Raw genomic sequence first — 144,179 nt, forward strand, 5'->3', positions numbered from 1 at the left:
TTTTTAAACAATCAAGAAATAATCATTGATGGTTATACAAGACAATAAGCTTGGCTAAGTAATTATAGGAGAGGCTGGGAGGGATCTGAACCTGCAACAGATTTATACTGCTATTGCTCAAAACAGAAATAGCTTCCAAGTGTAAGGCTAAAGAGTCATGCAAATCCCACACCCGCATGCCAGCATGCTAGAAAAGATCTTTGTCTCCTGTTGATTGACCATATCATCTCATCTGCAATCCCACATTCTGGAAAGAATACGTCCAGTTAACCAGAAGCAGCCTATTACATGTTGGCGTTAGAAGATAACACAAAATACAAGCGTGCATCCACCAGTAGCAAAAATCAGCAGCAGCAACACTCCAAAAGAAACACCAATTTTATTTTCCACTAGACAACCCATGACTTGTTGACTCATCATTCCAGAGATATTTTCTTACCTAAACAGAAAAACAGAATGATCAAGAGAGGACAAAAAAGAAATGGAAGGAAGAGCGAATTCTGACTTCCTGTTGGCATCCCCATTGGGCTTCCTTGTGGCAGGGAGCATCAGAAATCTCTTTTCCCTTCCCTTCCCTTTCCAGCAGAGAGATAAATGGCTGAAGTTTGTTAGGAGAAGAAGCAAGGGAGTGCAAGACTGTTTGGGGAACTGTCATGGAACATGGAAAATGACAGTCACATGACCACAGCAGACCATGGTGGCATGGTGGCATGGCAGCACTGAAGCAGCCACAACTTTGTCAACTTTCAATCCCATGGGAGTCATATGAGTCCCAGATTTTGGATGGTTTCTGTTAAGTTAACATATTTGCGGTTTGCAACATTTCGCCCAATTAAAAGGTTGCAATCACACTAGAGTTTTAGTAGTATACAGATAAGCAAATGTAGTGCCCTGCAGAATAAACCACACATCTCTACAAAGCTTCTACAAGGATTTACTGACAATCTCTTTGTGCCCTTTTCGATTTCCCCTAACCTTCCATTTTTGCCTATTAAGATCATGTATGCCCACGGGAAGGGATTTATAATAAGTATTAAAGACATTTTTTTTAATCCTCCAGAAAACCTATCAAATTGGTATATGGAAGTGGCTGGTTACGCACAGTATCTTTTCAAATATAATTCTAATGTATGTAAAATGTATACATTCTCTCTCTCTCTGTCTCTTTCTCTCTCTCTCTCTCTCTCTCTCTCTCTGTGTGTGTGTGTGTGTGTGTGTGTGTGTGAGAGAGAGAGAGAGAGAGAGAGAGAGAGAGAGAGAGAGAGAATTTTAAATGTAAAAAATGGCTCAGAGATTTGAATATTTGAAACTATCCCTTTTTCCCTAACCATTTTACATCTGAAGTTTATTTCAGATGATTTTCTTAGGAACTTTTTTTGTTAAAAACTGAGAATGAAAAAGCTCGGGGTTTTTGGCATTAACCACAAAGAATTTTTTATTCCCTCTGCACACAAACATGACAAGTGGGAGAGAAACAGTGCCAGAGAACTGGTTACTGTGACCTAGTGAGTTTTCCCTCTTCAGTCTCCAATTCTACGTCTAACATTTTCAGCTGCTTACCCTTCTAAATCTTACTTCTCCTCTCAGATTCTTTCTTCTTCTCAGTGCTTGGATTTAAAAAAAAAGCATTGTTGAAACCAGGCACAGATTGGCAGGTGGCAAAAGTGCGAAGATTAAACAATCTTCTGGAAGTCTGTTCCTATTTTTTTTTTTTTTACAAAAAATAAATAAATTCTTTTCATCAGCCAGACCTTCCAAACAGATTCTAGAGAGTGTAAAGGCTTATTTAATACTATTTTTAAATCTCATTTTCTGCGGTAGGTAATAAAAGTTCACATTTGCCAGTAAGAAAAACCAGGACTTGTGCTTTGTGATTTTTCTAAGCGTGCAAGGTCTTTTTACTTTTGCATGTTATTTCATTATGCCAATCCTCCTTGCTTCTATTAGCACATTTGGCATTGTTCCTTCACTAGGGAGCAAAGGAGCAAGATAAAAACCCTTTAACAAACTCCTAGTACTAAATCATACCTATCAAGAATTATGGGGAAAACATTCCCCCTTTTTACAAGATAACCTAGCGCTGTCTTTATCTCTGAGTAGCAGGATTCTCAAAAGTATTTTAGCAGTTTGTTCACACCGCTATGGCTCAGCTTACATCAGCATTTTTAATATATAAATTCCTTCTTTCATACAGGTTTATTTCTCTGCTGGTGTAAGGGGGGAAAAAACCCCTAATTTTGGATTAAATCTCTGGGCAAAGATGGATGTAATTCCTGATCTTATTTTGTTCCCTGGCACTTATCTATGAAAAAGCAAATTGAACTAATGATAGCTAAACAAAATGAACATCCATCCTTCCTTCCTTCCTTCCTATATAACAGGGTTCAAGCCATTGCAGTGGAAAAGAATATTGCAGAACTAACCTTTACGGGGAATATGATAAATGCATTCTGTAATGGAAAATTTACACTGTGGGGAAGAAGAACAATTTGTATTACTGAATTCATATACTATGCTGAGCTGTGGCTGCTGAACAAGCCACAGTGACTGGAATCAAGCACTACACCAAGCCAAAGATGGATAACTTATGTTTTGTAAAGTAAATGTGGAATCCCAGAATCAATTTATGATCCACCTGATCACCTGCTGAGCCTTCAGTACATAAAGCTCTTTTTTAAAAAAAATAATTAAGGAGCAAAATCATTACCATATAAGCATTTTACAGTGTAACACTTTGCTTTCTTCAAATCAGTTTATTCTGGGGAAGGGAGGTATTATTGGCAAAACGGTTGCCTAAACCAAGGCTTAACATATTTATTTCATCTCTTAAAGTCCTCCAAAAATAAGAGTTCAAACATTTTGGGCCCATTCTATTAGTTGCATCCTTGAGATGTCCAAATGCAGCTGTGGTCATTAATCATGTTTTACAAAGCATAATGGCCGGATTGCCACAACTTTAAACAAACTTAAAAGTAACAATCAACCTATAAACAGTAGTTGGATGCTGCCCTACCAGCAGGAAGGTTTGCTGAATGTAGAGGTAGACTTTGCATTAAGTTTATGTCCTGTTGCTATCAACAGGGGAACATACTTCACAGAACTGTGCAGCACTTTAGAATCAAAAGCAAAAAGGTGTGTCAGAGTGCATGTAGGTGCACAGGTAGCACCTGTTGGCAACTCCTTAAACAAAACATGGCTTTTCCCAGGATTATGCTGCAGCCCCATTATCCTGAGAAAAGGTGTGCCTGCTTTCAGGCGTTGCCAACAGGTGCTACCTTCATGCCTGCGCATGCTCTAGAGAAGTGTTTCTCAACCTTGGCAACTTTAAGATGGGTGGACTTCAACTGGCTTGGGGAATTCATGATCAGTGAGGAAGTCTGAGAGTTAAAGTCCACATATTTTAGTTGCCAAGTTTGAGAAATATTGAACTAGACCAAGGAACAGAAACGTCTAATCCCAAAGGTTTGCGACTGTTTCATTGACTTTTTGAATTATTGTGGAGGCCAACAATTGGGAGCTAATTGAACTGACTAAAATCTTCAAAATAAAGGAGGTCCTTTTGCATAAAAGGTCTCTAGTTATAGGTAGTCCTCAACTGATGACCACAATTGAGCCCCAAATGTCTATTGTTAAGTGAGACATTTGTTTAATGAGTTTTGCCCCATTTTACAGTTTGCCACAGTTTTTAAGTGAATCACTGCAGTTGATAAGTTAGTAACCTGGTTGTTAAATGAAACTGACACCCCCCCCCCCCATTGATTTTGCTTGTCAGAAGGTTACAAATGGTTGCAACATGACTCTGGGACTCTGCAATGGTCATAAGTATGAACCAACTGCCAATCATATGAATTTTGATCATGTGATTATAGGAATGCTACAAAGGTAACTGTGAAAAATGGTCCTAAGCCATTTTTTTCAGTGCCATTGTAACTTTGAACAGTCACTAAATGAACTATTGTAAGTCAAGGACTACTTACTCTATAATTATTGTCTAGTGAATTGTATTATCTTGTCAACTGAACCTTTCCGAGAAAAGCTCACATCTTCAGATCTTGTTCCACCTACCTTATCACCACAAATCCCTGTTGTTGTAACCTAACATAGTTCCTACAGCAAACACTATGGCTGAGCATACTTGAATGTTTCTGAAATACTTTCCATACATTTCTATATTTTTAAGTAAAAGGCTCAAGGTTTTGTGAACATTGGATTATATTACCCACATTTTACAGGAAGAAGCCACAATAATGCATCTATTCTTTCTTTATCTACGGACAATTTGTTCATCTTGCGGCATGCAAACACATCTGGGAAAAATGTCTGCTCTATAAAAGAATATTGAATGCATTGATGTTAAGCACCATCCAGATTTTCGAAAGCAGATGCTGAGATTGTTGTTTTGAATGAACAGGTAATGGGGGAATCAGAACTGAACACCTGGGATCCCATCAAACATGGAAGCAATGATCGAAGCAGAGATCATATACGTTCAAATGCAGTCGACAAAGTCCCAGATTTTTTTCAAGTCTTTTGCAATAATATACCTGAGAAATAGTTATATAACCCCGGAAAGAAAGGAAAATTATACAAAACGAGATATGAATGGCTCAAAAACAACCCCTACAAGAAGGAAACAGGGAAACATTGGCCAGGATAGATTCAAGAAGTATAAAATACTGTAGAGAAAAAAGACATTTTTAGGACTAGAAGGAAGAGAACACAACCAAGCCTACAAGATAATATGGAGGAACTGTGTCAAGTCTACAGTCTAAAATTCAGAATGGGGTGAAGCTTGAGAGATATACTAAAAGAGCACCAAGAATTATGTGGCTCAGTTTGAAATCTTTTTTAAAAAGCCAAACAATATAGGAACCATTGGAAAAAGAAAATAGGGAAACAGTAACAAATGAATATGATGCAACTTCTTAACTCTTATGTTGTATTTATCTTCACTCTAAAGTAAAATGAAACCCAAGTGGGCACTGTTTTGTCTCAGGGGAAATGAGGAAACTGAAATTTATGATGGAAAAGGATAATTTGTGCAAGCTGACTTCATTTCTTCAAAAGTCATCTAACAATTGTTGTACCAAAATTACAGTAATGTGGGCAGACTTTATCTCACCTTGGATGATGCTATGAAGATGCTGTTAGCCACTACTGCAAAATTAACCAGGACAGAGTAAAAGAACACTGATAATTTAAATGAATTCAAGAGTCCAGGGATAGATGGAGTATATTTGAAGATTCTGAAGAAACCAATGGAAGTGATCTCAGAATCACTCTCAGTAACCTTTGAGAACTCCTTGAAGGCTGGAGTTTCGAAATGTGGAAGGAGAACCAGGAAAATAACAGACCTTAACATCTATACTGGCCAAGACCTTCCAACACATTGTCAAGCAGCATGTTGTGAGCATTTAGGTAGGTGTGCTACAAGAGGAGTCAATATGATTTTATCACAAGGGGTCACGCGAGATTACCCTGGCTACTGAGTTCTGTATCTGGATAAAAGATAGGAGAGTAGTCTTCAAATATCAAATAATATGAGGGCCCAGATTGTTGAAGGCATATTGCTGACTCTTTAAACTGCTTAGAGAGGGCTGTAAAGCACTGTGAAGCAGTATATAAGTCTAAGTGCTATTGCTATCTGAAGGGCTGTAGCAAAAGAGAGAGGGGGGGAGGGAGGGGGGAGGGAGGGAGAGAGAAAGAAAGAAAGAAAGAAAGAAAGAAAGAAAGAAAGAAAGAAAGAAAGAAAGAAAGAAAGAAAGAAAGAAAGAAAAAAAGAAAGAAAGAAAGAAAGAAAGAAAGAAAGAAAGAAAGAAAGAAAGAAAGAAAGAAAGAAAGAAAGAAAGAAAGAAAGAAAAGGGTCAGTATCCCAGTGGGATGGAATTACAAGGAAGGAAGTTCAAGCTAGCTAGTTCAAGCCAACTTCCAATGGGACAAACAGCCACAAAAAAATGGTGAGTTCTTTTTTACCAGTCAAAAAGAGACTGGACACCATCAACAGAGATAGTCTGGTCTTGTAGGTCTTGAGGAGCAGGGGAGTTGCATTAGATTACCTTTAAAGTCACTTCTAACTATGACTCTATGATTAAAAAGAGCTCTGATGGCGCAGTGGTTAGAATGCAGTATTGCAGGTTAACTCTACCTACAGTCTGGAGTTCAAACCTGATCGGTTGACTCATCCTTCCATCCTTCCGAGATAAGTAAAATGAAGATTTTGAGGGCAATATACTGACATTGTAAACCACCCAGAGAATACTGTAAAGCACTATGGGGCAGTATATAAGTCTTGGTGCTATTGCTATTAACTAACATTTCTAACTTGCAAATTATCTTTGCTGCTAATGACAACAATACACTGCTTTATATATTGTCTTTTCTTTAAATGCCTTATTCTTTCATTCTGAAAACCTCTTTGGCTCCATCCAACCACTTCCTTGGTCTTCCTTCTCCTCTCAAACAGATTACTCTTATTTTCATAGTTTTGGTTTAGAATTTAATTTATTTTTCTTTCTGACTAAACTAATAATGGCTACAAATCATTTGGGTTCTCAGCTAACAGCCACTGCATCATTTGCATACAAAAATACCTGTCTCTTCAAGTTTCCAACCAACATATCTCTATTGTATCTCTACTCTCACCCATAAACATTCCTCATACATTTATCTGTAAATATATGAAGCAACCCTCCCTTTGTTACTCCTTACTCAATGTTGAACCATTAGTTATTCTTACTCCTTGCTCAATGGTGAACCATTATAATTATTCTCATGCTTTACTTCCATCATGTACAGATTGTATCACATTTAGCAAGCAACCTTCAGTTCCATACACAAGCTCCATACTCCTGCATTGGACTCAATACAGAATCCATTAGAAGTGGGTGACTAATAAATTGCAATAAATAAATAAAAATGTAAACCATTCCACAAACCGGACTTATTTGCTTTGCCGTGTGCTTTTTCTAAATGTACAAATGTAAACAAATTTTATTTCCTACATTCAGACATTTCTAAATAACCTACTGAGGAAAACGAAGAGCTGTATTAACAGAGGGATAGAATCAAGATCATGTGAAGTGTTAATATCATTTTATAATGCCTTGGTAAGGCCAAACTTTGAATACTGCATCCAGTTTTGGTTGCCACGATATAAAAAAGATGTTGAGACTCTAGAAAAAGTGCAGAGAAGAGCAACAAAGATGATTAGGGGACTGGAGGCTAAAACATATAAAGAACGGTTGCAGGAACTGGGTATGACTAGTCTAGTGAAAAGAAGGACTAGGTGAGACATGATTGCAGTGTTCCAATATCTAAGAGGCTGCCACAAAGAATAGGGGGTCAATCTATTCTCCAAAGCACAAGAAGAGAAAAACAATGGATGGAAACTAATCAAGGAGAGAAACAAGCTAGAATTAAGGAGAATTTCCTAACAGTTAAAACAATTAATCAGTGGGACAACTTGCCTCCAGAAATTGCAAATGCTCCAACGCTGGAAGTTTTTAAGAAGAGATTGCACAACCATTTGTCTGAAAGGGTTTCCTGCCTAAGCAGGGGGTTGGACTAGAAAACCTCCAGGGCTCCTTCCCACTCTGTTATTCTGATCTACATATGCCCAGCACAGCAGAGAGGCCTACTGTATTTCCCAAATGTTCACTGTCACCTCTGCTACTTTTTCCCTCAGAATTCTGACAAATACTTTCTCAGACACATTTAACAAATTAATCCCCCTCTGGGTTCGACAGTCATTCTTTCTATCTTTCTCTCTGAAGAGGAGAACAATAACAGCAGGCACAGATGCAGCAACCATTCATATTATTAACCAAGCTTAGTATGTTGCACAAATCTGACAGGTGTTTTTTTTTTACCTTACCCATGTTTTGTAAACCTAAATATTCAAGATTGTAAAACAGTGGGATTCAATATCCTTCATATAAGCCTTTCTTAGGCACATACATCTATACACGCACACACACATACACACACACACACACACACACACACACACACACACACACACACACACACACAAATTTTCTTCTTGGCAGGCATCCCAGCGAATGTCCTAACAGAAACTTTGAACAGTGACAACTGGCTATGAATTATAAACCCAGCAGTCTCCATTTGGAGAGAGTTGAGTCATTTTTCCATTTCATTTTCCACAACTCTTGCCAGAGGGGTAAAACCAAAATTCACTGTAAGAAGCTTATTGGATTGGACATTCATTGTGTGCATGGATGTCCTGTCCAATATTTTACAATGTCTTGGATGCAGATTTCAGAAAGTTATTCGGGTAACTGGTTTTCAGTGCCCATCCACCTTCAGAAGTATGGTGGCTGCAAGGCTGCAGACATGCTTTGCATGCAGATGTCCCGAGGCTCCGTAATACACTTAAAATTCATAGTTAACTGGCAGAGCTAAGGCAAGACTACATAAATTGATTGAATAAATAAATAAACAAGCTGATCCTGGCAGGCCACAGACTAATGAAAGAGACTAAACAGTCTAGTTGTTTGACTCTGTATCAGCCAGGTTACATGTATATTCCTCAGTCTCCTTCCCTGATGACCTACATTCTTAAATGCAGGAATGGACTAATAAAAGGAGAGAATTCTGCTGAATGGAATAAATAAACAGAAAAGCAACCTTGACATCCCCTTGACATGCCATATGGCAGGGGTGTCAAATTCAAGGCCTGTGGGCTGTATCCGGCCCACACGGTGCTTAGATCTGGCCCACGAGGCTGCTCTGGGAACAGTGAAGGACCTGCCCACGGTGCCTCTGCCAGTGAAAATGGAGCTCGGGAGGGCCGCATGTGGCCCTCCCAAGCTCCATTTTTGCTGGCAGAGGGTTGCAGGAGGCCATCTCAGCTGAAAATGGAGCAAGAGCCACATGTTTTTCTTTTCCCCTTTATTCTCCCCTCCTCTCCCTCACCCCATTTTCCCCATTACTTTCATTTTCACTTGTATTTTATATTTTGATAAGTTTAATAAAAATTATATTTAAAACAATGTTTGATATCACAGCTAATGCTTGATTGCTGGGTCCAGAACAGTGCTTTTAATCTCACTCTAGTCTCTGTGCACATACCTTTCCAGTGTGAATTATAAATAATTATGTTTTCCAGTATGATTATATACACAAGATTTGAATTATAAATAATTATGCAATAAGGGAAACATTAATTACTACAACTGCATTAGTATTTAATAAAGACAGGAAACTAAGGATCAATGTTCAAAACACAGCTATGATCAAAGTCTGTTTTCAAGTCTTAAGGCTATTGAAAAATGCTAAGGCTGTAGGGCAGCCTAAGGTGTGGTTTGGATTTCTTTAGCAGTATATCACTGATTTGGAAGACAATATTCACTATTCATATAACACTAAGTCTTTGGTTTGGCTTTGGCTTAGCATATAAGTAGTCCTTGATTTACAACAATTCATTTAGTGCCTGATTAAAGTTACAACAGCACTGAAAAGGGGACTTATGACCATTTTTCACCCTTACGACTGTTGCAGCCTCCCCATGGTCACATGATCAAAATTCATGGGATGAATGGGATGCTTAGCAACTGGTTCATATTTATGACGGTTGTAGTGTACCGGGATCATGGGATCCCATTTTGTAACCTTCTGACCAGCAAAAGAATATGACAAATAAACAAAAAGAAATTTTAAATAGGATAATGGACATTCAGATAACAAAGTCAAGTACTTGGGGATTACGATTTTGGCGAAATGTGTTTGAGGACAATTATACCCCATTAATTAAACAAATAGTGGGGATAATTTAAGACTTTCCCTTATGGAAAGAAGAGCATCCATAAATATGAATATACTACCAAAATTATTGTTTCTTTTCCAAAATGTTCCTATAAAATTGGGGGGGAATTTTTTTTTGATCAATTAGACAAATTAGTATCGCAATTCATATGGCAAAAGAAAAAGCCCAGAATCAAGCTAAAATTCTTGCAAGATGCCACAGAAAGGGGAGGATTTGGCCTACCTCACTGGGAATTGTATTATAGAGCAACAATTCTAATTTGGGTTAAAGACTGGATAAATGTTAAGAATAAAAGGATGTTAACACTAGAAGGATACAACTGTGTTACTATCTTAACAACTTCAGTGATACACCTAACAACTGTGGCAAGAAATGTCGTAAAATGGGGCAAAACTCACTTAACAACTCTCACTTAACAAAAGATATTTGGGGCTTAATTGTGGTCGTAGGTTGAGGACTCCCTGTAACATGTAAAACTATGATACAAGCAGTCTTCTACTTACAACTATTTATTTAGTTCAATATTACAACAGCACTGGAAAAAGGAACTTATGACTGTTTTTCACATTTACGACTATGATCAAAATTTGGATACTTGGCAACTGGCATGGATTTATGACAGTTGCACTGTCCCTAGGTCATGGGATCACCATTTTTAATCTTCCCAAAGTCATTGGAGGAACCCGGATTTGCTTAACGACCATGTTACTAACTTAACAAATGCAACATTTCGCTTAACAACTCTGGCAAGAAAAGTCATAAAATGGGGCAAACTCACTTTACCAATGTTACACATCAACTTTGGGCTCAATTGTGGTCGTAACTCAAGGACCACCTGTAATGGGATCTAAGCAAGCTCTGCTAATCTAGTTGTAATGAGTATGATCACAAAACTAGCTATATTGTTGAATAGAAATCATAGATCTGCTTAAGAGTGATTTGTGAACCCAAGCATTAAAAGGTGGTCCAGCTTTTATTATGATAATAAGAGAGGGAAGGATGTTTCTGTTGCCAATTGTCCTTTTAAAGAATAAGTCTTTTAGAAGAACCAAATCAGAACTTGGTAAGCCTCCAAATTATAGATTTCCACACCATGGGAAAGGATCGCTGGGTCGTTGCTGGGCCAACACAAATCAGATTCACTCTTTCAAGTAATCCCGTTGTAAGTTTTGTATGGAGATAGGGAGGGATCAGTATCAGTAAAAATCAGGATAAGTAAAAATAATTCACTCTTTTTCAGCACATAGTTTAAATAGGGAAGGTGCTACCATTATAGAAATCAAAGAATAACAGTGTTGGAAGGGACCTTGGAGGTCTTCTAGTCCAACCCCATTTGAGCAGGAGTCTCTATAGTATACCATTTCCCAGACAAATGGCTGTCCGGTCTCTTCTTGAAAGCCTCCAGCGAAAGAGCACCCACAACTTCTGAAGGCAAGCTGTTCCACTGATTGATTGTTCTCAATGTTAGGAAAATTCTCCTTAGCTCTAGGTTGCTTCTTTCCTCTAATGATTTCCATCCATTGGTTCTTGTCTTGCCTTCTGGTGCTTTGGAAAATAGGTTCCCTCCCCTTCTTTATAGCAGCCCCTTAGACCTTGGAACACTGCTATCACGTAACCCCTAGTCCTTCTTTTCACTAGACTAGACATAGCCAATTCCTGCAACTGTTCTTCGTGTATTTTAGCCCCCCAACACACTTAATCATCTCTGTTGATCTTCTCTGCATTCCCCAGAGTCTCAACATCTTTTTTTTATATTGTGGTGATCAAAACTGGATGCAGTATTCCAAATGTGGCCATACTAAGGCTTTGTAATGTCCTAGGCTGAATTAATAGAGGGATAGAATCAAGTTCACTTCACATGATCCTGATTCTATCCCTCTAATAATAATAATACTTTATTTGCGGTCACAGACCAAAACACATCCTAGGATCGCATTGGCTTTTTGGGCTGCTTCCCCACACTGTTGGCTCATATTTAAGCGGTTGTCCAAATCTGGGGATGGCCATGAGTTTAGAATAGATGGCTTAAGACTGGATTAGACAAATGCATGGTCACATTAATTCTGAAATCAAAGGGAGCAATATAAGCAATATAAGCAATATAAGCTGATGAGGAACACCTATAGAAAAGAAACATAACCTTTCTGTCCATGTTGAATTCCTGAATGCAAGTGGCTGACCATTCTGGGACACAGAAAACTAAGCCAGATTGGCTCTCAGCCTTACCCAACAAGATTCTTCTTATATGCTGAGGTTCTTAATCAACCAAGGAACAATTGAAGCATGGATAACAGCTCAGTCATTCTCAAGGCCAGCAAACAGGATATCCATGGGAAAAGCCTTGGTGACACAGTGGTTAGAGTGCAGTACTGCAAACTACTTCTGCTGACAGCCAGCTGCCTGCAATTTGGCAGATCAAATCCCACCAGGGGGACTCAGCCTTCCATCCTTCTGAGGTAGGTAAAAATGAGGACCCAGATTGTTGGGGGTAATAGGCTGACTCTGTAAACCACTTAGAGAGGACTGTAAAGCACTATAAAGCAGCATATAAGTCTAAGTGCTATTGCTATTGCTAATACTGTTGTCTAATAAGCAACCATACTGATGGCACTTCCCATTTGATTTTCAGATCAATTTAAAATATATACAGTTTACATATTATATTGGTGTATTGGAGCCAGGTAAATTTTACATTAAGTCCTCGAGTTATTATGTAATAAAGCCAACCCATCATGGTCATAAAATTGTAAATTTTATTACCTTTTTGTGGCACTTGTTAAGCCAACAGCATGCTCATTAAGTGAACCAATGGTTCGCTATGCGTCAGTTTTGCCGGAAACCAAAAGTAAACGCCAGTTTTCAACAAAACTGTTATAAAACATGACCATGCAAAGTTGCAAATAACTGTACATGGCAGTCTGGTGGCAGAACACTTGAATTGTGGTCGTGTCACTGGGGATTGGGGAGGAAGCTCCTGTTGGAATTTTGAATTTGGGTCATAAGTAGCCCCAGGGAAGTCTGTCCTAACTTAGAATGAGGACTCTCTCTGTCTACCTAGTTAAGACTCGGTATGAAAATACTTCAGATTATGCCACTCTCTTTTCATATGCAATTCTATGCATAACTGTTCAGAAGTAAATATCCCTGAGTTCAGCAGAGTGAGCATAGCATTGCAACCTTCAAAAGAAAAGAAGAGCCTTCCTTTCTCTTTGATGCACCAATATGTTAAATGTGTAGGTGTGTAGCTTTGAAAGTACGACTACCTCCGGCCTTCATAAATGATTACAATCCAGAATTCTAACACTATAGCTCTGTCTCCTTTTTAAGAACCTAAAAACTTTGATGGATCCTTCCAAACGTCCATTTTCTTCAGCAGTGTCTGTCCAGGTGAGTCAAGGAAGGAAAGTTTATAAATGGGAGAAAAGGATAAGAATTTCCTTCCACTATTATACTTAAGCACCTACTACTAAGGGCAAACAGTCTTTGGTTTTGGAATTAATTTATGGCTACTGAGCCTAGCAGCCATGGGTAGTTAAATTCTCTATGAATTTTTTTAAAACCATATAAATTAGCAACCATAGGCACATCTGAAAGCAGAAAATTGTAACTCAGGGTTGAAATGAGAGGTCCCTGGTGCTCTTTGAACTTGGTTTCACCACCCAACTAGGTAGCACCATCAGTGTGATGACATCACTGGCAATGCTACCTAGTTGGATAATGAAACATCTGCAAGAAAACAATCAAGCTCAGGGACCACCAAGGACCCTTAAAAATGTTATGTGTCATGTAAAGATATACTTCCTTTTTAAAGTCCTTTTGTTCACTCTCAAATTATAGTTTTCAAAGTCCAATCTGACAGCCTGCTGCTACGAAGGTAGACTAAGTTTGCACATCACACTAAACCAAACCATGATTTACTTAGACACATTTTTGTTGAATTAACCACAATTGGCTGGATTTCCAAAGCATCCTGAGTCAAAATCAGACAAACCTCATGTAAGTTTAATGCACTACAAACAATATATCTTCAAAATTGTAAGCTGCCCAGAGTTATTGATAGAGGTGGATGGCTATAGAAATTAGGCAGGTAGACAGACAGGTAGATCCCGTGTTTCTCACAAAATAAGGCCAGGCCTTATTTTTTTTTGACCCTGAAAAAACAGCTAGGCCATCTTTTCGGGGGTGACTTAATTTCCTCCCCTACCTAGAGTGGCCCATATGCATGTACCTCGCCACGAGGCCGCTTCTATCGGCCGACGAAAGCTCCCTGAAGGCAGAGTGCCCAGCCGCTTCCGGGCGAGGCATGGCTGCCCATGTCCCCTTGCCATTAGGCAGTCTCTTTCGGGCGATGGAATCTCCCCAAGTGCAGTCACCAGCCACTTCGATCGGCCGGTAGAAGCGGTCTTGGGGCGAGCACACAAACACACTCCGCTCGCCATGAGGCCACTTCTATTGGCTGACGAAAGCTCCTTTGAACACAGAGTCCCCAGCCACTTCAGGGCATGGCAAGGCTGCCCATGTCCCCTCAACCTTTAGGCAGTCTCTTTCGGGCGATGGAAGCTCCCCAAGTGCAGTCACCAGCCACTTCGATCGGCCGGTAGAAGCGGTCTGGGGGCGAGCGCACACACACACTCCCCTCACTGCAAGGCCGTTTCTACCAGCCGATCAAAGTGACTGTTGACTGCACTTGGGGAGCTTCCATCGCCCAAAAGAGACTGCCTAAAGGGGAGGGGACACGGGCAGCCATGCCATGCCCTGAAGCGGCTGGGGACTCTGCCTTTGGGGAGCTTCTATCAGCTATCAGGGTATTCTAGCCCAGCTACCTGCAGGGCACAAGCAGGTTTGCCGCCTGTGACCGTGGGAGTGTGTGAAATGGCAGGCCATGAGGCAAATTGGCAGGCTTTCTCACTGGCCGAAGTGACTGTTGACTGCGATAGATAGATAGATAGATAGATAGATAGATAGATAGATAGATAGATAGATAGATAGATAGATAGATAGATAGATAGATAGATAGGCAGGCAGACAGGCAGGCAGGCAGGCAGGCAGGCAGGCAGGCAGGCAGGCAGGCAGGCAGGCAGGCAGGCAGGCAGGCAGACCACTAAATGACAACGGATTGTTTATGTGTCATGTAAAGATATCCTTTCTTTTTTAAGTTCTGAATTTTTTCAGTTTTAGTGGATGCTTTTATGTTCTACTACATAGGAGGAAAATAAATCGTCATTTTTTTACTGATCATTTGTTCTGTTCATGCTTTTATACACCTCAGCTATATTAACTGTCTTTGATCCAAATTTAAAAAGTCACTCTAGTCTTTCTTTGTAAATGAGTTGCTTTATTCCTCCACCACCACCACCCCTTCAATAATTAGGGTTGTACTTGGGCTTCTGCAATATACTGTACTTTTTCCAGTATATTGACTAGGACTCCAGAATGGATGTGCCTAAGGTAGAATCTGGAGGTGCAAAAATCCACATGATATGATGCAGCAAATGTTAGGGATCACTCTATTTTTCCTGACTCCTAGAATTCATTTTCCAACACAGTTCTAGTAGCTATACACAAAGGAGACAAAATACTTGGCCAGTTTTATTTTCACTTCCTTGAAAGATAATTCATTTGCCTTAATGCCATAGAACTAATTTGGCCTTCTTCCTTAGAAAATGATTCAATTAAAAAAAAATCCAAAATAACCGTATTGCCATATAATATTGTTTTCATCAAGAAAGAGCTTCACAAATTTATTAGCCTTTTTACTTAGAAGCAGCTTTTGGAATGTTAAAAATCATATGAGCTGATGTTATTAATATTAATTGATAACACCAATTCATGAAACTATTAATAGTTTAATAGCTTCAGCTAGCTCTAGTTCTACCTGTACAGTTGGCACATGATTGGCTAAACTGTATTTGCATTTTGGCAATAAGACACTGCAATAAAATAAGTACAGGCTTACAACATCCTAATGCACGATGTGATCCAAAGTATAAATAAATGTTTACATGAATACTTTTTGAATTAAACATTTTATGAGACGATAGGGCATTTCACGAAGTATCTGTTTTATATATTTGGCTAGCATTCAGTAACCATGGTGTAACTCTTGCAGGCAATAATTGTGTTAAATGTCACAGCACAAAAATATTGTCATGTAGCACCTGGAAACTGGGTATATTTTTGCCTAATTATTTCAACCTTTTGTTCACTCTCAAATTATAGTTTTTAAAGTCCAGTTTGACAGCCTGCTGCTATGAAGGTGGACTAAGTTTAAACCAAACCATGATTTACTTAGACACATTTTTGTTGAATTAACCACAATTGGCTGGATTTTCAAAGCTCCCTGTATCAAAATAAGACAAATCTCATGTAAGTTTAATACACTACAACCAATATATCTTCAAAATTGTAAGGTGCCCAGAGTCATTGATAGAGGTGGGTGGCTATAGTAATTAGACAGATAGACAGATAGACAGACAGACTGACTGACTGACTTCTAAATGACAGCAAAGAATTATTCATTTCTCTATCCCTTTGCTGCTATCTATCGGATGCCTGAATGGTTGGAGCTGAGATCTGGCAAAGCAAAGTGTGGAATCTTCATCAGATATCCTTCCCCAAATCCTAGATTATGATGAAACTTAATCTTAGATTAGGATGAATTCTTCACCTTCTAACTGGGCAGTCCATAGGAGTTGAGTGGCCAACAAATTCAAATAAACAAAAATTAATAGGATGGAACAGCAGGGTTCTCTTTGCAAATCTGGAGGGGTGGGTGTAAAGACTTCTCATTAGGTTAAAAGACCCCCTTTCATGGGGGGTGGGGTAAACGAGGCTTTAGTAATGAGAAGGATCGGGATAGTAATAAAATCTCCCCAATCTAATAATGGCTTCTAGGTGATTGGGGCTTCAGTTCTCATAATCTCCCCAGTCAAGATTTTAATCTTTTAACCGATGCCCTCCTGATTTGGTTACAGGGGAGTAACGGAGGCTGCTTCTCTTTCCTTCTCTCCCTCCTTTTCTAACAACACCCTTTCACTTACCAAGTTCGGTCCTGACGAAAGCCGGTTGGACCTCACTTATTCTTCGTAACTCGAGGACCTGGGCGATTTAGGCACATTTTATTGACCGAAGGGAGGGAGAAAGAGAGAAAGAGAGGGGGGGGGTTCCTTTGCTTTCATACATAAAGAAAAGCAGATTGATGCCCATCACCTCCCACCAAGACATCTCCTTCTCTCGGTCCTTCGGGAGCCTCGCAGGGTCTTCCTCTCCCTCCATTCCCCCGCTCCCCACCTCTCGCAAGGATGCTTCTCTCCCCCACCCCCTTCCCTCCGGGTGGTGGGTTGTGTGTGTGGGTTGTTATTTTTTTTTGCCAGACTCCGAGCACCTTTGTCTTTAAGAGGCAGATCCGACAACCCGAGCGGTGGGAGGGGCCAACAGGCTCTTCCCGCCTGCGATTGGGCAGCGGGGCCCGGTCCTTCCCGAGCCTTCTCCCCCCCCCCCCACTCCGCCTCCCCGTCTACCGCGCCTTCCCCAATAGATTCCTTCCCTCCCCCCTCCCTCTCGAAAGGGCAGTTCCAGTCTAGCGTTGACGTCACCCCGTCTGTCTGCTTCAGTCTCCTCTTTCTCGCTCTCTCTCTCTCTCTCTCTCTCTGCCATCTGAAACTGAATCTCCTTGGACTTGAATGAGGAGCAGAGGACGGAGAGGGGGGGGGGCGGGGGCGGAGGAGGAGGGAGGGAGGGAGGAACTCACATCTTGCCTGGGTAAGGCGAGAGTGCTAGAGAGGGGAGAAGGAGAGAGAGAAAGAAAGAGAGAGAGAGAGAGAGAGAGAGAGAGAAACAAAGTCGCAAGTCTGGTCCGCTCCGTGCGCGAACTTCTCGGTCTGGAGGGGGAAATGGGGGCCGAGCCGCACCTCGCAGAGCTCCAGCCGTCTCTGACCAGATTCTGATCCGAAGCTAGAGACCCACACATCTCTCCTTGTCCCCCCTCACCCGCCCCCGCCCCGGGAAACTGAGGAGGGTGCTCTTTTTTTTTTTAATGTTGAGGGTTTTTTCCCCCCTCCCTCCTTCCTCCGCAAAGGTTTCTCTCTCTCTCTCTCTCTACTCACTTACTCACTCACTCTCTTTTAAAGTCAGTTATATTTGCCTCGGCTTCCTCAGCCGTCTCTCAGCCGTTCTCCCCCCCCCTCCTCCTCCTCCTGCCAGCGCTCCCGTCTTTATGTCGGGCTTCCCGGAGACCTTTTGAGGTCTCGCCGCTCCTTTTGTTTCTCCGGCTGATTTTTTTAAATGTATAACTTGATGGGTCTCAACAATACCGGCGGACCTAACCAGCCTAATGTCTCCTGTACTTGTAACTGCAAACGGTCTTTGTTTCAGAGTATGGAGATCAGTAAGTACTTTTTTTCGATTTATTTTTATTACCCTTGTGGTTCTTTCCGTTCTCTCTCTCTCTCTCTCTCCCCCTCTCTCTCTCTCTATTTTGGGGAGGGGGAGGAATTTGGATCTAGACAGTGACCTGCCCGATCGCCTTGCGTGGTTCCGTCCGGGGAAATGCGATCCAGACTTTCCCCGCCGTCCCTCCTCTGCAGCTTCGTCCGGGGGGAGGGGGGGGCGCGGGGGAACGTTTCCGACCCTGCGGCTTTTAACCCGCAAGGAAACCTTCCGGCCGAACAGTTTTGTCCTTCTATCAAAGAGTCTGAGACTTGGGTGGTTTGGTTCCATTGCGTTCCCCCTCTTTTACAACCTTCAGCCTTTTTTTTCCCCTTTTGCAACCCACTCCTCTTTTCTCCTACCTTCCCCGCTCTTCCCCTTCCCTCCATTTCCTCCCCTGCAAAAGTTGCGTTTCTTGCAATCCGGGGCGCTTGATTCTCTCCCTCTCTCCCCTCTCTCTCCCTCTCCCTCTCTCTCTCCCTCCCTCTCTTTCTCTTTCTCTTTCTGCCTCTCTCTCTCTCTCTCTCGATAGCGTCTTCCCCGGCAGATAGTTGCGTACCGTATCTGCAGTGGGGTAGCGCTCGTCGCTTGCAAGCAAAAGCAGGAAAACCGAGGTGGTTTGGAGCGCGCGGGAAGAGGGGGAATTTCAGCTCGAATCAAATCATCCCCGCTTGGTTGTGTCTGTGTCTGTGTGTGTTGCCCTTCAGCTTCGCCGGCGGGGTTGCGGGATACGGAAGGCGGAGGGGGGGGCTGGGGTGGAGGGAGAGAGAGGGGGGGGGAGAGAGAGGCGAGCGGAGTCGTTCCATGGATCGGCGCGTTCCGTTCGCGCTCCGGAGACCCAAAGGACCGTGGGAACGCGCCGGGAAAGGCTCTCCCGGGCTGGCTGGCTGGGCTGAGCGGCTGGGCTCTCCCCTTTAGGAGAGGGAAAGGAGCCGAAGACGGGGGGGGGAGGGGGGCGACGGGACGCGATCCTCCCCGGGGAGTTTTGATCGCCCCGGGAACTTTGTTCCCAAGCCAGACGGTAAAGCAGCCTGTTCGGGCTATTTAAAGCATACGCTGGATTGGAGGTTCCAACCGGCGAGGTCTTTTCTCCCAGGACGAGACGCCGTCTTTGGGGTTTTATTGTCGCTGCCTCTGGGTTGGTTCCACCTCCACCACCCCCACCCCCACCCCCCAAATTGCCTTCCTGCAAACCTGCTGCCCTTCCTGAACTTTGCAGACCGGAGTTCCCTTCCCCTCCACACCCTTCCTTTCCAGCTGTCCTAAACCGTTTTGTATTAATAACTCGTTCAACCTTCCCAGATATTTATATAGACCTCCCGCTCTTCCTTTACAATTCTTCCATGCTTTGCTTTATCGAAAGAGAAGCCCTTGATTATTATTTTTTTTGTTCCTGAAGTTTTAGATTGATAGGTGACAATTCTATGGAGGCGAACGCTGAAGCCTCCAAAGGCAGTATATCTTTAGGCACCGAGGGTAGAATAGGGCTTGTGAGTTTGTAGGTGAGCAGTGTTGGGAACAGAGGACTAAGCTGGCTGGTGGTGAGTTTTGGTCTGATCCAACAGGACTTTTGAAGCTTTGCTGGGCTCTGTCACAGTTCTGGCTCCAGAGTTGTGGAGACGGATACTTACAGCCAGCCCATCATGACATGACAGAATAATTGTTTAGCCATTAAGGCAGCTCACCAAGGAGTCTGGCGTATGTGTTGAGAATGCAAACTGTTATGTCCGGCAAACCAGAATTTGTGACTATAAATAGTAATCACTCTGTCTGAGAAGTAGATTACAGCTCTGTCTAGCCTGTGGAAAGACTAAGTCAGACAAGTTAGTCCCCCGCCGGTGTGTCTGTGCCTGTAAAGATAGCTAAGCAAATATATTGTCACAGAGTTCCTGATATTTAAAGGAATAGCATCAATTCTCTTTCCTGCCCTCATTTGCATTTTATTCTGTTCTGCGGTCATAATAGATTTTTGCTACTGTTCAAAAACAAGAAAGAAAGAAAGAAAAGGGGGAGTGCAGGGGGAATTGGATCAGAGAAGGGCTTTTTAAACATTTGCTGTTCTGGTGATGGAGAAACTGTTTCAATTTTTAAGATTTTCCCTCCTATCCATAACTTAGACCTGAGCTCTGTTGATTACAGTGAGACTTCCTATTTAGTTGGCATGTCTGACTTTGCTTGGTAAGCAGAAAACTGCTCTCTGATTCTTCCTTTCTAACCTGTAATATTATGGACAAAAATTGCCATTCCCTGCCATTTTTAAAATTATCCAACACATGAAGGCATTGGGGGAAATGCCCTGAACTGGAATATTTAAAATACTGCATCGTTGTGATGAATTTGGCTGATTGCTTCTTCTTCTCCTTTTTTTTTCTGTTAGAAGATCTGCTGTTTAAACTCAATCAATGCAAAAAATACATGCAGTACATGGCCGTACCCACCTTATTTATGAGCCTGCCAGTGCCCTTGATGTATCTACTACATCACAGATTCCCAGACACAGCAGGCTCATAGTTATTGTGGAACAGTGTCATCTTCTCCCCTCTGTCAGAGATGTTAGCGTACCATTATTTCTTCTTTAAAATCAGCTAATTAAAAATCAATGTCCATGGAAAATGTGATTCTTCTAAATGTTGCAGCAATTAAAATGGATGTTTCTCCCCTTTGCTGCTACTCGACAAAGTGTCCCTTTTTTTGGCTGCAGGTCTTGACTGTTTACCTACCCAAATATTCCCAACACACGACAATATTTTCTTTGCTAATAAAAATACGTATGGAGCTTCTGTCTGCTATGTATTATATCACCAAATGTTTGCTTCCCTTTTTTTTTCCAGGGCTTGTCTATATATTTTTCTTTTCCTTTCAAATTCATCACCTTTATTTTCAGTTCTTTCCTCTCAGCTAATCAGCTGTAATGATGTTTTGGCTGACACAAGGCAGTCTCGTTAATTTAGTTGTCTGCTCTTCCAAATAGACTTCATTTCTCACTCCTGATGAAGTGATACTCAGGGGATTTCGACCTGCAAGGTTAGCATTAAGACGAACAACATTCAATATGTAATATACATATAAAATGCATGCGTTCTTTAGCTGTCAAGACGGAGCAGGAGTGAAGTGGGAGAGGGATTCATTTTTACAAGCTGCTTTTGACATAGTCTTCTTTTAAAAATGCTTTTGAACAAATACATTTGCCTGAATCTGTGGCAACTTCTAGATCTATTAATTAGAGGTGAGGAATATGTGCACTTGTGCTTATGTGCGTTTATGTGCATTATATTTGAGGTCATAGCAAAATCTACTCCACATGTTGTTGGTTTTTCTTTTTTTCTTTTGAGAGCAAACCCCATTTCAAATGTCTGGAATTTATTTTCCAAAATTTCCCATCAAAATGAAAAAATTCCCTGAAACAATTACCCATAGTGCCATTCAAATATGTTGAACTATAACGCTTATTGTAACGTCCCATCTAGGAAGGTTGATGTGAATTGTGTACTCCAAGACATAAGATAGGAATCAGATTTAGAAAGCCTGCAGGAAAATATTTTTCACTGCCCAGGCTACAATAAAAGTCACTGTGGAACTACTCCATTTTAAATAGGTTCTAATCTAAGGAATATCACTGGAGTGCTTCACTCTCTGTAAGTAGATTAATACCCAAATATCAATTTTAGAAATAATATGCAATTAGAATGTACATGACTGTCATCATAATGTTGCACCATAGATATCAAAGCTGAATACAAGTGGCCGTATCTTATGGCGTTCTTCTCCCTCTGTAGCTGAGAAATGAACTTAGTTTTTAATTGATAGGCACTGCAAGGTGGGGATAAGCATATCGCAAAATATTAGCCTGCCTTCAACCTTCCATTGAAGGTCAAAACCTTCTAATGACAGACAGCAGGAGTTTCCTATTGGAAACCTTTTGTCCTTTGTCCAAATTTTTGCTTGAAACTTGAATTAGGTTTACAGGATCCTCTTTTAATGTTGGCAACTAATATGGAAAACTGTTGGCAGTTCATTTAAGATTGACTTTGGGCAAGAACACAATACAGTAGTACATGTATTAAGTATAATGAAAAGCTTTGGATTTTACATGTTTATTCTCAGTAGTATTGGCTGCAACTCAAAAGAAATTTAACCGGAAGTCCGATTTACCAGATATGCCTATGCTTGCTTTGAGTCCCAGAGTGATGACCCAGAGTGTACCACAAATATAACAAAAACCAAAATATAAGGTCCTTTAATGCCTTCAACTTGGTTTCACTGTTCAATTGTTCACAGTTGGAGATTAAACAAATTTTCAAAATAACATTCCAAATGAAAGAAATACAGTTCAAAATCAAAGAGCAGATAACGAAGCAAACCAAAAACAAACCGCACTGAAGAAAGTTCCATGACAGACCAGGATAATTAATTACAAACTTCAAGAAGATAACCAGGTACAGTCTGTTGGAAGACCGCCAACCAAGATAAATCTCATCCAGGAAAAACCACTCTTTGTCTTCAGCATTTGCTAGCACGCTGGTCCAAACTCTTATGCAGATCTCACACCTGCAACCCATGGAGAGGATCATAGCCCTCTCCTCCTGAGTAGACCATGTTTTTTCCCTGATCCTCTCCTCCCTGCGTGCCCTAGGATGGATAGGGGATGGGCTTGGGTCCTCCTCTGACTGCTCAGCCGGCCTCTGCCCTTCCCCAGCCTCCTCCACAACCTCTGGAGCCACACTTCCACTCCCTCTTGGCTGTTCCTCCTCTCCCTCAGAGTCAGTCTCCACCAGGGGCATGACACCCGGCACTAAATCACTGCCTTGTAATTTAAGATGACCCCTATTTGAAATGTTAAGCATTATTTGAAATAACCCCCCCCTTAAAATGTTGACCTTGGTGTGTCAGCCTTTATGGCTGAAATAGTAAGCAGATATGGCACTTTTTAAAATATGCAATTGAGCTTTAAGTCTTGTCGTCATTCTGTTTGATGTTTGGATTTATTTTTTTATACTGATTTTTCTCCTGGCTTAATTAATTTAGAAGTACTTCCACAATAATTCTATCAATAATTGCGAAGGTTATTAAAATAACTGTTCTACCTTTAACAGTGACAGAAAGATCGCTTTAAAGCCACTTATGATTTGTTCAATAATATGATCTAATGGCTTCAGCAGGTGTCAGGATTGGCTGACCTTATCTGAGCTATGAAGCTAAGCAGAGTTAGACCTGGCTATTCATTGGATGGGATACTGCCAGACAGTTCCATCCTGGAAGAAGACAATGGCCATGTTCTTCCATACAGTCCCCATATTTTGGCCAAGGAAAATGGATGGACATATTGAGGCAGTCAAGCTCTGTTGAAAGGAGACTTTACAATCTAATAACTGCATTCACAGAATACACTAAACCCAAATGAGCAAAACACAGTTGCTGTGTTCAGATAAATACAGTCCCTGAATTATGGTGCAAGGTGACAAATCTGATTCACACAATATTCTATGATAATGGCAAGGCTCTCATAGCATGTTGTTGCATGAACTATGCAATCCTTTTCACCACCTGATCTGTTGTATGAACTCAATATATGTTAAGGGATCGTTGAGCCATATCAGCATCAACATACATACATACAGACATACATACATTGAGAGAGAGGGAGAGGTGTGGGAAGAGAGAGAGAGTGACAGGTAGGGGGCACAAATATAGACATGGGCACATACAGAAAGAAATAGAAATCTATTTCAGATTTTCTGAAAACCTGACTTTAAACCTGGAAGCCAGAGGGAAAAAGAGGATTCCACAAAACTCTAATAAATATCTCCTTTTTCAGGGGTTAACCTTCCTGTGTGTGCTTGAATCCACATGTGGGTTAATTGCAAAGAGTGGGGTTCAGAGCAGCTTTCATTTCATTTTGGCACCTGCAGACAGGAATTAGCCAGCTTCCCTCTTGCCTTCTTGAATGAGTCTTAAACAGAGTCTCTTTTCCACCCCCTCTTCCCTTTCCCAAATTCAAAGTCTTGACTACTGTACAGACCGGCAAGTACTCTGACCCAGTGTAACAACTGTTCATTGTGTGACGCTTTCCTAGGCAGCCAGACATCTCTGATGTGGTCCTAATCAGTCAGACAAAGTGAAATGAGGTCAAGAGAGTGCATGCTATTGGCAGTGTCTGGAAATAACAAATAGTTCACAATGGTAGATTAAGGCCACGTCTTTCTTCCATCCGCCAGGCTTCTGATGGTTCCTAGGAATAATTAATTCTATGTACTGACTCCATTCCTTTTCTCTAGGGATTTATTTGTGCAAGCTTTCTTTAAACGGGAGTTTTTTTTCCCCCAGTTAAATCAAGTTATATTTCAGCAGAGGTACGTGTGCCTGAAAAATAGCTCTTAGATTCTCTTCGTATAAAAATCTAATTCATTAACTACTTTGCTTTCCTGAATATTTCCTTTATGGTCTGTTCAGTTCATTTTGATGGGTTTGAAGGTATCAGCCAAATAATTAAGATTCTGTTAATGAAAGATTCTGCTTTTAGAAGATTCATAACATAGAAGTTAGATGCATGTGTTGCATTAAATTATAATTCCTTTAACCGTGGATGGATGAAGAAACTGTAGTAGCTGGTTAATTAGTTGTATGGAAGCAATTACTAGATTTTCATCTGCTCTGCTTAAAAGTCTTATGCAGAAACAGTTCATTTTACTACTTATTGCTGCCGAAGGTTGCCAAGCAATGGATCCAAATAATATGAGAAGCCACAACTGCCCCAGATCATGGCTACAAGGATTATGGATACAGATAGCTTTCTGCTATTTTTATCTCACAATCCTAAACTTCCCAGATTTTATTTGCTCTTCCATTGGTCAGCGAACCACAGTCCCAATCTCAATTTGTTTTGATTTTCATGTTGACACGATTCAAAGCATTATTCCCACACTATACTAATCTGTAATATGATTTGTTTTTTTTTTAATTTAAACTGATATGTAAAAGGGACCAAAGGTTGTAAACAAAGGATGCATTTTGAATTGCATAAATGAGGACATCACCTTGTTACCTTGGTATTGCCCTGTCGTGATTATACCACAGCTTTATCTGCTTCTTCAAATGTTTATCTTTAGCATGCAATTGTTCTTTCTCTTAGTCACATATCCTGCCTTCCCGATGCTCTCCTCAATCATCCATGAGATTCTCCCAATCTAAATTATAATATCTCTTCACAGATATTAAAGCCCTCTTCTGCCCAGCTCTTTTGTCGAAATGACTCCTTCTGGTTTTTCTTTCATATTTTTGGGCTGGTTCTTTGTAACTCAGTTTTCAACTTCATCCCAGCATTTGAAAAGCTGCACCACATGTAGGTCCATTCTATGAGCAATTAAATATTCCTCTAAGGCCATGAAGCCAATCTATGCTGAAGACATAACTGAATGCAAGTTGGCCTTCTTTACTATAGGAGAAGGAACTGCCTATTCATCTACCAAGAATTTAAAGCAAAGGCCAAACCCCAAAGAACACGTGTCTAAGTGCAATGTGTCGATGAATTCTCTATAAAGGATAGTTCAGACTGATTCCTTTTTAAAGCTTAGATGGAAGATTCCGATACTCTAGGGGAGAAATTGGAATGAAAGCTTCCTAACCTTTCCACAGGGCGGAAAGAAAGCAGACACCAACCCTGTTTGTTTTTGTACCATGTTGAGTTTGTTTCAAGACATGTCTTCACAATCCAATGACTTCTTATTATAACTGCAGTAATCTACATAGAATCATGTTTATATTCCTCTAGGGAACTTATTTAATCATCAGGTATCTGTCTGGAACAACTCAAGCTTCCAAATGGGCAGCATTTCTATATTAACCTGTTAATTTCTTCCTCAAAACTTCAAGCAGGGCTTTGTACATTGCTACTCTCTGCCTCATGTTGATTAGCAGAAAATAGCCAGTTAGGAGGTTATGAATCTGAGTGATCTGTCTAGATCCATGATGGCGAACTTATGGCATGCGTGCTGGAAGTGGCATGCAGAGCCACTTCTGCCAGCAAGTGAGAGGTCACCTGGAAGAGCCCCACTGCACATGCATGCATGCTGCATGCCCAACAGCTGATTGTCAGGTATCTGGCACGCATGCATGGGGGGGGGAGTGTGCAGGAGATGCACATGCATGCACAGAGACATGCGTCATGTGGGGGTCTCACACATGCATGCGTAGGGGGCGTGTGCATTGCCTTCTGGGTGCTGGCATGCAAGCGTGCATGCAATTTTTGGCACAGGAGCCCAAAAAGTTTAGCCACCACTGCTCTAGATAAACAGATCCTGAGTGCTTTTTAGAAAGAACATGTACATTAAAAATCCCTTTGTTGATATGCATAAGATTAGAAATATTCCCTGAGTGGGATACTCCCTGAATGGGCTTCTAAATATACATGAAGTCAAGATATTGAGTTGCCAGCAATTTAGACTTTCCTGAAATCTACGGGGAATTGCTGAAGATAACAGTTGGGTCAATGCTGAATCCCGTTAGAGACACTTACAGTGTGGAAGTCAAAAGATAACTTAGTGTTACTGAAAATAGCTGTGTTTAGGAATTGAAGGAATTCCAACCTGTGCCACAAATTTGCATACAAATATAGATCCTTAATGGGCTCAACTTGTGATGTGGATTGATTCTGATATTTATCACTTTATATTTTATACCTGTTTGACTCTTTCAATGCGAAAATTAGCCACTAGTCTTGGACTAAGTCTTCATTTGGGAGGGACTGACTTCATGCTGTGTTTGAAAGCCAGCTCAAAATAAGCAGGGTTGAATCCAGGGGTGGGATTCTACCAGTTCGCACCTATTCACTAGAACAGGTTGTTAACATTCTAAGCAGTTCAGAGAATCAGTTGTTAGAAGAAATTACTGGCCTAATCCTGTAAGGAAGGCAGGAAGGAAACATTCTAGTGTTGCTTACAGAAACTGCCTCTCCATTAACCCTTATTACATTCTTGGCAGGACTAGACTTCCTATCTCAGGAACTTCTCTGGAGTTTTTTTCCCCTCCTTTGCTGGTACTTTGCTTGTGTGGAGGGACCATTCAAAGTTACAATGGCACTGAAAAAAGTGATTTATGAACATTTTTCACATTTACAACTGTTGCAGCATCCCCACAGTCATGAGAGGCCAGGTGGGGAGATGCGTGACTCGATGTGAGTGATATTGAGTTGGCCACACCCAGCCAATAAAATGACCACCAAGCCATGCCCACCACCTAAGCCATGCCCACAGAACCGGTTGTTAAAATTTTTGAATCCCACCCCTGGTTGAATCGCTATTGTTAATTGATCTCCAGAACTGATCATGAAGCCAAGCACAAGAGCAACTGAAAAAGTATTGCAATACCCCCACCCCCCAAAAAAGTGGTTTCCTTTAGGATTTTAGAAATGGTAGGAACAAGGTCTGCTAATCTTCACTGCCCTGGAAAATCAGCTGCTTGCAGTATTGTAAGCATAGCTAATTACCCATTGCTCAGTAAATGGTTGTTTGTATTCTCAACCAAGATGGCATTTTTGATAGGATTATCTCAGAAGGTTAACCCAACAAGGCAGCATTTGTCTTCCTGAATCCTTCACAAATCCACTCAGGAAATGAAGTGCATTGACTCTAAAACCCACAACTTAGTAACCCATTACTGAGGCTCTCTTTGTTCTCTGTTCATTGTTCATGTTGGGTTTTCCTTTCCAAAAATCATGATCACACTTTTATGCCCTCAGTTTTCAGCATGGAATATAGGAAGCTGACTTACATAAGGTCAGATAATAGGCATAGATTGTCTGGTATCTTTCCATCAGACATAGCGAACAACAATTACACAAAAGATGCCCATCCAATAAATCAGAAGAGAAGACTTAAGGTCACAACACCAAGGAAATGTCATTACAGTGATCCTGCAATCAAGCCTTCTTTGTGATGGCTTTCTGCCCTTGGAAAAGCCTATCCCTCAAAACATTTAAATCATCACCTCATTAAGGTTTGAAATAGACATTATGCAGACTAAGGAATCTTCTGAATTGTAAGAATCCTTGAGCAGAGCAGAGCTGATCCTTTTTTCTGAAGATGTTAAGAATTGATCATTGGACCATTGGGTAGAAGCTTTGAGTCAAGAGCCTTGAATGGGCCTTTTCAGCTCTGATTTTATTCACTTCTTACTTTCACCTTCTAAACCAGGGTTGTCAAACTCAAGGCCCGGGGGGCTGGATCTGACCCATGGGGTGCTTAGCTATGGCCCGTGGGGTGCCCTGAAAACAGCAAAGGACTGGCCCACGATGCCTCTGCCAGTGAAAATGGAGCTCACAGGGGCATCCCTCCAAGCTCCATCTTCACTGGCAGAGGGTCGCAGGAGGCCGTCACAGTCAAAAATGGAGCTCGGGAGCCCGTTTTCATTGGCAGAGCACTTGGGCCACCACAGGCATCCCCTGACATGAATTATATCATGCTGGCCACGCCCAGTCTGGCCACACCATGCCCCCCCCTCCCGAAGTCAAATGCAACCCTTATATGGCCCTCAATGAAATCAAGTTTGACATCCCTGTTCTAAACTCTACTGGGATATTTTCATTGCCAAACTTTAAAAGAGTATTAAAGCAATATCCAGGGTTCCTTTTTTCTTTACATCAAAAGCATAAATTTATCTTGAACCTCTGAAATGAGGTTCCTATGTTCATTTATGCTTTTTTTTTTCTAGAGAAAGCAAAAATGGCTCCTATATTTATGTAAATCAGATATAATTACTTAAAGTGCTAAAGCTGTATGAGTGTGCTTGAAATTTCTAGCATGCTTCACAAAGAATATTTTTATGTTTTAGAAATATTGAAACACCTGCTTTGAGGATCCTAAGCATTGAGGTTGATGATAAGGATGATTACGGAGGATGATTAAGAGCCTGTGGTGTCACAGTGGTTAGAATGCAGCATTGCAGGCTCATTCCACATTCCTACTGCCAGGAGTTCCTGACCGGCTCAAGGTTGACTCTGCCTTCCATCCTTCCGAGGTTGGTTTAAATGAGGATCCAGATTGTTGAGGGCAATATGCTGACTTAGGGCTGTAAAGCACTGTGAAGTGGTATATAAGTCTAAATGCTGTTGCTATTACATGCCATCAAGTCATTGTTGACTCTTTAGTAGCAATAGCATTTAGACTTATATACCACTTTACAGAGCCCTATCTAAGAGGTTTACAGAGTCAGCATATTTCCCCCAACATTTTGGATCCTCATTTGACCCACCTTGGAAGGATGGAAGGCTGAGTCAACCTTGAGCCTGGTGAGATTTGAACTGCCAAATTGCAGTCAGCTGGCAGTCAGCAGAAGTTGCTTGCAGTACTGCACTCTAACCACTGCGCCACCATGGCTCAGGTAACTACATAGTGGTAGTGGTAGTGACCACATACAGTAGGTGGTTTTTCTCCATGATGACCTGCCACTATCTGATCCTTCAGCTCTTCTAAGAGTGCACTCATCACTACTGCTGGGGACTGTATAAAACTTTGACTTCTATTGTCTGTGCTGATTAACAATTGCCAATACAGGTAGCTCTCGACTTACAACAGTTCATTTAGTGACTGTTCGAAGTCATAACAGCACTGAAAAAAGTGACGTGACCATTTTTCACACTTATGACTGGTGAATCATCTCTGTTGTTGCATAATCTAAAGTCAGGTGCTTGGTAAATAACTCATATTTATGACAGTTGCAGTGTTCCTGGCAATCACCCTTTATAGGACCTTCTGATAGGCAAAGTCGATGGGGAATCCAGATTCACTTAATAACTGTAGCAATTCATTTAACAACTATGACAAGAAAAGTGGGACAAAGCTAAACTTAACAAATGTTTCACTTAGTGTTCTGACCCACGTCCTTTTCCAACAAATCAAACACAATCCAACAGGAACAGAAACCTTGTAATGCTTTTACAAAATAATTAGCTGTGATAAGCACAAGCCTTGCCAAACTGTGTGAGACTTGCCAAAAGATAACAGACAAGAAATAATTTGCAATACAAGAATCTTCAAATACAAACTCAGGATACTGGAATGTCCACGATGCTGGAGTTTCAAAACAACTTTGCCTTCTGCAAAGTACATTTGTTTCACAGCTGGCTTTTATCTTCTTGAAGGAGGGGCCATTACCTTGCAGCCTTACTCCCGAGTCGCCCATGCTGCTGCAGCTGTTCTTTCCTAAGAGCAGCCCTGTGCGCATGCACCCTTGGCCCAGGCTCCTCGGGAACCTCCCCATCGCTGCTGCCAGCCCCCACAATCTGAAGGCAGCAGTCCACTCCCTAATGGTCCTGGCCCCTCATCTGAGTCCTCGCTCTCCTCAGCCATCTGCACTGGCTGCCGGCTAACCACAACACTTAGCTGCATAAATTTTTGGCTCATTTGCGGTCATAAGACAAGGACTACTTCTATTTCCAGACGTTAAATTATGACGATACAAGTTTTATAAGTTAGCTCTTCAAGAAAACAGATCTTCTAGGTCCAGATACTGTTAACATTTAAATGTAAACAAGTTTACCTGGTTTCCCGCACCCCCCCCCTTTTTGAAAGAGTGTTTCAGTTTCTCATAAATTGCACTGATCAGTGAAAGCAAAAGCAGACTGTCCAGCGAAGGTTATATTATTAATTTGCTTTGTGTGACAAATTGCCTTAGGTCATACTGTGGCGTTGCATACAGGATCTTTCCTTATTGGATAACGAATCATTGACTTAGCATGCACTTAGAATGGATTGACTCTGCATTTTCTTTTAAGCATCGTCATTATTAAACTTGGTTACTTACATGACATGATTTCTCCACGATGACTGCAGCTATGGGGCCTGAGAAAATAAGTCTATGACAAAGGATTTGGTGACGGTTAACATCCAGAAATTTCTTTTGTTTAATTTCAGGTTGCAGTAGCCCAAGAACTCTATGAAATGGATACTTTAGTGGGCAGTATTTGTAAGAAAGGTGACACATCCCTACTGCATTGAACTAATTTATTAAGGGTTCTATCTGTTACACTGAATCTGAAGGCCAATTAATATATACTGGTTGGTATTTTAAGCTGTAGTCAGCAAGTGTGGTGCGAACTGACAATATTCTTACAATGAAAGAGGAGTCGAAGTCCTGCTTAAGCATCTTATTCCTCAGAGCAGCCACCTAAACGTGACCCTAAATCTTCCCCACTACCCTCTTTTTTTTTTGTTTTTGCTGTTGCTCAAAAACCTGTGAAGTTTATACAGCCATTATAACCGATAACCATTGGTAGTTCTCTCCTCCATTAATCTGTTTTTCCCCATCCACCATATCCTATCACAATGGATTTTGTAATGCAAAGGTTAATTCTGTTTTTTTTTTTTTACTTTACCTTCAGTCAACCAGATCAATTTCATGACTCGCTCTGTGTCCCTTTTCTAGTTCCTGTACCCTATGCAAGATTTATAAAACTCTAGCCAAATCTTAGTTGCTCTTCATCCTTTAAGTTTTGTTTAGTTTTTGTTTTGGTTTACTCCAATTTTTAATTCAGCTTTTTTAATCATTTTAGTTACTTGCCCCTGGGTGATTTCTTTATTTTTTTTTCTTTTCCTTCAAAAGAAGATGACTAAAATGCTGTACTGTACCCCTCAGCTGCTTATATCTTCCAAATTTCAGGTTTTGCTCTACTGCTTCCTGACCCAACATACAAAGGATTTCTAGTAATAAATTTGCAGCTCATGAATCAACTTTACTTAGCGTTATGCAAAGGGCATGAGTAATTTCTTCGTTCTCTTCATTTCCCCCTCCCCTGTCAGCTTTGCAATTGGTATCTATAGAAGGCCAAAGGTATAGCTTTATGGAAAGCACGAGTCATCCACTGGTCTGTTTGTCAACTAGTTATCTTTCAGTCATTCTGCAGAGCTACTACTAGCCAAGAATGAATCATAAATGGATAAGTGCACAAACAGACAGGGTCAGGCTCATCTGCAGAAACTTTTCAAATCTATTTTTGGTGATGGGAAGAGGTGGGTGTATGAAGGGTGATGGAACTGTTGCCATTTATCATGGTGAATAAACCAGTTGGGTAATGCTCACCGTTATACAAACACAGCTTTCTGGGCGTTGCTTAATGCTTTTCTGTCCATTAATCTTTAATCTGTCTTAAAGTAGTCTAACTCTCTTTGATGTAAGGTAGCTGAACCTTTTAATTTTGGCATGCTCATGGTGATGTTGACTGATTGAAAAAGAGTTTTCTGTTCCAATTCGGAAATACTTGTTGGCTGTTAGGAGTCATTTGTGTGTAAAGATCTGTCGTTTTCCAAGCAGTAATGTGCATATCTATGTTGGAACCCAAAGACTGATGCAGCCCATCATACATCTCACCCAAACATCCTGAACATGCTGTGTCCATAGCCACCATAAACTGTAGGCATGAGAAGAGACTTAGCTGTGAGGATCTGTGCATAGATTAGCCTTCTCCTTGCACTCTGAATGTGGCTATTTATTTCCTCTTATTAAACAACAGAGACTTGAACTGGGTGAAATGAAACTGATTTAAAATAAAGCACTTCCTCTGTTGAAGAATGTCTAGAAATAGATTTCTGGCACTTCTATAAGGCTGCAAATTTATACTGAAAGTGATGGAGGGTTGTGCTGAAAAAAAAAATGGGGAAGTAGGTTTTTTTCTTGCCACCATCTTAGTTCCCGATTGCTGTCTAAAGCCAATGACTGGAGAAGTGGTTGTTTTGGGTTGGAGAGCTCCCTTGGAATTTGCAAAAGCATGACATGAATGCTACCACAGCATGGCTTGCTCTAGTAGTTGTGGCGAGTCAAACAATTTAGCAGAAAGAAACCTGATGGATTTGTTCCCCACAATTTCTTTGTGATGCTATGTATTTCTCCAACTTATTTTTTTTTCTTCTCCTTTCTTTTTCTGAACAGTTCAGTACATTTCTAAAACAGAAGAACTGGGCTGCAGTTGTAGATCACTTTCGTTTTCGGAGATTGTCTTGGAAATGTACATGGGCTCAGAAGCAATCTTGTAGAAAAAGATACTAGAAGCTGATGCCTAATTATTATAAATAATTATATCTGACAAGAGAGAGACAGAGACAGAGACAGAGGTGGTATTCAGAAGGTTCTGACCAGTTCTGGAGAACCAGTATTGTAAATTTTGAGTAGTTCAGAGAACCGGCAAATACCACCTCTGACTAGAGATTTTACAGTATCCTTCCCGTGCCACACCCATCAAGCCATGCCTACAGAACTGGTAGTAAAAAAATTTGAATCCCACCACTGGACAGAGAGCAGATAGATTAGATATATTAGATAGATAGATAGATAGATAGAGAGAGAGATAGAGAGAGAGAGAGAGAGAGAGAGAGAGCCATTTTGAATTAGAAGACTCTTTTAAATAGCTAAGTGAATCCCAGATTAAGTGTCGAGGGACTTTGTCACTCACAGACATTATGTTGCCAATTTCTACAGTGGAAGCATAGAAATCAAAATGTATAGTCATTATGATAGCCATAGCATTATATACTTCCCCCTAGTGCTTTGCAGCACTCTCTGGGCAATTTATAATGTAGAAGCATTAGTTCCATAATGTCCCCAACATCTTGGTCTTCAAAAGGCATGACCATAACACTTCCTTTCTGTTCACCTCATGGAGATCGTCTCTTTCAAATGTGTGCATACATTTTGTAACAATGCTAAAAATGCAGGCTGGTCCCTTGCATTAAAAGACAGACTATTATGAAAACCCTATTTATGATAAAAAGGACAGAAGGATGCAGGAAGGCAGTAGAGGAGGTTGCTCTGCTTTGCAAAGCATATTTGCTTTGTTTGTGTCATTATTGCTTTAGGCAGGTCAGGATGTCTACATTTTTCCTGACTATCTGTCTAGGAATTTTTACTGAAGTCTCCTACAAAATGCATAGTCTATAAACAAAATTCATATTTGAATATTTCTGAAAGAGAGCGCGCGAGAGATAATTTTGTTCTTTTGATTAAATTATTGCCATTATTGTTCACTTAGGACTGAAAAGAAAGGCTTTTGGGGGGGAAGGAGTGAAAATTGATCTCTTTGAGGTGTGTGTGTGTGTGTGTGTGTGTGTGTGTGTATTTGAGTTTCACTGAAATATGCTTCAAACATATTTTTCTATATTGGGTTTTAAGATGGTTGCTTAACTTCAAAAAAAGTGAAGAGGAAGTCTGCAAACTATTGCATCTTTGAAAAGCACCTTTGGGATAAACCATGACCTGGATGACTGAGCATCTCCATAGACATATTGCATCTCTGAAAAATCCATATGAAACTTAAGATTAGGTTAAAATACACCATAAAATACTAAATTTTAATTTCACTCTCATTTATGTCCCAGTAATCAATATTTGGTGCTGAAATTTAATTTCTTCACAACAAAAGGTTTCTGTGAAGAAATAACAGAATAATAACTTCTTCCATTTTTTGTTGAGACTTTCGTGGCTGTACAGGTAGTCCTTGACTTACAACTGCTTAAGTGACTGTTCAAAGTCACGATGGCACTGAAAAAAGTGATTTATGATCATTTTTCTCACTTACGAAGGTTGTCATAATGAGTTTCTTTAATATGCTGTGCCTTATTTTGACCCAGGCACGTTACTCAACAAAATACAAGTAGTCCTTGACTCATTTAATGACTATTCAAAATTACAACAGCATGAAAAAAATGACTTATGCCCATTTTTCACACTTATGACCATTGCAGATCCCTATGGTCACACAATCAAATTTTGGATACATGGCAGCTGATATGTATTTATGATACTTGCAGTGTCTCGGGTCATGTAATCTCCTTTTGCAACCTTCAGACAAACAAAGGCAATGAGGAAGTCAGACCATGTTATTCACTTAATAACTGCAGTGATTTACTTAACAAATGTGGCAAGGAAAATCGTAAAATGTGGCAAAACTCCCTTAACAAATTTCTCACTTAAGAACATGAATTTTGGGCTCAATTGTGGTCATAAGTTGAGGACTACCTGTATTAGTATATTTCACTTGGGCAGCCAGATACTTTTTCTTAGTTTTCCGTTAAAATATCATCTGAAGAACATCGATGTCCAGCGAAAATGCCATATTATTTTATCAAGATTTAGGGCTTTTTACAGCTTAGAGATCAGGATACCTTATAGTGTTTATAATGAAACACTTTCTGATCCAGTTTGCAACAGTTATGGGAAAATAAGTCTTCCTGTTTTAGAATAAATAAAATGGTAAATCATTTGAGTCAAGTGAACGCCCCAACTTCTAATATTCCCCAAAAAACTTGCACCTTCCTGGTTTTATTGGTCTGGCCCTCCAGAACAGCTCCAGTTTCTCATATGATCCCTTGGGAAAATGAATTGCCCATCCCTATCCCAGAACTGGTTCTGAGTTTCTCATTCTGCTTCATCTGTCTGGGCATTATGAAAACTCACTCCTGGTTAATATTCCCTTTTTAAAAAATTGCAAACCCTCTCAGTGGCTCACAAGCCCAAAGAGGATCATGGCTCATAATTTCTTGCCTTGTAGGGTTGTCTGGAGAAAAAAGTGTTGCTTGAGAGAGTGCAGTCTGATTTCCACTTATAATATTCCAGTGAAGAGAGACAGGAGGATACGTGCATACAAAAATAAATCAAGCATTGCAATTAAGTAGACTATAAGTGTAAAATTAAAGGGATTTTTTTCCTCTCTCCAAAGCAATTTCCATGGAATCCTTAGGCAGTCTGCCATGCAGCTGTGTTAACAAGGCCACATCTGCTTAACTTTTTAGTTAACACATGGATACTCCGTGCCACCAGATTTGTTTTTTAACCAAATAAAGAAGTAATCTAACCTGAGGTAAACAATTAGATCTTGGATATCTCGGGCTGCTGCAGATTCTGTAGAAGTCAACTTCGTAGTAAAACCCATTGGGATATGCTTTCAACAAAACATGTGGAAAGCAAGGGTTACTCAATTACCAATCAGCAAAACACAGTAAAAATAGCTGGAAATTAATTAAGTGGCTGTTTAATTATTCAAACTTAAAAATGTCTGCAGCCACCATTTAGGAGTTACTACAGGCATACAGTCCATACAAATGTTCCCCCTCCCCCAAATGGAGATATACTTTTGACATTAACTTTAAACCAGCTTTAGTCTTTTAATTTGGACAGATCTATTAGTTTATATCAGTAATTCAGTTGTGGCTTCAGTTTTTGTACCTATAATCCTGTATATTCTTTCTTCATTTCCTAGGTTTGGTCTAATACAAACATTTTTGCACTTTTTTCTAATTAGTCATTCTTCTCCCAAAGAGACACTACTGTTTGGTTAGGAAAGGAGCATGTTTATTTTCTTAATTTCCTTTAATTATTTTCCAAACCTGTTTCAAGGCCAGTGAAGTATCCCACTACAAAAATGTTACATATTTTTCATTTTGTATTATTTTTTTTGATAACAATCTAAATCTGTTTTAAATAAAATACTGATATCACATCTAACCTCTTTTGTGTTCTGGTGGTTTTTCATGACTTGAGTTTCACCTACTTTGTCTCATGGGGGTTTATACTGTATTTGGGCCTCCCCTGAAGCTGTCCTAGATCTCTGTGGAGTGGGGTGATTGAGTTTTGAATTCTTTCTTGACTTGTTCAAAAGGCTTCACATTTTAAAACAGGCTTTTAATTGTTGCTTTCATCTGTAAACCTCATAGTCAAAAAGTTTAACAAATGGGCAGTGTTTAGACTTTTTTCCTTACTCCCCACCAAGTTCCATCACAATTGTCTCATTTTCATTTCCTAAGAGTTCAGCAGCAGATTGACCATCATACAGATATTTCAAAGTTCATGTTGTATTTCTATTAATGTACTTACAGATCAGTGTTTTTCAGCTTTAGCAATTGTAAGATAGTTGGAGGCTGGTGGATTCTGGGAATTGTAGTCTACTCATCTTAAAATTGCCAAGGTTGAGAAACACAAATAACATAATTATCTTCCACCATGAACCTGTGCTCTTAACACACATAGAATTAGGATAAAGAGATGGTGAGGTACCCATCTTTGTCCTTAATTCAGTTTGCAACTGAATCTGTGTGAGTAACTGTTGCCATTGCAAAGTTTAAACAAATTGTTTCTCCTTTGAGGAACAGGTTACCAAGGGCAAGGAATGGTAATACACTTGTTGGCATTGATCTCAGCGATCTGTTTTTCAATTTTCTTTCCTTGCCTGTGATAAATGGTCTGAGATGTTGAATTTAAATAAAGGTTTATCAGATGAGTGCAGGCTAATGTTAACATGGTGACTAGTGGAAAGTTCAGGTGCTGTGACCTCCAAGAGAGCTCTGTATGCTGAAATCTTATTTAAACTTTGTCCTCAAATTGTTGATGCAAACTAGGCTGACTTGAAGATGGCAATTTTTCCAAGAGAGGAAATTAAAAAAAAATCAACATTTCTGGAGGCCAGGGTTGTCATTCACTGAACACCCATGCACCATTTGTCCAAGAAACAAAGCGGTTGTATTTTTATATTGTATTGTTCAAAGTGGTCCATTTCTGGAGGCTTTCTCTCTGATGCAGTTTGTTTCTACAAGTTGCATATTTTGTATCATGGGGTGGGCAAATCTTGCTTTATCCAGAATAGTGTTTTTCTGCTTTTTTCTTCAACCTTTTTCTCTCAGGACTCTGTCCTCCTTTTAAAACTTATGGAGAACCTCAACAGGGCTTTTGTTTATGTGGCTTATATTTATTTATATTTCCTACATTAAAAATGGAGGGTCGGGGAGGGCAAAAAAGGCTCTAGAAGGCCGGAAATGGGCCCATTTCTGGCCTCCAGAGAATCTCTGGAGCCCAGGGAGGGCAAAACAGGCCCCCTGGAAGTTCCAGGAGGCCGGAAATGGGCCCAGTTCCAGCCTCCAGAGGGCCTCTGGAGCCTGGGAAGCCCCCTGTGGCCCATTTTCATTCCCACAGTCATGCTGAGAGGCCTACTAGGTGGGAAATGGGTCATGGGATGGCTCAGCTAAGACACCCCCCACCCCCTGCAGCCTGTTTTCGCTTCCAGGGTGGTGCAGGAGATTGACTAGGTCACACCCACCATGGCCACGCCCACCCAGCCAACCGGGCAGGGAACCCTTTGCTAAAAATTTTGAAGCCCACCCCTGATTATTAACCCAATACTTTGTGGCTCTGTCTGTACCCAGCACCTATCATTTGGGAGAGAACCTACCTCTTAGTTTATTTGATACTTAATTCTGGGATTTATCTTTTTTTATGTGAAGAGAAAGAATTTTCCCTTGACTAATTCCAAAGATAGTCCTAAGATAGTGAAAAACAAATCAGTGGTGTCTCACAAGACAGAAAGTACAATTCGCATGTCAGAAGGCAAAAACGCTTGTCAAAACAGCACTGCTCAATAGTGTGGGAGACCTTAATACCAACTTATAGCAAGGACATTTCTTAGGTGATATACTGCTAATATTTGCAGACACATGCTGAGGTTTATGAACATTTGGATATTTATAACCCTGCCAGGAGATGCAATTTTCAATTTTGGATTTTATGATGAAAGATTATATATATTGATGGACTCAGTTCTTTTAAACTGCTTGGAAAGGTACTGGATGTCTAGAATAGAATAGAATAGAATAGAATAGAATAGAATAGAATAGAATAGAATAGAATAGAATAGAATAGAATTCTTTATTGGCCAAGTGTGATTGGACACACAAGGAATTTGTCTTGGTGCAAATACTCTCAGTATACATAGTGTGAACTTCTTTGTTTATTAACAAATGGGACTTTTTCCTCCTAGGATCAACACCCCCACCATTCTAGCATGGTTTATAATACAGGTAGTCCTCGACTTACAACAGTTCATTTAGTGACTGTTCAAAATTACAGTGGCACTGAAAAAAAGGGACTTATGACCTTTTTTCACAGTGAAGATCCCCCTTATCAAAATTCAGATGCTTGACAACTGGTTCATATTTTATTATCGCCTGTTGCTGTGTCCCAGGGTTATGTGATTGCCTTTTGCAACTTAATTAGGTTACTACCAACTGCAGTGATTCACCTAACAACTGAGGCAAAAGGGTCACAGAATGAGGCAAAGCTCACTTAACAAATGTCTCGCTTAACCATAGAAATTTTGGGCTCAATTGTAGCCGTAGGTCGAGGACTACCTGTAAATTTTTGTCACTCACCTGCCATGCTGGGATTACTGCTTGCAAAATTTGTAGCTAGATTGACTGAAGGGGTTCATAATCTTCGTGCCTCTGGAGGGTGCCAGATTGGAAAAGCAATTTACCGTGAGAGACACTTTGTGATGACCCAGGGTGGGATACAAAAACAACACAGGCACAAAAACAGGTGAAGTCCCTTTAATATCTTCAACTTGGCTTCAAAGGTCCAAATATCATTGACTGGAGACAAAAAACTCCCCCACAAACAGTTGCTAAAAGGAAGAAATGCCTAGTTCAAACTAAAAATACCTATAAATTATAAATAGAAAAAACAACACAAACCACACTGAAGCAATTAAGGAAACCAGGCAAGATAAGGGTTTGAAGACGTCCACAGATATCGGAATACACACTGGGAAGGACGCCAAACTCAGATAAGCACACAGACTAGAGATATTTTCACGCTTTGTTTCCAGCACTGGCCCATGCGCAGTGTGTCCTTTTAAATAGTCCTCACAGCTAGATGGGCCTTGGTCTTCCTCTGACTGCCCAGCTGGCCTGTGCCCTTCCCCAGCCTCCTCCACAACCTCCGGAGCCACACTTCTACTCCCTGTCGGCTGTTCCTCCTCTCCCTCAGAGTCAGTCTCCAACAGGGGCATGACACACATATGTGGGGCTATGGATCTATTTTTTGCAGCTCCTGAAGCCCTGCTAATTTGCATTCCAAAGCATAAGTGGCTTCTGGCAGTTCTTCAGAGTTGCCACATGTGAAGTTTCTGAGACAGAAAGAATGGGTATGCTGACAGACAAGTTTGTCTGTGGTGGTTTGTTTTCATTCAGATGTCTTCAGGTGTTGCATATCTCTCCGCCTTTTCTCAGGTAAAGTAACTCAGCTGAGAATTTCAGAAATGTCTAGGCTCTGACGCGGTTTCCTGCAGAGGGCTATGCTGCTATTATGAAAAGCCTCATAAAAGGGTTGAAATTCTTTTTCATGTTTTTCATACCATGAGCTGTTCTACTTTTTAGAAGAGCTTGAAACCTATCATAGATGATAAGTGTTCTTCATGTTTATACAGAGGGTTTCAAGTATTCAAAGTCTTGGATTTAGTGGATATTGCACACACATACTTGAAATTTGGAATTTTCTTTCATAAGTAGTTGAGGCTCAAGATGCTGCCTTGTTTGACTTGTCAAGAAAAGAGTGGCTCCTTTAATGAACAATAGAAGGATCCAAAGCCTACAGGCTGAATCATTTCCAGAGTCTACGTGGCCCTCTTATTGCATGGACCTGGACTTGCTTGTCCTCCATTTTATGAGGTGCTAATCATTTTATAGCAGGAAGCATCTTCCAAAGAGCTCCACCTCCAATGAGAGACTTGGTTACTTCATTATTGGATTGTTGCCATGTGTTGAACTTGGAACTACCCTTGAACCCACCCAGAAGCTGCAATTGGTCCAGACTCTGGCAGCATGTGCAGCTCTGGGTGCTCCTCAAAAGCTATGCCATGTTCCTTGAGCTGCACCGTTTTTCACTTTCTTTCCAAGTGCAATTCAAGATGTTGGCTATAATCTTTAAAGCCCTACATGGCATAGGACCAGGTTATTTCTGGGACTACCTCTCTTCAAGGGTATTTGCTTGTCCTACTAGATAGTGTGTGTGCTCTAGGTCTTCTTCCTTAAATATTGCCATCTGATGGGACTTTGGAGGTGGGGCTTCTCTGTAGCTATCCCAGTCCTTTGAAATAAGCTTTGTTTCTACCACCACCTGTTTAGGAAGATCCCAAAACCTGGGAACTCCTCCAAATATTGGGCTAGGAATAGATGGGATGAGTCAAGGGGTTGACATATAAGTGGGAAGATATGATGAATTTTACAGTGTTTTTTTACTGGTTGTTTTGAGCAGCCTGGGATCACTGTGTGAGATAGGTGGCCATATCAGTTCTTTTAAATAACTACTTCTGGACAGAGTTACTGCATTACTGCAAATAATTGCTCCTTTATTCTCTGCTTGCTTATAGTGTCCAGGGTAGACAATAGGAAAGATACACTTTTATTTTAGATGAAATGGTAAAGAAAAAGAAAGGTTATTCAGCATAATAAAACAAGGACAAACTTCTGAGAATATTAACAAGTTGGATTAAGACAGATCTTTTCTCCCTGTTATTCATAAACCCTTTGTGGAACTTGGCAGTTCCAGGTTACTTCTGTAGTTGGTTGAAGAGTAGCAAGAGATACTTTCAGATGTAGCTCTACTTTCAATACATCTGAAAAATGTAAACAGCTGGTTGAGGAGAAGGTTGATCTAACTTCATAAATTTGCAGATTAGCAATTTTACTTTAATTTGCCTTAATTCCAATCCTTACAGAAGGCTGGAGCAGCATTTATTATTGTGTGGTTGTTGTTGCTTTCTAAAAACCACTATAATACCATTGGGGAAATGAAGCTGTGATAAAGTTACTTATCCAACTTCTAGCCAAACTCAAGCCTGCTTAAATGAGACAAAACCAACCAGATGCAAACTTGGTCAAAATCTGTGCTGGTACAGTACTGAATAATCCTGAGATGAGACCCACCTCTTACCCTCCTATAGGAAATATAATCTAAAGGATCTCGAATGCTTTGGCCTTCTTTTTTCTCATAGTTTGTTCCTGCTGCTCATTCAATATAGCACATTTGCTGCCTTAAGATGGACCCTCGTGAAGGGAGTCCATAATATGTGAACCAGAAAACCTCCACTCTCATCTGATCAGTAGCACCTCCTTCTCTGGGCAACAGGTGAAAATTATGTCTTGGCATTCATCCAAATTATGTCTGGAAATCAGCACTGTAACTAGGTCTCCGTTGGCTCATGGTCTGCTCCTTCTCAGTGATTACAGCCCTAGGAATTCCAGAGCAGGTGGCTGGATGGTAAACTGAAAATATCCTGGAGGAAAGTGACAAACCCCTCCAGACCTTACCCCCCCCCCCAAAAAAAAAACCCAACCAACTAGAGGGATGTGTAGTTGAGAAATCAAGCTTAACCCCAAGAAGCTGATGACTTGCTCTGTGGAATGCTAGCTTGCTGGTTTTTTTGTTTTATTTTATTTATTTATTCTTTTATATTTATTTTTATTTGTCAATTGCTTACAAGATAATAGGTGTAAGTAAAAACATAGTTATGAATATATGGATACATATAAGAAAAATCAAAAAAATATAAAAGAAACAATAGGACAGGGACGGTAGGCACAATTGGAATGCTTATGCACGCCCCCTACAGACCTCTTAGGAAAGGGGTGAGGTCAATAGTAGACAGTCTAAGGTTAAAGTTTTGGGGGTTTGGGGAAGAAACCACAGAGTCAGGTAGAGTATTCCAGACATTGACCACTCTGTTGCTGAAGTCGTATTTTCTGAAATCAAGTTTGGTGCAGTTAACCTTGAGTTTGTATCTATTGTGTGCTCTTGTGTTGTTATGGTTGAAGCTGAAGTATTCATTGACAGGTAAGTCATTGCAATGTATGATTTTATATACCATACCTAGATCGGACTGAAGGCGGTGTAGTTCTAGGTTTTCTAGGTCTAGAATTTCGAGTCTGGTGGCATAAGTTATTCTGCAACGAGTAGAGGAGTGGAGAACTCTTCTTGTGAAATATTTCTGGATTTTCTCAACTGTGTTACTATCAGATACGTAATGTGGGTTCCAGACTGATGAGCTGTATTCGATCATTGGTCTAGCAAATGTTTTGTATACTCTGGTTATTAGTGTAATATTACCAGAGAAAAAGCTATGTAAGATTAGGTTAACAACTCTTAACGCCTTTTTGGCTATGTAGTTACAGTGGGCTCTAGCACTTAGGTCATTTGAGATGAGTACTCCAAAATCCTTGACAGAGTTTGGATCATCAACAAAGTCTTGACTATTCAGCCTGTATTTTATTTTCTGATTTTTTTTGCCAATATGTAGGACAGAGCATTTATTTGTTGAGATTTGAAGTTGCCATTTGTTTGACCATTCTGATACATAGTCAAGGTCTTTTTGAAGGATAGTAGTATTGTCTGTGGTGTTGAATAGCTTTACATCATCAGCAAAGAGAACGCAGTTGCTTTTGATATAATCACAGAGGTCATTTATGTAGAATATGAAGAGTTGGTCCTAGAACATTGCCTTGGGGGACACCACTGTTGACAGGTACAGAATTTGATAGGACGCTCCCAATTTTGACCATTTGTTGTCTGTATTTTTTTTGTATATTTAAAAAAAGTGAAAAATAAATTAAAATCATATGGTGCTGAGAATGTAGCTTTTGATGTCTGCAGGGTACTGCATTTCTTAATCTGCCATTAGAATAACATCAGGATAGCTGTCTCCAAGAATCTAAAGGACTAGGATGAAAAAGACAGCACAAAATTGTTCAGAAATAGTTCCAGAAGTCAACACAGAACTAATGGGTTTAAAGAAGCAGATTTTAGTTGGACTTCAGGGAAAGAAAATGTAATAAACAGAGCTGTTCAATGGTAGAACAGAGAGACTGGGGAGATGGTAGAATTTCCTTTAATGGAGGTCTTTATGCAGAGGTTAGAGGGCCATTGCAAGAGATCTTGTACCGTAGATACCTGAACTGGCAGGGTGTTGAACTAGATGACCTCAAGGTCCCTGTCAGTCCTTTCATTCTATTATGCTAGATCTCATACTTGAAAGACTCAGCTGTGGCTTAAAAAGCACAGTCCATTCTTAATTATAAAGTTCCTGCTGAGAATGGACAAATTGTAAGCTAATTTTACAGTTATCAATCAACGTATTTCCACAAGAAGCCATTTCTTTTCCTGGTTTGCATTGTAGAAACTGTCGCCATCGCCGTTCCTCCTAATATTTATTATGTCGCAGAGAAAGTGATTTGATTTCTAAGGATTTGGGCAGCTTGATTTAATTCTTAGCAATTTTTCCCCCCACTAATGCGATGGGAACTAAATTGGAGCCCCAATTATGAAAGGAAAAATTAGTTCATGCAGGATCAACACATACAGATACATAGATACACTCCCTGTAGAGGGAGAAGCAAATGTTTTAGGTAGGGGGTTACATGACACCTAGTATGTATATTTTACCCCCTTTCTTCCCCCTCAAAGCATTCCAAAAATATAAAATATTATAGCAAAATACAAAGCAATACCTGTTCTCTTTTACTCATGATGGAGTGGGGCACCTCTTAAAAGGAAGTGCATGTTCTCTCAATGATTAGTAGAGAAGCCATTCTGAGAAATATATAGGAAACCGTGAAGTAACTAGTTCCATGTTATAAGTTAGGAGATTTTTTTCATCATAGACATTTTCTGCATGAGCTGCTGCCAGTTTTTCACCTGGAACTAGACATAGCAGTACATGTATTGCTGGAAACAGCAGCTGTCCCTTCCTTGTCCAAGACATGCTGTGGGGGTGATAGAGATAATACTTAATTGCAGAATAGTCCCATTTCAGTCCCAGGTATCTTCAAGTGGGCTGGGAAATCCCTGCCTGAAATTCAGCGCCAGTAATACAAAGCGATCAGGATTAATAGTCCATCTCCAAAGTCTGCCACGGTGTGCTGCTCCAATTCTTTTTCCTTGTACCATTTCGCCTACAATATGTGTAAGCTGACATCACGGTGTTAGATGGCCTGTCCTTTCTGCATTTCATTGGGTTGTCATTTCTACAAGAAGTGATGGAAAAAACACATTGCATGGTGTCACTGAAAGATATATTTTTCAGCCTTAGGTATCAATCAGAGGCTGAAGAGAAAGCAGGAACCATGGGACTGTTGCTTCCAGAGAGGGATCTCGCAAAGTTTTAACAGGCTCTGCCAAAGTCCCAAAGTCTCAGGAACTTGAGGATTATGCCAAAAGGTTAGAAACAGGTGAAGATTCCAAACAATCAGGAAGTAAAGTCCAGCAGCAAACAAAGAGCAATAGGCAATATCTGATCCAACATGCAAATTAGTATGATAGGATATTCAGGTTATTTGATTGGCTGAGGGCCCTCATGATCAAACCCATGGTCATGATCATGAGGCTATGAAATATGAGATTGGGCCGCTCCAGTGTTTCTCAACCTCAGCAATGTTCAAAATGTGTGGACTTTTAACTCCCAGAATTCCCCAGCTAGCAGAAACACTGGATTACTGTTGTCCCTTGGTCAGCCTCACCAAATTCATACTGAAATTAAACTGGAGGAAAGAGGAGTTGGTATGCTACCTGAGGCATCTGGGAGGAAATATATCAAATATAGGATATAAATCAAAGAAATAAAGTGAGCAGGAGCCAGGCAAAGCCTAAGAGAAACAAATTACCTCAGACCAAAGAACTAGATTCGAGGCTTGGATTTATAGAGCTACAGATCCTGGGATTGACCTTTGAAGTCAGCTGATATTGCAGCATAGACTGGTTGCACAGTTGGTGTGGTGAACCATGGACCTTTTATAACTTGTGGACTTCAACTCCCAGAATGGCTGAGAAGCATGACTGGTTCAGGAATTCTGGGAGTTGAAGTCCACAAGTTATAAAAGGTCCATGGTTCACTATCCCTGCCCTAAACTCTGCCTCCTGGGCATGGCTTGGAGAGTTTGAGGTTCCATCATCCTTTGCTGCCCTGGCTCTGATTTCCAGCTTTGTAAGGACAGAAAGCTTCAGCTTTTGTCATATGCACTTTGACAAAAACGAAAATCCATTTGCCGGAATAAGAATTTAGAGGTGACTGACTTCGGTGATCTGTGTACATTTAGCCATCTTGAATGCAATAGAATACCAGAATTAATATTTTTTCATATCAGATCCAGGGGGAACACAAGTTAATTAGTGGCTGTGCGGCCTTTTGTAGTGTCGCGCTGCAGATTTATCAAGTGAGTTTGCTTATTTCACTTCTTTAAAGTCCTGTTCTTACACAGGTGTGCTCAGGATTCATGAAGAGCATGTAAAATGGATGCCCTGTAACAACCTGCTTTGAAAGAAACCCAAGCTGTTCATTAGAAAACTTCCCAAAGGTGTTAACAATTCAGCGTGCAAAAGGCAGGGATTGGGGGGGTTCCATCAGATTTCTTTCATTTGGCTGAGGTAGAGAGCGGGCTGAAACTCACCCTGTGTGGACCTAATACAACCTCTTGTGTGCTTAGAAATAGATTCCATTGAACTCAATGGGACTTACATCTCTCAAGAAGCATATACATGATTTCCACTTTCCTTTGATCAACTTGAAGGATAAAATATAAAGCCGGGGGAGGGGGGGGGAGAGTCCAAACATTACACTACTGGAGTGCAAGGAGGGAGATCCAAATAAGCCAAAATTAGAAATGGTTCTTGAAGGTGTTTTGTGTGCCATAGTGCTTCCTCCATTGTAAAGACAGTTATTGTGTCTATGTGCAAGATTTCAGCATGGATCTAAGTAGTAAAATTGGCCTATTGTTTGGTTTTCTTTTGCTATTGTGTGTTAAATTGGTTTCCCTCCCCCCTCCCCCTCTCCCCAGAAAAGATATGTACTCTACCTTTTATTCCTATTTCTGCACCAGATTACTTACAAATTTTTTTCTCTACCCTGTCTCCCTAAAACTGGTTCTCTGGAGCAAGCCATGTAGCTCAAGGATACAATACTTGCCTCCTCTTGCATTCAAACCGAAGGTCTAGACATTTTCATTCTCTTTGTTAGCAGAGGTCACAAGGTTATGGTAATGTTGCCAACCAATTTTCTCTCTCCTGATCAGTGGGTAGTTTCCCATAAGAAGTTAGGAAATAAAATGAAGAATCATCCACAGACAGCAAATCTCACTTCTTAAACAGGGTGGGTTTTCTTTTTCCCGTCTTTACCATGGCTTTTCCCAAAGAGAAACATACTTTTGAAATGTAGTCAAAATTACTCCCACTCTAGTTTTTATATGTAACTGATTCTCAGTTGACGCTGCCTAAACAGAAACCTTTTAGCCTATGCCAATACATCTGAAGCAAGCTGCCAAATTGTTGTGAGGACCAAGATGAAATATTAATTATGACAATAATAATGTTAATTTTAAAAATGGACACTTTTAAAATTGCTGAATTCAGATTAGAACAGTGTAAAACTAATGGAAACAGAAGAATGAATGTTCCTCTGTCTATTTTTGTGTTCCACACACAAGATGTTCAATCTTTTAGAAAGGGGGTGTTGTTAAAACATATTAACAGAACTTTAAATGCAAAGAATCTCAGCAAATATACTCCCATGGCAACACAGCTGAGCCAATATTGTTGCATGCGTAGATTCTGTCCTTTTATTATTATTATTTTTAAATAGTGAGGCATTTATCTTATTTTTACAAATTTCAAACTTTATTTGGAACTCTTCCAGCTTTGCAGACGTGTTGTTGGGATGGGTTGTGGAGGGAGACATGGAATCTGGTACTCCTGATGTGGATTTTGCCATGAAAATTAAAGTTGCTTTTTAAAGTAATTCCCATAAAATCAATAGAGTTAACAATCTACCGTCTGGCCCTCTAAATAAATATTTAGGTTTAAAGTTGTGGCTACTCAAAGTGCTTGGCAATTCCTCAGCAACAAATCTTTGATTACTAGGTACTAGAAGCAAACAGCATAAGTTACTATTGGGTTCCTTCTTATGAGCTTTTTTATGTAAGTGGGTGAACTCTGTCGTTGACTGATTGGTGAATTAAACACTTTTGAACTCATTCAGAATATTCTTAACTGTGTTCCAAAACAGCCTTCTATTTTAAGGAAGTTGCAAATGATATAGGAACAATATTAAAGGAAATTCTACAATCTACATAATTAGGTTGTAGGTTTTGCTACTTAAAAACAAATGCAGGTTTTGGAAGAATATAATTTATTGATCCTTGAAAGGGGAGAGAGAAATAATCCAGGTGTATTTTCCACTAGTTCTTTAAGCAATTTCTTTCAGACAGCTTAATGCATCTTTGTCAGTTCAAGGAAAATAGAAATTCAGTCTAAATAACAGTTGTAGCCCTTGGGCTATTGTGGGTTGAGCACAAAGTCTTATTAAAATAATAATTAAGAAACAAGCAAGTAGGGAGGGAAAGGGACTTGAAGTAGGAGTATGGGTGAAATTATTGATGTTGATAGTACAATAAATGGTAATAAAGAGAAGCAAATGTAGCTTAGGATTTCCATGACAGACTGTCTAGTTTCCTTCTATCATTCATACCAGTGCTTGCATCACAAATTCTAGAGATTTTTGTTTCATTGTTTTTGTGTGGGGAAGAAGAAGGTGTATATATCCTTATTCATTTAGCTCCCATTCAGTGTAATTAGATTTGCTTCCAAATAAGTAATTAAAGGACTTGCTTTGGAGATAAGCTGCATTGAGATTTGAGCACCCATGCATAGGATTGTACCACATACAACATGATCCAACTTGTACGGTTGGATGCCAGCTTGTGTGATTAAACATAATACAATGAAAGTTCAACAGCATATCAAGTCCAGCATTCATATCTCACAATACCAACCAGATGCATTCAGGCAACTCACAAGCATGGACAGGAGAGAATCCATATTTCCTTAACTGTAAACTTTTTTGAGTTGTTATGTTTGAGGTGTTCTCTATTAGCCAAAGGATCTTTACTTTTTTTTTTTTTTGCATATTCAAAAAATGTGCTGGTTTAATATTTAGCCATAGCAATAGGTGGCTGGTTTGCTTCCCTCCCTCCATTAGATTCTAGGACTTCCCAACAGATGATAGTCCATAGATGGAGCTCTTGTAGAGCTTGATAAAATCTAATGTCAGCTGATGCTGGTTTGCAGAAACGGGGGTTGCTGATGTGAGTTGAGGAAGCACTTTCAAAATCTGACTGGAGATCATGTTGAAGTTGTTGCCCAACAAATCTGGAGGCTATACAACAGTTGGAGAGATTGGCAATCTTTTTATGGCACTGATGGTGTTAGGACAGATGGTGAGCTGCAAGCTATCTGTTAGGTATTATATCTTTCACATGCTAACCTTTCTTCCTTGAAAGGAGGATCTCAATTCTAGAATTTGCTTCTAACATTAACACTAACATGTTGTCCTACCAACCTTATTCAGGCTACAAAAATCTGCACATCCACTAGATGGCAGCATGGAGTTAGATCCCCACCCCCACCCCCAATCTCTCTGCTGCAATCAACTGATTATGTACATTTTGGAAGCCCAGGAAGTATAGTCTTAATATTGCTTATCTCAGATGCATTCAGGCAAAGTCACAAGAATGGACAGGAGAGTGAGATGCAGTGGTGGGATTCAAATTTTTTTACTACCAGTTCTGTGGGCGTGGCTTGGTGGGCGTGGCAGGGGAAGGATACTGTAAAATCTCCAGTCAGAAGTGGGATTTGCCCGTTCTCCGAACTGCTCAAAATTTCCTCTTCCGGTTCTCCAGAACTGGTCAGAACCTGCTGAATGCCACCTATGGGCAGTGACCAGAATTTTCCATATTTGGAAAGAAAAGAGATAATAGCTTAGTAGTAACTTATGCATGGACTTAAGAATACTTTACCTTTTAGTTGCTCAGCAATGGAGAGGTGCAAAAACATTTAAGAAGTGCATTCACTAAGAAACAGATCAATCTTCCAAGATGCCTGCTTAGAAAGTAGCTAGCTATTTAAACCCATAAGCAGGACTTCAATATAAATATACTGATTTATGTACAAAAAGAAAAGTCCCAAAGGTGAAAGGGAAGCCTGTGGAAAAGAAGACAGTACTTACCATATGCATCTCATCATCATCATCATCATCATGTTTATGAACTGTTGGAAAATTTTGAACAAGACACAGAATCTGGCTTGATCAGAATTCGGTTTAACATCTTTACAAGAATCTTAATGATGGAATCAGGCATGTGGAAGGCTAATTATTGGAAACTGGGTTTTGGTCTAAAGTTATCAGCTGTATCAAAATGGTCTGATAATATGGAAGCCAGACCTATGTGGTATGTATGAGATATTTATTGATACTCTCAGAGACGAATACATGCAAAGGCACACTGCTGTGATGACACAGCTGTCAGTTGTAACATTAACAACACAGAGCATCAGCCCTGAAGGAGCTGGTAATTCATTGCCAGTAGGCCCTTATGCACCCAGGGACAACACCTCTGAGCATCTGCTAGACTCGGTGCCGTAATTTTGCTCATTTATTTATTGAACTCTTCATTAGAAAAATGGAAACTCTATGGTTTCCATGCACAAACCTCCAGCCTCAGCTTGACTGCCTCCTGGTCTGACGAGCATTGTCAGAAAATAAACCCATTGCTGTCTTTGTAAATGCTCCTCCTTTCCCAGAAGAATTTGGAAGCTAATCAGCATCAGGACATCAGGAAAACCCAAAGCCTCAGGCTAGTCTGAAAAATAAACAACAAAAACACACTAAGAAGATGGAATTGGCAAATCACTTATTTTTGTCAAGATAACTACAGGGAACTCCTTATTGGGAGTTAACCTTGAAGTAGGCTTCCTGTTATTATTCCTGTTACAAGTTTAGAAAACATGAAAAACAGTGTTTTCAAAAACACTGCATGTTCTTCATGGCTAATATTTTCAACACAGGAGTCCACAGTTTATGGGAGGGAGATAATTATATCTGAACTGGAGTATCACAAAAATTCACCCTTGTGGAGGGACATATTTTTGTGATGTACTGTCACATTGGCTCCAATGCCCCAATGCGTGATTTATTTTTGTCAAAACCTCTGTAAAATTACTGATTTTTGGTACAATGGTTATTTTATGGCATGTATATAAACACAAAAGTATAAATGGCATGTATATAAACATAAGAGTTAGAGTAGGGCAGATACTTTAATTAGCATACTACAAGCTCAGGCAAATTCTAAATCCAAATCATGTGCCATTAAAAATACACATTTCTATTTTTTACAATAAACATTTACACATGCCACATTTACAATAAACTTACAGAATGAATTTTAGGAAGGAGAAGAAAAAAGCAGTTATTTTAGTGGAGCAATAATGAATGATTCATAGAAAATACAGGATTTTCAGGATATGATAAAAAAAATCATTTAAGATATCAGCATCTTGCTGGCTAGGGAATTCTGGAAGTCAAAGTGCATATCTCTTAATTTTGTCAAGGTCAAGAAATATGGTATAGATAACTCTAAGCAAATGTAAATGTGTTCTGTAAAGACTGCTTGCTCTACAGCTATCAACAGTTAATGCTAATATGATCCACTTGCTAATTTCTGCACATTGAACTTGCAATAAATAAACAGTATTTCTTGATCTGTTGGCAGTCTTGTTGATAGCAGGTGACAAAGGACAGAAAAGAAAAAAAGAAATGTGTTTGTAAGGCAGAGTGAAAAGGCCATGAAGAGCTGTAAATGAATTGTTGCTAGAAGTAATATAATAAAATTATGCAATTATAGACTGCAAGAGCAATGTATTATTTTTGTTTTAAATTACAGCTTTCTAAATTGCAAACTATCTTGGATCCATTAAAAAGAAATAGAGCAGAATCTATACAAATCTCTCCCTTGTTTAAATTAAATTTTAGTGTCTGTTCATGTGTTTTAAATAAAGTCTAGCAAATGTGGCTCTTTCAGGCAACAGTTTGGTTCTTGAAGTTTTACATGGAAGGGATGAAGAAGAAACAAATATGACTTTGAACAACAAACTGCTGATATCCTCTCAAATCAGACAAATGGTGCGCAACTGAGAAACACTGTGCTGTCCCTTTAAATGGCCACTGTGCATCTTGTGGGGGGTTAATGCCCATTGTTATGACCGTCTAGACAGGATGCAGGGAGAATATCTGAAACAGTGTAAGGTAGAGGAGGGGAACGGTTAGATGAATTTTACTGCCTTAAATTGGTGCATTTTTTTATTCTCCTACCCCTTTATCTCCTCCCCCTTTGCTTTTTTTTTAAAGGGATTGGGGGAAGGAAAACCTAATACTGTATTTTTTTTTTAAAAAAAATGCTCCATTTCTCAGAAGGAGACATTAGCCTACTCCAGTTAGCTTCATTTTAATTGCCCTTTTTATGACTGTCTAGACATCATTCAGTTACGTGTTTGCAATGAGACATTTCCCCCTCTGGTTATATGAGAGTCCGAGTGTTTTCATGCTTTCTGTTTGAAATCGTCACCTGGGTTTTTTTTTTTACAAGAACATTTTTAGCTTCAATGCTGTCCTGTTTTTTATTTTATCTTACTATAACTTTCCATCTTCCTCCCCCCACAACACACACACACAATTCTTTGTGTTTTCCTTCATGGGATTCCCCCCCCATCTCCCACCTCTTCCTTCTGAAAGGGAGAGTCAGGGGAAAACTCTCACTTAAAGTTACTTAAGCAGATCACATTTCTAAGCCTACATTTCTAATCTGATATATAGCCACTTCTTTGAAATCTTTCCCCCTTCTCCAGTGTGTTTGCATTTTGAGTTGCTGGCAAGATGAATGTAGATTCCCTCCGCCAGATTTTAAGAATGGAGACAAGGCGCTCTGAATGGGCTTGGAAAGGTTTTAGTTATGCAAATGAGATGCATTAATTAACCCTGTTGCCATAGCTTCTTTATTGTTAAGAGAGAGAAAAAAAGGGGGGGGGAGAACTCAGGCTTTGCACAGGCTTGTATCCCCTCTGTTCTTCTTCTCCTCCCTTCCCCACCTCCTTCAAGCATGTCTCCTCCTTATTTCCACCTTTCATCACAATAAAGTCACCCAGTCTAAGCATGTTGTGATTTTTCTCCTCCCCTGCCTTGAAATAAGGGTAAAAGAAGAGGCAGAAACTTTTTTTTGTTTCATTCATATGCAGTCATTAGGAGGAGAAGGAGAGTAACAGGGAGGAAAAGAGAAGGGGGAGAAGCATTAGCAACTCTGGAAAGCTAAAATTACATCTGTGAAGGCTGATAGGGATTGGGAGAGATGGAAGATGAGCCAGGCTTTCCTCTGTAATAAAAGAAAGGAAGAAAGAAAGTTCATCTGCTTTGTTTCCTTTCACTCCTTGTGGCCAAGAGAGGGGGAGAGCCATTGTTGGTGTTGACCTTGCTAAAAGAGCCATAAATATTTGCCTCTACACAACAACCTCCCTCCCAATACTTACTCTTTAGTTCTTGTGCAGATTGAGATCTCAAGTAGTTGGGGATTAAGTCAAGCAATCAAAAAAACACAGTGATTAAACATTGTTTAACAAGCACAGATTGTAAGCAGGTTTCCTAATACCTAACTGAGCCAAAAGTTGGTAATAGAATATTAATATCAGTCCTGCATCGGATATATCTGATGGGTGATTGCTCTTAATGCATTTTTTTAAAATAACCTTTAATCAGCACCTTTCTGCTTCAACCAAGTAGCTTAATTGCCACAGAAGCTCCTGTCAAATGGAAGCTCCCTGCATATAAACAAAGAATAAACCCCATACTCACTAGCCCTGATATTACCTAGCTAGGTAATGAAACATCTGCAAGCAAACAGCCAAGCTCAGAGAGGACTCCATTCTACAGTATGCTTTTTATTGTCTTATATTTATTGCAGAATATTTTATGCAGATTGTTGGCATAGATTGTTTTGCTGTTCTTATGCATGAGACTCAATTCTCTTGGAAGAAATAACCCAGCTTAAGAATTGAGCCACTTATTTATTTGTAGAAATAAATAATAAGAAACAGTGCAACATGCAATGGGTTTGTAGTTTGTATTGCAGTTTGCCTCTTATCTCTTCTTACTATCAAGATAACATCTAAGCATTTTATTCTCATGGGTGTTCCTTAAGTCTTTTAAGCCCTTTAGGATTCTTCTAAATCTCACTGAGTTTCCATGAGATTCATTGCTTCTAGATTTAAGTCCACACAGCAAGGAGAAGAGGTTCAGTCTGATTTTTAGGATAGGCCTTTAACTTTTGCTGGAGAATTACAAGGAATGGGGAAAGACAAAGCTAATAAGTGTATCCCACCCTCCTGGTCCATCTAAAACAGATTCAAAGAGTATCTATCTTGTGCCACTCTGAGTTGCAAAGGAGACTCGACCTTGTAGCCAAATAATTCACCACATAGTTGACATGGACTCCAGTAGTTTGGTAATCACCTATTTTACAATCCAAGAAAGAAGGAGAATCAAGAGATGCATGAGCTTATGCTATGCTACCATAGATTCTGAGGCAGCGATGACAGGAGATTACACAATCTGCAAGATAAGACTAAAACTCCGAAGTATAAAGGGTTTGTATCCTAGCAACAAGGCAGAAAAGGCAAATTATCCAACATAACTTGGTTAACTCCAACATAACTTAGCTCATTAATTCCAGAGGTTTTTCCTGCTAGTAAAGTAGTCAACAATGTTATAGGTATGCCTGCTATTAGACTTTTTAGGAAATTAAGAGACCTGTTTGCTCAATCTTTATTATTTGGTTTTAGGAAGTTGTTTTGTATTGTTGAACTATACCTCCCAGCAGCCCCAGGTAGCACCGCCAATGTTAAGGAATCGTGTAAGTTGTATTATAATAAAATCTACAGGTCTACCTATCTCCTAGTCCTGTTATAAATAGTTGAAATGGTTCACATCTTTTTTCCTGCCTTTAAAATCTTGTTACTTTCAATTGTATTTGATTGTATTCCATGATATTTAAAAATATTCCCTTTTATTATAAATGGCATGAAGGATTGAGAGTAACTATCAGTTACACATGGCTAATTGTTTTCTCCACTTCCCAGTTCTGATTTTGCAGAGAAAGCATTTAGAAGGCTGAATGTGCAGTTTGCGACCTCTTGACATAATAAAAATTCTTTCAGTTATAGAGAGTTCAGACTTGTGTGTATATAAAAATATTAGGTTAAAGCTGAAAATTGTCAGCTACAAAATTGATAGTTTATATCAACATTTCACTCAAAAAGGAGGTATGAACTATTTGCAAATTAGTTTTATTCAAATAAACAGGAAAATTAAAAGGTCTATTTGACTTTCAGGTCATGCCAATTTAAAAATATCCATCTGATTAAATTATCCTTAAAAAAGCAAATATTTATGCTTTGTAAAATTAATATATTTCTGTAACGTAGACCTTATGATTAAGAAACAAACATGATGTGTGCCATGGGATGTTCATCACTCCTTACAAACACCTGAATTGTATAATTGAGTATATTTCATATACTATAAATGGCAGTGCAGATACATGGATCAAATAAACAAAATATAAAGTAATTCTCTTGATGGCAGCATAAATGTTCTGTGCACTTCTTTCCTTTGGAAAGAAAAATCCACAATTAGATCATCTTGGATGCTTCAAAGTCAATACTACAAAGACTTGCAAACTCCCTTTGAGGTTCAAGTATGGAAGTAGGCAATGTTGGTAATACCATGTTTTAGCAGTGGGACAGCACACAGAGGAAGCATCTTTTTCTACCTGCTTTCTATTAGCTTCCTTTTTATAAGGAAGATTCAGAAAGCCTGGCTGATAGCCTGTCTTGGTGTTTGCTAGAGTAATTAGATGTTCTGTTAACCTTAATAGCTGAGGCATAAAAATAATCAAGTTGGATTGAGTTAGATATAAATTCATGTGCCTTCTGAGGTTTTTAAACAGTGATAAATTGGCATGGATTATGGAGCATTATTTTTCCATAAGGTTTGATTCAAACCTCTGAGCTCCAATTACAAGATAGGAGATTTCAAATAAAGTTGTTAGGATGTTATTCTTATTGATTTGTGATGTCCAGTGGAACAGCAAAGTGCCTTGGAAAGTGACAAATTCTCTCATTAAAGATATTTAAGCAGAGTTCACCTGGTTGCCTTTCAGCTGTGTTTCAATCTTGCATTTCACTAGGTTGGACTAGGTGATTTTCAAAGAAGTTTTGGGTGTAGTAGTTGCTTGGTAATGGGATTGTGTGTAACAGCATTGTTACAGAAGGTCTGAGAAGTAATTTAGTTGTGGTTCTTAAAATTAAAGATTTGGTGTCTCTAGAAAGGAACTGACACTGGTCAGAAGTGATGGAATGTTTTGCATAATGGACTGCTACCAGTCTCAACTTAACCAGGATGGAGCTTTGGAAGACCTGATGCACAAGATAGTAATTAATAGGTCTTGCAAATCCTATGAGAGCTTGGAATCATTCCAATGACTTATGTATTTGCTACAGAGATAAGATCCAAATAAGTTTTTCTGTCTTTGCCTTCCCAAAGGAAATGGTTCCTCTAGTTCCTTTAAATTCTGTTATTTTAGATCAGAAGAACTACTGGTAGAAAGAAAAAAAAATTGGCAAACTGGACAGTTTTATAAGAATGGAAGATGTATAAGAATGAGAGTTCCTGAGATATATGCAGTATAGTAGTTCTGAAGTCATTCTTATGTGTCTGCTTGTACAAGGAGCTTTACAAGTTGTGCTAAATTTTGCACCAGTAGAAAAGCATCTTTGGATCTAATTATATCTTACACTGTAGTCTTGTAGAGCAATCACTTAAAAGTTATATTAACTCCTGATCCAATCTGCTTAGGAGCAATTCTGCCTTTTCACTTTGATTTATTGGGGCTAGGATTTTTGAATGATCCACAAATAGGATATTGGATCTACTTATAAGTAAGTCCTACAGAAATATAGGTAGACTTATAATTCCTCTGATAGGCTTCTCATGTGGATTATACTTACATTAGGAACTGGTTGGTATACGTGATAGGATAAAGTCAAGATTGATGTGCATTTTTAAAGTCATTGTTACGTTGAGAATATGGACTAGATACATTCTCAGGTTGTGCCCAAAAGCATCTTTGTGGATCTCCACACAAGAAGCATTTTATAAATAAAAAATAATATGCAAACCAAATGGCTAACTTATTGCAAGATACTGGAATGTTGTCAAGGGGAATGTAAAAATAAAATCAAGAGAAGAATTTGTAGCAGAGGGATATAGCTCTCAATGGTCCTCTTATTTACCATTATTATAAAGGTTTAAAGTAGACAAAAGAATTTATAGTTTTGAATATTTTAAGACTCACTTGAAACAGAAGGCCTGCAGGGACTCGGTGAGGAGGAAAAACAGACCCAAGGCCAGCAGGGACCTAGTGGGGCAAGATGGAGGGGGAGATAGGCGGGGGGCACTGTAGCATCCCTGCAGTTGATTATAAGGGTGCTACAGTGGCCATAACTTCAAAACCAGGTTGTAAAAGTAGCTCTTGGGGGTTCCTCATAACTTTGAATGGTTGTAAGTCAAGGACTATCTATAAAGGCATTCTAAATTTACGATGAAGAAGGAACATTTTATCATGTTTGGTGGACATGTCAAAAATTAGAAAATTCTGGATTGTGATATGCACATTGATTGGGAGGATTTTAAAAATAATATACAATTGAGACCAGAGGTTTTTCTTTTGGAATTTATGGACAAACAATTGGAAAAAAGTTGTGGAACTTTGTTGTTGTACATGATAATATGGACAAAAATAGAAAGATCTGACATTATCCCCAGCGGAGGAATGGTTGGTGAAGATGATGGAACTTGCTGAGAAGGCTAAATTGACTTTTTTAATCAGAGAAAAGACAATATGTATGTGTACTGCCAACTGGAAACCCCTTATAAACTTTTTGTGAGAAAAAGAAAAAAAAATGAATTTACGGCTTACAGTAAGTAAGTATAATCTATCCCAAACAGAAGAGAGTTATGTTCTAACCATGGAGTAAGAGATATATTTATAATTGTACGTATAACTGCTGTAAAGATTGGAGCTAGTTTGCATCTTCTTTTTTTCCTATTTTTCTTTTATTTTTTTCTTTGCACTTTTAGCTTTCTTTCTTTTTTGTTTGTTTTTCTTTCTCTTTGTTACTTTATATTAGTTTGTATTAACAGAATAATTCTATCTTCCTTTTTTAAAAGCAATATTTAATTTTAAAAAATTATACACAGTATATGTAAAGGAATTGGCTCTGATAGACCTCATTGCAAATAATCTTTCTATACCCTGAAGGTCCATAGAAAAGTTAACTGAGGTGTATAATTCCCATTGCTATTTAACATTTTGGAAGCCAGAGAAGCTTGTGATCATTGTAATCCTCAAAGCATCCAATGCTTTGAAGTAGTCCTATTGATGTAGAGATGCTCCTGTTAAATAAGGACTTCAAGCATTATAACCTGAAGGACTTGACCTTGAGTCAACTTTAGGGTAGGTAAGGACAACAAAGCAGGGATTCTCAGAAAAGGAAACAGAAGAAAGTATTTCTGGACTTACAGCTCTTTTTTCCCCTTCTTCTGTGGCTTTTCTTATCACTTAGCATATAGAAATGATAGATTTTCTGGCATAAGAAAAGGCTAGAGGGCAAGTTCAACAGCTGTTTTATTGTCTACACTCTGTCTGTTTTAGGAACAAAATTAGTAAATGGGAAACCAGAATATTAAGGGGCATAAATAATGTGGAACAAAAAGTGGTTGGACTCAACACTCAGTTGCAAATCCCTTTGTGTTTCACTATCCATGCTGGTGAGAACTGGTAATTTTGCCAGTTTTATTTCTTCTCTTCACATTTTGTCAGAGGGTGCTTTCTTTACTTTTTAAAATCCTGGTCTTAGTCGCTTTCAACCAACAGATGTGCTAGGGTTCAGTGACAAACATTGCAAACGGCTCATCTGGGAGTTTGTTTCATGTGAAGGAGGGTGGGGAACAACATTGCAAAATGTAGATTAAAATGTGGATTTGAGAATCTGGGACACTTCTCAGTAGTGTTTATTTTCCCTTCCTGGATTACTCTGGGAGTATATCTCTAAGGATAATGGAGTCATTAATTTCGGTGGCAGGGTGATAGTAAGCAATTTCTAGAAAAACCAGTTGTAGCTTCCAACTATAGATGTTTGTTATGGATTTCTGAACTTTGTGCTATCAATTCCAAGACCTGCAAAAATCACACAGCAGGTGGGATGTATCACAAAGAATCTCTTGAATTTTAAAGTAGTCTTACTGCAAAGTAGCCTAGAATACTCTTGTTTAGCCTTATGCCACCTTTGATAATTTTCAAATTGCATTTTTTTTCCAGGAACATCCTTTAGGTTCATGTTTTCAATTTTATCACCTCATAATGGTGTTATGGTGTTTTACTGTATTATTATGGTTTTTTTTGCTCATAAAGGTCTACCCAAGTTATCTCTAAGCTTGAGACTAGGTATTTAAAATAAGACCAAATAAATCCTAATTCAGAGTTCCAAGTTTATGCAAAATATGAACTACAATTGTACCAGCTGCCTTGGAAGGTAACTTTTATTCAGAATTCTTACAACATAAAATAAAATTCTTCAATAATGGTGTTTTTCATGTATGCTTAGCGAGTCTTATAATTTCTAGTCATCATAGCCAAAGATATTCATATACAATGATAGTGATGGTGGTGTAGTACTAGACATAGAGAAGTTTTCTGATAGAAAATGTGTAGACCCATAGATATAATTCCAATCCTACCTTTAAGGTAAAGATTCCCCTCGCACATACGTGCTAGTTGCTTCCGGCTCTAGGGGGTGGTGCTCATCTCTGTTACAAAGCCGAAGAGCCAGCACTGTCCAAAGACGTCTCCATGGTCATGTGGTGGCATGACTAAATGCCAAAGGTGCACATAATGTTGTTACCTTCCCACCAAAGTGGTCCCTATTTTTCTACTTGCATTTTTACATGCTTTCGAACTGTCAGAAGCTGGGACAAGTAACAGGAGCTCACTCCATTACGTGGTGCTAGGGATTCGAACCACCGAACTTTCTGATCGACAAGCTCAGCATCTTAGCCACTGAGCCACCGTGTTCCTAAGCAGAAAATCTACTGCTTTAGCATCCTTACCATCCAGCTTTTATTTAAACATCTCCAAGGGTCCAGCACTTTTTGATGCGGTTTGTTCTGCTATTAAACAGTTTCCATTACCAGGAGCATCTTAATACTAAGTTTAACACTGCTGCCTTTTGTACCTCTTTGTTTGCTTCTCCTGTTAGGGAAGAAATTGTTACATCACCTGTATCAGAAACTCTGAACATCAGAGATGATGGTGAACCACAGTTTCCTGTAGCACTAACATAGTAATGTTGAACAATGTTCAATGCCATAGATTAATAATTTCTAGACAACTACACACTGTCCAGCTGCAAAGTAAGACAGTGTGAGTCAAAAAATTCTGTTAAAGCCAAAGGATTTGGAAACCATTGTCTTGGGTATTTTGGAATTTCTTTTTTGCAGACTTATACTGAGCTATACATTACTTTGAACCCACAACCATGTGTGTATAAATGTGGCAGGCATTAGTAGATTGGTAGAACCTTGACAGATGTCCCTGGGTCTTCTTTTCATTATTTTATATGTATCTCAAAATTTACATATATAGATACAGATATAGATATGCTGCCCTGGAGAATATTGGCACAGAGTTTTGCTCATCTCCCCCATTCTCCTGAAGGATGTATTCACCAGGGCAGCGTTTCTCAACTTTAACAACTTTAAGATGTATGGACTTCAATTCCCAGATTCCAGCTGGGGAATTCTGGAAGTTCAAGTCCATGCAAGTTAAAGCTGCTATGGTTAAGAAACACCGCTTTAGGGAACTTCAGCTAGGTTATCTGTTCCTCCTCTCCCTCAACCATAGGAAGCTCCCATTTGTCTTCCAATTCTACAATTCATGTAGATTTTGTGAATCCTTTGTAATCCTCTTATCCCTCTGCTTTTCTTTCCTAGCCTATCTAGTATAATCTCTGGAATTCCACAAAGGGGTTGGTGCTTAACCCAAGTGTTGTACTACTCAAGCAACAAGCCACTAGTGTTAGAGTGTACTGGAATAATCAACGCTGGTACTGATTTAGAATTACATTCTATGCATGCCTACCCATCTACTGTATTTATTTAGCTGGGTTCTTTCAAGGCCTTTTGTAGGATGTCAGGCAAAATTGTGCAAAACCCAGTTTGCATTGGGATGGCCAGATAAATGATTTCCCCCTCATTTGTTCTTAATTTTCCTCCCACCAAAATCTTTTAACTAATGTGCATACAGCAGGCACATAATTTCACACACTACCTCAAATGTTGTTGGTTAAAGGAACTCTTTTTATATGGACAGAGGACTGGTAGTTTTTGTAGGGAAATGTTAGCATACAGCTCAACCCTCTGTCCATTTTAAAGCAGTGTTCCCTGGTCCTTCTGGTCCTTGCTATTTCCATCCTTTTTACTTATTGGCATCTTTCCTCCTGTACTTTCTTTGACCAATTGTTCTGGTTTTTTGGTTATATAATAATGGAACTTCTGCAATGCAGTTTCCATTCCACGTGCCCAGTTGCTGAGCTACGTCCATCCAAATACAGGGAATTACTACAAATTTCCAAGATTTAACAGGCAAACACATTCCTTGTTCTAGTGACTCATTTCCTGATTTTTAGGAATGTTTTGCCAGATTGAAATTGGACTTGTTGTACATTAGAGGGGAAAAGGGGAGAATCCACTATGAAGAAGCACAACACTTCAGCAAAGTGGGGATATTTTTGGGGCTGCATCAGGGGAAGGGAGGACTAGGCATATCCACCAGATGCCACCAGATGGTTAATTAACTGAGTCAAGGAAACCCCAAAAGTAAGGCAAGTCTTACACAGATGTGAGGAATTCATAGCCAGATATGTAAAAATAAGCAATGGATTTATTTCCCCCATTGTTTGGGGGGGGGACGACACAGATTACTGGATCTTTCTGAGGTGAAACTTATAAATCAGTCAGTGAAACAAACAGCTAAGTGTGAAAAGATTTGTGAAGAGGACAGAGAATTTACAGAAAATTGGAATGATTTTCCTGTATTCTCGCTGTGGACAATAGGAACAGATCTTAATTGTAAACAGTTTCTTCAGGGTGGAGGGAAATCATCCAAAGAGCAGCAAGAGATTAAATTTCTCAGGTAACTGATAAATTAAAGATGAACAAATTTCTGAGTCAGGCTGTATTCTGTGGTTTGGGGAAACTTGCTACCAAATTCTGCCTTGGTCTTCAACTACATCAGGGGTGTCAAACTCACATTGTCATGGCGGCATCACGTGATGTATCGGGACTTTTTTCCCCTTCGCTAAACCAGGCGTGGGCATGGCTAGCGTGTGACGCATCTGGCCTGCGGACCAGAAGTTTGACAGCCCTGAACTACATGTATCACACAGCTTCATTCTTTTAGTGTGAGCACCTGAACTGGGAGAATGTTGCTCTTAATTTGGGTGTAGATATTCTCTGGTTCAGTTCTTCCATTGAAGAACTATGAAACTCCCATCTGACCTGGAAAAGGTCTGACAAATGTTTTGCTTGAATTTGGTCCAGTTTAGTAACAAGCAAGAGCTTCATGGAAGCCAACTTTCTGCTCTGAAGACTATCTAGATGTGTTGATCTGAAATTCCCAACAGCCCCCACTGGGTGGGGATGCTGAGAGTCACAGCCCAACATTAGGGTGCCAAGTTGGGGAAAGTTCATTCTGTCTATGGATTATAAAATTAACTGCAGAAATGGTGAAGCTGACAAGTCTGGTCAGAGAAAAACAACAACAAAGTTGGATTTTCTCCTGAAAGGCTGGAAACCTTATATAGACCATTTTGTTATAAGAAGAAAAAATTGAATTGATGATCTGGGGAACTGGGGATTAAACCCGGACAAAGAGGATGCAAAAAAGATGATAATTGCTCAATAGAAAGAGTGGCAGAAGACATAATTGTATTTTTTTAATTTTCTTTTTGTTAGTTTCTTTTTTCTTTTCTATACTTTGTGTGTTCATTCTGTGAACCTAGGTTAGCTACTAACTTGATTCTCACATCACACAAAACTTCAATATGGATATGTGGATTCAGCCATTATGGTTATTAAACAATGGCACAGTTTGGTATCAGTGCCTGCTTGCAGATCACATTAATGCAAAACTAACATAAGAAGGCTTAGTTCAGTATTCACTGTTTCATGTGATGTATGAATCCAGCAGCCTTATCAACTCTTGGGGTGTCTGCAATGTGAGTATATTTCCACATTATTCAGAACTTTTTAAATGGAAAGGTAAAAAATATGTCGATCTAGGTTCTAGTTACATTGCATATGGCATGAAAATTGCACGTAAAACTTTGTATTAGGGACTTACAATGAACGACTCTTACTTTGAAACTTTTTATAATATTTTTTTAGATTTTGTTAACCCCCATTTTTATAAATATTTATAGAGCTCTAACTTTATAAATAAATATTTATAAATATACCTATTATTCCTCCCTCCTCTTATTTTCAATAACAACCACCCTGGGAGATGGGTTGGGCTGAGAGAGAGTGACTGGCCAAAAGTCACCCAGCCAGCTTTCAGGCCTTAGGTGGGACTAGAACTCACAGCTCATCATCCTAAATCAAATTGACACTCTTTTGCTCTTACAAGGAACATGTTTTCATCTGAATAGTAAGAATGGTATTCTTTGACCATTGGAGAAGCAGCAACTGAGATTAGTCTTCACTATGAAAATGAATAGATATTTTGGAGGGGGGAAAAAACAAATTTTGTCTGTTTTTCTTTCAGCTGCAAATGGTCACAGCTAAGCTACTTGAAGGAATCGGTGTCCCATTTCAAAGTGGTTCCTTTCTGGTTCAGCCTTTCTGGCCTACATTTATAAAGCAGCAAGTCTTCATTCCAATTAGGAAGGAACCTTGCCTGGCTGGTGCTTGGAACTGAGATAAATGAAATTGTATGCCCATTGCAAGTCAGTCACATGGGACCTGATGGTGGGAATGACAATGAATCACTCCCGGCTTATCACCCAAATTGCTTTGGGTAACAAGATTAGATTTTCATAAATTGAAACTCCCCCGCCCTCATGCCTTCGTGGGCAGCCAGGAGTCCAGACATGACTGGATCTTGCACATACTTGGTTGTTAGCCAGCAAATATATATGTCTGGGTGAGGAGGAGGAGGAGGAGGAGGAATGATTTAGTTGACCAGCTTTGTACTGATGTAGGAAATAGATTTTGCTCTTCTTATTTAGCAATACACAGTTGCAGCATCAAAGAATACACAGGTTTGTAACCAAAGCTGGGTTTGTAATGGTTTCTAGTATTGGCTGGATTTATTTTTCAAAAATGTAATAGAAACACTGACACAAAACAGAGATGTTGGATTGGGAACTGAAAATAGAAACATGGCAAAGATTTCCAATTCAACTAGCATCCTGTAGTTTGTTTTAGTTATCCAGAGGACCAGGAAATAAACAGCATGGTTCAGTTTAAAGCAAAAGTGATTAATAAGAGATCTTGTGATATGTCAGTTGTTCTGAGTCACATGCAGTGAATTGATAAGAATTCTGATTGCAAAGTTTTAACTGTAATAAGAGCATATTAGGTCATTCCCATCTGAATTAGCTGCCAAAATGAAGACATTTGGGAAAGAATTTGAAGCTAAGGTTATATATCACTTTAAATTATAATACCCAATTTTGACTTCAAAGTCCAGCCAATTGTAATTTATTTAATAAACCATGGTTAGGTAAAACTTGGTTCAGCAGTATGGATGAATGCAGCTTTTCCATGAAAGGATGGTGAAAATGAAATCCAGGGCTCAGGGTGTACGCAGAAATATATCCCTACTAATATTGTAAGTGCATGATTTATTGAAACCAGGAAGGCGGTGAAATTAGTCTAGTCATCCAACCCAGCCATTACTACCTGCATTTTGCAATTGTGCAACTGAAATTTGACATCAAGAGGCTAAAATTCTATGATATAATTTATGTGCATTTCATTATACTAAAATATCCCCAGCATCTCTTACTTCTGTTCCCAATCTTGAAACCCACTCCCCAGCTGGTGGGGAGCTGGTGGGTCTCTACTGTTTACTTATTTTTTGTGCCCTTCAGTTATTCTTGACTCCAACGACTGCCTGGTCAAGTCCCTGCAGTTTTTTCAACAAAATCTGCTGCAACCTTTTTCTTTTCCTCTGGATAGACTCCTGAAATCATGAATTAACTGATTAGTTTGTGGGTTTTATTATTCTGGGAAGTCATCAGCATAAGCCAGTATTTCTCAACCTTTGCAACTTTAAGATGCATGGACTTCAGCTCTCAGTCTGCACATTTTAAAAGTTGCCAACGTTGTAAAATCATTGACATAGGTCCTGGGCTTTAATTTAGCATGATATGTGAATCTAGCTATTTGTGGCTTGATGAATGAACCATAGTTACAGAAACCATGACTTGGGATTGTACCCAGCTCTTGGGGGAGGGAATTAATATCATAGCATAAAATCATTTATTTTTTAATACATTCTTAATACTCCCTGGGCTTTCAAAATATTCTATTATTCTAGAATGGTAAGATTCTAAAATTTCACAAAATGGTAAAAAAAACCATCTTATTCTAATGGGCTTTTATCATGGACAATGGACTTAGGTTGCATCTGTAAAGTTATTGCATACTGTATGGTGTTTTATTTTTATTGTGTAAACTGCCTGCGTTGTGAGCAATAAGGTAGAACAGAGTGTATTGCATTTTGGATACATACCACCTTTTTGTTTCCATTTTGGAAACCAATATTTTAGGCTCAGTTAGCCTCCATAACTCCTTCTTTAATATGTTCAACCCACCCACTTGGCTATCATTGCCTTAATTTAAAACAGTTCTGGAGTGTGAACCTCAGACACATGTTTGTTTTCTGTGTTTTCATAGAATCACAGAACTGTAGAGTTACAAAGGAATAAGACTCATTCAATCTTCTGCAAGATCAGTTAACTAAGTAATAGCTATCCAGCCACTTCTTTAAAACCTCCAGAGATATAGAACCTACAACCTTCTTCATATATCTGAGAACATCTGCAATGTCTTCCCTCAGTCTTCTTTTCTTCAGACTAAACACCCAAAGTTCCCTCAGCCTATTTTCACCAGGAGTGTCAAACTGGAGGCCCACAGGCTGGATGCGTCACACACAGGCCATGCCCACCCCAGTGCCGCGAAGGGGAAAAACGTTGCAATACATCACATGACAGCAACGTGATGGCACAAGTTTGACACCCGTGTCATGGACAATCTTAAGATTCATCCCAAATACAATTACTTTCTTCCATATTGTAATATGTACCACATCATTGTACAGTCACACCCAGCACATAGCTAAGATATCATAAGTGAGGATTGCTTTCAGGTGACCAGGCATGAAAACATCCATAACAGAGGTTCCTTTTTTTCATCCTTAGACATGTATTTTTATGTCATTTTTCTCCACTTGACTAAACTATGATCGGTGCTCATTTACCATGCAGTGAAGATACCAATACTAGTAAAGTTTGACATTTTAAAACAAGCCATTAACACTTTTATCCAAACACATTCCAAAGTTTAAATAGGTTTTGCTAGCTGTGCAAATATTTATGACTCCATTTCAACATTTTACATTGAATCACCATTTGAAGTCAAAAGCAGGAAGTTATCATCAGCTGTTTTCATTTCAGCACTTTGTACTTTTCTCCCTCTTCAAGGGATGCTTCCTGATTAATAAAATCGTGTAAAAATGAAAAGTGTTCAGTGCTCCTATAAATCTGCTGGAAGACAAAGAGAAGCTGATTGAAACATGTCAGACACTGTGACATGCCAGTTACTGCAATTGGCTGTTACTGCAACTCTGCTGATAAGTAGTGTCAAATACTGATTGTTAACCTGTCAGACTCTGTCAAATGTTGACTACATCTTTGAAACCATCAAATGCTGAGTACTGTTAAACCATCTTCGGACTTTGGGATATTGATTGATAATAATGTTGGACGAGAAGCTTCAAATGCCAAAAAACCCCACGATATTCAGATATTATTTGCCTTCAGACAATCCATAAGAATATTATATAGGGTAGGGTAGAGTAGGGTAGGGTAGAGTAGAATAGAATAGAATAGAATAGAATAGAATAGAATAGAATAGAATAGAATAGAATAGAATAGAATAGAATAGAATAGAATAACAGAGTTGGAAGGAACCTTGGAAGGCTTCTAGTCCAACCCCCTGCCCAGGCAGGAAACCCTAAACCACTTCAGACAAATGGTTATCCAATCTCTTCTTTAAAACTTCCAATGTTGGAGCATTCTCAATTTCTGGAGGCAAGTTGTTCCATTGATTATTGTTCTGTCAGGAAATATCTCCTTTGTTCTAGGTTGTTTCTCTCCTTCTCATCTTTTGCTTCTTGTCCTGGCTTTGGAGAATAGCTTGACTCCCTCTTCTTTGTGGCAGCCCCAGAGATATTAGAACAGTGCTATCATGTCCCCCTTGGTCCTTCTTTTCACTAGACTAGTGAGAAGTTTCATTCCTTTTAATGTTGTTCATTCCTAGCAGACTAGGAGAAGTTTCATTCCTTTTAAAGCATGGGTGACATCACAACATGCATAGAAAGGGAGCTGAGCTTGCAGCGTGCTGGTGATTTCAGGATGATTAGGGGACTGGAGACTAAAGCATATGAAGAATGGTTACAGAAACCGCGCACAGCTAGTCTAGTAAAGAGAAGGACCAGGGGAGACATGATAGCGGTCTTCCAATATTTGAGGAGCTGACACAGGGAGGAAGGGGTCAAGCTATTTTCTAAAGCACCTGTAGGCCAGGCAAGGAACAATGGATGGAAACTGAACAAGGAGATATTTAACCTGGAAATAAGGAGAAACTTTCTGGCAGTGAGAACAATCAAGCAATGGAACAGCTTGCCCTTGGAAGTTGTGGGAACACCATCAGTTGAGACTTTCAAGAAGACTTCTATTTGTCAGAAATGGTGTGGGTCTCCTGCTTGGTCAGGGGGTTGGACTAGACGACCTACAAGTCCCTTCCAACTCTGATTATCTGTTATCTGTTATTATTTGCCTCCCCTGCAAACATCTCTGAAACTATGATGACCATTTTGAAAAGCAAATTCATTCCAGCAGAAATTAGTGAAGAAACTTGAAAACAGATAAATAGTTTTTGAGGATCTGAGTGTTTATACTGCTTGTCCAGAGGGTGATGACCCCTTGTTGCAACATACAGCTCGTCTTTTTCAGGCTGTCGGTTGCAGCAGTAAAGAGTTGCAATCAGTGCAGTGTTAGGCAGTAAAGAACCACAATTTCTGTGAAAGCCTCATTATGTCTCACTGGAGCAAAGTGGTTTGAGGTTTACAGCCATAATTGAAGAAAACTGGCTGTTGCACAAACTCCTGAGACAATTATATCAGTGCTGGCAGCCCCTTAGTGATAGATGAGTGTTTTCATTTGGTTCTTGAAACTGATAATGCTTATAGGAATGTGTGAAAAAAAAATATTTATTTACCAAAGCAAATCTCTGCATTGCTCCCTTTTCCCGCTGTCTAGATTCCCAGCGCGTCTGTGTTTGTCTAGACAGAAAATACAAAGAAGCAGGCTGTGTCACTTCCACGCAGTATCTGAACCTGGGCCTGCAATATATTCAGGAGTAAAAATTATGCTAAATTAAATTAGTGTGACCTTACTTTGCATTTTGAAGCCACATTTGCCTGTCTCATAAAGCTTGTTTCATCCATCATCTTTCCCTGGGGAAAATTGCAGGGGAAAATGGAATGAGGTCTTCTCTAATTGAAAAGTGGCAATGATTAGGAACCCAAATACATAATGTGTCTTTTTACAAAAAGGTGTGTGGGTGGTGGGTGTGCATTTGTGCCTATATCTCTCATACATTCATGTGTGCATGCACGGACACACACGCACATGCACACACACACACACACACGCACACACACGCACACACACACACAAAATATGAATGAACTGAATGATAATTTCATGCAATTATTTTCATTTCTCACAAATTTGCTTTCTTACACAATAAATGTTGCAAAATGCTATTGGGTTGATTTTGGAGGGAAGGCATTATTCTGCCCATTTGTATTTAACTAGTGGTCCACATTAACCACAGACCAGGTGGATTTGGCCCTTGGCGTACCACAAACCTTGTGAAAATATAATTAATGAAAATGAGATGGAACAGTCAAAAAATCAGTTCTATCTTTTCCGTGCTTGTAAATTATAACCTGAAGGGGTCTTTGTATATGTGTGTTGGGGGGGTGGTATTATCTTTCTGGTTCTGAGTTCTTTGCTTTTGAAAAAGATTCACCCATCAGTGTAAGATAGAAGATACACTAAGTTGTTGAATATTTTAAATAGAGAGTGAAGCTACCACCATTGTGTAACATGAGACCAATTCATCATGGAAGAAAACAGTGAAGAGAGGATTGAAGCTAAATAATGACAGGGAGAGTCTGTGGATATAGTCCCTCAGCAGTTATCCAGGCATTTGTCATGAAAGAGCAACAAATTATTAGTTATTATATTATTATTGTATTTACTTACAGGGACAGGATTTTGCAAGATTTTTCTTCCTCAGCTGTCAAAACAAGTTAGCCAGGCTTGAATATGATGCACTTTCCTTCAGGGAAACATTCACTACCCTGCTAAATCTACCTAACTTGGCAAGTAGCCACCAAACATGACCCTGTGGGATGATTGACATTGTTTGCAATCCATATCAATCCTCTTCTTCTCCCAAAGAAGTAAAATTTACAGTAGTGGTCTTGGGGCTTAAGACATTTTCCATGGGCAGCTGAAGGCTATTCATTTGTTCACCAGCCCTATGGAACATTCTTCTCCTGGAAATTCAACAGGTCCCAATTGTCTTACCCTTCTGGAAAACACATAAGATCTGGGTTTTCCCCCAGGTGCTAAGATAGGATGAGGTCAGAATGAGATGAGAATGTTCTACATTGCATTAGTGTGACACATCATCAAGTGTGGCGGTTGTGTCACTTTTTCTCTTTTTGCTTTTATTGTCCTTTTGTTTTACAAATATTTAAAATAAAATACAAAATATTCTAGTAAAAGCTTAAAAGACTTAAGCTGTCATGAATCACAGGTCTGGAATCATTGATTTGGTTTGATTTTAGCAGATTGTTTATATTTCAAAACTAAACTTGGAGTTTGTAATTTCTAGGGTTTTCTTTTTTAATGTTGATCTCTTGTGCCTCGCCTTTTATTCTAAATGGGTGTGTATTTAGAAACACAGTCATGTATAGAAATATATTAAGACCAGAAACTAATCAGCAATGTTTACTAAAACAAAATTTTGAAAGAGGTTTCATCTAAGGACGCTTGTTTATACTCTTAACTCATCACTCTTTTTGTAAATAATGAATTCAGACAAACACATTTGGATGGTGTCTGAATAGGGAAGTCACAAAAAGGCTTGTTCAGCATTATGTGTCAGATTACAGTATGGAACAGTATTATTGATCTGATGATAATTTAGTTCTAGAACTGCTAGAATTGTTAAAGCAAAATATCAGTTATTTTTTAATCAAGTAGTCAGTTGGTTATTGGCTTTTCGTATCTTTATTCTGGAATCCAGTAACATTTATATCACATTCGGAGTGTAAAATTACAGAACTTATTTGAAAGTGTAGTTTTTCATCAATTTATTCCTTCCTTCACTGCTTTTCAACCTTTTTGGCATTTTGAGTGTAGGATAGTTATTAAAATCAACAATTTGAAAGCAGCATCTCTTTAAAACGATCAGATTACATAACTTCATGTAAGCGGCACTATTAAATCACTTTTACAAAACATACCAGTGAGCTTAAGTAGTGACAGAATAATTAATATGCTTGGGTTAATACAGTTTTTAGTTAGAATTCAAACATTTCATTCAGCCTAATGTGCAGAACAGCACAGTCAATACATGAAAAATCAGTGCAGTGTTTCTCAACTTTGGCAGTTTGAAGATGTGTAGATGTCAGTTCCCAGAATTCCCCAGCCAGCAAAGCTGGCTGGGGAATTCTAGGAACTGACACCCACACATCTTCAAACTGCCAAAGTTGAGAAATACTGCTCTAGTGGGAGTGAAAAGAAGGATGTCATACCATGCGTGTTTCCTTAAATGCTCTTTCCACCCCTCACAAAAGGTTGCTTCACATCTGTGATCCTGTGATATCTCTTTTTAGCACATGAGCCAACCTATTTCCACTTCAACTCCTGTGATTCCAAAAACATTGCAAATTGTTCTTAATTTTAAATCCCCGAGGCCCGTTAAACTTCGGGATAGAGATACTTAAAAGGTCTTAAGCTACCGCAGAAGAGGTCGATCTAAGGCGCAGTCCTATCAGGATGTGATCATTTCACTCTGGTCTTTAATTGTGAGCAGAGGGGTATAAACACGGCAATATTTTTTACAGATCCCAAACCACAGGTGTTGTGGTGTAGAAGATCACAGTATTGAAGGAAAAACAGCACGCCTTTTTATGCATAGTTAGCCAATGTCTCCTTTGGGATTTTTTAGACTTTTAAGAATGGCTGCCATGGACATCTGTCTGGAAGTGAAGGGATCTAATATAGGAAATAGATAATATAAATAATTTTAAAAATCAAACAAGGAAAATGATCGTTTATTATGCATGAAATAGCAGCATATATATATTCTGCTGTCTTTGCATAAGGCTTGAGGGACTCTGCAATATAAAATGGATAAAATCTGCAAATTCACTGCATAACATGGTTTCCAAATAAGCAGATTTCCCCATTACTTTACATAATTTTATCCTCTGCAGAAAAATCCTCAGTTTTGACCGCCCTCTTATCACTTCAGAGGTGAGCAATGGGGCTAGGTTTCCTAATTCTGCCTCCTGATTTCATATACCCATTTGAAACAAACAAACTGGACAGGTTGGTTCTGCCTAGAGGAAGTGATCTTGCAGATTCCTGAGCACCCAGCCTTATAAACAGATCTTTGCATTGTCCCCAAAGACTATGGGAAGCCAATGCAAAATTGATGTCTTTAAAACTTGTACACTTCAACTCTCAGAATTCCTCAGGCAACAGGGCTGGCTGAAGAATTCTGAGAGTTGAAGTCCACAGGTCTTAAAAGTTGCCAAGGTTGGACATCCAGGCTGTACAGTATCTGCAAAACCAGTGTCATACATTACTGCCAGTTCTCAACCATGCATGAACAGGCCATTGCATTTTTGCAGTCTTTAAACAGAGCCCCATATAGAGTGTACTGCAATGGCAGAGGTGTACATTTGGAATTTAATTTGTGAGACTTGCCGGCTGTTGATTTTAATGGAAGCTATTTACTTCTGCTACTTATTCTGTATATCATTTACTTAATGTAAACCATCCGTGTTTGTTTTCCTTGCAACACGGTGCCGTTCCTTCTGCTAATGCTGACAAATGTTTGGAGGGTACATAATCTAAGTTGTCTAAGAATACCCAGTGGAAATTACGGGTCGTTGGTGTCTTTTTCTTTCCTTTCACTTTTGCATAATGAAAAAAGATGTGATCACAATATTAATCAGGCAACTCTAGACATGCTTTATATGTGTGTGTGTGTGTGTGTGTATGTGCGCGCGCTCAAGCATATATGTGTGTGTGTGTGTGTGTATGTGTATATATGTGTGAGCAGAGTATGTGACTGATGTATATTCACTCAAGGAGGGAGATACACAAATATACACACATACACAAATGGATGTGATTCTCCAAACATGCTTCACTCTTTTCCATATTAACATATCTTCTGCATATAAGCAATACCCTGAAATACCCAAAGGGCTGGATTTGCACATCAAGCTAAGCCACTCTTCCGTTAACCAAGATTAACATAACTATGCTTAGTATGTAGGGCAAAGCGGCTGCTTTAGGACTCCTGGTTTAAATGGGTCGGGTTAAATGGATCTCAGCCTTTGGGTTGTAAAATGGATGAGTTGAAGAGAAGGCACAAAGAACCCATTCCATGGACTACTCAGAGAATTTATCCTGCCCACCACGCCACCACCCTGTCTTAGGCACCAGGCAGAGGATCCCTAGTCCTCTGCAGCATTGGCTGTGTAGTGTTGCTCTGAAAAGCTGCGGCTGCTAGAAGATGTGCTGTCTATCTGCTACAGTGCCCAAACCTGTCTAGCACTTAGCCAGCTGGGAAGGGGTGAAAACAGCTAACACAAGGAGATTGTCATTTTCTCCCCCTCCCTTGTTGGGTTCCTGTGACCTTTGACCTCCTCCTGGCTGCCCTGAAACAAAAGGCCCAAAGACATCAACCTGGGGTCTTTTGGCAAGGCAGTGGCTGCTACTAGGCTGCTTACAAAAGGAGCCATTGAGCCCCATCCCCACCCACCCCCAGTCCCTCCTCAAGGGGATAAATATTTGAATGGAACAACAGCCCTGTGTGTGTGACCTGGCTTTGTTGTCACTCAGCCTAGTTGTGCTGCTCAATCCTGGACACCAAACGCAACCACCCTTTTTGGACATATATCTCATTGCAGGACAAAAAGAGAGGCCAACCCTCCTTCCCCCATTCTGCCACACCCCATTTTTGGAGTGGCTCTGTTTATATACAAGCCTTTCAGACAGTCCGCAGTGAGAGTTTGTGTTTGTGGATGGAGAGGGTGGGGAACAATGAGCGCACAGCATGATCCTCAGCTGAAGTGGAGAGGGGGCTAATACCCTCATTTAAAATTTGGGGAACGTCACCGAATGGCAAATTGTTTTATACTGCTGCTGGGTAGATTTGCCTCATTCCTTGGACTGCGGCAAATTAGACTTCCTTCGTGGGCAGCTCTCCCGCTACACCCCCCGAAGCACATGGGGGAAGAGAAAGTTTAACTTTCCCCAATCCACGATACGTCTGCTGCAATATGCCACCTGGGTAGGCTTGTGGTTTTTTTCCATAGGTGGTGATATGAAGGAAAGCAGTGGAATATCTAAGAATTAACAGATTATGTGAATGAGTTGATCCGAGCTATAGGAAGCATCTGTCTGAAATTTTTTTAAAAAATAGAGATGGGAACTAAAGCACAGGATAATTTGTAGGAGCAAGGTTTAACACCCCATTTCAGAAAGTGTAGCTTGCCTTTCTTCTTTTGGGTACGATATGGAGATGGTTTTCAGTGTCATTTGTTTGGCTTGCAATTTTTTTAAAACAGATTTGCATAACTAGATAGTTTAATCCCATGGATTTACATTTATCTGCAATGTGTGTCATACATGTGTGTGTTTGTGTGTGTGTGTGTGTGTGTGTGTGTGTGTGTGTGGCCATAGGAGATGTTTTATTGTACAAATAGCTTATGGGAGGTGATGATTTTTGCATGATGGTCATTTTATAGTTTTCATCCTGGACTGCTTTGAGACATATCTCATGATCACAAAAAAAGAGAGCAGACGACTTGCTTGCAATAAATTGAAACACAGACAAAGATCCCTTTTCAGGTTCTGTTTTCAGCTAGTTTGCCAGGAGAGAATCAGTGACGTTTGAATGCCAATTAATTAATGTAGTGCTAAATAAATGTTTTTAGAGAGCTAAGAAGGGGTGTCAAAAAAGTCAAGATGGCTGCAACAAGGACGTGATTGATGCCTCACTTTTTTTCCACATGTATCATGCACATCATGCAATTTTTTTTTAAAAAGGACAGAGCTTAAATTGCACAGCTTGCCACCTTGATCTTTTTGAATCCTAATTCCATAACTGCTGAACATACAATTCCCAATTATTTGGGATGCTTGCCGTAGATCTGTAGGTGCTTTAAACTGGCAGGACTGGCTGCTCCACCGTTACAAGCAGGTGTAGACTTATTTGCCCAGACTCTGTTTTGCTTTCATTGGCCCTGAACCTCTAGGATGTTAGAAGCAATTTTCAACATTATTTGTTCTTGTAGATAAACTAGGCTGGAAACTAGGGTGGCTGAAAGCAGTTTGTCCACAGACCAACCCAGTAAACTCCAATGCAAGTTCTGTGCCATTTCCAGGACAGAGGAATAATTTTGCCCTCCCAGGCCTTGAGGGAAGGCAGTGATGTCACAACATGTTCACAGGCCTTCTAAATGCAGGGGGAGTGAAATGTCAGTTGCTCAACCTTGCTAATTGTGGCAGTTGTTCTGAGGAATGCAGCAGCCAGGGGAAACCCTGCACTCAGCCAGGTGATAGGAGGAGAAGCAGCCTGCTGTTTTGTTGCTGTGGGGAGAGACCCCGGAAAAGGGAGGCCAGCAGGGCTGAAGTCTATGTCCAGTCTTAAAATAGCCAGCCTGCTGATCACGGGGGAGGTCCAGGGATATAGGGCTGGAACAGAACCGGTAGGGATCAAATTTTAAAGGCACTCGTGGCAGGCACTCACTATCATATGCCAAGTCTGGCTCACACAGTGCATATGGCAGCATTTATTTAAGACAGAGCTATTCTGTGCCCTGTGTACAGTATGAACTCTCTCACTAGCTGTATGTAACACGCAGAGGTGGTATTCAGCAGGTTCTAAACAGTTCTGGAGAACCGGTAGTGGAAATTTTGAGTAGTTCAGGGAACCGGCAAATACCACTTCTGATTAGTCTCGCCCCCATCTATTCTCTGCCTCCTGTGTCCCAGCTGATCGGTTGGGTCTTCTTTTGTTGCCCTGTACAGGAGAACGGAGCTGGAAAGCAGGTTAGTGGGGTGGGGAGGGAATAGGATTTTGCAGTAACCCTTCCCTCAGGAGTGGGGAGGGAGTGGGGATTTTACAGTATCTTTCCCCTGCCACAGCCATCAAGCCATGCCCACCAAGCCACGTCACACCCACCCAGCATGCCCACAGAACTGGTAGTAATTTTTTTTGAATTTGGTAATTTTTTGCATTTGGTAACATGTATGGACCTGCCTCCATCGATCTCCAGTACAGACTACGAAGCCACACGTTGCTCATCGGATAACAACTCTTAAAATGTAATTACTGTTTTAAAGAAGCAAGTAATCAAAATATGTACAGCTTTCCTATTACACTTCATCTACACCAGTGCTTCTCAAATTTGGCAACTTAAGACGTGTGCAGTTGAAGAAATTCCACAGCCAGCTGTTGGAAGAATGATCCTTCTGGGTTCAGTTCCAAGTGGGGAAAAAGACACTGGAAACACGGAGGCTGTTTGGAAAGATGGTTTAATGGGGGACAGGACCACGTGGCTTGGAGCTCCAAAGTGAAAAGGATGATCACATGCTTCGAGATGAAGGAAAAGAGAGAAGGAGGAGGAGGACTGAAAGTGTCTGGTTTTATACCCTCTGTTGAGATTTGAATTTGAGCTTGTATTGAGCTTGTATTCTGATTGGTTGTCAGGCTTCCATGGGGCCATGCAGGGGCAACGCTGTAGGCTGTCCTGAGTTCCAAGCTTGGTTGAGCCTTGCTGGATGATGAAGTAATGAAAAGGGCTATGGGCAATTGCTATAGCTTTACCTGGAGATCTTTGTTATGTAAAATATTCTGGCCCAGGCCTTAATGGCCTTCCCATTAACAAAGGTGGGGGTGAGCTTCTACTTCTGAAGTGAGTTCCTGCTTCTGGGTTTCTACTCTTTTTAGAGGAAATATTCTGCCTTTTTAATATTTCCTAGGATATTTCAATTTTCTAGGATAGGGGTGGGTGCTAACTTCCTACCCAGCCAGCTGGCCTTGTTGTCAATTTTGAGAAATATTGATCTGCACCAAACACGAGGCCAATTAAGATATGGACCTTTATTAGCTCCCTTGAACCTGCCATCTACAAGGGAAAGAGCAATTGCTCCATTCCACCTAGAGAACCATAAAACATTCATTGGGCTTCACACAGTCTTGGTCAGGGGTGGGATTCAAATTTTTTAACAACCGGTTCTGTAGGTGTGGCTTAGTTGGTGGGCATGGTTTTGGTCATGTTATTGGCTGGGCGTGGCCAACTCAATATCACTCACATCAAGGCACGCATCTGCTCGCCTGGCCTCTCATGACTGTGGGGATGCTGCATGAGCCATAAGTGTGAAAAATGGTCATAAGTCACTTTTTTCAGTGCCACTGTAACTTTGAATGGTCACTCCACATAAGCAAAGGACCAGCAAAGGAGGGGGGAAAAACTCCAGAGAAGTTCCAGAGACAGGAAGTCCTGCCAAGAATGTAATAAGGGTTAACAGAGAGGCAGTTTCTGTAAGCAACACCAGAATGTTTCCTTCCTGCCTTCCTTACAGGATTAGGCCAGTAATTTCTTCTAACAACCGGTTCTCCGAACTGCTTAGAATGTTAACAACCAGTTCTAGCAAATAGGTGCGAACTGGTAGAATCCCACCCCTGGTCTTGGTCCTTAGACAGGACAGAGTTTGATTGGGGCTGCATCTGTTTCCTCCGTGGACTAAACTGGAACCAGATATATCCATATCTGGCATCCGCGTCTGCCCTTCTGCATTTGTAATGGAAAACTTAGGGACTTATTTCTGCATAAGGGTTGTGTGTCTTCTCTCTCAGACCCTCCGAGTAGCCTGTTGTTGATTGCTCTTGTTTCCTTGACAGCTTTGTACATCTTCCTGTCCTCCTGCCTCCCTTTGCGAGGCACTTGTGTGCTAGTTCAGGTCATTCAAGCTGCCTATGCCAGCTGGCTGAACTGAGGCTTGAATTAAATTACGTCTGGAAGTCTGGCATGCAGAGACCCCTGGGGATCAGCTTGGAAGCCGCGGCTGCAGTTTCAGTGGTGGGCAAATGCCCGCGGGGGGGCGCTCTGGCTTTCCATTGGCCAGGCTGTTGTCACTCTGTGGATTGGTGCCATGTGAATGCTGCAGTTGACTATCTGGAAGGGATTTCTTGAAGCATAGAGAAAAGAAGGTGGGTGCAACGGACAGTTGGCCACAGTTGGGTTAAAAAAAAAAAGTCAAATGCCGCTGCATTTTTAAGGCTCTCTAAGTGAGGTGATAATGCTGTATTTATCCCAAAGGAAGAATGTCAGAATTAAAACAATCTCCTCCCCTGAATCTTAGACAATCCTTTAATAAATTTGAGATGAGGGGGAGGGGGATTAGCCTACCTTTCACTTTCAGATTAAACTGTGGACTTCCCTTTTAGTAATAGATGACACCTTTTGTTTGGTAAATTCAAAAATTCTCACACTTCCAACTTTTACCTTACTCATTTCCACTAGGTTGCCTTGATTTATTCACTGCAAAAGTAACTGTGATATTTGGGGGTGGGTGGGTGGGGCGGGGGAAGGGGAGGTAATTTTTTTTGAATTGCCAATTTGAAGTCGACATTCCAGGTAGTACTTTTTAACACTGTACGTTTAGTGTTACATGTTAGATGGCTTTGTTTTCTGGTTGAGAATCAGCGATCGGAAATTGCGGTGATGATTTTCGGCATATAGGTTGTTGTTGTTATGGTTGGTCACACAGGCAGCTAGAGGTTTAGACTGGATTTGGTATTTTTGTCATGGATTGCAGGGGTGTCAAACAAATGGCCCATGGGCCGGATGTGTCATGTTCAGGCCACACCCACCCCAGCTCCGCAAAGGGAAAAATGTCACGATATGTCATGTGATGGCAACATGATGCAGCGAGTTTGACACCCATGATGTATCGAGTCCTTCCCAAAGAGAAATAGGCAGATGTTGCTGTTTAAGAATATGAAAGGTTTTTAATCACAGGATATAAGCTCTTCCAAATAAAGGGAGCTTTTGCAGTGACTGATGGTGTATTTTGTATTACCAGTAGTCCTCAACTTATGATAGGTTATTTAATGAGCATTGAGAGTTGCGATGGACTAAAAAAATGTTATTTATGACTCATTCCTAAGTGATGACTGCCACATCAAGTCAGTGATCCCATGATGAAGATCTGGCAACTAGCTCCCACTTAGGACTGGTTACAACATCTACAATCATGTGACCATACTTTGCAATGTTTTTTGCCATTTTCTAGCAAAAAACCGGCAAAAATGTTCATTGGATAAAATGGGTTCACATTTACAACCATATGGTTCACTTAACAACCATGTGATTTGCTTAATGATCACTATAAAAATAGTGGGGGTCATGTGGTGCCTCTACTTAGGACTACAATAACTTATGAAATTTGTTCCCAGCTGTGGGTTGTAAGTCAAAGACTACCTATAATATTAATAATAGCCAGATGTTCAGACTGGATTTGGTACTTTGTCCACCTATCAAGTCCTTCCAATTTACTTGGGATAGGCAAAAATGAATATTTGATTGTGTTACAGATATCATCGCAGGATGTAAGCTGTTCCTAGTAAAGCTGCCTTTTGCAATTGACTGGTGGTGAATTTGTCAATGCGGATTATTATTATTATTATTATTATTATTATTATTATTATTATTCATGTGAAATCACTCTTGCCAGTTCTTTAGCTGGTGTTGGTTTCAAATGCATCAAGTTCTTCCCAAGAAACTAGGTGGTCATAATTCATCTGTGTACTGTAGTGAAGATCCAAGCAGTGGGGCCTTTTGTAATTGACAGATGAAAATGTTGTCAATGCACAGATTGTGTAACTGTTGTCCAATTTTTTTTATATGCCATCCAGTTTTCTGATAAATGATAATTTGCTGATAAATGATAACTGGCCATGGGTTCCCATGGCCAATTTATGCCACAATCTTTCAACTTCAATTTTCAGATTTTTGAACCTTTGTGATCTTTTCTAGTTCTTTGTCTTCTACTATCTTTTCGTATTGCCACATCAATTAGCCACACTTTCAGTTGATTTTAACTACTTTTTCAACTCTGTGTTCCCATCTATTTTTCCTTATTAGCACATGATAGTTTTTACAGATGTCCGTGTGATTAATTTGGCAATTGTGTTATGTTGTTGTTTATAATCATTTTGTGCAATCTTCTTGCATAAGCTGAGTATATGGTTGACTGTTTCTTCTGCTTCTTTGCACAATTTGCACTTTGAATCATTTGATGATTTTTCAGTTCTGGCCTTGATTGCAATACTTTGCCATAGTTTACTCTTGAGCCATCAAAATCAAGCCTTCAGTTTCTTTTTTTAATGTCCCAGTTGTAGGACATTGCCAGGTTTTATCTTTATCCACTTTCCCATCCGTCTTTGCAGAAACTGGCTATGCTGGCATTCTGTCTTATGATGATGTCCTTGCTGGCATTCTGTCTTATGATGATGATGATTTGCCACACAGTCGGCCAGGTGTTTAGACTGGATTTGGCATTTTTATCCACCTATCAAGTTCGTTGCGAAGTCTTAGGTTAGGCTGATATTGCCATTTGGTGGTATTGTCATAGGATGTAAGCTTCATTATTGTTATCATTTATTATTAATATTCTTTTCCCAGGAGGAGTTGTCTTACTTGATTAATCTTTCATACTTTGGAAGATTCAAATAATCAGTGGTGTCTTTGAACATTATCTCATGTTCCTTTTGCATGCAATCTCTTAAGGGGAGGTAGAGAAAGTTAAATGTATAAAAGCCATTTTCAAATCCTTTTTGTTCAGAATACTGCAAACTTTTAAACTCATGCTTCTTCTTTTGTTTTGTGACAACACAAAGAAATTGTTGCTTTGTGCCCTCATATAAAGCATCTACCCCGCGCTCTTCACTCAGGTGGCTTCCCTGAATAGTTAATGGACAGTAAAGCAATTTTCCTTATTCTCAAGCTTACACTTGAGAAAAGGCATGCCACACAAAGGGGAAATAATAGTAAGGTGCTAGTTCTTATGACTAATTGTTGTCAACAGCTACTGTTCTTTGCTCTTATTTATCTGTTTCTGGTTTGCATTGAGACCTGTTAAAATACAACCTTTGTCTCTTTGTCTTTCTTTTATAGCGGAATTAGAGTTTGTACAGATAATCATAATTGTGGTGGTAATGATGGTCATGGTGGTTGTCATCACGTGTCTGCTGAATCACTACAAACTTTCTGCAAGGTCCTTCATCAATCGGCCCAGCCAAGGACGGAGAAGAGAAGAAAACCTATCATCGGTAAGGAGGTTGGGAGGAGTGGGTGGGGCAATTCATTTTGTTACCAGTTAAGATTTTCCTATTTGTCAGCCCATCCAACCAATAGTGTCCCAAGCAGGATGGGGTGAAAGAGATGTCCAAAAAGGCAAAATGGTAAACGTAGCATCTTGAAGCTGCTTTGGCCATCTTGCCTTTCATCCCCCCAGTTTCTCCAATCCGTGCTGCAGATCCAAATACCTTTAAAATATTAAAGGTGAAAGATAGTAAGGTTTTTTTATACCAATGCTGCAAAATATATATTTTGCAAAGAAATAGGAACTGATAGGTTCTCCATAGCATCTTGACTTCAGGTGTCTCAGATATTTGAATGCATCCTGTTATCATTGAACTTCCAACTAACGATTGATTGATTGATCAAAATAAAACATATAAAACAGCATTAACAACCCCAGTGCAATAAAAACAGGTTAAAAGCCAGAAAGAACCATTTGTTTTAATTGCTTTATGAAACATCTGGATGGGAAAGTCTTCACAAACCTCTGCTGGTGGTGAATTCCAGCACTTGAGACCTGCAATGGACAGGTCTATGTTGGGGGATTACTCTCAGCAGATCCACTTGAGGTAACCTTCCCAGGTGGATAGATACAACCTTAATAAGTCATTAGTTACTTGTCTCTGGTAGGCCCTGCCCTATAGCAATAGCACTTAGATTTATATACTGCCCCATAGTGCATTTACAACACTCTCTGAGTGGTTTACAATCTCAGCATATTGCCCTCTAGAGTCTGGGTCTTCATTTTATTGACCTTGGAAGGGTAGAAGGTTGAGTCAGTCTTGAGCTGGTCATGCTTGAATTCCAGACTGTGGGCAGAGTTTGCCTACAATACTACTTTCTAGTCACTATGCCACCAGAGTTTCCTATGCTTGGGGAATTTTAATTCCTCTTCTTGTCCACAGTTCAGCACTCCTCCAAGGCTATGTTTTGAATGATATATAGCCCTGGGAACAACAGTAGAGATATTGGTCTCCCATAAATAATGACTCTTGGCAAGAGGAAACTTCATTATGTCCATATAGGGTGGTTTTGGATTCAAGGCGTGCACCTTGCAGTCTCCTCTGATGCTTACTTGGAAGCGGCTTTCATCCGAGGCCTTTCCTGACACTTCCCTTGGAAGTAGGGAGCAATCTTGTTTTGCAAAGCAAACTCCAGGGGGTTTGTCATTCAAACATGTGTTGACCCAAAGCAGATCCACAGATCCATATTTGCATAGCTCTGTTAAAGAAAAGGAATGAAGGAGTTACCACTTCAATTCCAAGCTGTTGGTTTCCAGAATGGTTAAGCCGGGTGCTTTCTTACCAAGAACCTCAAAGCACCCCCTGGTGTGGAAAATCAAGACTATGCAGCCTGCAGGTTACAATTATAGATTCATATGTCCCAAAGATGCTTTATCCAAGAAGTTCCTTCAGCTTTGGAAGAAGGTGAAGAGCTGAAGAAGCTTCTTGGATGAGAAGCAAAACGTCTTCAAAGAAAAACCAGAAAGTCCAGTTGCCTCTCGGATAAAGCATCTTTGGGACAACCATGACCTGGATGACTGATAGACATATAGACTCATATATTATAGAGGTGGAGGTCTTAGGTGAAGTACTTAGTTCCGTTTCCTGCTGGATCCAGAAAATGTAGAGCTAAAGGCCCCGCGGTAATATAACTTTGACTTAAAAACCACAGCAAAAAAGTGCCATTGCAAACAACTCTTCTTTTTAAGATGTTTCACCAAATGTAATTTACTCCCCACCTTTAATGTGGCCTCTGGAGTACCAAACAGCAGTATATCCAGCTCGTGTTTGATGATGCTTGTTGTACCATTTGCCCTTTCTGAAGCTAAGAGTATTCTATTCTTTTGGATGCTTTCCATACCACTGACCATATTCTCAGGTCTTTGTAGAAACTGTTCTAAATTGTTTATTAAAATGCTGGACATAGCAATCTGAATTATTATGTTCTGTGGGTTGGAAACAATCCCTTCCTTTTCCATTCTGTTTTGTACCTATTTCTTAGTCCACATAACAGGCAGTGCTTGCTTAACCACCATTAATGGTTGTTGCAATTGCATGATCTTGGCGCCTAACAGTTCTAGCAATCCTCAGTTACCATCAACTAAACAAATTCCACGGGTGTTTAAGTGAAGACTTCATGTAACCACAACTGCTGACTTCTGCCAGCTTCCCCATTGATTTTGCTTGTGGGAAAACAGTAGGGAAGTTTGCAAATCATGACTGCGTGACCGTGGGGGTGTTGTAATAGTCAGAAATCCACGCTGGTGGGCAAGTGCCAGGATAGCATTCACATGACGACAAGGCCCAATGACAGCAGGACCTTGTTCAGTGCTGTCATTAGTTTGAGCAGTCACTGAATGAGTTGCCATTAACCAAGAATCCCCTATACTTGGTACAGCTGAGGATTTGTTTGGATATCTAAACAGGGGGAGAAAAAAAGTATTATTTACTCAGTTGTGCCTTTCAGGCAGAATACGCCAGAACCCCCACTTGTGAATATTTGCTTGGTGGCAAATAGGTTATCTCTGTGGACTGTGTGAATTACATCTCTGAACAAAGCTTTAGCTTCCTAGGTTACATGTCACACACATTGATATGGGTGAGGGAAGAAAGAGCAAGAACTGTTATCCCTGGAGTGCTTATAAGGGCACTTATCTTTTAAGCACCCCCAGAAAGCTGCTTTGCAAAACAGTATGCCTTCCTCACTTCTAAGAGAGAAGGGGTTTTGAAGGATAAAATTCTTCTACTGCTTCACTTTGCTCCATTTCATTTTCACCAGCCCTTTTCATTTTATATTTTCTGTTTTGCGTATGTACATTCAAAGGGGCAGGGTTTTGTTTTTTTTTACTTTACAATTTTACAAAGATGACATGTATTAAAAGCTAATTATACTAATTTATCCCAAACCTTACTATGTTTTTTTTTTTTCATTTAGAGTATTTATTTTTAGTGAGTTTCTTTTGTGGATCATCCCTCCTGCACATAGATTTCTACAAAAAAAAAACGCAAACAAACAAACTACTAACCAAATAAGTTTCTTAATAGTGAATTGAAATCAGCCTGATTAAATTATACAAGAGAGCAATGCAGAAATCCATCAGAGCCCAAAGGGTGCTATTCTCCTACATGTGATTTCAATTTATATTTAATTTTATGTCACAGAGTGGTGGTGTGGCCTAGAGGTGAAGCTCTCACCTCACAACCAGGAGGCTGTGAGTTCAATCCTACGTAGAGGCAAATATTTCTCTCTCCAGGCACAATGAGAATATATCTGATGAAACAATCTCCGCATTGGTGACAGGAAGGGCATCTGGCCACTAAACACTCAGCTCCATTCAGTTGCCCAAAACTCTACTCCACAAGGGATTACAGGGTCTTTAAAAGAAGAAGATTTAATTTTGTATCACAATTGATGGGGCCCATTGTTTTGATGTTGACCTAGGATATGAACAAGTGTAAGGTTGGTTCTAGAATTTTTAATTTGGATTAATTCATCCAGATCAAAAACAGGGCAGGTTTCTCGTATGTAGGGGAGGCACAAAACTCTTAAAAAATGGAAAGGAAAAAGAGAAGCTCAAAAAGCCTCAGCTTGTCAACTCAGTGGCAGCCTTTAACTGCCTCCACCACACAAGACTGTCAGCTTGACATCAGCCTAAAGAACTGTAGAAGCAGATGGAATAATGCAATAGCTATCCCCACTGCTAAATTAAATAGACACCAGGGAGCATAAGGTAATGATATACTCACCACTTAATAAATCTGCCATGGGATGATGCAATATAAACATTTTTATGTTTAACTGTGATTCTATCCACTTTGGCTAGTAGGTGTGCGACTGTTATCAGGCAGATTTTTAACCCGTGCAACTTGAATTTTATGGGAGGCGGGGAAACTACCATTCAGAATGCAAAATTGACTGCTTTGAGCATTTGGGAAGAAATTCAAACCCCAAACAGTGTGTTTCACACTAGAAACAGAGATGTTTCACATGCAAAAAAACATAGCCAAAATGCTCGAAACAGCCTTTTTTCTTTTCTTTTTGCATTCAGGCAGTGGTTTGATCTAAAGGACAGCAGGGTTTGTGAATTTATATGCTCAAAACGATTCAGGGCTAAATGTTTTTGTTGAATTCCATGTGTAGCTTTCCATTTGGGGAAATTCTTTATGGTCCTCCTTACATGCTAATCTTGACCAGCATGTCTCCTTGTCTACCTGATATGATGAGAAGACCTAGTCATCAAAGAAAGTTCCTGATGTTGCTTCAAGTAAACCCAAAAAGGTCCTTTTTCTCCTTACGCCTAACCAGGGCACAAACATAGCAATAGCACTTCGACTTATATACAGCTTCACAGCGCTTTACAGCCCTTTCTAAGCGGTTTACGGAGTCAGCATATTGCCCCCAACACTCTGGGTCCTCATACCCTTGGATCCCTCTTTTTTCCTCGCAGGATATTGCCTTCATCTCAATCTCAACTCTTGAGTGAGACAAACTTAAATTGTTCTAGATAACAGACAGATAACAGATAATCAGAGTTGGAAGGAACCTTGTAGGACCTTGTAAGGCATCTAGTCCAACCCACTGCCCAAGCAGGAGACCCTACACCATTTCTGACAGATGGGAGTCCAATCTCTTATTGAAAGTCTTAAGTGATGGCCTTGCTGTACCCTTCCTAAAATAATTGTTTTCCCCTTTAAGGTGGCTGCATCCAATGGCAACTTGCAAGGTGCATCAAGCTTGCTTTTGTCACCCATTATACCAGACAGCATGCTGGGTGATCAGTAGTAACTGGGGTCAATGAGGCATTTATTAGCTGTTTCAGGGCCTAGAGTGCAGCCTCTGATCAGCCTTGTTTGCTGTCATTGTGCTGTTCTAAACACAATAACTCTTTCTTTTTTCATAGGGTGATAGAGCAAACAAGTGCTTCCTTTGTATTTCTTTGGCCATTCTCCTGTAGCTTCATGCAAACAGTTCCCTCCAGCAAATCCTTGTCTATCAGCATACTTGAATATGATGGATAGATGTTGCGATTTTACATCCCCCGTGGAATGGTGGGAACAATCAGTAGGTAGTAAATTTAAGCAGAGATGTATCAGAATTGTTCACTAGTGTTAAACAGCTTTGCTGGATTGGCTTCTTGCTAGTTTAGCGCAGGGCTGAAATAGTGTAACCTTTGAGTGACCAGTTCAAACCCTACCCCACTGCTTCCAAAATTTAACCCCAAAGAATCTGGAAGCCAATATAACTTTATAGAGAGGGGAAAGGAAGGAGAGGAAAATCTGAAATAAAAAATGTGCTTTTGGTTCAGCTCCCTTTTAATCTATAGAATAGAATAGAATAGAATAGAATAGAATAGAATAGAATAGAATAGAATAGAATAGAATAGAATAGAATAGAATAGAATAACAGAGTTGGAAGGGACCTTGGAGATCTTCTAGTCCAACCCCCTACCTAGGCAGGAAACCCTACACCACTTCAGACAAATGGTTATCCAATATCTTTTAAAAAATTTCCAGTGTTGGAGCATTCTCAATTTCTGGAGGCAAGTTGTTCCACTGATTAATTGTCCTAGCTGTCAGGAAATTCCTCCTTAGTTCTAGGTTGGTTCTCTCCTTGATTAGTTTCCACCCATTGCTTCTTGCCCTGCCCTCAGGTGCTTTGGAGAATAGCTTGACTCCCTCTTTGTGGCAGCCCCTTAGATACTGCTATCATGTTTCCTCTAGTCCTTCTTTTCATTAAACTAGACATACCCAATTCCATATGGTTTAACCTTGTTGAAGTACGGTGATGCCGGAATAGATGTAAGATAAGAACCCAGCTAAGATTTTGAGATAACTGACATGCCTGCAATCAGACCCGCCCTATACCTGTTGCAATACCATGATTAACACATCCATTCATCCATCCATCCAATTTATATGGCTACCCATCTCACAAAAATGCAATTCTTGGGCTGCATACCATAAAAATATAAAACATTAATGTTAAAAAAAACAAGGAACAGTTGTTTGTCATGTCAGCTATTGATGTGCTGAAGAGGAAGGTCAACAAAGCTTATTTTGGTTATTGTGAGCAGGTTATTCAACCAATCCTTGACCGTATTATGCACAGCACACATAATCAAGATAACCCCATTCAGCAGCAATTCAGGACAGATGAAACAGAACAGGGAGAAGCATTGGGAAGAGCAAATAATCATTTTTTGTCCAATTCAAGGGAGAGGGGTGAAGGATCACACTTTTAACTCCGCCTGTGATGTCTCATCCAAACCCCAGATCCAGAGCAAGATTGGTCTGAGCATGAAAACCTTTTGAAAGCTACTGTTACATATTGTTTGGGACATAATGAGTTTTGATGACTGTCTTCATGAAAGTGAGCGCCACATACTTTCATTGGGCTACTCTTCAGTAAATCTAGAGATGGCTAGAATCTAGAAATCCACTCTAGAATTACAATAGGACAAACACGAAGTATGGGGCAGAAGAGCCCCGATTCAGTTTATATCTCCACTGTGAGTTTCATGAAGTTGCAGTTATCAAAGCTAGGATTTTGAACTAGGACCTGGGAAATCCACATTGACGTATACCCTGAGCTATGAAAGCTTATTGGATGGTTTTGAGCCAATCACTGCCTCTCAGTGTAACCTACCCTATAGGCTTGTTGTTTGGGGAGAAAATTGCAAGGCTACTATATACTAGTAATATATACTATTTTACTATAGGCTACTTAGGCTGCCTTCAGTTTCTGGATATGAATTAATAAGCAAATTAGACAGTTATCGCCATATAAGTGTAAAATGACTTTCCTGGAACCCTAACCCAAATAAGAAGTTTTCATGGCCATTTTTAATTGAATAATTTTGCTGGAAAATTTCATATATTAATGCATTGCTTGTTTTGCTTTTGTTTTCTTTTTTAATGAAATCTTCACCTGGTGAAACAGACACCGTTATTTCTTGCCATCTGGAGGTGCATTTATTAGTGTTCCTCTAATTTTTGGTACACTGGTTATTGTTTATACAGTATAAAATTAAAAAGAGAAACCAAATTTCGGGTCACAACAGCTCACAACAGCTTTCTGAAATATGGAATTTTTTATTAGTTACATCAGTCAAATGCTGCAACTGGATTAATATGCCGTATGAAATCAGCACTGGCAATCTGTTATCTTTCAGTTCAAAGGAGTGCCTTATCTTATACAGAGGCATTTTTGTGACAAGATTTGCGGGGGAGGGGGGAAACATCTGGAGTGGTTCATTTCCATATAAATCACTTCTTTTCCCTTCTTGAGGCCTTGGGGCTTATGTGTGCAGAGCAGAGTTTTAAAACACAATGGAACAGAATGCATTCAATAGGCATTTGATGCCTAAATATACTGCAAAACAGGCTGGTACTGTAGCCTGTCTATTTCACAGCACACTTTCATATTTGAAGTCATCTTAATTTTAAGTTATTTTGCCTACACGAGGCACTGAAATCATCACAGAGTGCAAAAATAGAGAATTTTTTTTCATCCCTCCAGAGTTGATGTTGGTTTGAGGGAAAGTCATATAAAACTTTATACACAGGAACAGGATATAATATAACATTCATATCACTTTAACCAGAGTTGGTATTCAGCAGATTCTGACCAATTCTGGAGAACCGGTACCAGAAATTTTGAGTAGTTCAGAGAACCAGCAAATATCACTTCTGACTGGCCCCACCCCCATCTATTCTCCGCCTCCCATTGAGTCCCAAATAATCGGCTGGGTCTTCTTTTGTTGCCCTGCACAGGAGAACGGAGCTGGAAAGCTGGTTAGTGGGGTGGGGAGGGGATGGGATTTTGCAGTAACCTTCCTCCTGGACTGGGAAGGGAATGGGGATTTTACAGTATTCTTCCCCTGCCACGCCCACCAAGTCACACCCACCAAGCCATGCCCACAGAACCGGTAGTAAAAAAAATTGAATCTCACTACTGACTCTAACCCAAGAGAATTCAGTATATGTACCATTTTGATTGATTTTAGTTCCTTTTTTTTTCTACTGATCTGAACAGATCAACATCCTGCCTCTTGCTACTTAAAACTTTGGGAGTTTCTATCCAATTTGCATTCATTATGCAAAGTTTGTATAACTCCCTCATTGCGTGATAATTGGCAATTATCAGGTAGTTTGGTTTAGATGCACACCAATAAATTTTGTCACCCTCTCTTCTGGTTTCAACTGGAGGTACAATTTTCATTTTTGCTCATTTTCTTTTAAAGGCTTGCATGGCCATGCAATGCTTGATTCAATGTGCTGTAGATCCTGAAGCCTGAGTGAAGAAGCTGAGAAATCATTGATGAAATACCCCAGGGGAAGTTCAGGTTTGGATAAAGGGAAATTCCACAAATAACGTTTATAATCCCATAGAGCTAGAATATGAAAATTCCAAGCAAATGTCACAGCTAAAAGAGTATAAACAATTAGATTCCAGTGCATTTGAGCTTTCCAAGTTCTAAAGCTAATTATCCTTACTGTATTCCACTGCTCCCATTTTAACCAGTTCTTCTGATAAGAGTCTCTTTTGTGATTTACAACTTTCTAGACAGTCCTCTTAAATTTAATGACCAATAAATGCATTTGAATTGCAACTCTCAGCTAACAAGGCTCAGCCCGGAAGAATTGTTTTAGACATTCATCTGTCAGCAAGGTGAAACAATATTGATTAAGCTTTTAAATATGTGCTAAGATGCTTGCTTTGTCTTACAAGTTCTTATTTGGGGGGCAGAGAGAAAAATTGCAATTGGAATTTCCAAGCCCCTGACAAAAAACATTAAGTGCATTTCAGTGAAAGCAGACACAAAAATAATAGGGAAATGGAGACTTTGGAAGGAAATCACACTCATTTCTTTTTGTGTCTTTCTACTGCTAATTAACAATAGGTTAAGAACAAAGGATACTTGATACTCATTATTCTCAATAAAAGCCATGGATTGAGCTGTCTTGCTGAAATCTAGCTTCCACCAATAAAAGAATCATGATAGAAACATAGTTTACCATAAAGGCCTGATTACTAAACCAATATATTGAAAAAAGCAGCAACATGAATATGGAATTGTGTTGATTTTTTTTCTTCAGTGACTATTTGTTTCCCTTTGGCTGAGCTTAATCAATTTTATAGGGTTTCTATGAGGATTGAATAGAAAAAAATACAGGGATGTCACCTTGAATCCCTTGAAGAATAACAAGATTAATACTTAGATATTTCAACAAATGGTTATTTTCTTATTTTTTATAACAATCCCTCCAAATAGTATGTTGCAGATTAAAGTGTATTTTGAAAAGGAATAGTTTTCCAAGAAGAGTTTAATGAATGAATAAATAATCACTCGCTTTCCTTGTTGTTGTTAGTCACAAAGTCCGACCCATTGTGACCCCATGGACAACGTTCCTCCAGGCCTTCATATCCTCTACCATCCCCTGGAGTCCATTTAAGCTCACGCCGACTGCTTCAGTGACTCCCTCCAGCCACTTCATTCTCTGCCATCTCCTTCTTCTTTTGCCCTCAACCATTCCCAGCATAAGGCTCTTCTCCAGTGAGTCCTTTCTTCTCACTGACTGGTTTGTTTGCCTTGCAGTCCAAGGGACTCACAGGAGTCTTCTCCAGGATCATAATTCAAAGGCCTCAATTCTTTGGTGCTTAGCCTGCCTTATGGTCCAACTTTCACAGCCATACATTGCAACTTGGAAAACCATAGCTTCCCTTGGTTTCCCCTAAATCAGCATTTGGCACACAACTAATGAGTGCTTATAATTGTCGATACTCTTGTGTTTTAAAATAGGTTGTAAACATTAATGTGATACCTCTCCTTTGCAATTCAGAAAGATCTTAAACCTATGAAAAACACAGTTTGAATTTTGTCACATTGGAAACTTCTGAAATATCATTAGGCAAGAATCCGTTCTGCCAGCTTCAACTCTTAAAGACAACTACGGTCTCTTGCCCCATTATGCTCAATATCACTGATTTTATAATAGCTTTTTTTTCAGAGTGCAAAATGGGACAGATGTGATCCCCAAACTTCTCCACAATAGGCAGGGCCAAATATTTGTCCCTACATTTTGCAAGGGAGGATATTAAAATATAAAAAAGGTAGTTTAAGCCTTGTATAGGATTGTACCTCTTGATTCCCCCAACAACCTCCACTCACTAATTCTTAACTCTGCTTACTTTTGAGAGAGGTCCTCAAAATGCCAGTTTAGTGTGGCACATCTGCTCTATGGGGTTCCAGGCATTACTTGTATCTGCATGGAGCCGAGCTCATTCAGCATGTCAAACAGGTTCTGTGCCACTTAGCTTTCCTAATATAGAGGGCATTCATATCTGGAGACCTTCTTTATTTACACATCACCTGCTTGGTGGGTAAATTCCTCAGCCACACAAGAGCAGGTGCTTTCAAACCTCTACACTATCTTAATGTGCTGTGTTTAAGAAAAGGCGGGCCATACATTAAAATGGAATTTCATTGCCTACAGCTCTGAAAGGGTCACCACCTCCAATATACACTACATAAACATGACAAAACAAAACATAAATAAATAAAAACAATACAAAATTATATTGAAGGTGGTGGTGACCCTTTGTGAGCTGTAGGTATCGAAATTTCATTTTAATGTATCCCAATTAGTGTACATTCAAAGTGACAATAAAGTTATTCTATTCTATTCTAAAAATATTCTGTCATCTTTCCACTTTTTAGGATGGCAGCTTATGGCCTTCGGAAAGCACAGTGTCAGGAAATGGTGTAACAGAGGTAAGGAACAAACATGAAATAGAGGATAAAGCTCAATTCCTTGGTTTGCATGGCAACCTCATGGTTTTTCCTCCTTCTTCTCTCCAGCAGCAAGTCTATACACCAAGGCCTACCGACAGACTAGCAGTCCCATCCTTTTTGCAGAGAGACCGCTTCAACAGATTCCAGCCAACCTACCCATATATGCAGCACGAAATTGACCTGCCCCCTACCATCTCCCTGTCGGATGGAGAAGAGCCACCTCCTTATCAAGGGCCCTGCACCCTGCAGCTCCGAGACCCCGAGCAGCAAATGGAACTCAACAGGGAGTCGGTCCGAGCTCCTCCCAACAGAACCATCTTTGACAGTGACCTGATAGATAGTTCAGTCTATGGAGGGCCCTGCCCTCCGAGCAGCAACTCGGGCATCAGTGCGACCTGCTACGGAAGCAACAGCCGAATGGAAGGGCCTCCTCCCACGTACAATGAGGTCATTGGCCATTTCCCGGGATCCACGTTTTACCAGCACCAGCAGAACAACAATGGGGTACCTTCGTTCACTTCGCCTTCGCCCATCAGCAATCTCGAGAGCACAACGATGTGGAACAAAGAGAAGGACAAACAGAAAGGGCACCCTTTTTAAGAAAAGAAAGGAAAAGAAAAGAAAGGAAAGGAAACACTCTGCACTTCTTGATAAATAGGAGGGGGGTAGGATATGGAGATGGGGAGGAGGATGAAACCAAACTCCCTTCTCCAACTCTGTGTAGTATAAATATTTACATGTTATGTTTGGTCTGAATGCACAAGCCAACAAAACTTGCAAAAACATTTCTTTGTTGAGCTCTGTTAGGAAGATTTTGATTTTTTTTTTTCCTTTCTAAATAAATCTACAGCAGTCCTTTCCCGCTCCCTCCTCCTCGCCCATTTCCCCTTCCCCAGTTTTGTATCTAGTTGAATTGCGTGTGTGGATGCTACGACTTTCGTTTTATTTCACTTAACTTTAAAGGTTGAAAAAAAAAATATTTGCACAAAAACATTTGTTTAAAAATCTGCAATATATATATAAATATATATATTAAAAAAAATAAGAGGAACTGTATGTGTGTGGGGGTGGGAAGCAGGAGTATTTTTATATTAGAAGAGGCCTATTGAGGAAAAAAAACAACGATTTGTTGTGTTTTTTTTTTTTTCCTGAACTTAGAATATAAAAACATGGCAACTTTTGAGAGCCAATTCAAGAAAGCATGTATGACGTTGTAAAAAAGTGAGAAAGAAAAACAATAGGAAAAAAAAGAAAAAAAAACAAAAGCAGGGGTTTAGAATTATTTATATAAATGTTGAAATTTTGCACTATTTTTTAATATAAATGTGTCAGTGCTTGTGTTTGGTTAGAAATCTCTTATCCTGTCTACCATAAAACTGTTGAGGAAAGGACGTTGAGGTCTGAACAGAGTCACGGCGGGGGAGGGGGGAGAAGGACTGCATCTTGTGCAAAATTTTCTTTTTTTTAATACTTCAGAGTCACATGACCCTCTCTTAGACCTCTTGGTAGTTCCTTGGCACCTATCAACAAGTACAGACGGATGCCTATAAAAGAGACCAGAACCTACCATGTACATGTATTTCATTAACTGTGAAGGGGCTGAGCATGTATAAAAATTGCCCCTTTAAAGAAATGAGCAAGTTAATTGTGTCCATGCCCCACAGATTCCCCCTCTGTGCTTGAGGGTGTGCTTCATAAGGGGAAGAGGCCATTTCTACACCTGTGAGTATATGTTTCTCCATCGATCTGATGCCTATGTATTTTCTTTGTACTGGGTTTTTTTTTTTTTTTTTTTGCACTCGGGTGTTCATTCCCAGGCTTGTCAAGCAGCATAATGCTTACATAATCCTACATTCCCTGTGAAATCATTATGTTTTTTAAAAAGGGAACATTTAACATGTGAAATTGATTTATGGCTATTAGGGCATGAAAAAAAATAATAATTCAAAAATGAAGAGCTTAATTGTGCAAAACCTTAGTGTCGCGTGTGATCCCAGTTGGGCTGGAGTGCTGTTCATCCTGAACTTGTGTGCAGTTAGTTAGAACAATGCCTAAGCAAGACCGTTTCCCCTTGACATCCCTGTAGCTTTTTCTCCTTCTATAAAAGTAGAATTTGTCTCAGAGTTGAAGCTAATCTCTTGCTTAGATAAACTACTTTTCTGCTCCAGAGCTTTGAAGCACCCAGGTGTTTTTATATTTTGCAAAATCAAGCCCTCCAAAAGGCAAATTGGAATAGCTGCTCTATTTTTATTGTCTTGTTAATTTCCAGGAAAGCCATAAAAACATACACGGTCATTAAATTATTTTCTTTTTTAATGACCAGGTGATGGCTTCTGATTGTCATCATTTTTTTTTAATAACAAAATAATTTGGTGCTCTCTCTGGTTAAGATAATAAAAGGAGTGAAGGAACATCAAGATTCAGAAGCCCTGCCTTTGAGATTAATAGCGCTCCCAGCAACGTGTTCCAGGCACCCTGCTTTTCGCAAGATTTTAAATAAGTTTTACAAGTGAAGGTTGCTCACATGGCAAAGCCATGGTCCCTGTGCTGCTTTATTTTTTTATTTTTGTTTAAGTAGGAAGAGGGACCAGTGACAAGCATATGCTTGTCCTATTGGGTCCAAAAATGGAGTTAACTCTAAAATACTTTTTATTTATCCCATGGTTAAAGGAAGATGGGCATGGTCCTTCTTTACATCTGCTAATCTGAGTCTGTAGGTTTCTCTGAAAGCCAAATGGAGTTTGCACCCTGCTAAGTGGAGGAAAGAAACCATTCACCCCTAATTTCAGGTTCCAGCTAAAAAGCAGGGTTAAAAAAAAGAATAGGGAAAATATATTAACCAACCCCTCCCCCCCAGTAAATCAGCTTTCCACTTCGCTGTTCACAGTAGTGCCGGGCACTGGGACCAAGCAGTTGGGTGAAGGAAATTGCAGGCACCCCTCTGCTTTGTGGTCCGAGGTTCCATCTATCTTTGTGTATCACTCCATCTTGAAAGAAAAGGAGGGGGCCCTGAAGACTACCCTTTCTGAATTACCCTCATCTCTTGACTGCTGCCTTTGATTGTTAACTGTGTTTTATTTATTTCAGCTGGGGATTAGGGGAAACAGGTGGATGGAAATATTTCAGCTACTATGATGTATTCAAGGCAAAAGAGTCATGTTCAGGTTTTAGAAGCAAATCCAGAACCTCTTAGCAATGTTGGTTCTGTGTTTGCCATCTGCGATCAGGATCCTTCTGGATCAAGGGTGCACCATCTAACCTTCAATCAAACAAATCAGTGCATGTCATCTGCTTCTTTAAAGAGTTCTTCCCCCCCCCCCCACTTTCTCTCTATCATTTTGTCTTTTGTTTACACTTTTTTTATTTTAAGGTATAAAGGTCTGCTTGGTTGTTTTTAATCCACATGGTTAATTCATGTATGATTTGAGTAACAGAGAGTGAAAGGCATAAATGATAAAGAGGAAGAGGAAGAAATTGTTTAAACATTTCCAGAGCATCCATCTCTGGATCTCTCTGTGCTCAACGTTTAAGTTTTAGCTAGGAAGGTAGTTGTTTTTTTCCAAAACAAGCCATCCTGGGCAAACAATACAGCTTTGAGCAGAGTAGAGATTGGAAACTTGATATCACCATATTTGCACAGTCTGAGGAGACCAGGCCCATCAATGTTTCGAGTTCAGAATTGCTATCTCAACTTTTGCTGATCATTGAAGGATATCAATATTCCTGTTTCTAATTACATCATCAGCCTTTGATCAAGACTATGGGGGAAAAAAAGGCAGTTGGGTTCACTGGACATCTTTAGCTGCTGATAAAGAAACAGCTATCAGGGCCAGTTGGCTACACAGTTCCAGACCTAATTAGCAGAGGGAGCTGTATGTATACAAGGAGGTGTAATTTGGTTTTTGCCAGATGCTAACTAGGAAGGTAACATAAATGAAAGATATAAAGGCAATAACTCTTCTTTTTATGCGATTTTTGTACTACTTGAAGAAGAAGAAAGTCTTGAGCGCAACCTGATGAGTTTTAAAGTTTTAAATAATTTGGGATTTTATATATATATATATATATATATATATATATATATGGATCGTAATGAAAATATAAAAATGAACATTTTTTTAAAATGGCACCTTTTGTGGGGGGCCTAGGAATAGAAAACCTCAACCTCCCTCTATAGCTCCTTAATAATAGCTTTACAACAACTCCAATTTGCAGTTTTTTAAAAAAGATAAAAATAAGGAATAACTCTATCTTCTTGTGAAAGTCAAAGAATTTCTAGACTTTTTAAAAATGTATCTTTCCTTTATGTAACATGTCTATTTAGTGCCTTATTAAAAGAAACCATAAGCCTCCCTTTTTTTCTTTTGCAAAAAAATAGATAAAAGAGGGGCAGATTCTATCATTGGTAGTGATAAGAATTTCCATAGTATGGGCACTTTTAGATCCATCTTGGGATTTCAAGTTTTCTTTTTTTTAAAGTCTGTACACTTGACTCCTTTACATCCAGTCTAATGTATTTATTTACATGAAGCACTCTTTCCTCATCTTTTGCCATGTGCTTGTTAGGTAGCTTAAATACCTGTTATGCACATATCCTACCCTAGTAAAATTGGGTAGTAAAATTGTGGTAGAGAATATAATCGAGAATATCAACCAAAAAAACCCTGAAATATATCTACTGCCCTCTTGAGCCAAAATAAGTAAACAGTAATTTTTATGGATCTTTTTTTACTTCTCTCCTCTTGTTTTTTTTTCTCTTCTTTGATCTGTGGTTTTTACTATACACTTGTATACATAAATACGATGCCTAAATTCTCTACCATAATTAAAAAAAAACCATCAGCATGGCTGCAAGATACTAAGTCACGGGAGTGCCTTGTACAAAATGAACCAAAATTTGGGACTGGTGTTGTGTTGGCATCATTGAGTGCATCATTGGGTACGATCACGGCCGTGCAATGGCATGGGGGCTCATGACAGATTGCCCAGAGCCTTTCTAAGTTTGCCAGCAGTAACCAACCATAATAGGATGGAAGGAAACTTTCTTCACTTGCCTGGTGAGGTTGGCCAAATGAAACACTACAATGGAGGAGAAAAAAATTGTTCATAGGAATAGTAAAAAGTTGGAAGGAGTGGTTTGCACAAGTGTTTCTGATATTCTAAAACTCAGCTGCCAAACTTTGTTCCTGTCTCTTCTCTACATTTATTGGGGGGAAAAAGAAGTGACCTTTCTGTCATTGGCATGAAGTGGTATGGGGGTGGAAATACTTAGTTCCACTTCTCTGTGTCAGTTTCTATTAGCCAGACAAGAGCAGGATCAGGAAAAAAAAAAGATGGCGCCTTTTCCCACAAAGAAAACGAATAGGGTTTATTACACAGGACAAAATGAAATGTCCAACTTTGCTTATTTTTTTTCTGAGCTGCTAATTATCTTCTCTTCCTCCCCTTGTATCCACACTTCCCATGGGAAAATTTAGTTGACTCAACCAGCCACATTGTTAATATCAATGATTGTTGCAGATCCATCTATTGACTTGCCTGTTTGGGTTTTCAACACCAGTCTTGGGTTAAGAAGGCCCCAGTGTATCCTAATTCAGTGAGACCTCTCTGAAAAATAGTTTATTTAGGTGGACTTGTTCTCCCCATTCAAGGTATTTTGGCCTCAGCCTTGAAAGTATCTATTACCCATTTGTCCTTTCACTAAAAAATAAATAAAAGCTGAGTCTTCATTTTAATGTAACAGAAATGCAACTTCACTGGTTGTTGCTAAGCCTCTTGCCTCTTCTGACAAGCATTGTTACATGGAAGGCAGGCATTCGATAAGCAAAAGTAATTGTGTTCCCATGCCAGATAATTCTGCAATTGTTTGGTTTTTGACCAATCATGAATCAACTATAGGAATTTTGCTGGGTCCCTCACACTTAGTAGAAGCATGGCCATAGGAATTCAGAAACCTGAACTCACTTGAATAAGGAGTCCCTATCTGTCGGGCTTTCTTTTTTCACACCTGCTTTAAGGGTTCCGGAATCAGTTCACCTTCCCTCTGCCATTTTTTAATCTCTGCATCTATTGCAAATAATTTTGTGATGAAGTCCGCAGCACTAATAAACTGGTAACCTTGCTTTTTAAAATTTTGTATTTTTTCAGTCCTGCAAATATGAATCCAACACTCTTTCACTCCTGACAGAAATCATATTAAGAATTCATTTGTATGTACTTTGCAGAGTAGACTTTTTCATCAATAACGGGATAATAATGTGAAATTATCTTCTTTCCCATTAAATTGTAAACCAAGCCAGGTGGGGAGAGGGGCTCATTAAGCTATATGAATCTGGCTCTTTCTTGACCAACAAGTAAGAATGATAAAGGATTATTTGACAAAATACCAGGAAGATGTTATCCTTTGACTATAGAATGGAGGCTGACAGCTCAGAAAGAGATCAAATCAGCAAAGTTGAATGGGGGGAAATTAGGCTTAGTTTATATTTATCAACCTGTAGCTACCTGCTTATTTGTTAAAAGGTTTAATGGTCAGATCAGGTTGTAATTTTAGAAAAAATACCAATATTTCCTGGTACATAAGAAAGCCAAAAAAGCATTATTAAGACCAAATCCAGTGGAATCTTGTGATGGAGAATATGAATTTGGAAATAATAGTGGTGGGTTTTAGCAGGTTCTTAAAATTATACAAGATTCACAATTTCTACATTTGTAAATCTAAGATTAAGAAATTGGATTTATTAAGGTAGGATGTGAAAATTGGTCATAAGTGATGAGAAGAATAAAAATATCACCCTTGAGAATATCTTTTTACTTACAGCTGAATCTTGGGAAAAAAACATAAAAGAAATGATATCTTTAATGGGGAAAAAATCCACAACTTTCCTTCTTTAAGAATTGAATTTAAAAGCTAGATATGTAGCATAAAATTTCTAGCCAAGATTAGAACCTGTATTCTCTGGTATGATCTGTGCAACACTATGCACGCAAACATACATGCACACAATTTCCCCGGTATACAATATACAAACTAAAAGGATTGGAGAAGAAAAACTAAACTTTTCCATAAATTGTGCTTTCAGATTATTTTGCTGTAATATAGAAGCTCATGGAGTACTACGTTAAAAGTCCTGATTTGCCTGCCTTATAGTCACATTTCATTGTATTTTAATATTTTCTTCAATTTCCAGTTGCATTGCTTTTGGCTTTGAAGTTTATTATATGCAGTCCTGTATCCTGATTTTTTTGTTCAACTTTAAAAAAAACCTTATGTAAACAAAAGACAGCACATGCAATGCAGTACTTATCTATACTTAGCTGTTTTTGTATGACTATGTACTCTGATGCCAATTTCCACAACTCTTGTAAAATGCTTCTTGTGTAACAGTAACCAATAGTGGCAATGATATGTCATTCTATCCTTAAAAAGCTGCAATACTTAAAAACAATAAATTTTACAATACTTTGGATTGCTTGCCTTCCCTTTTTCTGGGTTTGTTTCACCTAAACCTGTTTTATCTTCAAATTAGCAATAGCACTTAGACTTATATATATATCACTTCACAGTGTTTTACAGCCCTCTCTAAGCGGTTTTACAGAGTCATCATATTGCCCCCAACTATCTAGGTCCTCATTTTATGGACCTTGGAAGGATGGAAGGCTGAGTCAACCTTGAGTCAGTGAGACTCGAGCTGCTGACAGCTGTCAATCCCAGAAGTAACCTCCAATGCTGCATTCCAACCACTGTGCCACTACGACTCATAGATGCACCGTCTATGTTTTGAACAAATTAAAAGAATAACCTGCTTATGATTTTTGCACTAAAAAAATAACTTAGCATTTCAATGGTTCGAAGCTAGTAATATATTATGGGTTACATGATAGTTGTCCTCTTCAAATAAAGTATATTCCATTCTCTGGAACATATGCATGCTAGGTTAGGATATGTTGTATATGCCAGTATAGGTGCATTTGAAGGATTGCCTTTTTTTGAAAAAAAGCATTCCTGGTTTATATTTTGGTGTTCATAGAGATGGCAACTCTTTTCCTGAGAAGATAATTTTCAATGGTCAGAAGTTCATAGCTTTTTTCGCTCTCAATTCTTGTAGGAGAAGAACAGTCAGAACTGGGGGAGGGAGTTAAAAATGTCATCAGTCCTTACATAGCCACAAACTATCTGAATTTCTTTGACCATTAGGTAGCATCAAGTTAGTGCTGAGCCCTTAGTTGACTAAATTCTTATGTGTAGGCTTGAATAAATTTTGTATGCTGCAAACTAACAGATGGCCCTGATTTTTTGTGCCTGACACACTTCCAATTAGAAACATATAAACACAGAAAATTGACAGCAAAAAATGACCCAGAACCTACTGAACCTATCCTTTGAAGTTTTTTGTTTGTTTGTTTTTGGTTCATTTTTAATTAATTTATTTCTTCTAATTCTAGTTCATTTGAGGATCTTTCATTTTCTCCTTCCACTTCCCTGTCTTCTTCCTATTGTGATCAAATCAGAGTGATCACATTCAAATTATTACTGAAAAAGTCAAATATTTGCAGGCTTTTGTTGATGTCCTTGTTATTTATTAAAAAGACAAGGTGGGCATTTTCTGTTGCCTAGTCTGATTTTAAAAAGGACAGTTCCATCCTGGCCATTTAGTCTCATTTCCCATTTATTTATTCTCATTTGAGAATGAAACTGCCCATAATACAAAGTCTCCATACAAATCTGTGATGCAACCATGTTTGAAATATGGATGGATTTCACATCATACTTAAGATATAAAAGGGTTAAATTATGAGACACGGCAACTGAAATTATTAATTATAAAATTATAATAACCAGTCTTGAGGAAACTTTAAAGTCAATTTTTACAGGGCATCTAATGAAGGCAACTTTAGCCCACAAAGTGTGTATTAAAAAAAAGAGAGAGAGAGGTCCCGGAGCTTTGATGTTTTCTTGCAGACATTTCATTACCGAAACTAGGTAACAGTTTATTAAAAAAAAATGTTAGTGGTTGCAAAAAATATTTTTAAAATGGCATAACTAGGCAGCCTCAAAGGTTCAGGGGCTGGATCAAGCAAAGACTGAAATATCTGGAATATATTTGAATTCTGCATTGCCTGGAAAAAGCAGAGAGGAAATCTCATATTGTTATTTTTAAAGAATATGGTATGAGATTCAGTACAGAAAATTCTTTACAGAAACTAAACCTGGGGCAGTGATGAAATTCATTAAGACAATCTGCAGCCACTGAGCACAACTGTGAACAATTTTATTGTAAAGAAGTTCAAAAACAGCTGGCTATGCAAATTCGGCTGGATCAAACTAAACCGGGCTGTCCAAATTTGCTATCTGGGCCATCTGTGGCAGAACCCAGATAAGAGATCACAGCCCTTATCCAACAGTATTTGCAATTATCAGAATAAAAAATATGAGAGAGGCTCTTGCTAAAAAATTCCTAATGGCCCAATAGCCCTTTCTTCCCAGAGATTTCATTCAGAGGTGATATTCATCAGGTTCTGACCAGTTCTGGAGAACCGGTAGTGGAAATTTTGAGTAGTTCGGAGAACTGGCAAATACCACCTCTACCCCCATCTATTCTCTGCCTCCCGAGTCCCAGCTGATCGGCTGGGTCTTCTTTTGTTGACCTGAACAGGAGAACAGAGCTGGAAAGCAGGTTGGTGGGGTGGAGAGGGAATGGGGATTTTGCAGTAACTGTCCCCTGCCACACCCACCAAGCCACGCCCACAGAACTGGTAGTACAAATTTTTTGAATCCCACCATTGATTTCATTCCATTCTCTTTGCCTAAATTCTCTGGATATTCCTTTCCTTGCCATTATTTCTATCCATTTCTCAGTGGGCTGAGATCTGCAGTGGGAGTATAGTTTTAGATCTTTAAAGAGAAAAATGAGCAGATTGAAAAGGAAACACACACACACCCTAACTTGGTAATGGGTTGCAAAATAGTTTACCACCAGTTTGGTGGGCATGGCTTGGTGGGTGTGCTTTGCGTGTGTACACACCACTTTGCACACGCACGCCAAACATGTACTTTGCACACGCACAGAGGCATTCCTTCTCACCTCCTGCAACCCTGCACTCTCCCTGTAGTTTCAACGGGTGATGCATGACAATCTGCTCTGCCATGCAAAGAAGCTGGGCTTCAAAAGCAGGAAATAAAGGTCAGTATGGGAGCCCAGGAGGACGGGTGGGCCAATAGCAGCTCCTCAGAGAGAACCGGTTCGGTCTCCGCTGATCTTCGGCACTACCAGTATGCCAGAACTGGGCCGAACCGGTAGAATAGCACCACTGCCCCAATTCCCTTAATTGTGCTGCTGTAAAGACTAGGGTTTCCCTTCTTATTATTTCTTGATGTTTTAGAAACATTTCTCCTGGCACTTCTCGGGTAGCTTTCTCACACAGTGATAAATTCAGGGGAGAAGTTCCATATAGGAAATGGCAATAGTTGCACGGATGTTCCATCTGCTCTTTTCCATTGTCTTCTCTTTGTCTGAAATTTATTTATTTATTTATTTATTTATTTGGTCAAGCAATTATAACATAACAGGTATAAGTATAAACATAGTTATGAATACATGCAATGGATACATATAAGAAAAATAAAAGAAACACTAGGACAGGGATGGTAGGCACGTTAGTGCGCTTATGCATGCCCCCTGCAGACCTCTTAGGAAAGGGGTGAAGTCAATAGTAGACAGTCTAAGGTTAACGTTTTTGGGGTTTGGGGAAGAAACCACAGAGTCAGGTAGAGAGTATTCCAAATGTTGACCACTCTGTTGCTGAAGTTGTATTTTCTGAAATCAAGTTTGGTGCGGTTTACCTTGAGTTTGTATCTATTGCGTGCTCTTGTATTGTTATGGTTGAAGCTGAAGTATTCATTGACAGGTAGGACGTTGCAATGTATGATTTTATGTACTATACTTAGATCAGACCGAAGGCAACGTAATTCTAGGTTTTCTAGGACTAGAATTTCAAGTCTGGTGGATCTCCTGCTTAAGTGGGAGAAGACCTCCAAGGTCCCTTCCAACTATTACTGTATTATTCTGTTTTCCTAAAATATCAATTTAAGGAGGACTTTGTGAATGCTGTCTAATAGTTATGGAGGTTCAGCTGTATTCTTCTTTCTTCTCTCTGATTTACAAATTAATCTCAGAACATACGTAAAAAATATACCTGATTATAAATCGGTGATGAATTTAAAATACTGGGAACTAAGAATTTCATTCAACGAGAGTCAGCCTGATCCGATGCTTAAAGCACCAGGAAGGAAAGCTTGTTGAGGGCAATATGCTGACTCTGTAAATCATTGAGAGAAAGCTGTAAAGTACTGTAAAGCGATATATAAGTCTAAGTGCTATTGTTAGAGCTATTGCTATTTTACAATTGTAGATTGTACTGAAATAAGTTGTGAAAGCACTATGGAAATGATAGATAATCAAGAGTGCAAAATGTATAAGCATTTAATATGTGACATTGTCATTATTTTTCTTATATTGCATAAAGGAAAATTGGTTTCCACATCAATAAAGCCTGACCTTTTCACCAATTCCACACAACAATTATTTCCATTTCCATCAGATGATCTGAGCATGAAAGTATTATAATAAACTTGTTTTACAAACAGTGAGACCCAGTTGTGTGTAGAGGTTAAGGAGAGAAGAGAGGAGAGGAGAGGAGAAGAGAGGAGAGGAGAGGAGAGGAGAGGAGAGGAGAGGAGAAGAGAAGAGAAGAGAAGAGAAGAGAAGAGAAGAGAAGAGAAGAGAAGAGAAGAGAAGAGAAGAGAAGAGAAGAGAAGAGAAGAGAAGAGAAGAGAATTCTTTATTGGCCAAGTGTGGTTGGACACAGAAGGAATTTGTGGCAAATACTCTCAGTATACATAAGAAAAGATACATTCATCAAGAATCAAAAGGTACAACACTTAATGATAGTCATAGGGTACAATAAGCAATAAAATTATACTAGGAAACAGTCAATATAGATCGTAAGGATACAAGCAACAAAGTTACAGTCATACAGTCACAAGTGGAGATTGGTGATAGGAACGATGAGAAGATTAACAGTAATAGTAGTGCAGACTTTGGAAATAGTTGAACAGTGTTGAGGAAATTATTTATTTAGCAGAGTGATGGCTTTCGGGAAAAACTTGCCCTTGTGTCTAGTTGTTCTGGTGTGCAGTGCTCTATAGCGTCGTTTTGAGGGAAGGAGTTGAAACAGTTTATGTCTGGGATGTGAGGGATCTGTAAATATTTTCACAGCCCTCTTTCTGACTCATGCAGTATACAGGTCCTCAATGAAAGGTAAGTTGGTAGTAATTGTTTTTCCTGCAATCCTAATTATCTTCTAAAGTCTGTGTCTGTCCTGTTGGGTTGCAGAACCAAACCAGACAGTTATAGAGATGCAGATGATAGACTTCAATAATTCCTCTGTAGAACTGTATCAGCAGCTCCTTGGGCAGTTTGAGCTTTCTGAGCTGATGCAGAAAAAACATTCTTTGTTGTGCTTTTTTGATAACGTTTTTGATGTTAGGTGTCCATTTTAGGTCATGTGATATAATAGAACCTAGAAATTTGAAGGTCTCTACTGCTGATACTGTGTTGTCTAGTATTGTAAGAGGTGGTAGTATGGGAGGGTTTCTTCTAAAGTCTACCACCATTTGTATGATTTTGAATGTGATCAGTTCCAGATTGTTCCAGTTACACCACAAGACAACTGGGAAATGAATTCTACTCCTTTTGGGCCAATCACTTTCTCTCATCCCTAGGAAGAAGAAATTGGCAAACTACTTTGTTAAAAGGAAATTTTGATTAAACAATGCAATTACAAAATAAAACACAATACAAAATAAAAATAATAACAGAATAAAAAGAAAAAGTGGAAGGTGCAGAAAAGAAAGAGCAAAGGGAAGAAACAAATGAAAAAGAGAAAAATAAGAACATAGTGAAGAAAAAGTAAAGAAACCTATAAGAACTAACTTCCCAAATAAACATAATAAATATAAACAATTTTAATAACTTATCACATTCTCCTAAAATTCCACAAACGATCCCTTCCTCCCATATTCCATCTCTTATCTATGGGTTACCAGAGATAGCATATTTAACTGTGATCAAATAGACCAACTTTATATTCCCTTCTTTTACTTTTAACAATCTTGATGTGTAGTCTCTTCAAACAATGTCCTAGATTCTGATTTCTTTTCCACTTTTTCTTTGTTTCTTCTCACAAAATTCTTCAAAACAAGTTTCTTTTGTAAATTCAACATAGGAAAATTATCTAGGTTATTCTTTTGGTTTATTATTTGTACATCCTTTTAATTATTAAAATATCAGATGGTTTCTTTAGTATATGCACATATTAAATAACATGTTGCACATCATTCTTGTAGTTTGAAACTTTTAAATCCACTTTCAAATCAGTCTGAATTTTTCAGGTAGAACTTGTTCCTCTTCCTTAATAACCTTCACTTATAAAATTAATTTAAAATCTTGCAGACACTATTAAAATTAACCTATGGATTTGTTGTTCAAAACTATGCTTCGGTATCTGTCCAATATTAAAATAGTTTACTTTATTTCGTCATTGAGAGTCAAGTTTGGATATTCTTCCTATTTAATTATAAGATTTAATTTGGTCTAGTTTCATTTAGTGTCCAATTTTTAAAGTCTTATTATTATTTTATTATTTTTTTAAATCTAAGCAAAAGCATTTTTCCATAGGAATTATTCTTTATAGTTAATTCCAAAATCCTCTTTCAAATGTATTTGGACCCTTAGTCCATTCTAACTTTCTAAAATCAAAGTTTTAATCACCCTTTTGCCATTTATTCAAAAAGAAAAAAAAATTGTTAAACCTGTAGCCAAAACTTCTTTCACTAAGGACTGAAGGAAATTTGTTGTTGTTGTTAGTTGTGAAGTTATGTCTTGACCCATCGCAACCCCATGGACAACGTTCTTCCAGGCCTTCCTGTCCTCTACCATCTTCTGGAGTCCATTTAAGCTCACACCTACTGCTTCAGTGACTCCATCCGTACTATAAAACTTGTCAATCCAAAACTTCTTAAGAGCTTAAAAGCAGTGAACAAGCAATTTCCAAATGTGATTAGAAAAGGAAGTATGCACACTTAATGTTCTTTCAAAGGCACCAACTGTTGTTTGAGCAAGATGGCTATTTCCTCACCTCCAATAACTCTAAGCCTACTGAAGAACAGTCTCTTGGGATCTGTTTGCAAAAAGCAGCTGTCTGGAGCACTTGTGGGCAATCTCAAGTCCTCTCCTTATCTAGAGAGGAATTATCAAAGAACCATTACACTCTCTGGCTCTTCATTTCCATGGTCATCAACTCCATTTTTCACAGAGGCATCTTCAGTCCACTATTTCTTCCCCAGAAATCAAAATGGCAAACCACTTCTGGAAAACCTTGCCAAGAAAACTTCAGGGGCTAGTCCAGGCAATCATCAGGAATGAAGAACTGTCCCAAAGGCACAATTTGCAAGGATACTTTATGCCTGTCCAATTTCCATTCTGTCTTGCTCAAGGCATTTCAGAATAATTTCTTTAAATCAGCTGCCTGTTTCAAAGAGGGAAAAATGCATTTTCCCCACCTGCAGTATAATAGTGTGTGTACACCAACTAAATTAAAATAAAATCAATGCATCCAACTGTCTGATGGATAAGGTAGCACTCCATTTCCAGGGAGGATAAAATAACCAATAAAATACAGTTTAATATTCCTCCTTCAAAAAAAAAAAATCTAGCCCAACAGAAAACAAAAATAGATGTGCTGAATCCATAAAGTGTTTTAGCAAACTAACACATCTGAAGAAATCCTATACTATGACCAATCAAGAAAAGAGCATGCAAGCTTTTGAGGTCCCTGAACTTTTCATCAATCTATTGTTACAAAGAAAGGAGGGAGGGGGAAAGTCATGTTAAAAAGTCAGAACAAATAAAAAGACATTCTTTCTCTTCTTGTGATCTTGAATGTCTTATTGCCAGGTAGATGCTAGAAGTAAAATATAATATCCAAAGCCATTCCTCATTCCCAGTTCTAGGATTAATTGGTGTGAGCAGGGGGTCATCATTGGAATACGTGCAATTATCATTGTGGCAGTTCAAAGAAGTGAGAAGAGCACCTTCCCTGAGATATCACGTACTTGGAATTTCTCTTTCAGGAGACATCATTGCAGGCAGTACTTATTTAGCAACCACAATTGGGATCAGCAACTTGGTCTTTAAGTGAAGCAAGTGCTAAGTAAAATGAAAACTTTGCTTACAATCTTACTTCAACTTTCCTTTGCATTACCATTCTGTAAAAATTGTAAATACGAGGATTGGCCCCGCAAAGTTACTTAATCATCACTGTTGTACCTATTAATATTTCCTTAAAAGGGCAATCATTAGAGAGAGGATTATATGTACTTGAATCAAAAAAGTGACTTATGACTGTTTTTCACACTTACGAACATTGCAACATCAAAATGGTCAAAATTCAGATGCTTGGCTGTTGAATCCTTTTTATAACGGTGGCAGTGTCCCCAGTCATGCAATCACCTCTGGTGACCTTCTGACAAGCAAAGTCAATGGGGAAGCCAGGTTCACTTAACAACCTGATTATTAACTTAACAATTGCAGGGATTCGCTTAACAACGGTGGCAAGAAAGGTTGTAAAATGGGGCAAATATCACTTAATTGTCTTATTTATCAATAGAAATTTTGAGGTCAGCTGTGCTCATATATAGAGGACTACCTGCCATTGGATGGCTGAACACTAGGATATCCCAGAGCTGGAGATTAAAGTGGAAAACCAAAGAAAAATGTCCCCCTATTGTTGGTAAAGAAGCTTTGATGAATCCATGGAGTCCCTCCAAAGTTTATCTTGATTTGATGGCACTTTATATCATTTTATGTCATTTATCAGGGGCGTGCATAAGCACACAATCATGCCTACCATCCCAGTCCTATTGTCCCCCATTATTCACTTTTTTTCAGGGCTGTTGTAACTTTGAACGGTCACTAAATGAACTGTTGTAAGTCGAGGGCTACCTGTACTCACAAGGCCCAATTTTCAGCTATGATCAACCAAATGCTACTTTATCTTGTGGCAGAAAAAGTGGTACTTTCTACCCAAAAAGTCCCCACATGTTTAAACACCCACCATGATGAGGTAGTCTGAACATGTCATTGTGATGAAAAACAGCCAGAGAAGACCGACCAGCTGGCCAGCATGTGCTGGAGTCTGCAAATAAGATGGTATGAAGAATAATAAAGTTAGCAAAAAGCATTTTGCATAAGATCGGAAAAAATGTAGACTTAGTATTATTTCAAATGCAGCAAATTATCCATACAGTTTAGGCTAGCAACACAAGACAGGAATAACTTTTGGTACAGGTGGTATAGGTGACCAAGCTATACTAAAAGGTCGCAGCTACTTGGCTTCTCCCAATATTTTTTTATACGTGTCTGGGATTCAGTAGCATGCTTTTTACTATAAACACTTGATTCATTTGCTACTTCATGGGTGTTAATCTTGATGCTTTTATTTGTATTTCCGCTTTAATAAACATTGCTTTGCCTGGAATGTTCCTTCTTATATTAAATTATTGAGGTAATAATTTTCTGTTATAACTAAGAGAGCATAATGTCTGCATGGGAAGTCATTTGTAGCACAACCAAGGCCAAGATTTTAGCTAAAACAAAGTTGTGGAGAGAGGTTTGCTCAGAAAATGTATGATTCCCTTTTGGTTGAAACTCTCTGCTGAAATCTTCAGAAACCAGTGCCTCATTATTTGTTTGTTTGTTTGTTTTAGCCCACTTGTATTATTTTTTACAAATAACTCAAGGCAGTGAACACTTTCCTTCTCCTATTTTCCCCAGAACCACAACCCTGTGAGGTGAATTTGGGCTGAGAGACTGGCCCCAAATCCCCCCAGATGGCTTTCATGGTGGGATTAGAACTCATGGTCTCCCGATTTCCCGATTGGTGCCTTAACCACTAGACCTAACTGACCGTTGAAAAGATATCTGAATTTGACAGATGATTCTGTGGCAAACCACAGTGATAACATGCCCACATGACAATAGTGTACCTGATACAAATAAATAAAAAACAGCATTTGTATGATAAAACCAATGGAAACATTTCATCATTGGTGTCCAATTCTTGACCTCTCATTGCAGATATTTCATAGCACTGGTAATCAGCAAAGCAAAATTTAGTTTATTATAAGCAGTGTATTGTATTAAAATAGATCAGGGGTGTCAAACTCAAGGCCCAGGGCTGGATCTGGCCTGCAGCGAAAGACTGGCCCACAATACCTCTGCCTGTGAAAACAGAGCTTGTGAGGACTGTGCTTGGCCCAGCCGGGGTCCATTTTCCGCCTCAATGGCCTCCTTCCAATGAAAAAGTAGCCCAGGGAGGCTGTGTGTTGCCTCCCCAAGCTCCATTTTTGCTGGCAAAGGGTGGTAGGAGGCTGTCACGACTGAAAACAGAACCTCAACAAGTGACGTTGAGCTAGCCATGCCTTCCCTGGGCATACCCCCTGGCACGCCCCCATGACCCCCTAGGTAAAACACAACTCTGATGTGGCCCTCAATGAAATTGAGTTTGACACCCCTGAGATAGATTCTTTCAAGGTTTCTCTTTGCCTCTTAACAATCCACAGCATCTCCATCTCTTCACTTTGTCAGATTATCCTTAATTATTACCAAAACAGAAAGCAGGATAGGCAAGACTCACGAGAGCATTTAATGACTGCACAAGATTAGATGAATTTAAGTTTTGACACCCAAAAATATGGACAGGTCATTGGGAGAGGTGTGTTCCACCATTTGTCCTCTTGATGTTTCCTATGCCTGGTTTGTAACCATGAAGTTGTTTGAGATATTTTAATTAGAATAGTAGAATGTAGAATAGTAGAATGCCTCTGTGTTCAAGAATGCCTCTTCCTAAGAAACCTATTTTGAATCTAAGTGAAAATAGGAAATTTTGGGTCAATCACTTGTCTTACATCGACAATGCGATTAAATACCAAGCATTGGCAGTCATAAAGGAAGTAAACATTTTGATCTACTTAAACCTGGCTTCAGAGGTTGAGTTTGTCACATTAGGCCTGAAGGATGATCTTTGTCTGAGGATCAACAGAGGCAGCAATTGTATTAGCTTTTTCTCAACTTCTTAATGGCATTCAATCCATCTACCTAGAATATTTAGAAATACAAAGCACTATTTGCAGCAATTCAACTCTATCTCCAGGTAGATTTCAGATGGTGTTGCTTGGAAACAGTTGCTCCTCGAAACAGAAGTCATTACAGGGTGTCTCTTAGGACTCCCTTCTGTCTTCCTACATATATTATAAAGCATTAGAAATGTGGGAAAAATCTCCCATAATGGGGTGGTTCCCATGACAGCAGTCCCATATTTGGTGATAAGCTGGAAAAAGGACAATAAATTGCTGAAGTGGAATTCAATCAAAATAGAGGAGCTCATCCATTAAAATCAGAGCAGGCATACATTCTTGGTGTTTTTCTGGACTTTTCTATGGTTTCTCATAAGGTAGGAACAAGTCAACCTCAACAGATTTTTTGGGGGTGGGAATAGCTTCTGATAGCTTCTAGACTTGATCTTTTGGGGAAAAAAGCAATCATTTGCTAGATTTAAAAAAAACCCTAGCCCACAACCTTTAATTAGTATAGAATTCAGATACAAGACTAGTCTCTGAAGAATAAAGCAGTCTTTGATTTATGACCATAAATGAGCCCAGAGGTTGCATATCATTACGGTCATAAGTCAAGGTACCAACATGACTGGAAGTAAAATTATGACTTTTTCATGGAGGTCGTTAAGCAAATGCCGTAGTCATAAGCGAATCCATTCAACAGAATAGGGTATTTTTGTCAGAAACCAGCAAAACACATTGCAGTCACATAATTGTGGAATGCTGCAACAGGTTGTAAAACTGACCCAACTGATATGTAGCCTTGTTACCACAGGGGAGGCAACACAACCGTATCCGACAGCTGGGGGTGCCGATCTACAGAAAAGAAGGACTAGGGGTGACATGATAGCAATATTCCAGTATTTGACGGGTTGCCACAAAGAAGAGGGAGTCAAGCTATTGAAAGCCGATCAGGAAGGACTGGATGGAAAATAATCAAGGAAAGAAGCAACCTAGAATAAGGAGAAATTTCCTGACAATTAGAACAATTAATCAGTGGAACCACTTGATTCCAGAAGCTGTAGAGTCTCCAGCACTGGATGTTTTAAAGAAGAGATTGAACAATCATTTGTCTGAAATTGTATAAGGTTTCCTGCCTGAGCAGGAGCTGGACTAGAAGACCTCCAAGGTCCCTTCCAACTCTTTTATTATTCTATTCTATTCTATTCTATTCTATTCTATTCTATTCTATTCTATTCTATTCTATCCTTTCACAGTTATTAATACAAACAACTATTTGATGATACTGTTTAGCTTTGCAGCCCTTATAAGCAGCCCAATAACTTTCCTCTGGATATATTAAATATAACGTGTGAGTGTGTAGAGGGGTGCTTGTATTTGGGGATTATGCTTTTCTGTTTTACACTTAGAACTCTTCCAATTAACCCAAAAGTACAGCTTTAAAGTGGGAGAAGAAATGTAAGAATTGCACAGATACTCCTGCTGGAGGTGTGTGCTTTTATAAGTTATTTTTTAACAGTTCCTAACTATTTTTATATTACTTATTTATATAGCCCTCTAGGTTTTCAAAGCACTTTACAGGCAAATGAATGTATGGGCCTGTCCACAGGAACATATTATAATCTGGATTTATTATGCAAACACATAAGCACAATAATGTTGCATCATACAAAGAAACGGAGAAGTGTAAATGGATTTGCTTTCACCCTCCCAAAGGCAACCTGGAAAAGGGATGTTTTTGTTACAGTTAATGGTAAACAAAGATGCAGCGCATTCAAAATTATGTTATTTCAAGATACAAATGTATTCCACTCGTAATGCTTGTCGATCTGATGAATAAATAATTTCCTGTAGAATTCCTCAGAATTCCTTTAAAAAAACCTCTGCTTGTTAAAGACTGAAATGTGTACATGGAGGCCATTCTTGAGCACAGGAATCTAATTCGAGCAATGACTAACAGAAACAAGAGTTATTAACAGAAAATGCATCCTACTTGCTTCCTACAGAAAGATTGACAGAAAATACGTTTTACCTACATCCTACCAGAAGAAAGTTAATGAGCATTTACTTTGTGTATATGGGTCTGGAAATAAAGGCAGAAAGAAATAATCTCAGTCTAGCAAAGAGTGTTGGGCAAAGATGGAAGACAGAATAAATTCTTAGGTCTCTCTCTCTCTCTCTCTCTCTCTCTCTCTCTCTCTCTCTCTCTCTCTCCTGCTGCCTTGTAGTCAGAAGGAGATAAGGTGTTGAAAAGTCAGTGCCATTGGATTTGGACCTCCAACATTGTTTGTATAATGACAACATAAGAAGAGTATCATTGGATCAGGCTAATAGCCCTTTTAGTCCAGCATTTCATGTCCCATGTTGGTCAACCAGCTAGAAGGATTTAAGGCAGGAGTGGGATACTACGACAACTTTATGACCTGTGGAGTTCAACTCCCAGAGTTCCTGAACCAGCAGGGAATTCTGCCATAGTTGCCCATTCCTGATCTAAGGAGAATTGGCTTCATCCACTAATCTTTATATGGTATGATGAAAACACTCATAAATCAAGCTTCTGGCGACTTCATAGACATAACCATGCAGTTTACTTGGTAGCAGTACAAAAGTACTGGCCATTGGTTGCATTCAAATCTTTGTTATTTCATGGCAGTCTCACATCCAAGTATTAATAATGTCCAACCTGCTTAGCTTCCAAGTCCATGATAAGGTTGGCCAAGGGTTGTCACTTAGCAGTTATTATTTATTGCAGGTTGCATATAATTCAGATATATAGCCATCAAGAATAATAGCCATGTCCTCCATGAATTTGACCAGTCACCTTTTAAGGCCAAATAAATTGGCAGCATTCCCTTCATTTCATTGATCCTACATCTCCCCACCTTATGTTTTAATGAGTGAGCCCAGTTCCATCATTGTGAGGGAGGGAAGCAAAGAAACATCTGAACTTCTATATTTGGGGGGGAAGAAATATACCTCTGATAATTTTTCCCTTATTTGCTCCATTTCAAACTAAGACCCATACCCAGTATAACATTTCTTTAATAGAAGTTACTCTAGTCTTTTACTTGGTGGGACGTGGTGGCTCAGTGGATAAGACGCTGAGCTCGTCGATCAGAAAGGTCAGCAGTTCAGTTCGGTGGTTCGAATCCCCAACACCACGTAATGGAGTGAGCTCCTGTTACTTGTCCCAGCTTCTGCCAACCTAACAGTTTGAAAGCATGTAAAAATGCAAGTAGAAAAATAGGGACCACTTTGGTGGGAAGGTAACAGTGTTCTGTGCGGCTTTGGCATTTAGTCATGCTAAATGCATCTTCGGACAGGACTGGCTCTTCGGCTTTATAACAGAGATGAGCACCGCCCCTTAGATCTGGAAACAACTAGCACGTATGTGCGACGGGAACTTTTACCTTTACTCTAGTCTTTTACTGATTTTTGGATGACCCCCTTTGTCACTTGTTGACCTTATTATCATTTTTGCAAAAACCGATGCCATAGACAACCTCAGAACCTAGCACACGGGCGTCAAATTTGATCACGTCGCGTGGAGTATCATGAATGTATTGTGACATTTTTTGCCTTTGTGGAGCCGGGGTGGGTGTCCCCTGTACATGATGCATCCAGTCCACAGGCCACCAGTTTGACAGGCCTGACCAATCAGCTACAACTCATCCCAGATACACTGGCAAGACATGGTTGGGAACTGGTTTAAAAAGTTCCCATTGTTCCCTTTGGAAACTTTTTAAAAGAATTTGGAACAGGTGTTTGGGGACTCCTGTTCCAAATCAATTTTAAAAGGCCAGTGTTTTACAGATGCAAGAAGAAAATTGAAATACAGACATTTTACTATCCTTACTATGAGCTTTTCTTGTGTCCTATCTGATTTATTCTTTATCTTCTTCCAGAGTGTACAATATTCCAAGCTTTCCCACATCATACCGTATAGCATATTTATCTCAAAACATTAGGATATGGCTGCTTTACTTTCAGTTCCATTCCAAATAATTCCATGGATGGCATTTTTCACCAGAGCTACACATTGTCCTTGAAAAGGCTAATGAACTTTTCATGGTCATTCATTGCCACTTTAGATTTATTAGAGAAACAAGACATAGCTACACATGAAAATGTGTCCATTCAGATAACCTTCCTTAAGAGGGCACCTTTTTGCTTTGGTTTTTGGGTGTTTGAGAAAATTAGCAAATGGACATTGACTCTCACATCTGCTGTGTCTGCAAGCTGGCTTCATAATACCAGAAAAAAATGCATTTTGGCCAAGTTGATGTACTGTAATGTGGAAACTTACACTGAAAACTAATTACCAGGAAGTCAACATTGTATCTGCTTCTTCCGATAACCCCAAAGGGTACCACCACTATGATGGATCTATGACATTTTGCCACGATCAAGTCACCATGATCAACTCTCCATGGACAACTCGCACAGACAACTCACCATGGTCAACTTGCCACGGACAACACAACATGGCCAACTCACTGCAAGACAAGAGTTACACTAATATCAAAGAAATGGTGGTATAGAATAATTGAAGAAAGGATGCAAAAGGAGGGACAGAATAAAATGTGAATGACAAACATTAAAATAACAGATAACAGATAATCAGAGTTGGAAGGGACCTTGTAGGTCATCTAGTCCAACCCCCTCAGCCAAGCGGGAGACCCTACACCATTTTTGACAGATGGGAGTCCAATCCCTTCTTGAAAGTCTCAAGTGATGGCGCTCCCACAACTTCAGAGGGCAAGGTGTTCCATTGGTTGGTTGTTCTCACTGTCAGAAAGTTTCTCCTTATTTCCAATTAAGAATATTTTTAATTTATTTTAAATAATTAAATAGAATTGTCAAATTGTCCCACAGCAAGTTGGCCATAGCAAGTTGGCCATCAGCAAGTTGGCCATAGTGAGTTGGCTGCAGTGAATTGGCCATGGCAGGTTGGCTGTGGCAAGTTGTCCCATTCCGCACTGAGATGGTCTCACAGTTCAATTCTTTAAGTGGTTAAGCAGAGAATAAGAATTTGTTTTGTTTCTCTTGAAGGCTTATATTGGCTCCAGAGCTTCTTTTTTTTTTAATAAAGTTTTATTGAGTTTTAACAAAACAAATAAAACATCTTATTTGAGTACAGTATGGTTCCAGGTTATCACATTTCCATACAGACACAATTTCATATGCATATTCATCTTAGGTATTCAACTTCGTATCTTGTTACTCTTTTTCCAACTTCTCACTATTTCCCGCTTTATGGTTATCTCATTTTCCTCTTGTTCAATTGTATTTCTTTTACCTAAATTTCTATATCTTTTTATTCATTGTACTTATACTTTCGTCTGTCTTGTTTACAATTTCATATGTTCTCTTCCAACATTCTTAAGAAGCAAAATTCCCCCTATGATTGCCAATCGAAGTGCAACACCTTTAAATCTTATTGTTATTATCATATGAAATCTAATTAAACATTGAATTTGTGCATTCTAAAACTATAACATTCAAATTTCTAATATCTATTTTATATCATGTAGATCTCATCATTCAGACTCTGCTTGGTACTTCCCCTTGAAAATGTAAAAAGAAAAATTCTAAAAACATAGCAAAAACAATATATATATATATATATAAAAACATTAGTAAACAAAATAGTTATTCAAAATCATTCTAGTACTGGTATTTCTTTTCAATATTTTATGAATCTTTAGAAACAATTGTAATGTTTCCCTGTCTTCTTTATTATTGCATTAATTATAAATAAACATACCATTACATAACAATACAGTTTTATCTCATAGATGATTTACTTATTTCATTTCTAACTCATTACGGTATTCTACTGTCACAACACTATCTTTTGTACCTTTGCAGAATCCTCACTTTTAACTTAATTTAACCATTGTTTCTGTGTTTTCTAGCTGAGCAAATACCTTTAATCCTAGTACGTTTCCCCCTTTTCTTTATTTCCTGTTTTTGTTCCTCATAAGTTCTTTCCCTTTCTTTCTTTCCCCCCTTTTTCTCATCTCTTTTTGTACCCTTCTCTCTCTAATTTTCCCTTCTGTAGTTTTCTTTTCTGCTTCTCTTTGCTGTTATACTTCTTTTTCAGACTATTTTTCTTTTTGGCTGTTCCCTTTGATCTCAAATTTTTAACTCCTTTCCCCCTTTTCTCCCTTATTACCACACTTTGCATTATTTGATCATTGAAAATGGCTTCTTTGTCCCACCCTTCTTCTTATTCTTGAAGCTTTTCCTTTTGCTTTTCATAGTTCAGGATCTCCATTTCAAAAAATTCAAATACAAAGCCAAAGGATCTTCCTCCCCTTTCTGCATCTTCTTTCTGATTTTTAAGACTCATCTTCAATTCCTCCAGGAGTGATGGCATTTTAAACACTTTTGAACAACCACCCGATTGACTTTAAATAAAAAACAGAAAAAGAAAGAAAAAAATCAATGCCCAAAACTTTTTTTTTAAATCACCAAATGATCCCAGACTGTTCCTTCTTGTTTCTTTCCTTTACTTTTCCTTTCCGTCGGTTACTGTATCTTTTTATAAGATTTCAGTTACAATGTATCCTCAGGAGTCTTTTCAAAGTTTTGCTGTTAATCCTCTTTTATTTTTCCAGGTGGCACTCCATTTTTCCATTATTCCAAGTCCCACCCTTTTGCCTCCACTCTTCTCCTTTTTAGGGCTTTAAAATGATCAAAGAAAAAATCTCTATTCTCCTTTTGACACTTAGATTTCAGCTTAAGGTTGCCTATTTGTGTCAAAATAGATCAGTATAAATTTCTTTCCATACCATTTGTAATTGTCAATATAAAGATAAAAAAGGGGGTTTTAACCTCCTTTTCTCTCTCCTTCACCGCTTAAAGATCTTCTTTCAGAAGTATCCCTCCAGGTACTTTTAGAGTCAGGGTACCTTGCTTAGATGTTCTCTGTTGTTTAGCCCGGTCTGTCCTGCTTTCCTCTTTGTCTTCCTCCTGCACAATCTTATCCAGTCGGATTCTTCTTTGAGGTGGCCATTTCTGACCACTGCTGCGACCACCTTCGGGGAAGGGAGTTTAGACCAGCCAAGGAGGAGAGATGCGGCTCCCCTCCACTTGGCTAACAATCTTCCCCCTCTTCACCACCTCTACGGGGTGGCTTCAGCCCCAAATCCAAAAGATCAGGGTGCTCCAGCGGTGAGCACAGATTGAAACCACGCACGATCACGGATTTTGGTCTTTCGCTGAAGAGACCCAAACCGGAAACGGCTCAGGAGCTTTTAAACTTGTGCCTAGATACCTGAAATCATTGATTCATTATTTACTTAATACAATTTGTGCCATCCATAATTTATAATATAGTATCGGAGAAATGTTATAAATGTAACAAACACATGCACACCCACGTATGTTTGTGTATATACACATTCATACATACCTGGGTGTACATATATCCACACACATACAGTCACAAGCATTTCAGACTTGAGCAAGGGAAATGAAGAATTTCATCAATGTTGACCTGGCTATTACACACAATTGTGAGCTCCATTAGTGATTCAAAAAGATAGGCAATGTGGCACTTTACAAGGAAGACAAATGGGCTTGAGATTACATCAACTTCTTTCAGAAACAGAGCACCCATCAGATACCAATAAATACAGTAACTTTTTTATGACTGGCAGCTGCCTAGTGTAGATAATTTTCCCTTTCTGCCTGTTTCTGGTCAGGCAAAGGAAGGGGATTAGCCCAATGGCCTTCAGAGAGGGAAACAAAGAGGGTCAGCAGGACAAAAAAAAAAAATCCCTGATCAGGGATTGCAGCTCAAGCCCTTTCCAACATGAATCACTGCACAAACAGAAGCTGGAAGCTTGCAACGTGATACAACCATACTACTTTTATCCTTCTGATGAAAGCAACAAATTCTGGAGAACCCTCAAAAGTTTTGCACTTGAAAGATGGCCAACTCAGTTGCTTCCTTGCAAAATCATAGGCCATTATAAACTTCCTGAAGTTTAAAAGATGCCGAAGGGTTCCTTATAATTGATTGAATTGCACTTGTTCCTACCGTTTGGCATTGGCTAGAAGGTGCATTCTTTCACTTCAAAGCAATTACAAATCCCTGTCTTGTTTGTTGCTTAGGATTGCCCTTTAGGTCTGTTATATACGTGTGTGTGTGTGTGCGTGTGTGTGCGCGTGCAAGAGCACAGATCCCTCTGCTTCTTTTTTGGTCCCCCATCCTTTCCTGTTGCTGGGCAGAATTTCCATTTCTGCAGCTTTCTCCCTGGGTCTGAACTGAGTCCTTCTTATTCCCAAAACCTCCTGACCAGAGGTGGTATTCAGCAGGTTCTGACCAGTTCTGGAGAACCTGTAGCAGAAATATTGAGTAGTTTGGAGAACCAGCAAATGCCACCTCTGACTGGCCCCACCCTCATCTATTCTCTGCCTCCTGAGTCCCAGCTGATTGGCTGGGTCTTCTTTCATTGCCCTGCAAAGGAGAACGGAGTTGGAAAGCAGGTTACTGGGGTGGGGAGGGAATGGGATTTGCAGTAACCTTCCCCCTGGAGTGGGAAGGGAATGGAGATTTTACAGTATCCTTCCCCTGCCACGCCTACCAAGGAACGTCCACCAAGCCACGCCCACAGAACTGGTAGTAAAAAATGTTTGAATCCCACCACTGCTCTTGATAACATTCTGTGTACTTGTCTCTTTATCTCTCTCTCTCTACAACTGTCTGTATTAGCATTTAATCACTCTTGTTTCAGAATGAAACCTAGCTTCAGGCATGAAAGAGAAGTATCTCTTATCCAGTTTTAAGAAACGGATAACAGAATTGTGCTCTTGTGGCCTACTTTATGAATTTGCAAATCAATATTGGAGCTTTTTTTAAAAAAAAAAGAAGAAAAGGAAGCCATGCCCTTCCCCTGCCCCCCCTTGCCCTGCTTTATGAAGCTATCTGGTGCCCACTATTGCACAGAAATGGAGAAAACAATGACAAAAGATAAGGAGAAGTTGGCCACAACCTTAATTCACCTTGCCTTTCTCTAAAACTGAGAGGATAGACTTGGCAGAGAAACCTAGGGTAATATTTGCCAAAATGTGGAGGACTCTGCATTGTGTTTCCACGCTGGTGGCTGAGTTTTTACTACAAGTTCTTACCATGATTAAAGAGCCTATGTTTTCATTTAACACAGGGGTGTCAAACTTGATTTCATTGAGGGCCGCATCAGGGTTGAGTTTGACTTCAGGAGGCCGGGGTAACCATGGCCAAGGTTGGCATGGCTAGCTTGAGGTCAGTCGTGTCAGGGGCGCCTGTGGCAGTTGAGCGTTCTGCCAGCGAAAACAGGCTCCTGAGCTCCGTTTTCAGCTGCGATGGACTCCTGCAATCCTCTGCCAGTGCTAAATGGAGCTTGGGAAGGGGCCTCCCGAGTTCCATTTTCACTGGCAAAGGCACCAGGGGTTAGTCCTTTGCTTTTTCCAGGGAGGTCCCACAGGCCAGATCTAAGCACCCTGTGGGAGGATCCCCCCCCCACCGGCCTTGAGTTTGACCACCCCGATTTAGCATAATCTGTGAACCTACATTTTATTTCTTGGCATAATTGGCCTCACAGGATAACTCTGAAATGCCAGGGAGGGAGGGGAAATGGAAGGTCATGTATAATTCTATGTCATTTCTCTACTAGCAATTTTTCCCCTAACATTTTCTAGGGTGATTGTAGACCATAAACTGATAGGACAGAAATCATGACAAGTATCTGATATGAGCTACAGGCATGTCAGATGCATCAGGACATCATTTCATAAATGTGATCTGAATGTGATGCAAAAATAGATGTGAATTATGTAATTATGAAATCTGCATAATTCATGCACAATTGATGTAAATGGCACAATTTGTGTCATACACACAATTATGCCACCTCCCTTGACCCCTTCCTTGCCTCCCTGGTATGCCTCTGGATTTAGTGCATAAGTTGCTTGCAGAATAAGGGGAGCTCAAACTGTAATAAATATAGCAGAGCATTCAAAGCTTTGATCAATCCCCATGTTTGAATGTTTGCAAGAACTACTGCTTAACAGCACAAAATTTAGACCAGGGGGTCAAACTCATGGCCCATGGGCCAGATGCATCACACGCTGGCCACACCCACACCCAGTTTAGTGAAGGGGGGAAAGTCACAATATGTCACGTGACGTCGCGAGTTTGACACCTCTGATTTACACATTGTGCTAAGACAAAATTTAGGTGCACGATGTGTCTCAGTCTTCCAATGTTGATAGCATACCAAGTTTTGAAATAAGTGAAATCACATTAATGCTATTTTTTAAAAAATCTGAGGAGTGAGGTTTATCCTCATTAGGCTACTAAATCCAGGGTCCCAATTATTTGGATTAGTTATTTCTATTTTGGTTTGGTTTGCCTGTTTAAACAATTTATCTGGCTTCCCATTTCACTATTGTAACTCTGGGCAGCGAATGAGAAATTACAACTAGAAAACAACAGAACAAATCAATTAAGAAGAAATTTAATCCACAGTTGACCAGTATATCATGTGCCTGAGGTCCAAAAAGACCATTTTGTCTTACAATCAACAAAACAAATGAGCAACCATAAACCAATCCACCAAGATGCTTTGGTGCCTTACAAAAAGCCAGCAAAATTGAGTCCATCTGGATTTCTGGATATCAATTATTAAATTGAGACTCCATCCTTCTTTTTATTCCACTGATTAAAGTAGTTTATAATAATAAAATGTATCAAATAGGAAACATAGCAAAAAGTAATAATTAAAATCAAAATGCAAATCAGTCACTACAACAATTAGCAGTTAGAACTTGATAAAAGAGAGGTGCTTATCATAATAAAAGGAGCCAAACACTTCCTATCACCTAGGATCTACACAGAAAAGGGCCTTTCTGAATACTGAGCTGTCAAGTATCGCAATTGGATAGGTTCGTTGCCTAAAATTATTTTGCTTGTGTTTTAAAAACTGAGTTCCCACACATTAGAATGCCAGGGATGACAAGCACTTTCACGATGCATGGGGAAAAAAAGAGCTAATTAAACATACCACTATTTTAAATGGACTATGAAGGAGCCAAGGTCAGTCAGGTATAACCAGGGGGGAGAAAAACGGTAGGTTTTTTTGAACCAAATAATCACAGGCTAACCTTGCTTTTTCTTTCTTTTTTTTTTCTTTTCACTCAGGAGAGATATGGGGGTATCGCATTTTAAAATGGACAGGGCAACTTCCTTCTTTAAAGAGGAAGAGAAGAATTCTAAGGCTCTTTTAAAGTTCCTTCAGAAGGACTGAAGAATGTATTAAAAAGATGAACAGAGATGTGTTTTACCTCAGGGATCTCCAACCTTGGCTACTTTAAGGCTTGTGGACTTCAACTCCCAGAATTCTCTAGCCAGCTGGCTGAGAAATTCTGGGAGTTGAAGTCCACAAAAGTCTTAAAATGGTCAAGGTTTGAAGACCTTTAATTTTTAAGACCCCTAGACCTAATTTTTGCACTTCTATTTGCCTCCCCAACTCTCTTTCTTTAAGGGTAAGAGCTGTTGTATTTGACCACATTTTCAGAATTTTGTCCCTTTCTCTATGGAATCCACAATAACTGGGTGGACTACATTTTCTCTTGTTTACTTGTTTACTAATTGCAAATCATAAAAGCCACTGAGGTAATTGTCCAGTTTGATTGCTATGAACTTTCGTTCTGCCTTTGTTAGAGCATCTGTCAACTATCATTGAACTCCTGTTCACGTGGCTGTCCTGTCCTGGTTACAGTGGGTCTGCAATGATTTCACCACATAGGAGATCACTTTTTCTCACGTCCCATTGAATGTCACTGCAAGTCTGTTCTCTTTCTGTGGCTAACAGAGAACTTACACTCTCAGTTGGCAGAAACACATCGATTGTGTCACTTGGTACAAGGCGCATCATCCTTTTCCTGCCACTGTGAACATGTTTTGTCCCCTGCAGGGACCAAAATTCTTCTACAGTCTGACTTGACTAACAACGTGACTTGGCTCTGAAGGATTTTCTTTTGGGGAAAATCCGCAGAGACGCAGTGTGAGAAGCCTTAAGTCAGAAGGTCTATTTTATTCACGAATTCTGTGTTCACTCAGCACAACTGCTGCATCCATCGAAGGAAAATACTCGGACTTCAGAAGAGACTCTCATTAATCAAGATCAGACTTGAGAAGTGCTGGCTAAAGAGGGGAAAAAAAAAATAACTGACCAGAGTCCTGGAGGCTTGAGTGAATAAAACAAATAGAAGCTGCTTGGCATTTGGAGGATTCTCATACCTGTTGATGGAAAATGGGCAGCAGTTTTCCCATATGCCATGCTGGAATAACAATAGAAAATATACATGCAGCAATAATTCCCATTTACTTGCGTTCCCCATCATTTAATGTCAGTCTGATAAATGATCTGTCTACTTAAACACCTCTGCAGAAGAATCAAAAAAGTCAAGCTGATGGCTTCAGTTGCAGTCATGGCCACCAATTCTGACTTGTTTGAGCCCTCCATAGGGCAATCATCTCTCACCTAAACAACTTCATCTTTTTCTTGGTCTTCTTGGTGTCTTCACTTCCCTCCTGCTGTCAGGATCTCTGGACCAATTTCCAATCTTTGCAAACCTTTATATTCCTAGGCTCAAACTCTTGACTGAAGTATCTCAGATATTCAACATGGCACAGCACAGTGACAATTTTCATTGCAATCGGATTGAAATCGTATTAGACCCTAGATTGTCTTCTGTCACTGAGAGTTGGTTTAAACCTATTTCTTCTTCTTTCTCTTTTTCCCCTATTCAAAACAATATTTTTGCTCTCTGTGGTGTGCCTTTAAAGCTGAGTGGTTATTGATTGTTGACATAACTGACATCTCTGCCTTGAGAACTATTAGCTCTCAGCTTCTCTCTTCCCGAATCACTAGCCTTTGCTGATGGTATAGCCTTCTTTAAATAATGTTGGCTCTTGGCTGTTCTGTTATTGTTTGGATGCAAGAGAGACTTCATCATTTTCCATTCAAAATCCTTCATGGTTGTGTTCCTCTCTGTTTTTCGTGGCCTGTGATTTCTGTACTTCCAGCTCCATTATCTTCAGTTGGCCAAAGATCTCTTGACTTTTTGAAGAACAGCAGTATTCCTCACTTACTGCCACACTTTTCTCATCTCCTCTGAATCCTACAATACAGCGGCCCCCAACCTTTTTTGTACCACGGCCCGGTACAAAATGTACAAAATGATCCACGAACTGGTACCGGCATCAGCACGCACGACCAAGGCAAGGCGAGCCGAGCGACTGGCCAGCCAGCCATCCACCGCTTCTCCCCGCCACCTTCAACTCCTCCTTTGTACCTTCTCGTGGTCGATGGGCTTTTCGGGCTCTTTCTTAATCTCCTGAGTAACGCGAGACTCCACCGCCATCGGGATGGCTCTTCGTTCGAAGCCACCCCACCCCTTCGACGAAACTAAGGCATGAGGATTCCTTCAGCACCCAAACGCCGCTTTCCAACCAACGACCGACAAGCTCACCTGGAAGCACTTTCTCAAGCGCCGTCAAAACAAGATGGCGGTGCCCAAGCAAAATAGGCGGCCCGGTACAAAATGATCCATGGACCAGTACTGGTCCGGGGCCCGGTGGTTGGGGACCACTGCTACTGTAAACCCACCTATTGCACAACTTCCTAATTCTCATGACCTATAACCAAGCTCTAAACACATGCACTTGAAATTTATCCTTCTTTCCCTATCTTTATTGTTTTTAATGTTTTCGGTTTTAGATTATTTGAGTCAGGAATTTGTCATTTTGTATTCTGTATAAAGCCATGCAGAGGATAATTTTAATAGCAATAACAACAATGACCACAGCATACTGAGGTTGCACTCCTGTGTACATATACAATCAGTAATACCTATGGGTTTATCCTAAGCTTCTTGCCAACATGATTTACAGTTGTGTTCTGGATACAGCCATTTTGGACACACAATGACATCTAAGCACTGTGGAAAAAACATGTGTTAATAGAATAGAATAAAGAATAGAAACTTTATTCTATTCTTCTGTAGCCTGGTTTACCCTTTTATATTACCCTTTTATATAAAATATTCCATAATTTTCTGGATAAGATTAGATACGGTGCACTCATATTTGATTCAATTAGAAATGAAGCTGCATGCTAATTGTAAACATTTGTCCAAAATTAATGTTTCTGAACTAATGCTTCTCTTCCCAACTGATGTATTCAGAAACTAATGGCTTTCTTTCCCAGATTTTACAATAATGCAAGATGTACTGTACATGTTCAAAGATCACCCATAGATAATTGCCAATTCTTCTGTTTATAGCAGGTGGTTTATACCAATATGAAAAATGGAGATATGGGAGTCCATCTGTTCAGGATGGTCATGGAATTAATGTGTAAGATTCTGATTTGTGGTAGGGGGCTCTAACAAGCCATTATTTTCTAGAACTGCCTGAAGATCCTTATAGGCAAGAATATTATCTATTATATTAGTGTGCTGTGTCTAGTAACATTCTGATCCTTACCTCACTATTTTGCTTTCACTGGATGCTCTGATCAAGCAGTTTCTGGCAAGTCTCTAGTAATCCAATATAAAAAGTCAAGGCAAACCTTGGATGAATGAGAAAACAATCCCCTTATGCACTCCTTAATCTTGGTTTTTCACTGGAGGAGGAGTTAATTCTGTCATGGAAGAATGGAGACAGAGCTCTCCTACTTTGCAAAGCCGCTCTGCATTGTGAGTCAGACCTAAATCTGTTCAGGTTCACCGAATGGCTGACAACGAATGAACTTCCAAGCCTAGATCATCAAAAAATTGGCCAGATTTACATGCCTTAGTAGGAAATTCTCCCTCTCAGAAGAGATTTTTACCTTGACTTTTGAGGCACAATGTGCTTCTCCACACTTAACGGAATCGCTGTTGAGTCGGGCAGTTTTCTGGTTTTCACAGCACATCAAACCATCAGTAAGTACATTGTGCGAGCACAGTCCGAGAATAGACAAGGTTCAATCATGATACAGTAAAAACTCATTGAGGACAGGAGAGACCTTTGGTTCATGTTGAATGATACATAACACACTCAGAGAAACTGCACATTTGTTGTGGTCCTGGCTCTGATTTGGCTTGTAGCCAAAGGACAGATTGACATTGCCTTCAAGTTCATGCAGGATGCTAATTTCATGGAATTTGTCATGCTGGCTTGACCTGTATATTCACCAATAGTTAATTGGGCTTTTTAAAATCATTTCAAATTATTAAAAGTCAGATTTAGGCCTGACTCACAAAAACACTCAAAACCTCCAAATTTTCCTAGAAAATAATGGAATGTGCAAAAATGAATAAATTGACATGAGCAATTAGAGATCAAGAAGATAAAGAATATTATAAAATTTGGGATTTATTTTATCAATGGCTAGATAAGAAAATAAGGAAATAAGATATAATATCAATGCAACATAATAGTAAAGATAAGACAATTTGGAATTTATTTTATCAATGGCTAGATAAGAAAATAGGGAAATAAAATATATTATAGTATAAATACAACATAATAGTAAAGATAAGACAATGTAATGATATGTCACAACTGATTACAATGAAATGAATGATATTATGAACTAGGTTTTGTAAAAGTTGAGATTTGCTCGTAAAGGATGACGTGAATTTATAATTAAAGTCTAATAAGGAGTTATATGCATAGTTGATCCATATAATATGAACTTTAATTTTAATTTAGAAGGGAAAGACTGTTGATATTGTGCACAAAAGATATGTTCCAATCAAGACAATGTACAATGGAAAGATGGTTTTATTTAATGTTTTATGTTTGTATTTGTCAACGTTTGTTGTCAAAATAAATAAAAAACTTTTTTTTTAAAAACCCTCCAACTTTTCCTGTCTTTCTCCCTCTTCCCTTTTTCTGGGAAAGGTTACATTTAGTGGCTGTTCAAAATTGCAACAGCACTGGAAAAAAGGGACTTATGACTGTCTTTCACACTTACAACCATTGCACATGATCAAAATTCAGACGCTTGGCAACTGGTTCCTACTTATGACAGTTGCAATGTCCTAAGGCCATGTGATCAGTTTTTGCTACCTTCTGACAAGCCAAATCAATGAGAAATCCGGATTCACTTGATAACCTTGTTACTATCTTGACAAATGCAATAATTCATTTAACAACTGTGGCAAGAAAAGTTGTAAAATGGAGCAAACTCACTTAACAAATATTTCACTTAGCAACATAATTTTTGGGCTCAGTTGCGGTCATAACTTGAGGACAGCCTATATTGGATGTTCCTAAGAAACTTCTGGGGTGACTTTTTAAAATTTCTACAAAAAGAATTGTTTTCTTCTCACCTTCTTTTATTCCTCCTCCTCCATGTCAGTGATATTGGCTGTCAAGAGCTTGCGGTAATTAATGCCATTGCTAAAGAGTTGATTGAAAATCTTCTTGGATTAGAATATTGGGCTGCAAATCCTGCTTATAGGTCTCAGTGACAGCAAAATTATTCTATCTGAGATGTTTCAATGTCTTGATTGCATTAGCCCTCACTTAAGGGAATTCCCATTCCGAATAGGGTTTCATAGCTGCAGCGGCATTTTGAAGGAAACCAAAAAGTTTCTGTTCAAATAATCACCCTTTAGGCTTTCTATTAATTTTATCTATTATTTGCATGTTTGTCCCGAATGAACACAAAGTTTGTGCTATATTGAGCATAAAGGGTAAAGACCAATCTCCACATTGCATGTAATTCTTTATGAGTCATCTCTTTCATGGGGAAAACAATTTAAATCCACCTTCTGAAACTTGCTATTATTAATTTAGGAAGGTGGATGTGTGTGTGTGGGGGGGGGGATTAATTGGTTTCATTTATTTCTCTTTTTTCCCTATAAAAATCTAGCTATTTCCCTCTCCCCAATGGGGAAAAATACACGATTCTGAATTCTGAGTCTTAGTATCTACTCTCTGACAGGCCTATGGTAAATGATTAAGATTGAATTTGGAATTTTCTGCAGCAAAGCATGAGCCATATCAATGAATATGTGAAACTATCCGATTTCATGTTCAACCTGCAGCATCTCCACTTAAAGAAGATCTGCAGAGGTTTGTCTAAGACCTATCAGTCCCAGTGGACTAGGGTAGATAAAATGGGCCAACAATCTGAACTGGAATGATTAATTTCATGCAAAAAGAAAAATAAGGAGGTAATTTTTAGACCCATTAGATCAGGGGTTTCAAACTCACAGTGTCACATTGCTGTCACGCGACATATCGTGACTTTTTTTTTCCCTTTGCTAAAATGGAGGTGGGGGTGATGCATCTGGCTTGCAGGCCAACGGTTTAACACCCCTGCATTAGATAGATAGATAGATAGATAGATAGATAGATAGATAGATAGATAGGTGATAGATGATAAATAGGTAGGTAGGTAGGTAGATAATAGATGATAGATACATAGATAGAAGATAGAAGATAGATAGATAGATAGATAGATAGATAGATAGATAGATAGATAGATAGATAGATAGATAGAAAGAAGAGAGGGAGGAAGGGAAGGAGGGAGGGGGAGAGAGAGAGCTAGAGAGAGAGAGAGAGAGAGAGAAGTTTATAAAATCATAACAAGACGACACTTAGAATATTGCATCCAGTTTTGATCACCATATTATAAAAAGATATAGAGACTCTGGAAAGAGTGCAGAAAAGAGGAACAAAGATGATTAGGGGACTGGAGGCTAAAACACATGAAGAATAGTTGCAGGAATTGGGTATTTTTAGTCTAGTAAAAAGGAGAAATGGGGTGACACGATCATGATGTTCCAATACTTAAGAGTCTGTCTCAAGGAAGAGGGCGGGGAGGGTCAACCTATTTTTCAAAGCAAGAAAGGTAATACAAGAAACAACAGGTGGAAACTAATTAAGGAGAGGAGCAACCTAGAACTAAAGATAACTGTCCTAACAGTGAGAAGAATTAACCAATGGAACGGTTTGCCTTCAGAAGTTGTAGGTGCTCCATCATTGGAGGCTTTAAAGAAGAGACTGGACAGCCATTTGTCTGGAATGGTATAGGGCAGTGATGACTAACGTTTTCTGCACCAAGTGCCCAAAAGTGCACATGTACGCATCTCCAAAATGCAATGTGTGTGCATTTCCTGTGCATGACCCCCCTGCGTATGCATGCACATCCCTGTGCATGCACCCCCTGCAAGTGTGGCAGAAACCCGAAGATGAGCTGGCCGGCAGGAGGCGCATGTGCACATGTGCAGCAGAGCTCAGCTGGGGTGACAGATCAGGTGCCTGCAGAGAGGGCTCAGGGAGCCACCTCTGGTACGCATGCCATAGGTTCGCCATCATGGGTATAGGGCTTCCTGCTTGAGCAGAGGGTTGGACTAGAAGACATTCCAATTCTGAGATGAGAGAGAGAGAGAGAGAGAGTGAAAGGGAGAAATAGAGAGAAAGGGAGAGAGAGAGAGGGAGAGAGGGAGGGAGAGAGACATGGAGAGGGGAGAGAGATGGAGAGAAGGAGAGGGAGAAAAAGGGAGAGAGAGGGAGGCAGGGAGAGAGAGGAGAGAGAGAGAGAGAGAAGGAGAGGGAGAGGGAGAGAGAGAGAAAGGGAGAGAGACATGGAGAGAGGGAGAGAGAGATGGAGAGAGGGAGAGGAGAAAAAGGGAGAGACTGGGAGGGAGGGAGGGAGGAAGAGAGGAGAGAGAGGGAGGAGAGGAGAGAGAGAGAAGGAGAGGGAGAGGGAGAGAGAGAGAAAGGGAGAGAGGCATGGAGAGGGGGAGAGAGGGAGAGAGAGAGGGAGGGAGGGAGAGGGGAGGGAGGGAGAGAGGGAGAGAGAGGGGGAGAGGGGAGAGAGAGAGAAAGGAGAGAGAGAGAAAAGGAGAGAGAGAGGGGAGAGGGGGAGAGAGATGAGAGAGGAGAGGAAGAGAAGGGGAGAGAGAGAGGGAGAGGGAGAGAGAGAGGGAGAGGGGGAGAGAGAGAGGGAAAGAGAGAGAGAAAGGGAGAGAGGGGGAGAGAGAGGGAAGGGGAGAGAGAGGGAGAGAGAGAGAAGGAGAGGGAAAGAGAGAGAGAAAGGGAGGGGGGAGAGAGAGGGAGATCCATACAGAAAATGAAAGGTAAGGACAGAAACTTGCCTGAAACAACAATTGTATATTATACAGTGTATAACAACAAAGATACCATTCAGTTCATTCATAACCCACCATCTTTAAAATAAATACTGGGCTTAACAGTACTTAACTGCAGTTATGTTCCTGCCTTCCATCCTAAAAACTTATGATGTTAAACCACCATCCTGAAAGCCAATATTGAAAGGCAAATTCTATACATTCATCCATCTTTTAGAACTTTGAGTTCCTATGAAGATATCATAAGAGAATTGGGATAACAAAGAAAATGGAAAGGAAGAAAAGAAAACATTAGTGTGGAGTGTCTGAACAGTTAATATGGAAAGATGTAATATTTGTGCAAACCACCTGAGCCAGGAATGGATAAATGTTTACAAAGAAATATAAATTCTGCTATAACCTTTGATACTGGAAGCATCTGGCAATGGATTAATTTTCCAGGTCATAGAGACACTCTGCTCTAATGACTTCAGAAACTGCTACCTTTTTGACCTCAGTTATTTTGAAAACCTCGCTGTTTAGTCCAATAGAGAGAGAAAAAAGCAATCAGAAACGGCTGCAGGAGAGTTTTCGTGTGCATTTCTGTTGTAATATTTGATGACTTGTGAAGGAGATAACTAAAGGTTGACTTCAGCAACAAAGAAACACAAAAGTTTAGAAAAGGTGCCCATCTCAAACATTTTGCACCAGCTAACTGGAACATTTTCTATCCTAGTGCTTGAATAAGTATACCTATTTTCACAAATGCAGGCCAATATGCATGTCCCGGGATAAATGTCTATGGAGTTTCTCAATCATCCAGGTCATGGTTGTTCCAAAAGTGCTTTTTTTTCAAGAGGCAACTGGACTTTCTGGTTTTTATTTGAAGAGGTTTTGCTTCTCACCTAAGAAGCTTCTTCAGATCCGACAGGATGGTGGGGAATGGAAGGCTTTATATTTCTTGCAGACAGCTGGTCATTTGCATTCTTTTAGCAGGTCATTAAGATTGAATCACACTTTGCTAGAGAGGAGTTTCCTGAGGATGGGCTTCAGTGGTGGAATTCAAAAATTTTTTACTACCAGTTCTGTGGGTGTGGCTTTGTGGGCATAGCATGGCTTTGTGGGCATGGCTTTGTGGGCGTGGCAGGGGAAGGATACTGCAAAATCCCCACCCCCACTAACGTATTTTCCAGCTCCGTTCTCCTGTGCAGGGCAACAAAAGAAGACCCAGCCAATCAGCTGGGACTTGGGAGGCAGAGTATAGATGAAGGCAGGTCCAGTCAGAGGTGGTATTTGCCGGTTTTCTGAACTACTCAAAATTTCTGCTACCAGTTCTCCAGAACTGGTCAGAACCTGCTGAATACGACCTCTGGGTGGGCTCCAGCATGAGTCCAAAATCTCTGAATACAAAACCTCTGGTCCTGGTGACCGACCAGGATTGGATCCTGCGATACCTATTTTGCTGTTGTCATTAGCTATTGTTTTCTGAAAGATATGTGACAAGGTAACTCTGAGTCAAACTTAAGAGAGTTAAGTAAATAAATACACACACCCTATATCTCTAGATAGGTGTTGATTTCTCATCAATGTCTCAGTTACAAACCTTTTTCTGCACTTCAACTTAACCAAGTGATAAACAAGATCTAGCAACAACTTTTTCTGTTATGTCTCCACGATGTTGCTTTCATCCCAAGCCTCATGACTGATACAAGCTTAAATTGTCCTTAGCTTTCCTGACATGAAAGTACTATAGCCTCATAGAGTATACAGTCTGTTAGGTTGAAGAAAAATCAAGTTCAAAAGCAATAAAGATTGTCAGCAGGAACAGCAAATTTCAATCTAGTCTAGTCTTCTATCAAACCAAGGATGGTTTAAAAGCAGTTCAACATAGCAGTGGGGACAGTAGCAATATAATATCTCTCTGATATAAACGTGTTGGTAGTCCTGTCTCTTGTTGTTGCATGTATTTTGTGGCTGGCTATGAACAAATGTTGCCCATATATGTAGGTAGAACATTTTGATGGTTGATAGGTAGCCAATGGGAACAGTGTGGTGGCTTAGAGGTGAAGATACTTGCCTCCCATTTGGAAGTATAAGAGTTCAATTCTAGGTACCTACAGATGTTTTTCTCCTAGGGCATAAAGAAAAAATAATCACTGTGTCACGAAGGGCATCCTGCCACTAAAAGCTCAGTTCCATCCACTCATCCCGACTCTACCTCAAATTAAGGGATTACATGGGAGAGTTTACAGATAGCCAATGGCATAAGAATCACATTCTCTTTTCTAAAATGTAGGTATTGTTTTAACAGATAACAGATAATCAGAGTTGGAAGGGACCTTGTAGGTCATCTAGTCCAACCCCCGCCCAAGCGGGAGACCCAACACCATTTCTGACAAATGGCAGTCCAATCTCTTCTTGAAAGTCTCAAGTGATGGCGCTCCCACAACTTCCGAGGGCAAGCTGTTTCATTGGTTGATTGTTCTCACTGCCAGAAAGTTTCTCCTTATTTCCAGGTTAAATATCTCCTTGTTCAGTTTCCGTCCATTGTTCCTTGTCTGGCCTACAGGTGCTTTAGAAAATAGCTTGACCCCTTCCTCCCTGTGTCAGCCCCTCAAATATTGGAAGACTGCTATCATGTCTCCCCTGGTCCTTCTCTTTACTAGACTAGCCGTGCGCAGTTTCTGTAACCGTTCTTCATATGTTTAGTCTCCAGTCCCCTAATGTTTTCATGTAATGTCACTTCAAGATATGAATTATCAAGGTCAATCAAGTTTCCAAGGAACAGAGCTGGGCATTTTATAGCCCCTGGGCCACATCCAGCCCTTTGTCTGTCCCTATCCAGTCCATGTGAGGTAAATCAGAATTTAGAAATCAAATGTAAATAAGACATAACATGCATTATCAGAGCAGCTGATCCAAACCATGCAATTTACAGCTTGTTATAAAGCGATTGAATTAATATTGAGCAGAATTAAGTTCAGCCTATTGGTTTGGCCCACCCCAATAGTCCCAGTTTCTCACATGACCCCTTGGGAAAATTAATTACCTGCCATAGAATCATTTAAAAGGGTCATGTAGATCATGAAATATGACTGCCTGTTCAATGTCAGTCCAGCCTCTCCTTGAATACATCTGGGTCAGGGGAATCGTAACCTCCCTGGATAATTGTTTTCGTGGTCGCACTGTTCTCACTGTACTGTACAAAAGTTCTTCCTAACATTGAATTGAAATCTTTTCAAGCCACTATACTTTATCCTATTCTGTAGGAAAAAAGAGAACAGGTCTTGATTTTTTTTTTTTCTGAGCGATATCCTTCACGTATTTGAAAAGTGCTATCATGTTTCTTGTCTTCTCGTTCCATGGCTAAATACTGCCAGTTTCTTTTATCTCTCTTCACAAGACATAGCTTCTAGCCCCCTTGTCAAACATGGAAACAGTGACAGATTTTATTTTCTTGGGCTCCAAGATCATTGCAGACGATGTCTGCAGCCATGAAATTAAAAGATGATTCTTCCTCAAGAGGAATCATATGGGCTTCTCTGACAAAGTTCTTGTGAAGATAATAACCATAAAAGGCACTTGAAGAATTAGGAAGACTCGAATCCTTACTCCAAATGTATACCAATCACCACCACTCTCATCTTAAAGACATCTCCTCATGCAACATCTGCACTGCTTGTCCCAAAGGTATTTTTTCAGGAGGCAACTGGACTTCCTTGGTTTTTTTTTTGAAGACGTTTCACTTCTCATCCAAGAAGCTTCTTCAGCTCTGACAGGATAGTGGGGAATGGATTCCTTGCAGACAGCTGGTCAGTTGCATCCTTTCAGAGGTCATTGAAGCACTTGGAAGTTTACCTGTGTCCTCAGGTCACCTGAGTAGTAGCTCCTGGTGCAATTTTTCCTCTGAAAATCCATTCCTATTCCCACACCAGTCAAAGGGTGTTAATCCCAAATTGTACAACTAAAAATCTATAGAGATTCTCAGTCATCCAGGTCATGATTGTCCCAACAGATGCTTTTTCGGGAGGCAACTGGACTTCTCATCCAAGAAGCTTCTCTGGTTCTGACAGGACAGTGGGAAATGGAATGATTTATATTCCTTGCAGACAGCTGGTCATTTGCATCCTTTTAGGGGAGTGTTGAAGCACTTGGAGGTTCACCAGGGCCACCTGAGCAGTTCTCCTGGTCCCTGCAGTCTGCAAATCTCTACAGACATTTGCACTGCTTCCTATCCATGCCCTTAGGATACCTCCAGCAAGCAAGTGAACCAACTTGAGAGCAATGCATGGGAAACTGGTGTGAAATTAGTTTTACAACTAGGAATATTGGTAGTTTGGAAGATTTGGGGGTAAGCATTTTTGGATTGATGAGAGTTTCCCAGATCAAAGGTTTTTCTCCTACCCCATAGAAGTAGCTTTGGCATTCCATTAACATTGCTAAAGAAGCATCAGATAAGTACACTGAGAGCACCTTAGCACCTTTGCCTCCTATTAAAATGTACTAACTGCCATATGTGACTCCTTATTACTTGGATATGGATGAGATGGCAAGGTGCTGATAGGTGCCATGTTTTGCACCGTCTCCTGATCCTTTGGGACTGACTCATGTGATGTTCACAACATTTCAAGGTCAGCTGCTGTGCCGACAAATGCGGGTTGGGTTTAAAGTGTTCTGAAGGATTGGTATGGAAGTGTCAATTTAGTTGACGGGGCTATCCCTATCTGTGTTGTTTTCTTTCTTTCCCTTAATTGTTATAGAGTTTTCCTTCCATATATTCATGTCATGCTGCTTCATTATGGTTTGTTAACAATGTGATTATTGTTTAAAAAATATGCATGGAAAAGGTGTGAACATTGTGAACACATTTTCCCCATGAGTCTTGATTGCTTCAATAGTTAGATTTATTTCTGTTTTCTTCTTCAGGCTGACACCATTCCTAATAGAATTGAAAACTAAGCCAGAAATCAGGTTCAAAATGAAAAGCCATCCAATTTACAGCAGGAAGGAAAGAGAGTCTGGCGTAGTGATTAAAATATGCAACTGGGAGTTGAGAGAGGTAGGTTTAAGTTCACCTCCATCCACGGAAGCTCCCTGGGTAAATTTGGATTAGTTCTGTCATACTCAATCTACCTCCAATCTACCTTCCAACAACCCGCTAAAAGGATGCAAATGACCAGCTCTCTGCAAGAAGTATAAATCCTTCCATTCCCCATCATCCAGTCAGACCTGAAGAAGCTTCTTGGATGAGAAGCGAAACCTCTTCAAAGAAAAACCAGAAAGTCCAGTTGCCTATTGAAAAAAACAATAGCAACCAGGTTGCTGTTATGGCTTATGGGTTTATGTTATATGTTAGATGTAATACGCTGACCTGTGGAAAAAATGCAGGATATACATTAATAAACAAATTAAATAAGGATGTATAATGTTATTGTTTTAAAATAACTTCCATCACTACCTACAATATTTGTCCAGTTGTATTAGGTGTGTCCCCAGCAAATGAATACTAATGCATGGTCAAATCATTGGGGCTAAAACTGGTGATTTTACTTACTCCCAAATAGGGGTATCTGAAAGATGTGTGTGTCCAAAACTAAAGATGGCAACTGTGACCATGTGATTAAAACATTTTCCTCTTTTAAGGAGAGGGGCTTCAATTGCATTGACATGGCTAACATCTCTGCCTTCCGGCTGTTCTCTCATCCCTCCCTCACCCCCAGTGCCCCTGCACAACAACTTCAACTGTGGTGCAACATTTGGGATAGAATAGCTGGGCAGTCACAACTGCAAATGTGAAGATTTTATCCTCAACCAGGAACCACTTTCAGATATTGATCAAGAATGTGGATGTCACTTTGTGGAGCTAGGACACTTCTATGCATTACAGGTAGTCCTTTAGCTACCAAAATTGGGACCACCAACTCGGCCAATAAGTGAAGCAGTTGCTAAATGAAAATCGTGTGACTTTGACTTTGCTCTGGCATAATTTTACTTCAATTTGCCTCTGCGTCTTGCTACTTCCTTCAGCTGAACTGGAACTCTTTTTCTGGGGTAAATCAGTAAGTGAAAATAAGAGGGAAGAGACTCTTGGAAGATCATAAGTGCAAGGTCTGATTAAGTTAATTTTTTTTAGCACTTTGAAGTAATGGTTAAACAATTACTAAATGAGACAGTCAGTAAATGGAGACTACTATACAGGCACGTCTGACCTGGCACACTTGATCTATTTCACTCTCCAGTTCCAAACAAAGGGTATTTAATATCCCTTCTATCTTTGTAGTAGAACAATCTATAAAATTATAGGCTGAAAGTATCTACGTTTTGAAGAGGAGCTTATAAAATGCAGCTTCCAAACCCTGAAATGTACTCCTTGAAGTGTACAGCATATATTAGAAGAAAGGGAACTAATCTGAATATTCATTACCTTGAGAGAGATCTTATTTCATAAGCAATGTGTCACCAAACTACAGATAAAATAGTTTTTGCTAGAAGGAGAGTTTTCAAGAGATGAAAGCATCCTTGTTCCTTTTTTCTTTTCTTTTTGGAATAAGGAACCAGCAGGAGCCTTGGCAAATCCTGAATGTTTCAGCCGCAGAACAATTCATTCTAGTGCAAAGCTCCACATTATAGTACTAGATGCATGTTGTCATATATTTTTTAAAAAAAGTCTAAACTTCCACTTTGTTTTTCTTTCTGTAGTCTGACTTGCCAAGAGCTGTTTTCTTGGTCACAATTTTTTCAAAGATCTCTTTTTGACTGTAAACTGGTTGTATCCAAAAGAGATTAAGAAAGTGAGTTTGGGTTGAACTTACTGTAGGGTCGATGGTGCTCTCTAAGTTTTGTAGTTTTGTTGCAGATGTTTCATTACCAAACTAGGTAACATCATTAGTGCCAGTGATTGTGTTATCTAGTCTGGATAGTGAAGTATTTGCAAGAAAACAACCAAGCTCAGAGAGCACCAAGGATCCCTCATTTCAACTCTGAACTACAAATATTCTCCTTTATTGAATTTAGAATAGAATAGAATAGAATAGAATAGAATAGAATAGAATAGAATAGAATAGAATAGAATAGAATAGAATAGAATTCTTTATTGGCCAAGTGTGACTGGACACACAAGGAATTCTTCTTGGTGCAAATGCTCTCAGTGTACATAAAAAGAATAGATACATTTATCAAGAATCATAAGGTACAACACTTAATGATAGTCAGGGGATGCAAATAAGCAATCAAATCATACTAGAAACTATCAGTATAAATCGTAAGGATACAAGCAACTAAGTTCCAGCCATACAGTCATAAGTGGGAGGAGATGGGTGATAGGAATGATGAGAAGATTAATAGTAATGCAGTCTTAGTAAACCACAGGTTGACAGTGTTGAGGGAATTATTTGTTTAGCAGAGTGATGGCATTCGGGGAGAAAACTGTCCTTGTGTCTAGTTGTTCTGGTGTGCAATGGTCTATAGAGTTGTTTTGAGGGAAGGAGTTGAAACAGTTTATGTCCAGGATGTGAGGGACATAAGTAAATATTTTCACAGCCCTCTTTTTGACTCATGCAGTATACAGGTCCTTGATTGAAGGCAGGTTGATAGTAATTGTTTTTTCTGCAGTCCTAATTATTATCTGAAGTCTGTGTCTGTCCTGTTGGGTTGCAGAACCAACCCAGGCAGTTATAGAGGTGCAGACAATAGACTCAATAATTCCTCTGTAGAACTGTATCAGAAGCTCCTTGGGCAGTTTGAGCTTTCTGAATTGGCGCAGAAAGAGCATTCTTTGTTGTACATTTTTGATGACGTTTTTGATGTTAGGTGTCCATTTTAGATCTTGAGTTATGATGGGACCTAGAAATTTGAAGATCTCTCCTGTTGATGCTGTGTTGTCTAGTATTATAAGAGGTGGTAGTATGGGAGGATTTCTCCTAAAGTCTACCACCATTTCCATAGTTTTGAGTGTGTTCAGTTCCAGATTGTTCTGTTCGCACCATGCTAGTTGTTCAATCTCCCATCACTAGGCGGATTCATTGTTGTCTCAAATGAGACCAATCATTATTGTCTCATTTGCAAACTTCAGTAGTTTAACAGATGGATCATTTGAGATGCAGTCATTGGTGTATAGGGAGAAAAGAAGAGGAGAGAACACACAGCCTTGGGCTGTGCTAATTGTGCTGGTATCTGATGTGATTCTGCTTAGCTTCACCTGCTGCTTTCTGTCTATTAGTGATCCATGTCCTTGCCTGTACAAGGAAACTAGTTATCCTCTGCCCCTCTACTCAATGAGAAAACCACATGACTTCCATCTTGTGGAAAGACCAGCAGTCTGAGTTATAGGTGGGTGATCTCTTAGTCTCTCCTTTATCCAGAAAGAGGAGGGAGGGAAGGAGGGAGGATTTCTGATGCTTCCTACCAGATTCCCTCAATGGGGAAGCCAGAAGGAAGTCAGTCATTAGTCATTCTGGCTCCCATTGCTTTTTTGCCCACCCTTGTCATTCTGTTCCTTATTTAGGTAAGAAACATCTCCCAATGGGGCACAGATTGTCTACTTACATTGATTAGCAACTGGAAACCCTTTATGGACTTTTTGCTCAGAAAATGAACCTGTGATTTTATGGGTTTGGCAATTTGAAAGTGTAGCTTGTGGAGGAAGGCAGAGGGAGAGAAGAAGAGCTAGCTTGGTTAAAGCACCAGGCTAGAAACTGGGAGTCCATGAATTCTAGTCCTGCCTTAGGCACAAAGCCTGCTGGGCTAAACACTCTCCCTCAGCCCTGGAATGGAGGCAATGGCAAACCATTCGTCCATGGATGAAAATCCTAAAGGGGAAAACAACTCAAGAATCTTGGGAAACTCTAAAAAGTATGATCATAGAAGCCCAGACCAGCACAATATCACATAGAAGCCCAGACCAGCACAATATCACTGAGAAAGAAAAACAAGAAATCCAAGAAGAAACCAGTATGGCTGCACAAAGATCTCTCTGGCAAATTGAAAGAAAAAAAGGACAAGTACAAAAAATGGACATAGAAGGTAGGACATACAACGAAGGCAGAATATCAGCAGATAACCAGAATCTGCAAAGACAAAGTCAGGATAGCAAAGGCTCAGAACGAACAAAGACTTGCAACAAAAGTCAAAGATAATAAAAAAACTTTTTTCCAACATATAAATAACAAGAAAAAAATCAAGGAAACAGTTGGTCCACTAAAGAGAGAAGATGGCAAGGAAGTAACAGGCAACAGAGAGAAAGCAGAACTGCTTAACTCACTCTTTGCATCCATCTTCATGCAAAAAGAAACTATAGCTCAACCCACCAAAAACATAACTCTAATAGACAGACCAGAAATAAAAGTTAAAATAAGCAAAAAAAATAGCGAGAGAACACCTGTCTGATCTTGATGAAAACAAATCACCGGGACCTGATGGATTACATCCCAGAGTTTTAAAGAAGCTGGCAGAGGTCATCTCAGAACCACTGCACCATATCTTTCAAAAATCCTGGAGCACTGGGGAACTACCAAAGGACTGGAAAAGAGCTGATGTGGCTCCCATCTTCAAAAAAGGAAAAAAAACAGATCCAGAAAACTATCGACCAATCAGCCTAACATCAATACCGGGGAAGATACTGGAAAAGATAATAAAAGAACAGATCTGCCAACATTTAGAAACAAGTAATAACTAGCAGTCAACACAGGTTTGTTAAAAACAGATCATGCCAAACCAATCTTATTTCATTCTTCAACACAGTGACTAAATTAGTAGACCAGCAAAATACTGTGGACATAATATATTTAGATTTCAGCAAGGCATTCGACAAAGTAGACCACAACCTACTTTTTAGTAAGCTAGAAAAAAGTGGAATAGATAACACCACCACTAGATGGACTTGCAACTGGCTGGCAAACTGTACTCAACAAGTAGTCCTTAATGGGTCTAAGTCTACATGGAGGGAAGTAAGCAGTGGGGTGCCACAAGGTTCCATCTTAGGCCCAGTACTCTTCAATGTCTTCATTAACGACTTAGATAAGGGAATAGAAGGGGAACTTACCAAATTTGCAGATGATACTAAACTGGCAGGAATACTAACACCCAAGAAGATAGGCTCAAGATCCAGATAGATCTTGACAGACTAGAACACTGGGCCATATCTAATAAAATGAAATTCAATGTAGAGAAAAGTAAAGTCCTACACTTAGGCAAGAAAAACCAAAAGTACACATATAGACTGGGTGAAACCAGGCTCAATAGCAGTAACTGTGAGAGGGATCTTGGAGTCTTCGTGGACAACCAGCTAAATATGAGCCAGCAGTGTGCAGCAGCAGCCAAAAATTGCAATCCTAAGTTGTATTAACAGAGGGATATAATCAAGATCAAGGGAAGTACTAATACCACTCTATAAAGCCTTAGTAAGACCACACCTAGAGTACTGCATCCAGTTTTGGTCACCACATTATAAAAAAGATGTTGAGACTAGAAAAAGTACAAAGAAGAGCAACCAGGATGATTGGAGGCTAAAACATACAATGAATGGTTGCAGGAACTGGGCTTGGCTAGTCTAGTGAAGAGAAGGACCAGGGGAGACATGATAGCAGTCTTCCGATATTTGAGGGGCTGCCACAGGGAGGAGGGGGTCAAGCCTCCTCTCTGTGATGGAAACTGAACAAGGAGAGATTTAACCTGGAAATAAGGAGAAACTTTCTGACAGTGAGAACAATCAACCAATGGAACAGCTTGCCCTCACAAGTTGTGGGAGCGCCATCACTTGAGACTTTCAAGAAGAGATTGGACTCCCATCTGTCAGAAATGGTGTAGGGTCTCCTGCTTGGCCAGGGGGGTTGGACTAGATGACCTACAAGGTCCCTTCCAACTCTGATTATCTGTTATCTGTTATTTTTGGAGGGGAAAAGCCTTGCCAAGAAAACTGCAGAATCAGACATTATTGAATTGAAAGAGAGGGAGGGAGGGAGGGAGGGAGGGAGGGAGGGAAGGAAGGAGAGAGAGAGATGCATTAATAATTGCTGTGAAAAAGATTGGAAGCTGTTTCCTTATCAGCTTTTCTTTTTTTCTTTTTCTTTTCTATCAGCTTTTCTTTTCTTTTTTTCTATTTCTAATATATATATTTTCTTGTCCATTGTTGAAATTTTAAATACCGACATTTAAATGGGCTATTAATCATAGTTCACCTTAAACTATTGTACTGAATAATGAAGAAAAAGTCCCTATTTTGATTTGGTTGAGTTTCATCTTCAAGAAGAAAAAAATAACAGCCAGCCTATTTCAGAGGAGGAGGAGGAGGAGGAGGAAGAGGAGGAGGAGGAGGAGGAAGCAGTTACTCTTTATTTGGAGGAAAGGAAATTCTGGTCTTAGGAAACATAATAGTTAATTATAGTTAATTGTGAAACATCTGGTTAAATTGAAAGCAGCAGAAATTACACCAATCAATAATGGTTCAGAGAAAAGCTTTTCATCTGAAGTCTGGGAGAACCTGTCAATTCAGCACTTCACTTGTAAATGAAATACAGAAATAGAGGTATGTACAGTGTTCTACATAGCACATACAGGTAATCCTCAACTTACGCCTACAATTGAGCCCAACATTTCTGTTGCTAAGCAAGACAGCTAAGTGAGTTGCGCCCCATTTTACTGTCTTTTTTTTTGCCAGAGTTGTTAAGTGAATCACTGCAGTTCAATGAATCCTATGGTCATTAATCGAATCTGGCTTCCCCATTGACTGGGCTTATCAGAAGCCAATTGGGAAAGTTAAGAAATGATAATAATCACCTGACCCCGAGACAAATGCAACTGACACAAATGCCTGCCAGTTTCCAAGCGCCGAAATTTTGATCATGTGATCGTGGGGATACTGCAATGGTCAGAAATGTGAAAAATGGTCATAAGTCAATTTTTTCAGGGCTGTTGTAACTTTGAAAGGTCACTAAACAAATGATTGTAAGCAGGGGTGGGATTCAAAAATCCCAACAACTGGTTATCTGCCCGGTTGCTCGGTGGGCATGGCCATGGTGGATGTGGCCTATTGGAACTTCCGGGCGGCCATTTTTTGCCTTCCCCAGAGTATGGAGGCTTTCCTTGGGCCACTGAGAGGGTGAAAGCAGCCCCCCCTGGGCTCTGGAAGCCCTCAAGAAGCTAGAAACAGGCCCGTTTCTGGACTTCCAGAACTTCTGGGGGGGGGCATTTTTTGCCCTCATAAGCATCCGCATGGACCCTGCATTTACCTTCATCCAAAATGGGCCACATGGGCTGGGGAGGGAAGGGGTGGGCAGGTCCAGCTTGTTGGTTCAACTACCAGGTCGGCGAACCGGATGTAAATTTAACATTCAGTTCGCCCAAATCAGCCCAAACCGGCTGAATCCCACCCCTGATTGTAAGACAAGGACTCCCTGGAATTGCTGCAAAAGGTTAAATGAGAATCAAGTAAAATATTAGACAGGGTTGAGACGGACATAGGCTCGGATGTGGTTTTGGATTTTCAATAGAGGTTTGTGGGTTTGAAAGTCTTCCCAGAAGAGCTTTTTTCAGGAATAGCATGGTTGGGACACCATGTTGTAAATGCCTGGCCTGGAAGTGCAAAACAGCCTTCCCCTGGGACAGTGTCTCTGGGAAATCGCTTGACCAGAGGGGAGCAAAAGTAGAAATGAAGACTTCCCAAGTCACACCAAGCTCAGGGACCACCAAGGACCCCACAGTTCTCAACATGAGCTACAAATTCTCTCTTCTGTGAAAGAGATGCTGATGACAAACCAACAGAAGGAACTTTCTTTCTCTGTGGGGAAAAAACGTGAAAGGAACATGCAACAATAATACATAGCAAGCCAAGTCATGTAGGGACTTACGAACAAGCCTCATAACCAACAATTTTGGACTGATTGAAGCATCTTTTGATTTTTACTACAGCTGATTTATTGACTTCATGACTTTTTTGGAGGGGAAATTAGCCTCTATCTCCATCTGCTGGCCAGTTCTCTCCTAAGCTCCATGAAGTAAAAGAAGCAAAGAGGACCCCTTTTGGTCAGACAAATTGCAGAATTTCTGGACCTCCCCCAGAGGGGACCATTTGACTGTCCCTGAAATCATTTAAGTTGTTTCCCAAGGAGCAATTACAGGGCGTTGTCGACTTTATTTAGTGACCGTTTAAAATTACAACAGCACTGAAGTGACTTATGACCGATTTGCACCAAGACAAATTCCTTGTGTGTCCAATCACACTTGGCCAATAAAGAATTCTATTCTATTCAAACACTGAAGACTGTTGCAGCATCTTCATGACTGTTGCGTGTAACCCATGGTTCCACGATCAAAATTTCAACATTTGGCACCTGCCATGCAACTGTTTATCACAGGTGTTTAGGTATCATTGTCGAATTGAGCATGTACACCTAAAAGACCGTCTGAATAAAAAAAAACATTACTATGCACTGAAAGTACAGCAACGTGTACTAAATGCATATTGACACCAGCCATGTTGTGGTTCGGCGGCAGCAGGTGTGGATGGTTGAGGTCTCAGAGAGCGAGGGTGGGGCAAGGATGGGGCCAGGACCATCAGGGAATGGAATGCTGCCTTTGGATATTGTGGAGGCTGGCAGCAGTGATGAAGAGGTCCCCGAGGAGCCTGTGCCCAGTGTGCATGCACGCAGGGCTGCTCGAAGGAAAGTGCAGCTGCAGCAGCACGGGCGACTCGGAAGTAAGGCTGCAAGGTGATGGCCTCTCCCTTAAGGGATAAAAGCCAGCCCTTAGAGGTGGGATTCCTTGCAGGAAGCAAAGAAGTTCTTGCACTTCAAGTCTTGTGGAAGTTCAGACTATCCTGGTTTGTGTTTGGAGACTTTTGGTTTTGATTATTTCCTTGCAATTTAATCTAGTGTTCTTGGCAGCCTTGCACAACCTTGGCAAGGCTTGTTCTTATCTGGGACAATTAGTTTTTAATAGCATTTTACTGTGAATGAACAGAATTCACAGAGAAGCATTAAGAAGGTTTTGCTTTTATCTCTGTTTGGTGTTTGTTTGCTTTGAACAAGGGTTGGATCAGAAGAGTTGTTCAACAAATGTGGAATAGCTCCCATGCATGCATCAACATGAAGAGAAATTCTGAGAAAATCTTGATGAAGTTATATATCATGGGCAAATCATTTGTTAGTTGAAGGACACAGTTCACACTTGAGAGACCTATCCAAGATCGCACCTCGTAAAAAAGGTGGAGCCAAAACAATGAAGTAAATAAGGGAGGAAGGAAAAATAAAATGTTGACTTAATAAGGTTTAAACTAAGATGAAATACAGTTAAATATGATTATCTCAGTTCTATTTCATCTTTTACTGTTGTGATAAGAATGAGCTTGGTGGCAACTTTTAGATGCGCTGTGGGGCTCACACCTAAAATGTGGAGGGCTATGTATATCTCTAGTACCACCAGCTCAAACTATAGCAGTCTTCCCAACTTCAGCAACTTCAAGATGTGTGGATTGGACATGGCAGCTTTAAAGAGTTGCAGACGGAGGCTGCATTCAACCTACAGTAAATATAAATGCATCCAAAACAGGGGTGTCAAACTCAATTTCATTGAGGGACACATCAGGGTTGTGTTTGACCTTGGGGGAGCTGGAGGGGTACGGCCAGGGTGGGTGTGACCAGCTCAAAGTTATTTGTTTTGGCGCCTGTGGTGGCCCGAGTGGTCTGCCAGTGAAAACGGCCTCCCAAGCTCCATTTTCAGCTGTGATAGCCTCCTGTAACCCTCTGCCAGTGAAAACGGAGCTTAGGAGGGAACTCCGTTTTCACAGATAAAGGGTTGCAGGAGGCTGTCACAGCTGAAACAGAGCTCAGGAGCCCACTTTTGCTGGCAGAGGCAATCCTTAACTGTTTCCAGGGTGGCCCCATTGGCCAGATCTAAGCACCCTGCGGGCTGGATCTGGTCCGCCGGCCTTGAGTTTGACACCCCAATCCAAAAGATTTAAAACTTCTTTCTGGAATCAAATGCAAAACACCACCAGCCTAAGAATATTTATCCTGCATAACTGCT

The 144,179-nt window shown here is 39.7% G+C and overlaps 1 protein-coding gene across 2 annotated transcripts; it reads left to right on the plus strand.

Moving 5' to 3' along the window:
- The first annotated feature begins 17,590 nt into the window (after positions 1–17,590).
- Positions 17,591–92,471, plus strand: PMEPA1 (prostate transmembrane protein, androgen induced 1). Of its 2 annotated transcripts, none has more exons than XM_026697450.2 (4): positions 17,591–18,170; positions 80,854–81,008; positions 91,763–91,816; positions 91,904–92,471. In XM_026697450.2, exons 1-4 carry the CDS (start codon positions 18,068–18,070, stop codon positions 92,435–92,437), a joined length of 846 nt encoding a protein of 281 aa, XP_026553235.1. In that variant the 5' UTR covers positions 17,591–18,067; the 3' UTR covers positions 92,438–92,471. The 2 variants fall into 2 exon arrangements, with proteins under 2 accessions (XP_026553235.1, XP_026553236.1); XM_026697451.2 differs by having other exon boundaries at positions 17,600–18,170; positions 91,907–92,471.
- Positions 92,472–144,179: the final 51,708 nt, after the last annotated feature.

This window comes from Pseudonaja textilis, chromosome 3, assembly GCF_049901715.1.
Source record: "Pseudonaja textilis isolate UNSWEBS1 chromosome 3, rPseTex1.2, whole genome shotgun sequence".
NCBI lineage: Eukaryota > Metazoa > Chordata > Lepidosauria > Squamata > Elapidae > Pseudonaja > Pseudonaja textilis.

Excerpts from the sequence above, each read along its gene's own strand:
- PMEPA1 (XM_026697450.2), top strand. The coding sequence starts at position 18,068 with ATGTATAACTTGATGGGTCTCAACAATACCGGCGGACCTAACCAGCCT. Across the intron at positions 81,009-91,762 it reads GAGAAGAAAACCTATCATCG|GATGGCAGCTTATGGCCTTC; the intron begins GTAAGGAGGTTG and ends TCCACTTTTTAG. Across the intron at positions 91,817-91,903 it reads CAGGAAATGGTGTAACAGAG|CAGCAAGTCTATACACCAAG; the intron begins GTAAGGAACAAA and ends TCTTCTCTCCAG.